The 144,179-nt window shown below is 39.0% G+C and overlaps 4 protein-coding genes across 4 annotated transcripts; 3 read left to right on the plus strand and 1 right to left on the minus strand.

Annotated features, from left to right (window-relative positions):
- Positions 1-4,843: 4,843 nt before the first annotated feature.
- On the plus strand, positions 4,844-30,498 carry LOC146310127 (retinoic acid receptor alpha-A-like). The gene is made up of 9 exons (XM_084745269.1): positions 4,844-5,322; positions 21,832-21,986; positions 24,070-24,211; positions 27,670-27,830; positions 27,988-28,164; positions 28,316-28,520; positions 28,660-28,727; positions 29,319-29,409; positions 30,198-30,498. Exons 1-9 carry the CDS (start codon positions 5,124-5,126, stop codon positions 30,479-30,481), a joined length of 1,482 nt encoding a protein of 493 aa, XP_084601395.1. The 5' UTR covers positions 4,844-5,123; the 3' UTR covers positions 30,482-30,498.
- Positions 30,499-38,802: 8,304 nt separating this feature from the next.
- LOC146310128 (ornithine decarboxylase-like) lies at positions 38,803-46,473 on the minus strand. The gene is made up of 8 exons (XM_084743953.1): positions 46,243-46,473; positions 45,947-46,120; positions 44,130-44,302; positions 43,830-44,046; positions 42,499-42,576; positions 41,683-41,836; positions 39,832-39,953; positions 38,803-39,227 (listed from the first exon to the last, which is right to left on the minus strand). The coding sequence occupies exons 1-8, from the start codon at positions 46,330-46,332 to the stop codon at positions 38,985-38,987; spliced, it is 1,251 nt and encodes a 416-aa protein (XP_084600079.1). The 5' UTR covers positions 46,333-46,473; the 3' UTR covers positions 38,803-38,984.
- Positions 46,474-53,680: 7,207 nt separating this feature from the next.
- Positions 53,681-118,642, plus strand: LOC146310129 (uncharacterized). The gene is made up of 23 exons (XM_084744255.1): positions 53,681-53,825; positions 66,972-67,286; positions 68,696-69,007; positions 69,842-70,135; positions 70,281-70,574; positions 70,719-71,012; positions 71,156-71,449; positions 72,466-72,759; positions 72,905-73,198; positions 73,344-73,637; positions 76,164-76,484; positions 107,919-108,212; positions 108,356-108,649; positions 108,800-109,093; positions 109,230-109,532; positions 109,677-109,970; positions 110,114-110,407; positions 110,550-110,843; positions 110,980-111,282; positions 111,427-111,720; positions 111,864-112,157; positions 116,427-116,747; positions 118,482-118,642. Exons 1-23 carry the CDS (start codon positions 53,681-53,683, stop codon positions 118,640-118,642), a joined length of 6,591 nt encoding a protein of 2,196 aa, XP_084600381.1.
- A 6,763-nt stretch (positions 118,643-125,405) lies between these two features.
- LOC146310130 (synaptic vesicular amine transporter-like) lies at positions 125,406-142,120 on the plus strand. The gene is made up of 15 exons (XM_084744256.1): positions 125,406-125,409; positions 126,857-126,958; positions 132,474-132,795; positions 132,922-132,980; positions 133,293-133,376; positions 133,591-133,683; positions 134,008-134,097; positions 134,229-134,272; positions 135,309-135,369; positions 136,134-136,229; positions 138,099-138,180; positions 138,278-138,329; positions 140,149-140,212; positions 140,295-140,414; positions 141,957-142,120. Exons 1-15 carry the CDS (start codon positions 125,406-125,408, stop codon positions 142,118-142,120), a joined length of 1,437 nt encoding a protein of 478 aa, XP_084600382.1.
- The last annotated feature ends 2,059 nt before the right edge of the window (positions 142,121-144,179 follow it).

Raw genomic sequence — 144,179 nt, forward strand, 5'->3', positions numbered from 1 at the left:
CTGATTGTTGCTCGCCTTGTCCTGTTTTCTATTGACAGCACTTGGATTTTTATTACTGCTTGACTTACAATCATCTGGATCTTTTTAGACTTTCTTTTCATGTTGGATGACTGGTCAAAATGTTACGTGTGAGATCTAGTTAAATGAGTACAGCTGTGCATTTAGTTTGTGTGCATCGCTACTAACAGGCAGTAACCAAAGCTGGGTGTGGACCCACATGGCAGGATTATCTTGCTATGGGGCCTGGGACAAAGATGAACCTGGGCCCCTTACTTCCCTTCTGTGTGCAAAGTGTACAGCATTGCTATTACTGAGTAACAACAAATTAGTGTAGAAATGTGCAAATAAGTACTACCATCATCAAGAGGGTAAAATTCCCCTGCTATGTGCTTGTTAACTTCTCCAGAGGAGCAATTAAAAGCTAACCTGATATGTCAGATGGTTTGTTATACAGAATCATCTGGGAGAAACTATTTGGAAAGGGGCAGGCACTCTCAAAAAACACTTGGCGGGTGAGTGGATGTCTATCATGTCTAACACAAACTAACTTCAACCAATCAGATCAAGCCCCTGCCAAAGTCAGGCAGGAGAAGAGCAAAAACATCTTTTCCATGGAGAAAAGTCTCGAGTGTCATTCTTTTATGACAATATCTACGCTAAACTCTTCAGGAGCTGCCATTGATTGTTTGAGATGAGTTGCTTCCATGGACGCTTCTTGCTTCACAGTTCAGTAATCCCTCCTACGGCGCTGATTGGCTGGCACCACCATGCCTGCGAGACACCTGTGCACACCTGCTCTCTCGTGGCCATGTGAATCAAATACGCAGACTGTTTAACTCCTGTCTGAAGGCAGGTTTGAAATTGAAAAGAAAGAGCCTACAGCCACGCTGGCAGCTCTGTGAAGCTGTACTGTAGCCTTTACCTAAATGCTAACATTAGCATGCAACCAATCTCTTCATGATAATGTTTACTATCATTGTGCTTCAGCGTGGTCATAAACCAAAGTATGATCCTGCTAGATTAAAAACCAGAGGAACACCAGCATTATTACAATTTATCCTGGGGAGGAACATGAATGTCTGTAACAGATTTCATGGCAATCCTTTCATAAACCAACACTGCAAGCTTGGCTCCAACAACTGGTTGAGATATACTCAAAATCCATCAAAGTATTAAAAAAGTCAGCCACGAAACAATCTTTGAGTGACAACAATGCACATCTGCTTGCAGCCCTGCGAGGGCAGAAACAAAAAGTGGTGAGGCCGCCAGTACCTCCCACGCTGGGCGCCAGTGAGCAGATTCACCGGACTGTCACTCCAAAGAGTCCACATTTTCAGCTCAAAGTGATATAGACACAATGATTTTCTCCTGCTGCTTTCACATTTAACCTATAACCCTCATCCTCATGTCCATCCTCCTCTGGCTCTTTGTTACTGCCCCCCATCCCCACCCCAAACCCATTTTCACCTCTCCCCTGCCTCTGTGGTTTCCATAGATTTAATGTCCAGTATCGATTAACAGGCAGCAATGAATGTGATGTGTTTCCCCTTTCTCTGCTCATATTTTAACCAGCAGCTAATCAATACCATGAGGCCTCCCAGCAAGGACATAGGCTCACTTACGGCAAAGGATTTAAGCTTTGTGTGTGTGTGTGTGTGTGTGTGTGTGTGTGTGTGTGTGTGTGTGTGTGTGTGTGTGTGTGTGTGTGTGCGCGCGTGTGACAGGGGTGTACAAGAGGTGTTAGAATGTATGCATGAATGCCTGACTGGTTGCTAATGTGCCTCTACATCTGTATGTGCAAAAATACCTGCAAACTCATACAGTATTTTGAATACACTTACCTAATGCTCTGCAAGTTTCTATAAAGCATTAAAGTCACACTGAGCAGGGAACCAGGCAGGTGAAAAGAAAGAAAATGAAAAACAAGGAACCATTCCAAATAATTAGGCAATATGGCAAAAATACCACAGAAATGCAAACAATATATGTGTGCAGTATTTTACTCCCTCCTGTTCCGTCCACATAACAAAATTCCCACCAAAACACAACAAAAAACTAAACTAAAATCTTGCATATTAATATGGCAAGTTCTGTCATTCAAATCACATAAGTAAGTGTTGACAATTAGTTTTCAATGAATCTAGATGTACTCAGGTATGTCATTAATGGCAGAGAACATCTGAGCCTTCACTTAAATGGAAGTGAAACAGTATAATACTACAATAAAAAAAAAAAGTCCTGTATTCAAAAGATAGAGGACTTACACACTAAAATACTCAAATGCTGCCTGTTGGTGTTATGCTATCAAAGGTTATAATATTGGATAATTATTACCAATGGCTTATGTAACAGCATTTTAAAGTCCACCTCCAGTCATGTTTTAAACAATATAAAATGCTGTGCAAGAAGTAATATTATTACTTTACTTATTACTTACCATTAAAAGTAATTAGCTATATAACTGGTTATAATACTGTTACTTTTGTACTTGCTGATGTTCTTGTTCTGCTGTTGATCCAGTGAACTGTTGCACCCAGAAAGCATTCATTTCCTGTAATGCTCAAAAGGACAAAAATACATTTGAATTGGAACATGAATTCAACAGCAGTGTCTCTTTCTAGAAATCGTGACCTGGTTTACTCCAGATAATCCTCAGACCTTGTTGTGAGCAGTTTCATGCAGGAACTACTTTCTCTCTATGATAGAATCGACTAGAACAACTTCCTTTCTTCTAGAAAGAACATAGTTCCTGCATAAAACTGCTCACAACAAGGTCTGTGGATTGTCTTGAGTAACCAGGTCACGGGTTCACAGAAAGAGACACTGCACTGCAGGTTAAGTTTCAAGTGTATTCTTTGAACCTTTGAGCACCACAAGCTGAGTGCCATCTAGTTCCATAATACTGGCGAGAAGGCAGACACGTCAATGGCTATTATCTCCACAACTTTGCAACTAACACCAAAAATACCTAGAAAAATAAACATCACTGGAGGTAAGAGGAAAAATGTGTTATTTTTATTTCAGAGTGAACTTTCCCTGTAAGTAAAAGAATTGAGTACTTCTTCCACCACTGCAGACAGACAAATATGTAAGTATATACAGGTAGCCTATCATAACAATAATAATAATAAAAATAATAGTCTATTGAGATAATATCTGGGGCACCTGATTCTTAACGGTGATGAGAGCTGACTTACTGATTGGTTTCTTGCATGTTTGGCCTAAACTTGGTGGTGAATTAATCTGGGCACTTTGGCGCAGCTGTTAGGTGTAACCGGCTGTGCGCTGCCGCAAGGGGCGGTACAGAGCATGATACCCTACTTCCCCCGACGCAAGATGGCAAAAGTGGATTTGGTCACACCTCGAATAAGTTACATCCACTGCGCCTCGTGCTCTCAACTTGCACTTTAGATCAGTGTAAGACAGGGTCCACAGAGTGAAAAAAATTGAATGAATGGGATTTATGTACGGGAAATAAACAAACAAGAGTTTGCTAATGCAATCCTGCTGACCTTGATTTCAGTCAAATTTAATTTAAATCCCATTAATTGTTAATGACTGGACAGAATATAACAGAATATAATGATTGTGGGGGAGGCAGAGTGTGAACTATTTTTCAGCTTCTGAAGGGGGATCTGGCAGAAAAAGTTTGGGAACCACTAGTATAGCATATCCTTGTACATTACTCTCGTATATGCTTAACATTTCGGTATAGTTTTTCTCTATATATTTGTATATTCTATAGATATTTATCTTAATGTTTAAAGTATATGTCACTTTTCTTATACTGTATACTCAACTATTTTCATTTCATTCATTTACTTAATCTATTTTTCTCTTATGGTGTTTTCATGTATATTTACTGTATAATACTGTCCACATGCTGTGTGTCTGCTGTGACAAGAATTTCACAGCTTGAGATCGATAAAGTACTATCTATCTATCTATCTATCTATCTGTCCCTTTAATAAATTAAATTTCTTACAGTATTCTGCTCTGGAATTTAAAATAGATGTAAAAATATCAAAATATACAATAAATGAAAAATAATTCATAAAAAATTAAATTAAATAAATAATATTTTGAAAGTAGTCAGCGGGCATTTTGGAAGCACGCGCAGGGCAGGTAGGTGGAGCTCGTGCGCAGCTGGTGTCACTCGTCAAACCAGAGAGAGAGAGAGAGAGAGAGAGAGAGGGAGGCCGTCGGGTACAGAGCAGAGGTTACCACAGGACACTGTGCTGCCTGCCCTGTACGGCTGCCGGACCTCAGCGTGCAACAAGAGTCGCTCAAACCCAAACTGCCTCGGATATCTCGACCTACCTCACCGCCACCGATTCGACTCTTGGATATTCTGCCACTTGGACGTACAGCGGCAACTTCAAAGTCACATACGCCAGTGTATATCCAGCATTAACTGTGTTTTTTGCCGCGAACGCTCGGACTGTCGGCAAGAGCAGCGCGTTTCCACCGACGGCAGCCTTTTACTTTTCGGTGACGGCTACATTCATTCACCGCATGTATGGGTTTATAGGACAAACCGGCTGTGACATGAAGGAATAGTCTGTCAACGAAACGTGCTGGTTACAAGGATTAGCAAGCCGTATTACAATTTTGGCTACTAAAAATAAAACGAAAAAACTGCCGACGATAGCGTCGTAGACCTGCGTAAACCCGTAGAGGCACAGGCTGTCATAAACTCTTGTGTCTTGGTACACTCGTGTACCTTCTTTTTAATCCTTGTTGCTAAACAGAAACGAGGGCTACAACTCCACTGGCACAGCAGTAAAGTCGGAGGCACTTGTAGCATTTGGACCGTGAAAAGACGGACCCCCTAACCCGTCCAAACTCGACTTAACGGACGGTAAGGACCGCTATACAACAGACAGTGAACTGCCTGACCGTGCGCCTCCAAGGGCTGAAAGGTCACCGGGACTGGTCATCTCTTCTTCTCTCCTCCCCCTCCTCCTCCCGTCAGTCTGTTATGAAGATGTGAACTCTTCCCTCCCTCTCTCCCTCCCTTCCTCTTTCTCTCTCCGCCGTCCAGGACGCTTTGATCTTTTTTTTTTGCCCCCCCTCCTCTTATTTGCTACAAAGAGATCAAACACGACTCCCGCCTCTCGGGGATGTACGAAAGCGTGGATGTTGTGGGTTTCAGCCCCGGCCCCAGCAGCCCCAGTCCCGGCTCTTTTCTGAGCATGGACTACTACCACAGACCCCCGGGGCTCGGGCCGGAGAAAGGACTCCTGCCCGGAGTTGGAGGACTCCAGCGTCCGTTCGGAGGGTCCCTGGTGACCGGCAGACACTGGAGCGGATCCAGCCACTGTGAGTCCCGTTAAAAAATATTTAAGAAAAACTATTTTTGACGTATATGCAAAATAACTACAGGGCACCACAGTTAGTCAGTGAAGATAATTTAATTTGTTTAAAAATGACAAGGGGCTGCTGGCGGGTAAAGCCCGTGCTTATGCTTGGAAATGTGTTGTCAGCTTGGGGGGATGAATGTACGAGTTCATTGGTTCCAAGTGGGACATGCCAGCCCTTCTTCCAGTATCAGGTGCCCCGCAGCCTCGTTTTAGCCTCTTATTAACTAGATGGGAAATTAACACACCACTGCTCTACACAACATGTAGTCATTTACTCTGCCAGCCTCCTTAGCATGTTTCCCTCCTTTGATTATTTGTTCCATATAGCTACTGTGAGCGTCTGCACAATTGAAACCATACATGAAAAAATATTTATCTATGAACATGAGGATTGGATTGTTCTTTCAGAGGCAGTTTAGGACTTTTAAGTAACTATTATATTATTAGGTTTCATGTCAGATGGCTTTATTCTGCAGATCTATGTAAGTTGCTGGTTAGTTTCAGCTTGTGACTGTTGTTCCTCAGCATGCATTTTCTGTTATGACTTGGCATACTAAATAATTTTGCAGTTTGTCCCATGTTGTTTGCTGTCCAAGTGGCAGAGCCCTTTAAACTGACAAATGCTGCATTCATGTTAAGGTGGCCATTTTCATTTTAAGTCCTTTGCCATCAGGTTTTCATTGTACTTGTTTGTCTACTAGAGTTGTCATTAAAGCTGCAACTAAAATGATCTTAATAGTCAATTAATTGGTCAAGTATTTTCTCAATTAATCAAATAGTTGTTTCTTGTAAAAAGTCAGAAAATGGTGAAAAATGTCAGTCATTGTTTTCCAGAGCCAAAGATGACACTCTAAAATGTTTTGTTCTACTCACAACCTGAAGATTTTCAGTTTACTGCCCAAAAAACACATTTAAAAAGCTGAAATCAATTTAATAATGGATCAATAATGGATTATTAATGGGTTCATCTATTAATCATTGCAGCTGTAGTTGTCATAATACAAAAATTTTAAACTTTGATACAATAATAGTAAACATACAAACAAACAAACAAACAAACAAAAAAAAAAATATAAATATATACTCAATATCTCTTGTGATACCACCTCACACAGGAAAGATGGAACTGAAAAAGTCACTGAACACTTTCTGGTTTTGCTCTGCTGCAAGACAAATTTCAGAAAGGACGATAAAAACTGAACTGAGGTCTTGAATGAGGTCATTTTTTTATTAGCTACAGTACATTCAATGCTGTCAAATGTTAGTATCATATCATTTTAAATGTGATTTTGGAAAGTATCACTACTTTTGACAACCGTAGTATGTCTGCACTGTGTGTTATGCAACTTGAGGGTTTGGTTGATACTTTTTTTTTTCAATGGAGTGACTGGAATGACCTCAGTGGGTCAGCGGTCTCATTTACCAAATCTAGCCCATCCTGACCTCAGGCTTAGTGCTTCTCAGTGACTGAGAATGAGCTCAGAGTGTTTACAGCTTGTCAACATGACCTACACAGGCTTTTATTGGAGGAATAGTTTAATGCTGAGGATTTTTTTATTCTTTAATGAGTAGATTAGTAGATAATTAATCTGCTACTATTTTGTTAATTAATGAATTCATTAAAGTAATTTTTCATGCAAGATTTCTAAACATTACTTATGTATAAGCTTCTCAAACCTTTTCTTTGTCCTGTGCGATACTAAACACAAAAAAAATCTTTGCACTATTTTCCATGTTACATGGTAGTGATATATTGTTGGTCACACATGTAACATAACAGATGTTTTGTTTACTTCTACCTGAATTAACTACGAATTAAGGGGGGATACTTTATCACAAAAATGCTGCCAGTAAAAATAATTATTGTATGTTTTATGATCATTCAAGCCCCTTTGTGTGCGTGTTTTAGGTCATTATGTCATCTTCCCTATTCTGATAGTATATGTTTTAGATTCGTTAGCTTAATGGACAGTATCTGTGTGTTCTTTGGTTGTAAAGACAGAAATATTGACATTTTGTACATATGGACTTTAAAGGTAGAATCACTAGGATTTGTCCAAGCTGTTGGTAAATTATACATTGTTTTTAAAGAAAATGGTGCATATTATACCTTTAATTTTAATGCTTGTTGACCATGCTTGTTTGGTGCATACCCCAGCAAAAATCTCATGGTAATTTTTGTTAGAGCTGCACAGTTAATTGCAGTATTCTTGAAATCACAATACGGCTGAGTGCAATATCCAAACTGCAGAACCAGAACCAAATCACAAGTGCTGTAGTCCTGCAGAGATGCCCTGACCTAAAAAAAACAAAAACAAAAATGATCATTCCTACTATTTCCTACTAATCACATAGTATATCACACTAAAATCATGGCTCATGTCACAGTAGCAATAACTGTTTCTTTGCATATCATTATGCCTAATGTTAGGCATAGCTTGAGAGGTTGAAAATATGATGTTGTATATAATAATACCAAAATGATTCTGGGGTTTTGGTACAGATACCAAAAAACTGTACATTACTTTATTTAGAGAAATCTCAGTGTTTTTCTACAAAATCACCTTTTTTTAATGCAATGAAAGGAATCAAACTTTTCACATCTTAAATGTTCTTAATCACAAACATGGTTGGGAGGGTTACTTTAAAAATCGGTAACATAATCCAAGAATCACAAAATTAAAGTAATTTAACTTGATTACTTCCTGTTACTTTTAGATTACGTCAATACAAAATATGGTGAAATTGTTTAACCTAATATAGTGTTTTAGGGCTGCAACTAACAATTATTTTCATCATCACTTTATCAGTCAATTATTTTCTCAGACCTCAAAAGTATTCAGTTTACTGTGAGAGAGGAGTAAAGAAACCAGAAAATATTTACATTTAAGATGACTTTTTTTGGTTAAAAAATTACTCAAAATGATTAATTGATGAATAAATCCTGTCACAATCTTGTCAGTTTAAAAATGTCTTGTTTTGTCCTCAACTCAAAAATAATCAGTTTACTGTCAGAGAAGAGTATATAAACCAGAAAATAATCACATTCAAGAAGCTGGAATCAGAGCTTTAGGACCTTTTTTAATAATAAAAAAAGACTCAAAATATATGCCTATATATTTAATAGATGATTATTAATAGATTAATCCTTGCAGCTAAGTGTTTTATGTGTGTTGTTGTTATTAGTTTGTCCATCTGCTCCTTCCTTTGTTGAGCACGATTTATTGTTGGATTGAATAATTTAAAGACAAAAACTTCCTAAGAGTCCATGATAATGAATTGTCAACTGTGTGTGCACTGTGGATGGTAGTATATCATTCTTTAGCCTATTTTAAAGATGTAATCCCACTAATAATCCCCATATATACTACATGTATCAGTAATCTGATTATGTGTTTTTTACCTGTAACTTTGTTTTGTTTCCAGATTATGTAATCCCATTACATGTAATCTGTTACTCCCCAAGCCTGATCACAAGTAGCTGTACAACATTGGCTAAATAAAATAAAAGACTAAAAGTAGCAACATTCTGATTTAAATCAGATACTATCTGAGAAACAAATAAGAAAACAACACCAGGCATTCAGTGCCAGCTCTCACTACTTGACAGTTTTCAGTACTGGAAGCTATTAGTTTATTTCAGTCATTGCAAATATTGAGGCTCTATATCTAGCACTGATGTAAGACAGATATTTTCCACCCTGCCATTTTCTTTACCTGCTTAACATATGCAGGATCATGAGGGCCGGTGCCAGTCCCAGCATGCATTGGCTGAGAGGCATGGTACACTGAGGACAGGTTGCCCGTCTATCACAAGACTAACACACAAACACATGAACACAGGACCTCTTTGCTCTCACTCCTGTGTCACATGGTAGAGACAGTCAGCCTCAGAGTCAGACAGTAACCCATGGGTGATGACGTGGTGATGTCACTATGACATGGCCCTTGCACAGCCAAGTTAAAGCCATAAAGAGAGAGAGCACACAGTGGACTCTGGTCGGCTGGTGAGAAACAGAGGGAAAGAGAGATGTATAGAGGCGAGAGGGGAGCGCTCGTAAATTCAAGCTGTTAAGACAGGGAGGATTGCCCTCTGTGTCTGTGTGTGAGAGAGAGTGTGTGTCTTTGTGCATGACTGGAATGAAGAACGTCAAACAGGTTCAGAGGTCAAAGGCCATACACAGACGCAGGCCCGCACACACATTCAGCCTCTGCTCCAGTGACATGTAAGCAGTGGATGGGGGATAGTGGTTCACTCTATCTTTGTGTGTGTGTGTGTGTGTGTGTGTGTGTGTGTTTGGGTGTGATCCAGAGCAATGACTCACTGACAATTGGGAAGTGACCTACATCTCTCCCTCTCTTTATTTCTCCTTCTATCTGCCTCTTTCTTTCCTGTGTCAGCTGCCCAGTCATCACTTCCCCGCACTGAATGACCTCTCTTTCTGTCTGTTGGACACTCACACACACACACACACACACACACACACACACACACACACACACACACACAGTGACGCACTTGCGCACACACATTCACTCAAATTCGCAGTTTGTCTGGGAATGTGAGGGTATACTGACCAAGTTTGACCTGAGTGTGAGTGTGTGAAAAGGGGAGGAGGTGGATTGCTGTTTGGATGTCTTCATTTCTGTGTGTGTGTGTGTGTGTGTGTGTGTGTGTGTGTGTGTGTGTGTGTGTGTGTGTGTGTGTGTGTGGGATCACACTGTCATCAGATAAATGATAAAAGAGTGGCAGTGGGAAGCTGATCAGTAATTCATTCGTTCTTGAATCTTCAGGCATGGCATGTCTTTGTGTTTGACTGTGTCACATCTTTTGTATTTATTGGAGACAGGAAAAGAATATTCACCTTCACTGCTAATCATGTACCAATTTCTAATTCTGAGTAAGTGCACAGTCCTTCAACTTCAATACCACATTAATCTAACAGCTCTGCAGAGATAAAGTTTGTTGTTTTTGTTTTAGTGTATTTGCATTCTCCTCTTATGTGACTTATTGGCAGGACCATCAAAATGAAACAAACTGCATAAGTTTCCTCTTAATATACCAGCGGGGTTGGGAGGGTTACTTTAAAGATGTATTCCAGTACAGTTAGTAATTACTTGTAATGCTTATTTTCATCATCAATTAATCAGTCGATAATTTCCTCAATCAATCGTTTAATTGTTTGGTCCATGAAATGTCAGAGAACAGTGGAAAATGCTGATCAGAGCTCAAAGTGATGTCCTCAAATGTCTTGTTTTGTCCACAACTCAAAAATATTCAGTTTTTTGTCAGAAGGAGTAAAGAAACCAGAAAATATTCACATTTAAGAAGCTGAAATTAGAGAATTTGGACTTGTCAGTTGAAAAATAGGTCCAAACACATGGAGCACATATATGTTTCTGACTATATATATATATGTATGTATATATATATATATATATATATATATATATATATATATATATATATATATATATATATATATATATAATTTTTTTTTTTTTTTTTTTTTTTTTTTTAATCTGTAACTATAACGGAATACAGTTACCTTTTTTCTTTCCAGATTATGTAATATTTTTATATGTAACCTATTACTCCTCAAGTCTGTTCCACACACAGTCAGGGAGTGTTTTGGACCTGATAATGATCAGAGTCCTGTAATACTGAGTGTTTGTTAATACTGAATCCTCTCTAATGTTTATGTTGACTTAAGTGACACTAAAACTGCAACCTGAAAATGAGATATGACAGAACTGAATTCATCCTGAAAGAAACTTTTATGCTAGGGACAAAATGAATACTGGTTTCATGAGAAGCTACAATAAAATTACTTAAGATTAGTTTTATCATTTTAAATTTGAATTATCATTAAAAGGGTGAAAAACCCAGGGTAAATTCTCCAGCAGTTATCAGCATCTCCCTGATGCAGACGCAGCAGCAACGTGGGTTTGTTTAGTTTCAGTGAAAATACTGACATGACAAAGGGCAGGATGCCATTTAAAAATCTGAGAGGTTGGTGTAAATTTTCTCAGTGTGTGTATCAGTAGACAAATTGATGAAATGGCTCACTAAGTATGGCACACGTTATTCCTCAGTAGCTATTTGAGCTAAATACTGGTCCTGCCTCAAAATTATTAAATTGATAAGCGAAAATTATTGATGATATGAATGAAAATTTAACTGGGAGAATGTGTCTCCCAAAACTGAATGCAATTGGCCATTTCATTATCAATTAATCTACAGATTATTTTCTTGATTACTTTTGGTCTGTTTGGTTGTTTTATGTTTAAAATAAAGCTGAATTTTCACTGGAAAATAATACAAAAATGGTGGCCTGGTCACTTGGTTGAGCACACACCCCGTGTACTGAGGCTGTGGTAGATATCTCTTTAACAACTCTGGTTACATCAGGCCGGTGTGAGCAAATCAACGAGCAGTCACTGCTTTTTGGCAATATTGGATTTACAGGATTGTTGCAAACTTGACTTGTCAGGTATTACTTAATTTGATCAGAGACACACCCGTCTGGTTGTTGCATGTAAATATGGTCTCTCGTTGGATTTCCACTATACTTTCCACTAATTACGCCCTATATCATGATATGTATTAATACTAGAACAGCCAAGGTGGTCATTTTGATGATTTTCAAATTTATATGTGCAATAACTTAATTGAATTAAATAATACAATGCTGCTGGTTCCTGACTTTTCCTAAAAGTGTCTGTATTTTCATTTAAAATGTTTTTTAATTTATAAATTACACAAAAGACAAACAAAATGTGATAAAATTGACCTATTTCTGTCATACTGACCACACAGAAATTGACAGTTGTATTGTTACTTTTTGCACAGTTGGAGATGCATCTTGGTTGCTTAGCAACTATCATCATCTCTGTCAATAAAACTTCACAAGTGGTCTCGATTTCCAATTTCCCAATATTCAAATACAAAGCTTTCTGTGTCAGCATCATCTTTTAACTCATTGAACTTTTGTATTAAAGCTCTCAAATCTTTTTGGTTTTATTTTTGTCTTCGATTCCAGCTTTTTCCCATAGGCTAGGATTTTTTTTTGTGATTGTCCTAGATGGAAGTTTGTTATTATTATGTCAAAATAACATGTTTATAATCTAAAAAAAAAAAAAAGTTTAACTGTTTCTCACTCGGAGTAAGTCTAGATTAATCTAAAATTTGAATCGGTTCACTGAAGGATGTTATCCTACACAAAAATACTGCTGTGACTATATGCAATCATTACCTGTTACTACACATGATGGCATGTATATTGATAAATATATAAATACAATTTAAAGTTTACATTTGTTATTTCATTTAAAAAACGATAAATTAACAGAATAAATCTCCTGTTTATCATGAGAGATAAAAGAGTTTAGAAAGGTCAAAGATCAAAATGACAGCTTATGTCCATTCTAGTAGATATGGAATTCTGGCACTTCTAGTGTTAACACTGACGTTGTAGTAAAATGGCACACAGTGATGAAGGAGGTTGTGTACATATTGCCCTTCCCTAGATGAAGGTGAATGTGGAACAGGGGACGAGTCATGTGTTTGTCCAAGATTGGTAGTTGACTGTATGTGTGGTTATTAGTTTGGTTCTGGAGAAAATCATAAGCAGTGATGACGGCTGTCAGTCGGGTTCAACAGTGCGTCTACAAAAATCATGATGAAGAACATCTGTCTATGTTTCATTAACTGTCCGGGGAGAAGAATTCAGTGTTGTGATCAGAGCATGCTCTCTATTCAGGAACTGCTGGCTGGCATAAAGCCAGGATTGCCTGGGGAGACCATTTAACAGTTTTTTACATCAGATTTGGAAAAGGGCTCACCCCAGCACTGGCTAACATTTAACATTGTCACTACTGGATTTAAACCAAACTGACCCGAGGACATAGATCGGCTGCCATGCCCAGGAGTAAAGATGGCCTCAATGTTAATAGGTTTTAACCATGCATTATTTGTAGCACATGCCAGAGTAAAACTCAAGCGTATAATTAATGTAGGCATTAATGCATATTAAGTTAACCTTAACATTAGACTTTTATACAGTTACTTGTCTGTCTGCACTGAATATGTATAATTTGTTACGACATAGTTTTTCCCTTGACAAATGTAAGGCAGATGCAGATGTCAACAAATTGTGGTACGTGTACCACTGGTGGTACATCAGCACCCTCTAGTGGTATGCAGAGGAATGTCAAAATATTTTTTAAAATGACTTAATTAATTAAAATTATAAAATGCTATCAAAATGCTATAAATTTCTAAATGTGAATACATAAGATAGATCACCGAAATGTAATTGAAAATGACTTCTATCTTTTCTGTATTCTTTCCATTATCAGTTTGCTACATAGTCACAGTCATGCACGTAGCGCACACATGCGTCATCTATGATTACTGGTGGTTTCAAGATAAACTGTGATGGCAAGATAGTAAGTAGAGGTAAAACACAGAGCCTGAAAATGAATGGTTCAAAAACACTGCAATTGAGGCTCCAAACTAGAACTGTTCTGAAGAGAAGTGCAGATCAGGGAGGGAATATTTTGAACAGCAATGTTGAAAATGAAGTGGATGACCAGTGAAGTGTCCACAGCAACCAATAGCACCAAACAGTGCAAAAAAGTAGAGAGATATAACTGAAGTTACTTCAGTTGAAGCAGGACTTTAGGAATAAACCTGCTGCCTGCATGAACTGTCCATAGGTGAATAGGGTGGGCTCACAATACTGCATTTTAACAATGGTCATAATGGTGGCACTTGTAAAGTCATATATAAGACAGTACAAGTACACGGTGTAAAAAATTTGAGAAACATCGGTGTACAATATTTTGTTTCATGGAAATGCATGCAGTGAAATGCAGAGTGGAATAAAGGAAGAAAGGCTAACTTTTGAGCAGGAACGGCAGCTCTTGTTCTGTTTCTGGTGGAAGGAAGCTCCAGAAAAGATTTGAGGAGACAAGCCTTATATAATGAGCCCTTTTATTAAGTGATGTCAGCCAACAGACCCTAGTTGTGGCCAGTGACTGGAATCTGTTGCATTCAGTTAAAGAGCAAAAAAATCTTTCAGATTCTGGTTTTTGGTTGTGATACTGCTTCCCCTGTTTGTTTGTGTTAATCACTCATAAGACAAGAAAAACACTTATTTAGTTATATAGTATGACTACTAACTGTATTTAGAGATGCACAAATTGCAGTGTTCTAGCCTGATTCCCATTTCCAATATTTTTAAGGTTCTGACCTGCAGATTCTGATTTTGGCTGCTTCAGATTTTCAATCTTTCTAAGAACTATCATTGACAGAATACATAAACATTTTTGTAACTTTTCTTTAATGTAAAATTGGATGTTCATAATTAAACACTAACTATGAAATAACTTTTACATTTTCTCTAAAAGTGCTCTAGGTTACAGCCTGGCCTTATTAAGATTATGTACCAGAGGGAGCATGATCTTGCAAAATCTGAAATGGAACGTGATCTCATGTGGAAATAGGTGTAAACAAACTGGAGACAGACTTGATGCAATAGTTTGCTGTTGTGAAGCTTTGCAGCGAGAAAAACAGACGCAGAAGTTAGTCTGGATGAGAAAATGTTTGAGGAGATTCAGGAGGTGAGATTTTAACTGTCAGTCTGTGAGCAGTAGTCTGCTGCTGATTAATGTTAGCCTAAAAAGGTAGAAAGTTTGTGGTTGTTCGGCAAAACCGTCTCTCCTTGTAGACTGTATGTCTGCTCTTTGTCCTGTTTTTGGAATCTATTGTTAACATTGACTTCATGCAAGCATGTGTTTAGAGTGTGTTTGGCAGTGAACAGCACTGTTGCGGCTGTGACATAAATGTCTGTGTCGCTGCTCATATGATGTGAGCATTCGTTTGAATTTGACTGGTACAGAATCAGATATGTGGTGCTGAACAGCCTGTTCCAGTCTCTGGCCGGTCGAAAGCGCGAGTTGAAAATATCAAATTTAAGCAAAAAGTGAATTGCTTTGCAAAATGTGTGGGGAGGACCGTGGGGAGCAGTGGGACAGAGGCGGCGCTCGCTGACAGACAGCTGTTGCACCTTGGGCAGCTCTGGAGGAGAGAGCTGGGGGCAGAGCCGGAGCTTCTCGAGGAATAAACACCGTGTCATGTTGGATTCTGTTCTGAGCTGACCTACTTTACTGTATGAACACACAGACGTATAGGGAGGAGAGGGAGAAAAGAGAAGGGACTGGAGGGAAATAACAGAAACAACTAGGGGTACAACTGTCAGCAGATGTTGCTGAAGTTACAGTAAACATCACAATCTTATGATCTATTCAAGCATGTCCAGTTTGTCAATTAAAACACTTAAAATGCTCAAAATAATGGTCAGGATCTCATTCATTTCCACTTTTACAACCCATGGCACATCCTGTCTTTTCTCTGTCTTGTTTTACTCATCAGAGATTGAGGATTTATTACTTTAAAAAGGTATCACGACAGTAATACTGTATTTCACGCTATGATTTATGACCCTATGATCACATGCGGGCTGAACCATGGGGGGCAACCCATACAGGCCAACTGTGATACGTTACACCCCTAGAAACAACCAGAGTCCATTGAGCATGCTGCCCAGTCAGAGGCTGCTCTGAACTCAGACACACTGGTGCTGCTTGAGGTGGAAATTTACTTCACCATCAGTGCAAACACACCAACATTTATCCATAACAACTATCAGACCGTTAATGAAGAGTACAACACTTACATTTTGGTATACTGTCAAACACTATGTATGACCTAAACAAATTTAATATAAATGCATGTATAATAATATAAATTTACTGAGATTTGTACTGCCCATTTGAAGCATAATATGGATGCTTTATATAGCAAAAAAGTTTTATTTCCCTACATTTTATCATCATGGGAAAAAGGATTTGTCTAAAAACATTGCTACTCTGGTATGATCCAAGTCTCCTAGAGCCCCAACATGCCAAGCTGACTTTTTAGCCTGAATCTGCACTGCAGATCCTGGAGCCATGTTCACGTGTGTGCTCACACTGTCTGAACTGAGTGTGTGTGGTGTGATGGTGTGCGGACACTGAATTTTCATTTTTGTATGAACTATCTCTTTAAATAATGGACCTGCACTGGTGGTTAATTTCATGCTTTAACTTTGTGACTTGTGTTACAAAACTTTCAACCTCTGCAGCACCAGTACTGCGTGAAAATCAGGGCTGTACATTAACTTTTTTTGCACAGTGCATTTTTGTGCAATGACAATAAATCTGACCTTCCCTTTCACCTTGGGAAAGCTTAGAGAGGAGATCCTGACAGTGATAACAGAGGCAGAGGAGGTGGCCACACTGATTGAACACTGATACACCCAACCACAACTAAGCACAGCTGCACTGTAACTTCAACAAGACTTGGCTGTGCTCAGGCGCAGCAGTGCTTCGAGCTCAACGCTAACGTCAGCATGCTTACACACTGATGGTCCGGTTGTTTCGTCCTCGCCAGGGTTAGATTGACAGCTTTTCACACTGGCCCAAACAAACCACACAAATACTGTAATTACAGCAGAATGATACTTTATATCTTAAAATGAGTTTCTTTAAATAATATTTAGTCAAATGACGGTAGATGTATAAAAAATTGGGTCACTTCACATTATGTTTTCTGAGATGAATTTATATGAACATTATTATCTTTATCTGATTAAAGGGGGAGGATATCCTCCTCCCTAGTCATATTGTTAAAGATGAGTCACCAGTATCACATTCTGTTTAAATACCTTATCCCTCATCTCAACAAAAAGAAAATCTTTCTCAAAATCGAACCCTACAGCTAAAGCTGTGCATTTTTGGGGGGGAACTTTGCCGTCTGCGCAGGTTCTGCACACTAAAGCAGAAGTGGGAAGCAATAGGAAGAGATTAACAAATGCACAGATGAAAACTGAGTAAGACACTTAGAAATGGGAGGGGAGAGAGAGAGAGGGGGGGGGGAACAGAGAAGTTTAAAAGAGGTCAGACAGTGCTGAAGGGGACTGTTGGTTAGTGTATCTGTGAGAAGAGAGCAAAGACAAATAGAGGAGAGATGGAGAGAGGGGAAGATGGAGGGATGGTATGATGGCTGAAGAGGAGGAGGAGGATCTGTTCTCTTTATTTCTCTCTCCCTCTCTATGTAAACAGAGCAGACCAGCAGAGGGGAGTTCAGTCTCCTTCATAGTGGAATGTCTGGTATGGCTACTAAAGCAGGGGGAGGGGAGAAGAGTGTGTGTGTGTGTGTGTGTGTGTGTGTGTGTGTGTGTGTGTGTGTGTGTGTGTGTGTGTGTGTGTGTGTGTGTGTGTGTGTGTGTGTGTGTGTGTGTGTGTGTGTGTGTGTGTGTGTGTGTGTGTGTGTGTTAGGTTAGAGGTTAGTGGAGGCCAAATGAGAGTAGGAGAGGCAGGGAAGTTGTGCATGGTCCTGGTATCGTAATCTCAAGGGTCAAAACCTGAAAATGTGTCATTGTCTGTCTTTGTCAGGCCGCTGAACTAGAATAAAACAACCATTTTGACAAAAATGAACCTGGACACTGAATAAGGAGTGGGATGTTATGGTTTAGTTGCTGCGTAGTCGCTGATGTGCAGCTGACTCCTCCACTGCTGCCTGGACTGACATGATGAAATTACATAAGGGACTAGAAGGGCACACGGAGAGACCTCTGGCAAGGCCAATACCTATCTCATAGGGCTGGGCAATATTTCATAAAAATCAATATTTGTAGGCCATTCCGCCATATATATCTCAATAGTTGGGCTGCCCGATATGGTAAAAATATGGTAAAAAAAAAAAGTCATATTATTGTTATTTTGACAAAAAATGTGATTGAGATATGCAATGATTATAGGAAATTATAGTTTTTGCTTTGCAATTTTTATTTTAAAAAATAAATAAATAAATAAAATACAATCATGATGAGGTGACTAGAGGTAACTAGGTAACTCTAGAGAACAAGATTTTTAGGCAAGGGCATATATGCAGCACTACAGCATCCTCCTTATAATGCTGTTTTCACATGCATTTTTAATTTGTTTAAAAATGCAATTTGGTTCTGGTTGTGTGATTTGGATGTTGCACTTATTGGCCATATTGCAATTTTGATGCAATTGTGATTAATTATGCAGTCCTGCTCAATAGACACATTTTCTCTGAATTAACATACTGTACATTCTGATACAAACATACAGTGATCTTATAGAAAATAGAAAATGAGCACAATTAAACATCTACAGCAGTAAAATGCAACATGCAGCAGTAATATTCATCAAAAACATCATACAATAGTAAAACACTGACAGGGACCATTTTACTGCACAATGAATAATGTTACATTTACTTTTGACACTTTCAGTAAATTTTGCTATAATATTTACTTGCTTTTACCGTAGTTAAGTTTAGAATGCAGAACTTGACTTGTAGTGGAATATTTTATTTTCAGTGAGAGGTCTTAGTACTTTTGTTAAGTATGTTATTGGATGAACCTTCCCCTTTAAGGAACGAGGGCTTCTGGGTAACCTATGTGATGTAGGTCTAGAGGCATTTGTTGTGAAAGTGAGCCAGGTAATTATTAGTGTATAGCTAACTCTGTTACAGTTAGGGAGCTGTGCATTGTCCGTGTCAAATAAACAAATAAACATTGTTAGCTGCTTGATCCAGACTAAAGACAATTAAAAAAGCCTTAAACCAGACGTCTTCCAGATACTTATCAGAGCTGGAAGCTAGTGGGGTGGCAGACGCCACCAGATGATCGATTTTTGCGTACCTGTAGCTGCTAAATAGTTAGCTAAGGTAGCATTTCACAGACCAGCTCTGCTGCGAAGAGTAAAGGAAGATGCAAACAGGGACATTGTTTCTTTTCTCTGGCAGCAAATATAAAACACAGCCCTTCAGTAGCCATTATCCTAAAACCTGAGCTGATCTACACACTTTACGGCTGACTGAAGTAAAGTAACTGCCCCTCAGCAGTGACCAGTGGAAATACTGAAAACTATAATCTGACCACATGGTCATTTGCCGTATGGGACATTAATTCATACTTGAATAAAATCTGACCTATTTTAATTGCATGGGTCAGTGAAACAAATTCTATGTCTCTGGTGTCTTTGCTAACTTTGTGAAGAGTTACAGGCAAGACTGTAAGTTCAGATCAGACCTGATTTTCACCACACCAAACTAATATAGAGTTTAGATTGTATTAGATTTTAATGGCAAAAATGGCACCCCCTCAGTGCAGACAGTGCAGCATAAACTTGATTTCAAACAGGATAAAGCATTGTTAAAGAACTCGCTCAGATGTCAAGAAATGTCACAGGTATGAGAGTCAGTGAAAGAAAAAGCTTTTCAGAAAAAAAAAAAGACTTGATTTCTTGGAAACCAGCAATGGCAAGGAAGAAGAAATATGTTCATCCACCCCCAGTTCTGACAAAAACACTGTGCTTGTACCATAAGAAGTTGTGCAGTCAGTCTTGTATGGGACCAGATTCCAAGACTATGATGATGGTCAGAAACGTCACTTTGTAACCAAAAGCACAACTGCAATTTTGTACAGCCACCTGAAACATCACAAAAAGGCCAGAAAAACATCAGGGGAAAATCCCAGTTGCATAACCACTTAAACATACAGCAGCGGCAATAAAAAGATGACAGAGGTCATGACTTATTTTCTCAGTGAAGCAATATAGTTTGATCACCACTGCAAAGCAACAGATTAATGCTTTTTTCAATAGTCAAAAGCTCTCAGTCATTGAATTTCATGTTTGATGCAGTTGCATGATCTGTCTGTTTGAAGTGTGTGGCTTACAGGTTCATAATATATTATAAGACAATATGATTGCAATAAACAAAAAAAAATGGTGGTCCTAAAAGTTGTAGGACAAAGTTTTCAATTAAGAGTCAAAATTCTGCAGTTCTGTAGATGGACAGTTTTTAAATAGTTGTACTTTTTCTCATGTTTGTCTATTCTAGCAGTCTTTCATTCAAATCAAACATGATACTGTCCAAGAGAGTGTCATTACAAAGGTTACACACAAACTGCTGTTAAAACATAAATGCGACACATCAACATACTTTGGAGCTCACTATGCCCCTGGATGAACTGACCTACTAGTCTCTGTTGCATTGTTCAGTTTGTGTTGGCACATTTTTGTGTGAGCCTGAGACACAACAAACAGCAGTCATCTAATAAATAAAACAACAATTTATCATGCCTATGTTTTGCCTACATAAAGGAATAGTTTGACATTTTGGGAAACCTAACTTTCTAGAGTCTGTACCTGGCCAAAAAATCATCTGACACGTAATGTGTTGTTTTCACACTTACGTTTTTGCCTCTATTCAAGAGAGGAGATATTCAGTGAGCTTTTTCCAGGTGGGCAGGCAGCCAGCCAGCCAGACTGGCTGTTTCCAGTAATTCCTACCTGGCTGCTGGTGGTAGCTTCATATTTACCAAACAAACATGACACTGGTATCAATCTTCTCATTTAACTCCATGTTAATAAATTTATTGCAATATATTGTTTCTATGCCATTTTTTCCTTCTGGATACTGAATCTGATACCTGAAATTGAGCTTTGAACTGAATTTGAATAGAACTTTGTCCTGATCAATACCTAAAATAGATTACTGCACAAGTAACTGAAATATTATCAAAATTGCAATATATATAAAATGATCACTGGTCTTTTTGAGGTGCTGGCACTGACAGTAAGACACAAACATGGAAAAACGCTGCACATTCAGAGCTCGTTTTCAGTAAAACGGAACTATGAGTGTGCAGAACTTTTTCTCGTTTTGACAAAAATGATAATTTCCACTAATCATGAATCATATCACAAATGCAAAATTTGCCAAAATAATTGTAACGTGTTCTTTTTTTTTTTTTAACATGTCAGGCATCCCCGCTTTGTCATGGTTGTATGGTCTGGCTGTGATTTAGATAAAAAAAAAAAAAGGCATACAGGATGCCGCTGGGCTAATAAATGATGTGATATTGGATCGTTGCATTGACTAGCATTTCAGGCTGCATTGGAGGCATCTCTGTTACTGGAACTACCCGTGGTCTCCAAAATCTTGTATAGTATCATTTGGTGCATGAAAGCTAGCGTAAGGTGAAGACCATAGAGGATGGTCCTCTCTGCCTCGAAACTGTACCCTAAAATCCTCAGCTCATTTGGTTTTGTTAGTCAGCTCCTTTGGCAACTATTGTTTTACAGTACACATTTACAGTGGAGCTAAACATTGCCCTGTATGACTGTTAGCTGTATCCATTCACCTGACTCAACTCTTCTCCAGTCTTGCACCCAGTAAATAATAAAACTTCGTCCAAATCTTACTACAACTCAAGTAAAATACAAAGCAGAGAGATACTGAAGTCTTGACAAAAATGTATGTTAATTGCACTCTGACTAAATGTAAATGTCACTGATTTTCCTCCCTCTGTCTGCCCTGCAGCCATAGAGACTGAAAGCACGAGCTCAGGGGAGGACCTGCTCGTCCCCAGCCCCCCCTCACCGCCTCCTCCGCCCCGCATCTACAAGCCCTGCTTTGTATGTCAGGACAAATCTTCAGGATACCACTATGGAGTCAGCGCCTGCGAGGGTTGTAAGGTAGACAGCTAAACATACGCATGAGCTAAACTTACACTACACAACACACATTACTACACTCATTCTGGGTAACTGGGACATGTATGTGAACAGATGCAAGCTACAGCTAGAAAACGGGATTTAAAAATAGTTACGTGAGATGCTGGGTATTTGCATAATGTGTAAGCAAAGAGGTCACGACCTTTGCACCTCCCCTAGGATGTGTAAGCCTCTTTGCGTCATCTAATCCTACACACACACACACAATTAGTATCTGCTTTGATATCTGTGTTTGGGGCTTTGTGTGCTTGTTGTGAAGCTCACGTCCTGTTAGACCATCTACTACCCTGCTACCAGCAGCCCATCAACAATAAATAACATGCTCCTTAAGTTAAGTTGTGATGAATTAGATGAAAGTGTTAGAGACAGAAGGTCACAGCTGTACATGGACAACGTTATTCTTTATACAACAGTACCCTCTGTTGACCAGGGGGGACTGTTGCAACTTGAGTTTTGATGTATGTGCTGTAGCGTAGATTTTAATTGATCTTAAATTACTTCTAAACTCTGATAAGACTAAATGCATGCTGTTCTCTAGAAAACAGACAGTTCCACTGACATGAATATTACCACATCTTTTACGTTGTTTTTGTCATGTCACATCCTTTTGTTGTCTTCGTCTTGGTCTCTTCCATCATTTTTGTCTTGTTGTGTACTGTTACATTGTTTTCATCTTGTTGCATCATTTTCATCTGTTACACCTTTTACATTTTGTTCTCTTATGTCCGTTACATTCAATTTTTTGTCATGTTCCGTGTTTTAAGTAATTTTCATCCTGTTACGTCTTTTGTTTGATTTGATTTTTTTCCATCTTATTATGTTGTTTTTGTCTTGTTGCATCATTTTCTTCAGTTTTCAGTTTTATTTGGTGACATCTACATTGTTTTTTCATGTCACATCTTTGAAGTAATTTTCGTCCCATTACATCTTTTGTCTTATTATGTGTTTTTGCATCTTGTTACATTTTTTTCATCATTTTTGTCTTGTTTGTTCTGTCATTTTCTTCTTGTGTCTTTTATGTTGTTTTTGTCTTGTTATGTCTTTTGTAACGTTTTCCTCCTGTTACACCTTTTTACGTTGTTTTTGTTTTGCATTAAAGTAAGAGTTGAAAGTACAGATATTTGTTTTCAAATGTAGGGAATTAAAGTAAAAAGTTGTCACAAAAAGAAATACTTAACTAAAGTACAGGTACCTGAACAATCTACTAAAGTACAAGAACAAAGTATTTCTACTTAGTAACTTACCATCTTTGCTTATAAATAACTTGGTTTTTACCTTGACAAGAAACTGGACTTAATATATATGCCTAATAGAAATAAGGCAGGTTTTACTCAAAACTGTTCAGTCAACCTTTTTATGTTATAGACGATGGTGATGTAATTTATATGCCCTCTGCTGCCTCTACTCTTAAACCACTCAGTGCAGTCTACCGTCCGTCCAGGTTCACAGCTCAGGTCGGCTTTAGAACTCATCATTGTGTTCTACTGGCAGTGAGAAGAGAACAGCACTATATTCTATTTATGTACAGAGCACTGATTGGAAAACTTCCTTGGTACCTCACAGGTCTTTTCAGCAATCGATTATCGTCGCACTGCACAAGGTTCCAAGACTATCTGGTCCTCTAAAATCATCTTGTTAATTCTGAGATGGGGAAACTGACTTTTGAATTTAATGCTCCACACAAGTGGAACAACCTGCAAAATGTTCTAAAATTAAACAGGCTAATCTCTTTTAATCAGTTTTTGACTATCATAGAGCAGTGTGAAGGCATTTGTTTCTTGTGTTCATGTCTTTGGCCTCTTGTGTGTTTTTGTTCTTCAGATTGTTCTTGTGAAAGAGAGCCTGCTGTCAGTGGCCCTCTCTGTTTAAATAAAGGTTTGATGATGATGATTGTTGGGAATAACACAATTTTGGTTCCAAGGCATCGAGGTTGTCCCTGTGTTAGTTGCGGGTTTTTAACAAAAGCATCGACTTCAAATGTCATGTCATGATAGTGCTGTGTTGTATTCTGTTCAGTCATTTACCCCCTGTTTCTCTGTGTCAGGGTTTCTTTCGAAGGAGCATCCAGAAGAACATGGTGTACACATGTCACAGAGACAAAGTCTGTGTCATAAACAAGGTGACGAGGAACCGGTGTCAATCCTGTCGGCTGCAGAAATGCCTCGATGTTGGCATGTCTAAGGAGTGTGAGTACAGTGTATTGGATTCAGTTCAGTTGTATGTGTTGGTAGGGGATGGAGGGGTGTAGACAGGGATACTGAAGATACTTTGCTGCAAAGGTTTAATGTTTGCTTTATATTATTTTTATGGTCGGTAATAAAGCAGAGCACAGCACAGTAAAGCTCATTTTACACTGGACAAAAGACCCACTAACACCCGCTAACGTCTGGCTTTTTTTCTTCAGTGGGAAAGGGTCCAATCGGCACATTCTTCACAATAAGAGTCCCCCGTTCTTTTGTTTTCTAAAAGCTTTTATTATGGAGCAGGAAAATTAGAAAATGTTTGGTTTTCATCATTGCATTAACAAACATGAGCTGAATCTCAGATTTATAGCGTACATCAGGAAAAAAAACAGGCAAAAGGGTCCACTGGCAATGGGAAAAGTGTCAGTCGCCTGTTCTTTTTTAATTATATCCCTTTACTGTAATACAGCCTTTAACACCAGGAAGACAATTGGATAGGTAGAATAATGTGCTTTTATAATAATCTTAGTTTTATGATTGATTTTTTAATGAAAATATTGTCCCTTTAAACTAGTCCTAGATTTCCCCCAATTCAATCAGATTTGAACAAAACCATGATTTAATCAGGCGTGTTGTGATGCCTTTTAACCTTGATATTTGTCTCCCTCTTGTGGTCTTTCTGAGTTAATACACCCCCTACACGACTGCCACCATCACCTTGTAGTAACAAGCCCCTTGCATTACTATATATGTGCTTTTTTCAGATTTCCCTGCCTGGCTTCATTCATGTAATTGCAGGATTAGAGAACAGAACAGCCAAATTAATGCACCGCAGGCCATTATGTTCCCTGATATGCATGACAGTTCAAAAAACAGTTTTTGTACTTCATTTTCATTAAAGAATAACACAAAGTAATTGATAGAAGAAGTGTTTATGGGACCTTTAGAAAAAAAATCGATATCATTTACATGTAATATTGTTTGTATTGTATTTGATATGTTAGCCATTTATGAAAACTCAAAAAAAACAAAACAAATATTGCATAGCACATTTTTTGTTTGTTTCCTTTTTCAAACAGAAACCTTTTCAATTCACTTTGTGGGCAGGATACACCATACAGATAAAGATAGCTAAGCAACTGTTTTAGTGAAAATGAATTTAAAAGACAATTATTAATCTTGCTAACTGTTTGCAACAACCATGTGATTATAATTAGGCTGCATATATATATAAAAAAACACAAATATCCTGATTGCTACTCTAAATTTAGATTGACAGATGACATTTCAGTGTCAAAGAGAGAAAGACAGTAAGTGCATGACTTTTCTGTGTAATATTCACTTCTAAAGCAATAGGCAGCATGTCAAAACACCTGTGTACATACGCACTGCAGTTACTCACATTCACTCAGATTGACACACTTCTGCCTGTGTAGTGCGTCCGATGTGTGCCACATGCATATATGTTGATTCAGTGTGATCACTAGAGTTTGACTGCCAGCCATCTTCAAGTGCAGTAGATAGAACAGCAGAGGTGACTGAGGGAGAAAAGTGGTACGTGGCTAAGAAGAAGCAGGCACCCTTTTCATCTTATCTGAGTTTGCAGGCCTGTTTATTAGGGTTGTCGCCAACTATGATTTTTTTCTCACTATGAACATAGTGCACCACACCGAATTCCTATATCCATCTATATGAATATGTTTCACGTATTAACGCCTTTCACCATCACCTGTGACACAAAAACATCAGATTTTCACACAGTTAGAGAAAGTAAAAGTGAATAAAGGGTTTATTTCAACCAAACCAAAGTTGGTGGTTGTTGGAACAGTGGAAAAATGAACTGGAGTTTTATTTTGTTTCTGTGGAGTTTGAATGAAGCTGAAGATGATTTTTTTCAAAAGGGTGTCTGGTGAGTTTGTGAGAGCAAGAAATCTTCTCTTTCTAGTTAAACAGAATGGATCATACTCTGTAGGTCTGGGTATCTGTGCTCAATACCTTTAAGATCTCAATCGAATCAACCAGTATCAATCAAACCTTCCTCAGTCAAACGATACCTGCTTTCAGTCCATTTTATACCCAGACCACTGTAAGTGTGCTTCAGTTTAAGTATGTGATCAGCCCACTACCATAACTTACAGCTATATACAGTCTGTGGTAGTGAATTGAGGTGGCAGTTCAGCGAGATGCCACTAAATCAAAATAAACGGTATTGAATGAAGTACTCTGTATGTATCGGTATTGCTACAGGTATTGCAGTTTTTTAAACACAGCCCAGCCCGAGCACTCTCACTGTCGCAGTCCTTTCCATGATGTTATCAGACAGAGAATCACAATCTGAGCCTGTCAACGAGCACAAGTAAACAAACAGGTGTCACCTATCCTGCATGCTTTGTGGTGCGCCTGGATGAGGTGGCTGCTGCAGCACGTCACACTGCGCTCTGTTTTTATCACTCTTCTCTGCCTTTATCACGGTTAGTTTTGTGGTTTGTAGTGATTTAGAGACTGTTTGTAAAGATTACAGCCTGTCATGCTGTTGCATTGCTCTGTTTACAGTGAGGCAGATAAAAAACAAGAGCTGAAACTTATCTACCGACCACTCGTTTCCTCTTCTTTGATCAGTTAACCACAGGCTCATGTTATCACAAGCATTTCTTTTTTCAATATCATGGGGACAGTTTTGACAGGCTGAGTAATACTCTGCTTAAGTAAACTGACTTCTGTTTGTAAAACTGAGGAAGTGCCCCCTTCAGTGGTTACCGTAAAGCTTCAAAACACTAGATTTACAAGAAAGTACAGTCCAGTGGGAAGCATAAATATACACAAAGGATTTCAATATACTCCTGTTATTGCACTCATCAATCTAAATCTAACTTTGACAGAGCTGCATCCTTGTCTTGGATTTTTTTTTTGTGACCAAGTTTTTATTGTTCTTTCTTTGTTCACTTTGGAGGTTACAATCCATATAAACATGCCATAAACGAATTTGATTGTACATAGCTCATGTACTTATTTGGGCAATTGTATAAACCGTAAGTTGCTTTTCATTCATATACTGCCATAAAATAAAGCAAAATACCATAAATAAATAAATAAATACTATAATATCTATGTACTCAGGATAAGACACATGATAAGAACCACTGCTCATAAATTTTACTTTGCGCTCTTGTCACCCTAATCCATCGTTCTTTTAAGATGTAAAATTATATTTGCATCTTACGTATTTGTTAAATTCCCTCCTACAGTCTTCATTCATTCTTTTTTCCTACTGGAAATAATATTGCAGGACATATTCAAATGAACATATATGGGGTTTACAATATTTCATGGAACTACAATTAACTCATAATCTAATCTAAATAAATAAAGGTGATATCAGTACAATGAAGAAAAATGTCTTGATTGATGTTCAGTGCTGCTTAAGCTCCTGAGCTGAATCCCATCTCTCCTTCCACCGTCAGTGGTGCGAAATGACAGAATGAAGAAGAAGAAGGAGGAGAAGAGGCAGGGGGAGGCAGAGGTCTATGTCCTGTCAGCAGACACTGAGCAGATGATCGAAAGAGTTCGCCGTGCCCATCAGGACACATTTCCCTCCCTCTGTCAGCTGGGAAAATACACCACGGTACACCCCACACACAATTATTTTAATCCCAAAAATACAGATCACAGCTTCAAACATCTTGAACATACATGTCAGTACTTTAAGGGTGTTTCCTTCAGCTTAATAGAAAAATCTGTGTCTCTATGCCTTCTTTTCTGTACGTGACCCCAACCTGCAGAGCAACAGCTCCGAGCACCGTGTCTCTCTGGATGTCAGTCTATGGGACAAATTCAGTGAGCTGTCCACTAAATGCATCATTAAGACAGTGGAGTTTGCCAAGCAGCTGCCTGGCTTCACAACGTTAACCATCGCTGACCAGATCACGCTGCTCAAAGCCGCCTGCCTCGACATATTGGTGAGTTTATCACTTTTGCTGCTAATGAAAAATCTACCACATGTGGCAAAATGCACAGTTGTGACACAGCAGACAGTTGTGTAGAAAAAGAAATCACCTGTAAATGTTTCATCTCATGAAGTATGCTTTTTTTTCTGCCGCTTTTTCCTAGATTCTGAGGATCTGCACGCGCTACACCCCAGACCAGGACACCATGACCTTCTCCGACGGCTTGACTCTGAACCGCACCCAGATGCACAATGCCGGGTTCGGACCACTCACAGACCTCGTGTTCTCCTTCGCCAACCAGCTGCTCCCACTGGAGATGGATGATGCAGAAACAGGATTACTCAGCGCCATCTGCCTGCTCTGTGGAGGTACTGCACTCAATTTCATAGCCATATGGAATTAAGTAAACAACAAAAGAAAATCATAAAGTGTCTTTAGGAGATGGAGATGATGTGGATAGATTCCTATCTGTGAACTTAGCTTGTTGCTTTGGCTGTGTGTGCACAGATCGTCAGGACCTGGAGGAGTCAGAGAAGGTGGATGTTCTTCAGGAGCCAATTGTCGAAGCCTTGAAGGTTTGACACTCAATTATTATTATTATAGGATTCAGTATAGTTTTACTTGCAGTTTAGTAATTTATAGAAAAACTGAAAATCTGAGAATGAAGGCTTTGGTTTACAAAATGTAATAAGTCTGCTATTATTGTATAAGAAGGGATTAAGGTAATTATATACATACATATATACATATTATAATGATGCGTCACAGGTAGAGTAACATGGATTCACAAGATCATGTGAGAATCCATCTTGTCAGGCTTCAGTTTATCCATTTGTGTCTGCACCAAATGTGCCAAAATGTTTCTTACATTGTATTTTTATCGAGCAGTAATAGGATGACAAAGTGAGGAATTAAACAAAAGTAAAATAAAGTTGGATTGTCCAGAATTTACAGAAACATTTTAATTTGTCCAAAGGAAAAACTACTCCTGAACAAAGTAGAAAGATGACAGAACAGTGAACAAAAGTGTCAGTACTCTCAAACATCAGTGCTTAATAACATTCAGGAGGGAATATTATAATATTGTACATGAATAGATGCTTTGCCAAATAATTGCATACTTATAACCAGATACTTGTCCTCCATGTCTTCATGTGTGTGCATAGATCTATGTGAGGAGGAGGAGGCCTGATAAACCGTGTATGTTCCCCAAGATACTGATGAAGATTACTGACCTCAGGAGCATCAGTGTGAAGGGTAAGACACACACACACACACACAGCTGCTCTGAAGCAAATTCTTATCAACTGCGTTGGCATGACAGTAAAATATTGGCAACAAAAAAAGAAAGGAAGAAGGAAAAAAAAGACATAACTCGACAGTCATGTCATACTTGCTGCTCTGAGTTTCTCTTTTTGATAGAAATACTTTTTAGTTGCTAATGATTTTTAGCTACTTTCACTGTTTTTGTTTTTTCATGCTCTATCCTGTAACGACTGCAGGTAGTTGTTTGGACCATACAATCTCAGAAATTGTTGAAAAATTCCGAAAGTTGAAAGATGACGTCCTCAGATGTCTTTTTTGTCCACAGCCCAAACATATCCAGTTAACTGTCAGAGAGGAGTAAAGAAGCCAGAAAATATTCACGTTTAAGAATTTGACTTTTTTGTAAAAAAAAAAAAATTACTTACACAGATAATCAATTAACAAAATAGTTGCCAGTTAATTCAGTAATTGAAGAATAACCAATTAATTGATTAATTGTTGCAGCAGGTGTCAGATTTTGAAACATCAAACTTTGTTTTCCTTAAATTTGTCTCCATTCTGTAGAATTCTGTCATGAAACATAATTGTAGTTGTTTATTGCACAGTAACATCCGATTTAAACATTTTAAGCATATACATGTATATAAATAAGTCATTTAGCACCTCTGTAACGTGCTGGAAAAGCTTGAAAAGTGCTTGAATTTGACTTGAGAAAATGTGCAGGAAACGCAGCCTGTTTCTCTTACTCTGAATTTTCTCTCTCTGCCTCTTTCTCACAGGAGCAGAGCGAGTGATCACACTGAAGATGGAGATACCCGGTTCGATGCCTCCTCTCATCCAGGAGATGCTGGAGAACTCTGAGGGACTGGAGGGGCACGGAGCTGGAGGAGGGAAAGGAGGAGGAGGATGTGGAGGAAAAGGCAGAGGAGGAGGAGGAGGAGGAGGAGGAGGCAGAGAAGAGGAAGAAAAAGATCCTGGAAGCTGTCTGTCGCCCAAATCAGTTCCCTCCCCCAGCCCGAGCCCTGCGCCTTGCTCCCCCTCTTCTCTCTCCCCCTCCACCTGATGTTTTACACGGCCTCGTGACACTGCAAGAAACCCACCCACACCAGACTGAAAGCAGAAGAAACTGCACCGAATAATCAAGAGGACAAAAAGTGAATGTGTGAACCCATGAACTCTCTGGGTTACTGGTGACATGTTTTGTCTATAAAATCTATTAAACCCTACACCAGCCAGCAGGGAGGCTAAATATCTTTATACAAGTGGTTGAAAGACAGCAGGCAAACTATGCTGTAAGGACTGATTTATGTTCAGACATCATGGTTTTATACATTAAATGCAAAAAACATGTTTTTTTTTTTTTTGGTATGTTTTTACAGTGCCTCAAAGGCCAATTTAGTTCAGACTGTGTGAAGGATTTATCAAGAACCTGGAATGTGGACAGAGTGATGAAGAGGACAACATCACACACCCCCCCCTCATGAAAAGTCATGTATAGAATGCAGAATCATTATGTGTAATATATTGTATATAAAAAAAAGCCCGTGCAAGAAATAACCGGACAGAGATGGACTGATATAAGAAGTTATTTTCCTACGTGTGTATATACTATGTTTCCCCAATGCAGCTGTAAAGAGTTCTTCCTTTCAACCACATGTACACACAAGCTTCTGCTTTTGATCCTCTCACAGACACATCAGGGAAAAAATAATAATATTTTCCTTCACTGGAATCAGAAGTGTGAACATGAATTTTAAAACTTTCTATTGCTAGAGGTAAATATATTAGGGGTGTCACAATTTCAATATTAAATCAAAAATCAAATCGTAAAAAGAAAACCCACTTATAAGACACCACAGTGAAGCTTACCAGCTGTAGTATCACACTTGATACCTCATAGACTACCTTTTTAAAGAAGGATTTGAAAATGTAAATGACAGTGTTTCTCCAGTCCGGAAGGGAAATTTCAAAGGGGGACACCGTGGCTGCAGTGTTCATGTCAAGTCAGGCGAGTGTTTCATATGTTTCAAATATGCATCCTTGTTGTCTCTAAAGGCCCCAAAATATGAGAAACTACCATCTTCTCTCTTTTTTTGAAAACGGGCTGAACACGACCTCTAGATAGGTGATCAGCCCGCCCACTGAATACCTAGTGAATCACAGTTAACAGTGCCTGCTACCCTGAGCAGGGGGCTGACCAATCAGAGCAGACTGGACAGGAACAGACAGGAGCTAAAACTAAAGTTGAGTGTTTCAGACAGAGCGTGAATACAGGAGCTGCAGAAATGGCCAGTATAAGAAAGTGTTTTATGAACATAAAAAAAAACAAATCAAGTTTGAAAACTGAAAGTCATATCTTTGATTTGGAGAGTTGTGACACCCTTGTGTTACTTTGCATCATCCTCTGTACACTAAGCAAAAGTGCATGTGGTTTGTTTTCACGTGCAGCTTCAGCGACTCAAGTGATTCATTTCCACTAACTGTGAAACAGGAGATTCTCATTTCAAAGTGAGACAGTGTCGGCCTGTTGGTGGACTCTTCGAACCAAAGCAAACTGTGATACCAGGAGTGCAAACAGCCCATAAGAGTGTTCTCATCGACAAACTCCCACTGTGGCACTAGAGCTGCTGAGCTCTGCAGAATCATGGTTTAGTGAAGGTAATATGGAAATCTCCTCATCAGCGATGACAGGTGCTGCCAAAACATGACTCAAACTGTAAAAGCTGTGTTTTGTTTTTATAGTCCGCACCACTAACTGTCATAGTGTGTTTACACAGTGCCACTGCCTCACTACAACTTCCTCTGTCAGGTACAAATCATTTTCAGTGTTCTCCTTTTCAATGTGTCGTGAGGTAAAACTCATTGGAAAGTATGAAAATATACAGGGAGTTTAATAAAGAAGTCTGATTTTCTTCTTCTATTCTGTGTTCTTCGGTAAAACATGGTTCACTGTGAAATGTTCTGATTTTCATATGACTTTATATGAGTCAGAGTGCCCGGGAAGGCCTTTATTTCACATTAAAGTTCCATATTTAAATGCTGCTAGTGCCAACTGTAAATCCACCATACAACACTCTTCAAAATAAAAGCGCTAACTAGAACCAAAACAGTTTCTTCGGCTTGTCCCCATAGGATAACCCTTTTTGGGTCCTGGTAGAACCTTTTATGGTATAAGGTTCCACTAGGAACCCTTTCTGAGAGTTACATACAACTCAGCAGAAAGGGTTACACCTAGAACCAGGATGCCAACACAAACACATGCAGGGGGTTCTACTCAGAACCTTTTTATATTCCAAGGGTTTTATATAGAACACACTCATGAGCTTTTATGAGGAGCCTTTTTATATTCCAAGAACTTATCTAGAACCCACCCACCAGGTTCTAACAAGAACCCTTTCATATCCCTTTCATATATTAGGACAGACTCAGGGGTTCTACACAATAAAATTTCCTATTTAAGCTTATTTAAGCATAAAGCACAGGCCTTCATCATATGGTTATATGATATTACGCTGTCATGTTTATTTCCAACTTCTTTTCTCCATATGTTTGCATTACAATTGTTAATCCACTCAGCATGTATTTAGTATATTTGGTAGGAGGATTGTACAAAGCAGGGTTGGGGAAGAGCTCCCTCACTTTGTCAGACTTATCTGTTGCCTAAATGAACTATAACTTTAGCTTTACAAGTACATGCACATTGGTTAACCATTGACAACATAAAGTGATCTTGATGAAATAATACTACTATACAACACTGTATAGTCGTGTTCAGCCTGTTTTTGTCTGCTTGACTGGACCATACAAATTTGTATGTCATGGATTACAGCTGTTAAATTTAGTGCTTTGGGTACAATTCTTTCATATTGGTCACTGGAAGTTCAACATGAATTCTCTGAGGATGTGAGAAATAGAATTGTTGCTCTACATAAAGATGGCCTATAGGCTATAAGAAGATTGCTGACACCCTGAAACTGAGCTGCAGCACAGTGGCCAAGACCATACAGCGGTTTTTCAAGACAGGTTCCACTCAGAACAGGCCTCGCCAGCGTCGACCAAAGAAGTTGAGTCCTCATGCTCTGCATCGTATCCAGAAGTTGGCTTCAAAAAACAGATGTATGAGTGCTGCACGCATTGCTGCAGAGGTTGAAGAAGTGGGAGGTCAGCCTGTTGTCAGTGCTCAGACCATACGCCGTACGCTGCATCAAGTCAGTCTGCATGGTCGTCGTCCCAGAAGGAAGCCTCTTATGAAGCTGGCTCACCAGAAAGCCCGCAAACTGTTTGAAGACAAGCAGTCCAAGTGCATGAATTACTAGAACCATGTCAGGTGATCTTAGCAGTTCAAACCTCATACAGAGACAAATTACAGCTGAAGCAGCTCAAGGTTTGAAATTATTAGCAGTTTAAAATGACTGTCTCTCTGTCTCTCTCTCACTGTCTGCCTATCTGTCTGTTTCTGTCTGTCTGTGTCCAATTTTGACATTTTTGTCTGCGGTCTATTTCAACTGTACATAAATTAAAACCTTGATCTGCTTCAGGTTAAATTCTGTCTCTCTTTTGGTCCTTTCATTATTCAAATTTCTCTGTGCTGTAACATACAGGCGATTGGCCAGTTTCACCAACCTGAGGCCGGTCCTGTCTTCTGATTGGTGGATTGACCTAAAGCTGTGACAGTTAAAAGCAGCTCAAAGTGTGAAGTTATTAACAGTTTAAAAACACTGCCTGTCTCTCTGTCTCTGTCTGTGTCTGTCTGTGTTCAACTAGGACATTTCAGACTGCAGTTTTTTTTTAAACTGTTAATAAATTCAAAGTTTGAGCTGGTTAATGTTAAATTCATTCATTCATTCATTCATGAAATGTCCATCTTGTCTACACAGTGGATACATGTCCACTCACAGTTTCTTGGCAGAAATTGACAAGGCTGATTGTGATTGGCTTAATTGAATGTCTCGCTCTAAGTCTAATATCCACGGCTGCCTACTGACATTTTTAATGTCAGCCATATTGTTCTTCTGACCTGCTTACTTACACACCTTCTCATATATACACACACACAAAACCTGTTCTTTGTGTCTGTAAGGGGACTTTTATTGACATACACTCTCACCCATATACATACAAACATGAGCAACAGTGCGTGCACATACAGACACACACTCACCCATATACACACAAATGTGCATGCGACACACACACTCGCATACATACACACGTGTGACAGCGTATGCATGTGCACACAGACACACACAACCTCAATGATACATCTACTGCTATTAATACTTCTGGCAATATGGTGGAAATACTAGTCGACAGCGAGCTTCAGGCACACTTAAAATTTCGTTTGAAATTTTCTAGTTTGCTTCTTTCATATTTCAGCACAGATTTGTTCACAATGTAGAATTATTTCATAAAGAATAGGGTGCATCCCCTGGATGAGCTGCAGTAAGTTGCACCATAAATTGCGAGCATTTACACAGTAAACTACAGGCTGTATTATAAAGTATTATCATCAAGCCTTCTATTTTGGTCAAGCTACTTCTCCATTTTTTCAGCCATTTTTATTTGCTTGATGTCCTCTGTGCTTTCCACCACTTCTTTCATTTCCCTGTACTCATCTCACTAAGTTTATCATTTTTAGCAGTTTACTGCTCAACTGTTGCAGATCAGTAAAGTGTGTGACGTGTGGTCAGTAAGTTTAAGAGTGGGAAACTGTCAGTGTGGTCCTGTCCAGATACTGACATTTCCCCTTGGTCTTAATTTGTATTGTTGGGATTTTGTTTATATGTGAAGTAAGTAACAAGTGTCTTGTTAATGTTTTCTCAGATCATGAAGGAGTCAATGCACAGTGTCCACTGTATGTCTGCTGTCCACATTTTACCTGAGCTTGACAGTTTCTCACTATAGATGAGTGGCTTGGCAGATAAACGTACTGCGATGTGTTAAGAGAACGCAAATGATCCCCCCAAAACCCAGAAACTTTGAGACTGACAAGGAATACATGGTTAGGCTTGACAAAGCAGCTGCAGGTCAGTGGAGAAAGTACATGATTACATGCTTGACTGCAGAATCATGATTATTGCTAAAAGGCTAAGGCTGCAGATATACTTGCTTTTGACTACAGGGTCACATACGCACCCCTATGCATCTTGGTTCCTCCCATATCCTGGGGCCATTTGGAGCAATGGTTGTACACATATTCAGAAATTAATACTACGTATGTGCTATGCATGCGTAAATGCAAACATATGGCAAGTGTATCTCCACTCTAAGGTTCTCTTGTGGTTGCTTACTTGATCTTGCTCCATAATTCTTTACTTTTAAAAACATGTCCTAGTCCCACTCAAAGAAAAGCGTTTGACTAATGATTTGAAAAACTTGTTCAGCATCCTGGATGTCATTCAATTCCTCTCAGGTAAACTGTTGGTTACTTTGACTCTGACATGGCTCTTCTTAGGTAATAATGCCTGTAGCCACACTTCTATATGCCACTCTTCTGCAGAGCTCTGGATGTGGTTGACTGCAGAGGCGGATTTAGGCGATGACGACTGTTGACTGATGTTTTTTCAAAAGCCCTGTGAAAATTACATTGTGTAAGTAATTTCTCTGTCTCTCTCTGACTGCACTGTGTGTGTGTCAATGCACAGTGAGGCAGAGAGGCAGTAATACGCCGCGCAAGGGTGTGTAGCCTCCATAGCCTGCCCTGAAGAGGAGGTGTGTGATTACCCTCCAGTATGGACATCCAGTTTTCAAAAAAGCCAACGGCACCGGTGTCCACAGGAAGCTGTACATCAACAGAAGCAGCAGCAGCAGCCAGTGAACCACAGACAGATGATATTTCAGGTGAAACTATAGGTGTAATACATAATCATGGCTGATCTACCCTATACGCACACTACGCAAGTTGCATAGGGCTTTATGAGCTATGTAAGGGCCCAGCCTTCCCCTCAGGTAGGCAGTATCAGGTAAACTCCTCTCTAAGTTTGATATTATTCATTCACAGTAACATTAAGTTGATGCTCCTCTCTGTCTGTCTGATGTCAGATGTGCTGCAGTCTGTCTGTCTGTCCGTGCTTTCAGACACACCCAGGACTGCTCTGTGACTTTATGTCTGGGGGTCATATCAATGCCAGTATCAGACAGGGGGTTCAAGCCGAAACTTCAGCTCCCCCTTAAGTGACTCTGTCACACTCTCTGTTACTGGTAAGAAAGAATCCATTCCCAATCTTGATTTTTTTCCCTCAATTTGTATTGAATGAAGCTGAAATGACAAGAAATCAAAGAGATATACCTCAGCTCAAAGACAATATATCTATCAGTCTGGGCTCACCTCTCCTTTTGACTGCACCACGTCTTTCCCCAACTTCTCGCGCTCCTAATGGACACACCTTGAATAAATTAAAACCATTGTGCCTTGTGCTTTGAACTCACACTTTAGATCGGCTTAAGATAGGGTGCCAGTCTCCGCCTTTAATCCATCCTAAGTACTGAGCATTACCGCTCTGCAAAGGACGAACTCCTGTTTCTTAGCCAGTGTCGTGGTAGGATGACCACAGTGCTGGCCTAGCATACATGTTTTTGTCTGTCAAAAAATATTATACGTTAGAGCACCAAACTTATTTTGAGAATAAACTGGTGAGCATTTTTTCTCTCTTAGTGCATTTGTCGCGGCTGGTCTCAGTCCTCGTCCCTTTCCTGCTGCCCCTGATGGTCTTGTTGGCGGTCTTTCTGGTCCAGTGGAAAAAACAAGAAGCCAAGCAGCCTGACTATTGCTATTTGTTCTCATCATTTTTAAAACACACCTCAGTCTTCGTGTTTGTGTACCAGTGTGGAAGAAACTGTTAGTCAGAAAGTATTTTTTCATGAGAAATCTTTGTTCTGATGCTTGTGTTACAGTGAACCTTATGAACAAGGGCCCTGTGAATGAAGAGGAGGGGAGGAAGGAAGAGGAGGAGGAACAGCACCATGTAAACTGAAGCACACCAGAAAGAGGCAGAAGCACCCGAGAGACAAAAGTGTGAAAAAAGATGTGTGACAACCATGATCATGAAAAGAGTAAAGAAGATTGTAATACCACTGGGTTCTATTGAATACCTCATATATCTGTTAATCTACGGTCACATCTGTTCATTCTCAAAATGTAAAAGTCACGTACAAAAAAAGACCATCTAAATACAAAGCACACTTTACACATGAAGGTTAGAGATGAGATAAAAAATGTTTTTAGATTTTTGTGGTTTAGATTTTGAGAAGAAATGACAAATGTTATCTCATTATTTACAACTGATTGTTTCGTAACACAATGCTCTGATTCTCTACTCCATGCTTCTGGTCTAAGAAAGCAATAGCGTCATAGGACTTTGAATGATCCTGCAACGATTAAGAGCTTGAGATCCTCTGCTGTAAAATGCTAAAAAAATACCATTGTACTGCCAATGATTAAATGATCATAGCAAATGGAAGATGCCTGTGTCTTTGTAGAACAACATAGAACAAACAAAAAGGGCATTATAGTAGATCTATGAAGAGGTTCGAAATGATCTTAGTTGGGAATGTAACCCTGTAAAGCTTGACGCATGAAGTGTTTATTGTGCCCTTTGACAAAATCAAAACTTTTACTCTATATGATATTTTGTTTGTTTCACATTTGATGTGTCAGGCATTTATGAAAATTAATTGATCACAATTGATCAGCATTCAAACAGGACCAAATACATTAGCTTCCCTGGTGGAGGTAAAGATAGAACACACACACACACACACACACACACACACACACAGACACATGTACATGATAAAGGAACACATATAGATTTTATTGTTTGTACTGACATTCATTCTTTACTTCTTTACAATTCACCTTGGTCAAGAAACATTTTACATTTACCTCTCAGAAACCATTCAGATTCATTTTCATTCAGAAAAAAAGATGTTTTTTTTTTTTTTGTGATGTGATACATTTTTAACATAAATGTTATAAGAAATTCAATAAGAAATAACCAGTAGATAACATGCTACACCTCAGGCCCAACATTTAATTATACAGTAATATCAGCTGGATCAGTCGATTATTTTAGTTGTGATGTTTGAATCTATAGATGCTAACTGCTAACCACCAAATTAACTGCCATTGATTAATAATTAATAGATAAAGTGTTAGGGGGCTGATCAGACTACAGGCATGACCACTTCAAAAGCACCTTAGTAAAGCATGTCACCAAAAATAGCTACTGTGTGTGCAACCAGGTGATCAATTAGTGGGAAAAAAATGATTCAAGCAGATGTCAAGTTCTTGCCATTGTTCTTACTATGAGATGAGGAATAAAGCCCATCACGTCCATCACATCTACCAGCCTCAAAGTATGAAAGAAGTAAGAAGGTAAACTAGTGACTCCATCCACTCACTTTATTTGACTGGTTACCTGAGCCAAGTGTGACACTGACAAGCTGTGCTGATTTGAGAACATTTTAACATCTATGCACGTTTAAAAGCCACTAAGGAGAGGAGCACATGCCAGGCACACCTTACTCATGAAAAACTTAGTTGTAGTGTCAGTGTGATTGCCCCTTTAGGTGTGAGACTGGCTGAAGGCGTGCCATGTCTCAGCTGTTACGACAGGGTAAACACATGGTCTTTCAAAGCCATTGAAGTCAGTGCATATACTAAGAGAATAAGCGCCCATGTTGTCGAAGAGAAGCCAATCCCCCACGTGCATCTCAGGAATCCAGCAGCTGTCAGATATTTTGTCAGTACTGTCGCAGGTTGGACCCCAGATAACAGACTGGTATCTCTGCTCACTGCTCTCAACAGCCTGTATGGAGCACAAATATATCATGTTTCCATGTTTTATTTCAGTCAAACAATCCTAAATTACTGAACACAAGGATGATATCAAGGTGGCCCAACTTGATTGATTATGTGTTAATTAATTGTGATTAATTTAGAGCCCAGTATTCAAACAGTTACATGAATATTGAACAACTCCAGACCTCAAGATTTATGTCTAGTGTCCAACATTAAGTGCCAGTGCTAGAAGTAGGTCCTCTTTAGGTGGACATCAAGCTTGTGGAGGTTAAAGTCTGGTTTCCATGTGTTCTGTTACAGATCTGCTTCTCTCTAACCACACTTTTATTCTTTATTTGGATCTCCATTAGCTACCATTATGTAGCAGCTACTCTTCCTGGGGTCCACACACAAAAAACATATAACATATAAAATCTAAAACTAGACATATGTCTTGTTTTTAAACTGAACTGTAGCTCATTTGTTATAATCACAATCTTTACCTCACTGGTAACCATCCTCAGATACTGTAGAAGGCAAGAATTTAAATCTTCAGCACTGGACAAAATAACAAACATGTCATTAAAGATAATATTTTGTTTCTTATATATGGTGACAGGGCTGATATTTACCCTGTGGAGGCGTGGTTCAACTGTGGTGTGTGCAGCATCATTGATAATGAAACTCATTGAGCCATACACTCCATCATTAATGTAGTACGACATCTTCCTGTGAGGGCTGTTTTCAACACCATCTGAAAAAAAGCATAATTTAAGTTATTAAAATGACAACTAGATCTGTCAAATGTGCAAATATTTTGAAAAAAAAATGTTGAAAGTCACAGATAAAAGTAAAAATTTTCATTATAATTTTCCTATGGTTCCCAACACGTGCAACCTTGTGTCTGGAGCTCTGCTCAAAACTCCAACCCTGCAAGTCATCTTACTGTAGTAGAGCGCTGATTGTTCCATCATCAGAGACATACACATGTACAAGCTTCATTTATTGTTTGTTTTACAGAACAAAGTTGTATAATTAAATGGTAGCTGTAGTACCTGTCGTGCCATGCACAAAAACAATCAACTTCAAATCTGAAATAGCTGCAACCGGCTACTAGGGCGTACATATGCACACACACACACACACACACACACACACACACACACACACACACACACACAATCACTTCATCCCGATGGCTAAAGTTTCACTGAGTTAATAAAGGTATGGGGGCAAGGTTAACTGTTACCAATAAAAAAATGAATTCAGCTTCGTCAAGTTATGGCTGCCACAAGTGCCTGAAACAAAAGCAACAAAGTTATGGAGGGGGCGGGGCTGAAGTATTGAGAGGGTCTTACTCGCACCAATCAAATACTGTCTGCTGAGACCAATCAATGGCCTATGAAAAATGGTTCATCAAAATAGAAACTCTGCCTATGAATGCCTATTAATCATCTGGGGGGATCCGGTGTTAGGCACCAGACCCATCTTAGGTTTATTAGTACGGAGGTAAGTTTCATGGGGGAGACTGAGTTGAAAGCTGAGCTGAACATTGCACAGCAGAGATGGAAACCAATGTGGATCTGTTGGTTCTCAATGCAAACTGGTGAGGGTACAGCTCTTTATGTGCTGGAGAACTAGTTTCTCAAAGCAGTGCATCAGAATGGGTGTGAGTGCTGCAGGGTGGTAGTCATTTGGACAAGACACCACAGACGTATTAGGTACAGGGACGATGGTAGCTGTCTTCAAGAAGGGGGTAACACTCTCCTGTAACAGTGACACGTTAAAACTGTCAGTCATAACATTAACTAGCTGAGTGGCACATGTTTTTACCACAAGAGCAAAGATGTTATCAGGCCAAACAGCTTTACTCATGTTCACTTTATAGATGAGTGTTATCAAGGAGATCAGAGCATAAAATGTGTTAAGCTCATCTGGCAACATGTTCTCACACATGATGGGGTGCTCCTGTTTTTGTAGCCTGTAATGTTCTAGATCGTCACATATCTGTGGTGTTTTGGGCGTTTCCTCTGGTCTCCTTGACACCTTCCTTGTTACTTCAGTGCTTTTATTGTTGTGGATCAAGTCCTTTCCTCTACATTCATCCAGGTGTTTGTTGTTGATGAATGATTTTATTGTCTTTGTGTTCATCACATGATCAACACATTTGATGATGATATGATGCCACTTAGACAATGTGATGTGATTGTCCTGTGTAGCAGCATCTCTGAGAATATTCCTGCACATCTCTGCACTCCAAACAGTCCTGTAGAGCTTCTGTGGTTTCATTTGTCCACATTTTTAATTGTTTTAATTAATGGTTTGACCTTCATCAGCTGAGAGTAAGTAAGTACATTTGAGTAACATGCCACCCACCCCCTTGTATTTAAATTCAACGTGTAATACTTATAACATATAACAATGCATACTTATTTAGGAAACATTCAAGCGGCTCCAAAAGACAAATCTATGTATTTGCCTACCACTATGTTCATAAACGATGACTGTTTTAGCAGTGACGCTTGCTGCTAGCGTGAACGCTGATTCCACGTAGTATCGGCCTGGTTCTGCAATGACCTGCACCCCAGTGTCAGACGGGAAGAGTTCATCCAGTGCTCCATTAATGACTTCTGAAAACTGGAAGAGCAAAACACAATCAAACACAAAACATGTATCAGCTACAGCTATTACACCTTTACATATGTTTCTATGAAGCATAATCTGTTTAATTAGAAAGCCTGGATGAAAATTAAATGATATTCAACAAAATGTTGTCATGCTTCCTTGAATTACCGAAACTTTGATAACAGAGAAACCATACAACTGCTAATGATGAGAAGGATATAGGTACGTTTTTGAACAAAGTCTTTATTTAAATACCTAGTAATGGTTTTAATTGTACAATCAAGTCAACAATCTATTTAAAGGCAACTTAATAACTTGAATGGTCTTTGACAGAAAAAAAAGGACATGTTGCTGGAATATAGTTGTAATAGTTAGTAGTTAAGTCCACATAAAACTATACCAACTGCTCTCTCCTTTTAAAAACTGCTATGCTAACTAGCAGTGTTGGGGAGTAGCTACTTACATGTCATTAAATTACAAAATAAATGTAATTGTAATCTGTCACCATTACTGAGAAAAAGATGTAATTAAATTGCAGTTACTAATCAAAATAGTGGAGATTGTTACATTGGGTTACATCTGAATATTTTCTTCTAGTAATTTGTGTCTTTAGAATGCTGAGGTGCATCACATCAGTTAATGAGCACTATCACTGTATGTTTTCTTTATTTTACCTCTTTAAAATTAAAGTCCTCTCTCCCAAAGAAGCCTCCACCAATATCCAAGAGACTCAGCTGGATGCCAAGCAAATTCTGGAAAACAAACAAACAAAAAATCAATCATAGTGGATTTATGTAAAAGTAGACAGCCCTTAAAGTCAGTCTGTAGAGTCGTACTGTCAAACTGACAGCATGCAGATTGAGGACAAAAGTAACGTCCTGAAAAAAATGCCCCAGAGCAGAGGCAGCCAGGACACTAAAGCAAAGTAAAAACTGCAATGAACGAGTCAGAAGATCATTTTAAACAGACGGAAAAGCGTCAAATTGACCGGGCAAGTATGTTTTATTTGCCCAACAGCAAAACTTAACTGTCCGAAATGGAAAATGTAGGCCTAAAAATCAACAGGGATTTTGACAGTTGTATTATATTACACTGGTAACAGTACTTTTGCTTAAGAATGGATCTAATTATTTAGCACACCTACAGCCTGCACGTGTGTTACTCACCAGGCCTTCCCCTTTAAGAAAGGCTGGCTAGTGAATTTGTTGTTACCATTGTGAGAGGAGTAGTAACGTCACTCTGTCAGCCAGAAAATGTGTAGATAAGCTCTGGTTGCAGTGTAATAGTTACTGAATGGCTATGTTGTGTTTGTTGCAAAAGAAAGGAAAGAAAAAGTCCCTGTTCATGTTATGTTACTACAGTGTCTGCTTGTACTCTTCACTGCAGAGTTGGCCCAGACTGTGAACAGCTAACATTAGCAAGTTAGCAGCAGCAAGTCAGGCTAAAGATGATTAAAATAGACAATCTCACAGATAGAGCTCAGTAAAATGGACAGCTCTGCAAAAAGGTGTAATTGTACGGTGGCAGACAAGGACAAACGCACTGAATATAAAAAAAAAACAAGTTACACAAAGGTGCTGCAAATACAGAAACGTACTGCATATAAGAAAAAAAAATGCAAAAGGAAACGCTGCATATCCAGTTTTACAATGGAAGTGCTCCAGGCCTGTAGAGGCAGTGCTGAACTTCCACCCAAGAGAAAGACAACAAACGTATCAACTAGACTTGCACCGATTTCAACTTTCTTAGCCGATTCCAATTTCCAATTTTTGAGGGGTCTGACCTACCGATTCCGATTTTGGCCAATTCTGATTTCCAAACTTTCTAAAAACTGTAATTGACAGCATTCACAAACATTTTTGCAACTTTGCCTTATCAGACAGTGGTGCCACAATGTCAGTCCATCATATTCTTTTGCTCTCCTCACCCAGTTTAATGGCTATACCTCTAAATATTTGAATGTACTGTATTTTTGTAATGTTGTATTGCTGTGATGGTGACTTACCGCTATGTCAAAGACACGTCGAGCATCTGCTATGGCCTGCTTAAATGACAAACTTCCAGTGCACCCACTGCCTACATGAAAGCTGACCCCGATGACCTCTAAGCCCAGCTCTCCAGCACGTTCCAGCAGTTTACCAACTGTCACCAGTTTGGCTCCAAACTTTGAACTGAGTCTTATCTTCGATTGAGAGTCATCCACTGCGATGCGGAGTACCAGTCTGGAAAGTGAAGAGTACAATACTCAAACATGGATTTACATTTAATGTACAAGAAAAAGTATCAGTAGTAGTTGGTCACTTACTTAGGTTTGGCATGACAATGAGAAATCTTTAAGAGTTCATCCTCATTGTCAAAAGTCATCATATCTATTCCATGAGCACAGGCATATTTGATGTGTGACGGTGGTTTGGTTGTGTGTGCGTAAATGATTTTATCAGGTGTCACTCCGTGGGACAGGGCCATCTGAATCTCACCCTGTTAGACCAAAACATGTTTCAGATGAGAACGAAACAGTCACACTTTACAGTACTGGTCCATCAAAATGCATTTATTAAAGCTTAACTAATGCACAGATCATCATGAATTAATATATGACTCATGAGGACATGCATTAATGTTGACCACATCAGCAACTCCCTGTGAGCTTCTAGCATTCATTAACACTGTCGGTTCATGAAACACTGGGATGAAGCCATGGATTTCAACTTCCAGCTGTCTGCAAGCTGGATCCCACTGCAAGAGATGAACCAGCACATGTGCTTTTCACCTAACACCTTGTTCACTGGACAGGAATATTCCTGGTTGAGGCCTGCAGTCCAGGATTCAAAGGCGGGACACTGTGGGCGGGTGTGTTGCCTGTCTGACAGTACCAAAACCAGTGAACGTAACCACATATGTACTTAAGAATTAGATAGTAGTCATATGCCTCAGTAGGTGAAGTCATAACATAATGATGTCTTCACAGTTCATTAGCTGATGATTCATTAAAACAGATGCCTATTGTGATTTAGACAGTAGCAACAAAAATAAAGTTAGTACAGACAAGAACTGACAATCCATAGATTCAACCCACTGTGGAAATTAACACATGAATTCACAGTATTAATTAATGCTAGAGACTAATAGTGAACTAATCCAGACTTCATTAATAACAATTATATCACTCAGTCTGTTAATCACATGGACTCTTTATCAGTTGCTGATGTGGGAAACATTAATGCACGTCTTTGTTCTTCATGAGTCATACATGAACTCTTTTCTGATTGGCTGGCAGGTGTGTGTTAAAACCTTTTAACACACATGTAGTTCAGCAAAATTCACCCAACTTGAAACCATAGAACCATTAAAGAGCACAGCCATCCAAACTCACACCACTTCCTGGAGGCGATTTGAACAAGTCAGTTTTCCTAAATGAGGACGTCCTGACCTGCTCTGTACATGAGACAACAGGCTGAGCAACGTGTCACTTGTTTGAAAAACTGCTCACTCTGCGATCTATTTCAGCATCTATTTTCAGCGCAAGTTTCTCACACCTCCAAGCTATTTTATCTGGTTAAAATCAATGTGATGTTTCTGTTTCCCTCGTCAAAGCAGGTGAAAGGGAGGATGAGAGACAAACGAAAGTGGCGGACAAGAAGCAGCACCTTTTACATGATCCACAGCAGCATTATTATAGGAATATCCTCAAAAAGGACAGGATGTGGAAGCAAAAACAAAACTTTTGGGAGTTACAAGTAAACTTTGCTCCAACGAAAAAATGACTCGGACACTAAATTTACTCATCTACTGAGGGAGGAATCTCAAGGAAGTGCAGCAAGCCAGTTGAGTTTGGTTGCAAAAGGGACTAGAATTATTCCTTGTTATTTAAAAGCTCTTGTTTCATAACTTTCAATTTTGAGGCGAAACTTTCATCCAAAAAAGAAGAAAGAAAGAACCGGAACATTGTGCATTCAAACTGTTTAACGCACACCTACATGTTGATTATCCTTCACACAATCTGTGCATTAGTTAAACATGAATAAATGCACATTAGTGGACTGGTATTGTTGAGTGTTACCAAAGAAACAGTGTTTCTCCTTAACAAGGATTGTGAAAATAGGAAAAGAGAGAGTTCAGTACCTTGCTAGCACAGTCAAAACCTGTGCCCAGAGCATTCAGCATCCTCAACACTGCTGGTGTGCCGTTGCACTTCACTGCATAGTGAGGCTTGACTCGAGGTAAGTAAGTGAGCCACCTGAGGTGCTTCTTATACACACTGTCTAGATTTGCTACATAGAATGGTTCTTCAGTGCCCTAGATGAATAAAGGAAAGTTACCTTTTAATTTTGAAAACGCACGTCTCAAGAATGGCAACAATCACACGTTAACACAATTATAGATTCAGACTTAAGTGTCATGATGTGTTTAATTCTCACCTCTGAATCAAGCTGTTTTATTTTATTGTCTATGAAATCTTCGATGGTCCTTCCAGTTTCTAAAATGTCAATCTCACTGTGCTCATGCATGACTGATGAATTTATAGTTACTGGTGCTGCAAAGGATGACAAGCAGTAAAAGACAGAAGTACAAAAATGAATAATAAGTGTCAGTTTACATTTGAATTTGCAAACACAAAGCAAATATTAATATAAGGCTGGATCACAACAACAGTTTTTGTCTTTGTTTTTAGTGATTTGTCTAAATTAGACCATACAAACAGAAGTCAGTAACAAAAGAACATTAAATGTAGTGATAACATTCATAGGCACATTTTCCTCACGTTACATCACATTAAACATCAACCTGAGATATTGTGTTTGTCTTACCACAGCCAGCATGTTCATCCATGTGTGCCATCCCTGAAAATGTCAAATATTTTCAAATGAGTGAAAGTCTTACAGCAGCATCTCTATGAAACAGAACTGGAAGAAGACTGGTAGACACTGATATGTTTGACTTTTCTCCACCCTTTACCTTAATCAAACAATAGCTGTTTGTGTGTGTGTGTGTGTGTGTGTGTGTGTGTGTGTGTGTGTGTGTGTGTGTGTGTGTGTGTGTGTGTGTGTGTGTTGAATAGAATTCTGTGAGATTCAATTTCTGCTTTTTTCTTTTCTCTTTATGGTCATAACCTTTTATACAGTCATGTGACATCACTGCAGCTTACATATTCTGATAGCTCAGGTTGTCCTGAAAATCCTGTTCAGAACTTTATTGTGTTGTACACTAGGAGACCAGGCGAATCAGAAATGAGGAAAAAGGCTTAGACCCCAGAGGACTAATGTATGTTTTAAAGCTGAGGTTGTTGACTCCTAGCTATTTGACATCTTATCAGTGTAATTCTCTCCATTGTAATTTCCCTCCTGAGATGAGAACATCCTGTTCTACGTTTACAGTGTTGCTTTTAGACAAAAACATACAAACTTCTTTGATCTTCGTCTTTGATACTTTCAGTTGTAGCTGTAACATCAGTTGATCCTGGATGTGACCTTCTAACATTTTAACACTAACCATTTGAGCCAAACTGAAACCATCAGGAATGTTTAAACTTTTTCCTTGAAGACTCGTCTTCCATGTTTAAATTAAAGTCACCCATTACAATGACCTCAGGAAGACAAGCACACACAGCTCACACTTTCACTCATCTGTACTGAGTCACATATACAGCACTTTTACCAAAGTATGACACACTCAGTTTCAGGACCACAGTTACCAAAGTCTCTAACAAAGTATCTTTTTACAGTCATTTATATTGACCTTTTCACCAAACTATCAAATTACATTGAATTTTAAATATGTTTTTAACCATTTACATGTTTAACCTCTTTATTTTATTCTTATGGACTGAACTACTATGTTTTTACAGTGTTAAATGAAAACAGCTTCAACCTAACAGCACATTTCTTCAGCAAAAACTCACACTACAAAATGTTTGCAAATATCATAGAGGAAGTGGTGAAGTCGTACTAATGTCACATTCAGACAGAAGCAGGTGTTGCTGCGGTGTGTGGGGGTGTTTATTTGTGTTTAGAGTTTAACTGCTGTCAAAGAGTCAGGACATTTCATTTTCTGTCTCTGGTTCAGCAGCTTTTGACCAGTGCTGAGCGCCGCCTCTCCACATTCAGTCTGTACTGCAGACACACTGCTGCACTGTCCGAGTCTGAGGAGGAAGACAGAGAAGGAACACTGCGACTCATAATTAAAACTCCTTGGGCTGCAAAGCACTGCATGTTGTGTTGTGTCCCAGGAGAAACAAAATGTGTCTCAGATGAAAAAGAAATGGTTTAATATTAAAGTTGATGCATTAAAAAGAAAAACAGACTAGAAGAAAATTATGGAAATAAGTGGAGAACAAGGAGAACCTGATCTGTCAGCCCAAGATCAGAGACTCACTGCACTTATTGGAAATATCTATAAGTCGGATAAAAACAAAAATGAGGTTGAAAGTGATGACATTCAGCAAGATGACTTTCACCCAGTGATCATTCATTCATTCATTCATTCATTCATTCATTCATTAATCTATAACAATATATTCATGAAATGCAACACAAAGTGTTTAACATAAAAACAGATCATCAGAACAGGGAACAAAGAGCACAAACACGTCTTGCCAACGTCGGTATGATTATTAAAGTTGCATTTCCACTCCAAATTTCTCTTAAGATGATTTTTAGTTTGTTTAAGAGTGTATTTGTGATTGTGGCAGGAACAGATTGCATCATGAAATTCTACAGAATAATGATTGATGGATTCACAGATAAATTATATTACGTACCAGCTGTGTCATATTTGATACGCACATTTTCAACATGATTTTACTATAAAATAAGATACAAAATATTATGTAATTATGGTTTGACTAAAGTAAATATTCATTTTAATATTAGTAACAATATAACTGTTATTCTCACTGTAGCTTTTTCAAAATTAGTAAAGATTTCCCTGTCAGAAACATGTGACTCACTATGTGAAGGCAGCCATGTTGGATTTTGCATTCAGACACTGCTGCCTGCAGTTCACTAATAATCCACCAGAGGACAGGAGACAGTCTCAGATTTTTCAGAGATGTCTCAGAAACTCATGTATGAAGGTCTGGACCCATATGGAATCCATTTTCCCTGATCAGCATTCAAACATGACCAAAAACATTAGCTGCACTCACACACACACACACACACACACACACACACACACACACACACACACACACACACACACACACACACACACGTACATGATGAAAGAACACATATAGATTTTATTGTTTGTACTACTTTTACTTTTCAGATTCATTTTCATTCAGAAAAAAAAAAAATATTTAAAAAATTTTAAAATATATATTTTTCACTGTTCTAAGAAATTCAATAAGAAATAACCAGTAGCTAACATGCTACTCTTACGGTGTCGGTCTCAGTTTCATCCTGGGCCACATCAGCGTGATGGTGACCCTCAAAGAACCAGGCTGTAAATGTAAGACTATATAAATGTATCTACTTGTTATGATATTACATACCAAAACTTCATCTTCATCTTTCTTGTTCTAAACCCATCATCTTGACACCACTGTACTTAACCGTAATGTTAAGTCAGACCTTCCTTCTGAACAATCTCCACACTATAATGACCCTTTCAATAACACTCAACTCTTTGATGTACTTCTGAAAAATTAGGATTATAAATGAACCTTAATGCGACACATTACTCACTTTGATTACAGAACATTCTTATTAAGTAAGCTACCACTTTGATTCTTCTTAAAGACAGTGATATATTCTGTCTTTTGTTTTTTGGGTACATTTTAATGTTATAGTGACATGTTTGACCAATGCAAACACAAGTTAGCTAACACCTCAGGCCCAACATTTAATTATACAGTAATATCAGCTGGATCAGTCGATTATTTTAGTTGTGATGTTTGAATCTATAGATGCTAACTGCTCACCACCAAATTAACTGCCATTGATTTATCTCAAATCATTAATAGATAAAGTGTTAGGGGGCTGATCAGACTACAGGCATGGCCACTTCAAAAGCACCTTAGTAAAGCATGTCACCAAAAATAGCTACTGTTTGTGCAACCAGGTGATCAATTAGTGAGAAAAAAATGATTCAAGCAGATGTCAAGTTCTTGCCATTGTTCTTACTATGAGATGAGGAATAAAGCCCATAAAAAGCAGAGGTTTTGGATTAACAATATCAAGCTCTTGTCTGCATTTTCAATTGTCCCACTGTTTCCATCACATCTACCAGCCTCAAAGTATGAAGGAAGTAGGAAGGTAAACTAGTGACTCCATCCACTCACTTTATTTGACTGGTTACCTGAGCCAAGTGTGACACTGACAAGCTGTGCTGATTTAAGAACATTTTAACATCTATGCACATTTAAAAGCCACTAAGGAGAGGAGCACATGCCAGGCACACCTTACTCATGAAAAACTTAGTTGTAGTGTCAGTGTGATTGCCCCTTTAGGTGTGAGACTGGCTGAAGGCGTGCCATGTCTCAGCTGTTACGACAGGGTAAACACATGGTCTTTCAAAGCCATTGAAGTCAGTGCATATACTAAGAGAATAAGCGCCCATGTTGTCGAAGAGTGGTGCAGTGGTTCAGTTCAGTGCAGAGTTTGCACGTTCTCCCCATGTCTGTGTGGGTTCTCTCTGGGCTCTCCGGCTTCCTCTCACAGTCCAAAGACATGCATGCTAGGTTAATTGGTGACTCTATAACTGATAGTAAGCACTCAATGCAAGTCCCAAGACAGAGTGATATGTTTGACTTTTCTCCTCCTTCTACCTTAAAAAATAATCTTTAACAAAAAAAAGAATGCCAGGTTGTGTTGTAGACTTTCACAATGAAACCCTGGTGGCTGATTAGGCTTGATATTATTGTATTAGTGAATATAAATGTTAAAAATACTGAATAATCACTTTCATATCTGATTTCACCATGAAAAAAAACATATTGTTGTATTGTGTCTGTTATATTATTTTTCTCACCTGCTGCCAGCCTGCAGTTAGTTCATTGTTACCCATCCTGGCACATTATGTCATACCTCATTCACTCTAACTTTTTTCAGATCAATTTACACAAACAATACCAAGAATATCAATATTCATATACTTTTAGTTTAGCTTTGGCTTGCTGAGTAATGGCATAAGGTCATTAGTGTGATGCACTCATCATCATCATGCATGCTCAGTTTCAAACAGCACACTTTACACAGCACAAAAGTAAAACACTTAAAGGTGTTTGTCAAATGATCCCAGAGAATGCAAACAATCAAATATCCGTCTGCTATATGCCAGCTGTCACTGATACTTGACAATCTCACTGGCAAACATTTCATGTTATATGTCATCTGACATGGTTAAGCTAATTAAATGTCTCCTCTACATTATTTGCAAGGCAAACAGGACCTCAATTCAGTCACAACTGTGAAAAATATAATTTGGTCAACATGAGTGTGGAAATTAAATTAGAAATAAACTTTTGCAAAGTGTTTAACTTTCAGTGTTCACTACTGACTGAGTTAAAGAGCAGGAAACCTGTTGTCTGCACTGATGAATGTATTGCTCTGTTGAATGAGGTATGTGTTACTGTCTGCACTGAATTCAGGCATCTTAAATGTCAAACTGTAATGCAAATGTTACTTTGTAAATTAAACAGAAAGACGTGTAACCTTTGGTGAATATTCTTATTTTTCTACTTTTGCTTTGCAAGCAGGAGGAAATGGTAGAGGAGACTTTCCTGAGAGGTTAGAGGTTCTCAGGGTTACTTCTTCTGCAACTGATGTGCTTTTTTCTAAAGTCTTTGATGACAGGGATGTCATTATAGCATGAGGTGAGTGAGGCACGTCATGTGAATAGACAGCAGGAAAAGACTAACCGGTCTGTGTCCTCAGTGGACACACGCAGGTCTACTCACAGGTCTTCACCTTCTTCGGTCTTCACACAATAAGTGCCTACACAAAAACACTGATGAGAAAGAGAAACCAGAAAGTGCTCAGCTTCAGCTCAAATCAAAAAACTTAAAAGCACAGTTTCAAAAACACTTACAACAACCACTATCTCTTATGTTGTAGGTCAGAGCTTGTTCTAAACTGTTATCACTGTGCCGTGCACATCATAACAGTAGCTATTGCTCGTTCCTGAATTTCAATGTAAAGTTGTTACAATTTCAGTTTACCTCTTCAGTGATCATGATTCATGCTTCTCTCCTATGTCTGAAGTGTTGATGATCATACTGTCACAGTGCAAAGCCCTACTTCTGAGGAAAAGGGAACATGATCTTTTTTTATAACGGTGGCATGAAAAACAACAATATATGGATATGCTGAGAAGGGGTTTTCAACCTCTGACACAGTGCTTTGACACTGAAGAAAGCTTACACATTAAAAACACTAGGTTAAAAGTTACCCAGTGTGAGGTCAAGTTAATCTTCAGGGAGCAGACATCTTGGTTTAACTAGGACTGTCTAGTAAACAATATATGTAACACAATGGGCGTAGAAGCATGTGCAGAAGCGCAACTTGCAGAAGAGCTGAGTGAAGGTGAACATCGATCAACAGGTGAGATGATCATGAAATAGTCTCCCTCACATCATCAGTTCCATCACATTTAAATGTGATATAACAGCTCACCAGTATGAAGAAATTCATTAGGTGATGATTCAGTTGACTGACACTATTTTTTTTCAGAACTTTTACTCTAACCTACATGGTGCGACGGCCCCAGAGCCTGCACATAAACAACAAAACTCCATACAGCAGATTTAAACATGACTAAGTCTGTCTGACACTGTCCTATGATGACAGAGACGTGGAGATCACTTACGTTTTTGACCAAACCAACATAAAATGAGTGTAACTGATTTAAGATTGTCTGTGATAAATGATGATGAATTTTCTAATCAATGATCTGAGCTGCAATATCACCAAGACAAAACAAAAAATTTTAGTGTGTGGATTATATACCATGTCAATTTAAAGTATATCTGGAGCAAATGGGAAAAATGACTGCATCACCAAACAGAGGTTACCATGACAGCATACAGTTTGTTCTGCTGTTACATTACATTATGTTAACATTATATGGATTCATTCGGTGATATTACGAACATACAGCTCAACAACTTTTCATTTTTAATGTCTTCCCTCAGTTTAAAACAGTATCTCACAAAAGTGAGTACACCCCTCACATTTCTGCAAATATTTAATTTTATCTTTTCATGGGACAACACTCAAGAAATGACACTTTGATACAATGTAAAGTAGTCAGTGTACAGCTTGTATAACAGCTTGTGTAAATTTACTGTCCCCTTAAAATAACTCAACACACAACCATTAATGTCTAAACTGCTGGCAACAAAAGTGAGTACACCCCTAGGTGAAAATGTCCAAATTGGGCCCAGTTAGGCATTTTCCCTCCACCAGTGTCATGTGACTCGTTAGTGTTACAAGGTCTCAGGTGTGAATGGTGAGCAGGTGTGTTAAATTTGGTATTATCACTCTCTCACTCTCTCATACTGGTCACTGGTCACATGGCACCTCATGGCAAAGAACTCTCTGAGGATCTGAAAAAAAGAATTGTTGCTCTACATAAAGATGGCCTAGACTATAAGAAGACTGGTAACACCCTGAAACTGAGCTGCAGCACGGTGGTCAAGACCATACAGCAGTTTAACAGGACAGGTCTAACCATGGTTGATCAAAGAAGATGAGTGCAAATGTCAGCGTCATATTCACAGGTTGTCGTTGGAAAATAGACGTATGAGTGCTGCCAGCATTGCTGCAGAGGTTGAAGGGGTGGGGGGTCAGCCTGTCAGTGCTCAGACCATAAACCACACACTGCATCATATTGGTCTGCATGGCTCTTCTAAAGATGATACACATGAAAGCCCACAAACAGTTTGCTGAAGACAAGCAGACTAAGGACGTGGATTACTGGAACCATGTCCTGTGGTCTGATGAGACCAAGATAAACTTATTTGGTTCAGATGGTGTCAAGTGTGTGTGGTGGCAACCAGGTGAGGACTACAAAGACAAGTGTGTCTTGCCTACAGTCAAGCATGGTGGTGGGAGTGTCATGGTCTGGGGCTGCATGAGTGCTGCTGGCACTGAGGAGCTACAGTTCATCGAGGGAACCATGAATGCCAACATGTACTGTGACATACTGAAGCAGAGCATGATCCCCTCCCTTCATAAACTGGGCCACAGGACAGTATTCCAACATGTTAACGACCCCAACCACACCTCCAAGACAACCACTGCCTTGCTAAAGAAGCTGAGGGTAAAGGTGATGGACTGGCCAAGCATGTCTCTAGACCTAAACTCTATTGAGCATCTGTGGGGCATCTTCAGACGTAAGGTGGAGGAGCGCAAAGGTCTTTAACATCCACCAGCTCTGTGATGTCATCATGGAGGAGTGGAAGAGGATTCCAGTAACAACCTGTGAAGCTCTGGTGAACTCCACGCCCAAGAGGGTTAAGGCAGTGCTGGAAAACAATGGTGGCCACACAAAATATTGACACTTTGGGCCCAATTCTGACATTTTCACCTAGGGGTGTACTCACTTTTGTTGGTTTAGACATTAATGGCTGTGTGTTGAGTTATTTTAAGGGGACAGTAAATTTACACTGTTATACAAGCTGTACACTGACTACTTTACATTGTATCAAAGTGTCATTTCTTCAGTGTTGTCCCATGAAAAGATATAATTAAATATTTGCAGAAATGTGAGGGGTGTACTCACTTTTGTGAGATACTGTATATTGCTCATAAACAACCTTGTTAGGACAAAAATTAGTTTAAGAACGACGCTTTTTACAGATGATTTAATCTGAAACTCTGAATTTAACCTGCTCCTGACCAGGTTATGAGTTTAGCATCAGTTACCATGGTGATCTAGCCAGGTTAAAAGAGAGCTGCCTTCATGACACTGAAAATCCTGGCTTTAGACTCAATATACCTCTCTAACCCATTAATCTCGCTTCATAGTACACCCCTCTGTCCAGTCACCAGTTGTTCTCATGTGCTCGCGATTGCAGTAGCAGTAGCAGTGGTTGCAGATGCGCCCCTGATGGCCCCCTCCTCAATCCATGCCACCCTTTTCTTTTTGTGTTCTTTGTTTCGCACTGACAACATGCACCTCACATTATTCAACACATCCACGCACCCTCACACACCACTGATACTGACTACCACAACTCATCGTAGTGTTTATTGTTTGAAACCTTTAATAAACTTCTCCCTCATTTGTTGCGGCCTATGAGCCAGCCGTAACAAGTTTGTGGCTCATCTGGGATTTGGACCAAGGACCTCTTGCACCCAAAGCAAGAATCATACCCCTAGACCAACATCACATAGTTTGTTAATATGCAGTTGTGCTGCGATTTGTTTCACGGATAAAAGAAATTTATCAATGCGCAAAGTCTGTGGTGCAGTACATCTGCACAGCACAGACTGGTCAGTTTTAACTCCATATTTAGTTTTTATATGATGAAGATGTCAGGGCTCATGTCTAAATTTCTTTTATCCTTGAAACACATCGCAGCGCAACCGCACATTAACAAACTTCGTGACCATGTAAAAAATTAGGGTAGAATTTCTAAAAAATAGTGTCAGTCAACTGAATCATCACCTAACGAATTTCTTCATACTGGTGAGCTGTTATATCACATTTAAATGTGATGGAACTGATGATGTGAGGGAGACTATTTCATGATCATCTCACCTGTTGATCGATGTTCACCTTCACTCAGCTCTTCTGCAAGTTGTGCTTCTGCACATGCTTCTACGCCCATTGTGCTACATATATTGTTTACTGGACAGTCCTAGTTAAACCAAGATGTCTGCTCCCTGAAGATTAACTTGACCTCACACTGGGTAACTTTTAACCTAGTGTTTTTTAGACCTGTGAGTAGACCTGTGTGTGTCCACTGAGGACACAGACCGGTTAGTCTTTTCCTGCTATCTATTCACATGACGTGCCTCACTCACCTCATGCTATAATGACATCCCTGTCATCAAAGACTTTAGAAAAAAGCACATCAGTTGCAGAAGAAGTAACCCTGAGAACCTCTAACTTCTCAGGAAAGTCTCCTCTACCATTTCCTCCTGCTTGCAAAGCAAAAGTAGAAAAATAAGAATATTCACCAAAGGTTACACGTCTTTCTGTTTAATTTACAAAGTAACATTTGCATTACAGTTTGACATTTAAGATGCCTGAATTCAGTGCAGACAGTAACACATACCTCATTCAACAGAGCAATACATTCATCAGTGCAGACAACAGGTTTCCTGCTCTTTAACTCAGTCAGTAGTGAACACTGAAAGTTAAACACTTTGCAAAAGTTTATTTCTAATTTAATTTCCACACTCATGTTGACCAAATTATATTTTTCACAGTTGTGACTGAATTGAGGTCCTGTTTGCCTTGCAAATAATGTAGAGGAGACATTTAATTAGCTTAACCATGTCAGATGACATATAACATGAAATGTTTGCCAGTGAGATTGTCAAGTATCAGTGACAGCTGGCATATAGCAGACGGATATTTGATTGTTTGCATTCTCTGGGATCATTTGACAAACACCTTTAAGTGTTTTACTTTTGTGCTGTGTAAAGTGTGCTGTTTGAAACTGAGCATGCATGATGATGAGTGCATCACACTAATGACCTTATGCCATTACTCAGCAAGCCAAAGCTAAACTAAAAGTACATGAATATTGATATTCTTGGTATTGTTTGTGTAAATTGATTTGAAAAAAGTTAGAGTGAATGAGGTATGACATAATGTGCCAGGATGGGTAACAATGAACTAACTGCAGGCTGGCAGCAGGTGAGAAAAATAATATAACAGACACAATACAACAACATGTTTTTTTTTCATGGTGAAATCAGATATGAAAGTGATTATTCAGTATTTTTAACATTTATATTCACTAATACAATAATATCAAGCCTAATCAGCCACCAGAGTTTCATTGTGAAAGTCTACAACACAACCTGGCATTCTTTTTTTTGTTAAAGATTATTTTTTAAGGTAGAAGGAGGAGAAAAGTCAAACATATCACTCTGTCTTGGGACTTGCATTGAGTGCTTACTATCAGTTATAGAGTCACCAATTAACCTAGCATGCATGTCTTTGGACTGTGAGAGGAAGCCGGAGAGCCCAGAGAGAACCCACACAGACATGGGGAGAACATGCAAACTCTGCACTGAACTGAACCACTGCACCACTCTTCGACAACATGGGCGCTTATTCTCTTAGTATATGCACTGACTTCAATGGCTTTTAAAGACCACGTGTTTACCCTGTCGTAACAGCTGAGACATGGCACGCCTTCAGCCAGTCTCACACCTAAAGGGGCAATCACACTGACACTACAACTAAGTTTTTCATGGGTAAGGTGTGCCTGGCATGTGCTCCTCTCCTTAGTGGCTTTTAAATGTGCATAGATGTTAAAAAGTTCTCAAATCAGCACAGCTTGTCAGTGTCACACTTGGCTCAGGTAACCAGTCAAATAAAGTGAGTGGATGGATTCACTAGTTTACCTTCCTACTTCCTTCATACTTTGAGGCTGGTAGATGTGATGGAAACAGTGGGACAATTGCAAATGCAGACAAGAGCTTGATATTGTTAATCCAAAACCTCTGCTTTTTATGGGCTTTATTCCTCATCTCATAGTAAGAACAATGGCAAGAACTTGACATCTGCTTGAATCAATTTTTTTCCCACTAATTGATCACCTGGTTGCACACACAGTAGCTATTTTTGGTGACATGCTTTACTAAGGTGCTTTTGAAGTGGCCATGCCTGTAGTCTGATCAGCCCCCTAACACTTTATCTATTAATGATTTGAGATAAATCAATGGCAGTTAATTTGGTGGTTAGCAGTTAGCATCTATAGATTCAAACATCACAACTAAAATAATCGACTGATCCAACTGATATTACTGTATAATTAAATGTTGGGCCTGAGGTGTTAGCTAACTTGTGTTTGCATTGCTCAAACATGTCACTATAACATTAAAATGTACCCAAAAAACAAAAGACAGAATATATCACTGTCTTTAAGAAGAATCAAAGTGGTAGCTTACTTAATAAGAATGTTCTGTAATCAAAGTGAGTCATGTGTAGCATTAAGGTTCATTTATAATCCTAATTTTTCAGAAGTACATCAAAGAGTTGAGTGTTATTGAAAGGGTCATTATAGTGTGGAGATTGTTCAGAAGGAAGGTCTGACTTAACATTACGGTTAAGTACAGTGGTGTCAAGATGATGGGTTTAGAACAAGAAAGATGAAGATGAAGTTTTGGTATGTAATATCTTAACAAGTAGATACATTTATATAGTCTTACATTTACAGCCTGGTTCTTTGAGGGTCACCATCACGCTGATGTGGCCCAGGATGAAACTGAGACCGACACCTTAAGAGTAGCATGTTATCTACTGGTTATTTCTTATTGAATTTCTTAGAACATTTATGTTAAAAATGTATCACATTACACTTAAGTTTGAATATTGAAATACAATGTAAAGAGGTGGAGTGAAAAATATATATTTTAAAATTGTTTAAACAAATCGTTTTTTCTGAATGAAAATTAATCTGAATAGTTTCTGAGAGGTAAATGTAAAAAGTATCTTGACCAAGGTGAATTGTAAAAAAGTAAAGTAGTACAAACAATAAAATCTATATGTGTTCCTTCATCATGTTCGTGTGTGTGTGTGTGTGTGTGTGTGTGTGTGTGTGTGTGTGTGTGTGTGAGTGCAGCTAATGTTTTTGGTCATGTTTGAATGCTGATCAGGGAAAATGGATTCCATATGGGTCCAGACCTTCATACATGAGTTTCTGAGACATCTCTGAAAAATCTGTTATATGTAATCTGAGACTGTCTTCTGTCCTCTGGTGGATTATTAGTGAACTGCAGGCAGCAGTGTCTGAATGCAAAATCCAACATGGCTGCCTTCACATAGTGAGTGACATGTTTCTGACAGGGAAATCTTTACTAATTTTGAAAAAGCTACAGTGAGAATAACAGTTATATTGTTACTAATATTAAAATGAATATTTACTTTAGTCAAACCATAATTACATAATATTTTGTATCTTATTTTATAGTAAAATCATGTTGAAAATGTGCGTATCAAATATGACACAGCTGGTACATAAGATAATTTATCTGTGAACTTTAATAATCATACCGACGTCGGCAAGACGTGTTTGTGCTCTTTGTTCCCTGTTCTGATGATCTGTTTTTATGTTAAACACTTTGTGTTGCATTTCATGAATATATTGTTATAGATTAATGAATGAATGAATGAATGAATGAATGAATGAATGATCACTGGGTGAAAGTCATCTTGCTGAATGTCATCACTTTCAACCTCATTTTTGTTTTTATCTGACTTATAGATATTTCCAATAAGTGCAGTGAGTCTCTGATCTTGGGCTGACAGATCAGCTTCTCCTTGTTCTCCACTTATTTCCATAATTTTCTTCTAGTCTGTTTTTCTTTTTAATGCATCAACTTTAATATTAACCCATTTCTTTTTCATCTGAGACACATTTTGTTTCTCCTGGGACACAACACAACATGCAGTGCTTCAGTTCTTGCAGCCCAAGGACTTTTAATTATGAGTCGCAGTGTTCCTTCTCTGTCTTCCTCCTCAGACTCGGACAGTGCAGCAGTGTGTCTGCAGTACAGACTGAATGTGGAGAGGCGGCGCTCAGCACTGGTCAAAAGCTGCTGAACCAGAGACAGAAAATGAAATTTCCTGACTCTTTGACAGCAGTTAAACTCTAAACACAAATAAACACCCCCACACACCGCAGCAACACCTGCTTCTGTCTGAATGTGACATTAGTACGACTTCACCACTTCCTCTATGATATTTGCAAACATTTTTCCTCACATGGAGAAAAGGAGTGTGTCAGTATGCAGATTGCAGGCAGGAGCCTGTCGGTTCAGAATGATTCTGATTCACTAACATGTGCATGGTGGTAAGAACAAACTTGGCCGATGCACGTTTCATGAATCAGATGGTGACTTTGCATGAGAATTTATCTTGTGCTCACAGTAAGAACATTTCTAGGTCACACACTTCTTCTTCACTCAATACAGACAAGTGAGGATGAGAGCTGCTTGTGGTTGTTTTCCTCCATCCTTCTTTGTTACTACTCCCTTTTATTTAAGTCATTACATACACCAAGCACTTTGAAATGATTAACTCATGTTTGTCAGAGTTTTTGCTGAAGAAATGTGCTGTTAGGTTGAAGCTGTTTTCATTTAACACTGTAAAAACATAGTAGATCAGTCCATAAGAATAAAATAAAGAGGTTAAACATGTAAATGGTTAAAAACATATTTAAAATTCAATGTAATTTGATAGTTTGGTGAAAAGGACCATATAAATGACTGTAAAAAGATACTTTGTTAGAGACTTTGGTAACTGTGGTCCTGAAACTGAGTGTGTCATACTTTGGTAAATGTGCTGTATATGTGACTCAGTACAGATGAGTGAAAGTGTGAGCTGTGTGTGCTTGTCTTCCTGAGGTCATTGTAATGGGTGACTTTAATTTAAACATGGAAGACGAGTCTTCAAGGAAAAAGTTTAAACATTCCTGATGGTTTCAGTTTGGCTCAAATGTTAGAAGGTCACATCCAGGATCAACCGATGTTACAGCTACAACTGAAAGTATCAAAGACAGTTTGTATGTTTTTGTCTAAAAGCAACACTGTAAACGTAGAACAGGATGTTCTCATCTCAGGAGGGAAATTACAATGGAGAGAATTACACTGATAAGATGTCAGATATCTAGGAGTCAACAACCTCAGCTTGAAAACATACATTAGTCCTCTGGGGTCTAAGCCTTTTTCCTCATTTTTGGTTCACCTGGTCTCCTAGTGTACAACACAATAAAGTTCTGAACAGGATTTTCAGGATGACCTGAGCTATCAGAATATGTAAGCTGCAGTGATGTCACATGACTGTATAAAAGGTTATGACCATAAAGAGAAAAGAAAAAAAAACAAAGCAGAAATTGAATCTCACAGAATTCTATTCAAAACATTTTATATATGTATTGGAACCTGGTTTCTGGCATTTGAATATTGTTCTGTCAAGTCCTGGTGATCAGGGAAAAAAAACAAAACACTCTCATCAACACACAGCAAAAATTATTCACATAGTTACAAGATAACTCCTTTCATTTGAGATATGAGATGAGACAGAGGGCCACATCACACTCCTCACACCAGGATGTAGACTGACTGGCCTAGCTCGTCTGCTTAGAGTCTACAGAGGTCTTGTGTCCACACAAGGCTCACCTGCTCTTGTCAGTCTGAGCAGAGACTGGCACAGGTACGTGGTCACTGTGTCCTGGCAGAAGGGGCCACAGCTGTAACAGTGCACAGCTGGACGGTCAGCTCCTACATGAAGGCCCTGTGAGTCAAAGGGACTGGCTTATTACCCTGCAGCAGAGGTACCAGGCTCCTCACCACTGTAAAACAAATAAAATGAATAAAAAAATATGAGATCATATACTATATCAAACCAGTAACTGTTTTTGCATTCACATCTCATTTCACTGAAACCCGCAGACCTATTCTACACACTCTGTATGCTGAGCAAAGTAGAGTGATAGCTTATTCAACCCCCAATAGACAAAACATCCTGTGTTTATGCAATTACCTACTTTACCTGAGAACAATAGCCTCCCCCACATCCTGCATCCCACAATTGTGACAAACACTTTTTGGATATCTGCACAAATAAGCACCAAATATACAAATAAGCAGAGAATTACCCATGAACATATTTTCGTTTCTTCATATTCACTTCATTCATGTTATCTCACATATCCTGAAAATAAATATAGGTCACAAACTCTACAGCTGGATCAGGTCCCTGTCAGTAAACCAACTCATCATCTGTGAGAATGTTTTCTGCCCCTCACTCCACATCATCATCACTTTGAAAAAGAACTTTGAGGGTTTTGTCTTTGGAAATTCGCTGTGATGAAGATGTCATTGTCAATCATGTTTGCTCTCCCTCTGTCCTGGGTGAAGTTATGCAGCTCTGACTCTTTGAGACGTAGGTAAACACAGCTGACGTCACTTCTTATACGATGTGTAAAAATGTAAACAAAACAACTATATCTCTGTGGAATATTCTCATGCCATGTGGATCCATGCTATTCCAAATGCACAAATGAGAATCAGCACATTATTTTAGAACTCACCCAGGGGATTCTACTGAGAACATTTTTCCAAAGAACCCATATCGAAAGAGTTCATCAAGGAATTCAACAACCCTCTGGAGTTCTGTCCAGAATCTTTCTACCCTCTAAGGGTCCTAACAAGAACCCAACCATAAAGTTCTATTGAGAACCATTTTATATTCCAAATGGTCTCAGTTCTGTAGGACCATGATATAACAGTTATGTAAGTCAGCAAGGCACTGCAAAACTGTGACATAAATAAATCCTCAATAAATGTACATGTACAGTGCATGCCAGGGTGTTACTTAGATGAGGCGGTGCATTTCAAAGAAAGAGGAAGTTCATATGTATATGTGGACCAAACATCTCTTCCCCACCCTTATCAGGTCACACTTCCTCATGTATTCTGTTTTACCTCAAAACTTCTCTTTACTCCAGTCATTTTTGACTGTCCTGTAGACTGCTACTGATGATACCAGCTCTATAAACTGACACCATACATTGCCTGGCTGTGTTGCAGTGTTATGTACCATTGTAGGTTTGGATACAGAAGGGTGGAGATGATTTGGGTGGAGGGTTGAGAGAAAAACACCACATGGTTATGATGACAAGGTCAAAAACCTGATTTTCAGTGGAGGAGGTCTTCAATCTTGTTAGCTGGCGAGCTAGTTAAAAACACAGACTTTGGATGAGTGACTTTTTCTGTTTTAAAATGTGAACTTTGTAAAAGTCGGGAAGGGTCCAGAAGAAACTGGTCAAAACCAAGAAGTGATATAAGAGAAATAATCCTTTAAAATGAACAACGAATGAGCCAATGAAACTTGCACCAGGAGAGAAACACTGGCGGACGGTCACAGTGCAGCCGCTAGTGTGCCTTTGCCACTTTGTCAAAACACCACACAAATAAATAAATCTGCTACAGGTAAAGTCACCTGTTGACTGGAGAGTTTACTGTTCAGCAGCTGAGTGTGTGTACACCTGCCGGCTTTGTGTGAACCACTGTTTGAATTGTGTTTTATTTTGAAAGGCAGTGTTTTGAAAGGGCAAAGAAGTGACATGATATTAGATTTCTGTGTCTAATGTAGAGACGTGTTTAGTGATTTGAAAAACACTGTTTAGTATTTTGCAAAAAGTGTGAAGCTGAAAATGTGCTGATAGTTGTGCAGATCTGGGTTGAGGTTTCGCTCACTGGGTGTCAGGTTTCACTAACGGAAACCTTATTTTACATTTTAGTCTGTAAGCAATCATAAAAAACTGTAAATGGTCAATAACACAGACATTGGGTTGTGAAATGCACGCCTACAAATTCCTCTTTCTTTGCTTTTTAGGCCGTATATACACTGTGTGTGAGAAACTCCTGCCTCTGTGAGTACAAGGAAAGAAGCTCCTGGACTTGCTCCTAGAACCTGGACGCTTCGACCTGTGACCTGCATCGACCAGGATGTCGAGACGTCTACCTAACCTGTATTTAGGTGAGCAACTTCAAGTCAAGTCATGTTTTCAAATGGTTACAATGTACTCCTCTATTAGAATCAGTGTTGTGCATGAACATGTTAAAAGAGCAGCGTTCACTGAACATGCTCATGTTATATCTAAAACTAATGTAATAAAAGAAATACATTACAAAACTAAATGAATACAAATAATAATAAATATTTGGTCTATCTACATGTGAAAAGCAGAATCTACACATCTATTGTTACATTTATGCTGGTCTACTCATTTTATTTAGGGTGCTGCTGTGATAGTATAGATCAGCGCTTCTCAAAATTTTAACACCGTTTACCACTTCAGAAAATATTGGACACTCCACGTACCACCTTACTGTTTTACATCGCTGCTGTGGACACTTTACTGGTGCATCTTAAATAACCACTAGTCCATGCGCTCCATTCACTGTCCACTCTTACTGGTTTTAACAGACAACATCACATCACTCCAGTCCTGGTTTCCCTCCACTGAACTCCCTGTGCATTTTAGAATTGATTTTAAGATTTTACTGATCGCTTTTAAAGCCCATCTGGGTCTGGCCCCAAGTTACATAGTTGGAAATGTTAACCTTTTATGAGCCAGTACGCAGCCTTAGATCCTCGGGCGGGGCCGTCCTAACTGGCTTAAATCTAAAGGTTTCTTCATCAGGGCCCCTCGACTTTGGAACGACCTGCCCGAGGAGATCAGGCTGCAGAATCACTAACATCTTTTAAATCACTTCTTAAAATCCATTTTTATAGACTTGCTTTTATGTGATGTCATCATCTCACTTTAATTTAATTTTTATTATTTTGTTTGTACTTTATGTTGACATTATATGATGTTGTCTTATGTCCTCCATTTATTTATTGATGTTGACTTGACAACACGAAATCTCCTCCCTCTATTTTATTTATTCTTATTGTCATGTTTTTCCTGTTTTTCTGTTCTTATCTAGTTCATTGTTTTGTACTGTCTTACTATGTTTTATTTAGCTTTACTTTAGCTCCTGTCTGGCCTTGTACTGGCCATCTGTTGTTATTTTGCCTCTGGGGTATTTAAGTTTACAAAGCAAAAGAGCTACATACATATACATATATATACATATATATACATATATACATATATATATATATAAACACACACACACACACACACATATAAAGTTATTATTATTTATTTTCAGCATGGCTGCTTGAAATATTCTCCTCCTGGTCTCTACTTCTGTTTTTGCACCATCTGTCTTCTGTCTCTACATTTTACTGTCTCACCATCACAGTTTAGCTCGTCTCTACCGATAATCAGACCGATATTAAAACCAATAATATTCAATAATAACAGACTTTGAGTGTTGGATTTATCATTATGGAGAGCTTCAGTTTCAGTTCACACACATTAATACAGGTATCATACAGATAAATGTTAATGCCACAATTCATTCAACAGAAATCATTAGGGAGCCTAGAACATGAAATCTGATGAGATCTTTTTCTGTACTTTAACTTTGACTGGTGTGAGAGAGAAACAGAGAGAGAGAGAGAGAGAGAGAGAGAGAGAGAGAGAGAGAGAGAGAGAGCATGGTAAGTAAAAGAAGAAGTTAGCAAAAGTATAATCAGTACAGTCCCACTGGGTTTCCCACAAATGACTGTCAATTATTCTGCCCTACAAAGTCCTAGTCCACAAAACACTGCTGGAGTTTCACAGGAAGAAAAGAAAGAAAAGTTTTCAAATGTAAAGTAAAACAACAGGGGAAAAAAAGACATACAGTTCCCCCATTACAGCTCGTCTGGTGTAATCCAAGTCTCCTAAAGTCCAGACATGCTGTTTGCATGTCGTCACACCACACACACACAGTTCACACAGTGTGCATGTGAACGTGGCTCCAAGCTAAAGATCTACAGTGAAGGTTCAGGATAAAAACATGCTGTAAATAACATTTTCTCAGGCATGTCGGGGGTTTAAGAGACTTGGATTACACCAGATGAGCAGTATGTTTTTATTCTGTTGTTTTTGTATGTTTGAAAACTGCTCACCATTCACTTAAATTGTTTGGGAGATTCTGCAACACTGTTTTCCTGTGAAACTCCAGCAGTGTTTTGTGGACTAAAAAAACTAAACCTCACCTTCAATCAGCATGAGGATGAGTAGATAATGACTGAATTTTCATTTTTTAGTGAACTGTCCCTTTAAAGTTTTCTAGCTGTCGAGCCAAAACAGTTGCAGCAAGGTAATTGGTTATGTGGCAGTTTTATAGCTTTATATTGTATCGTTTCTACATATTAATCCTGACCTCTGAGAGTACAGAGAGTACAAAAAATATTGTGTCATAACAAAACAAAAGGAAGTAACTTACATTTTATCTGATCACTTTTTAAATCAGATTATTTCAATGGTTTTGGGATGTTTCTGAGCATTTGAAGCTACTAATATTTATATTCTTATAAAATAAAATGGGGTTTTTAAATATAAAAGGCAGTATGCTGCAATAGGAGAAATATGAAACTGATTGCTTAATTTTAACACAATGCATTGTCACACCTGGGTTGTTGTAGTGGTGAGTGTGAGAGTTATGAGTCTTATATTGTCTATACTGTTGTTATATATAGTAGTGTAATGCTCATAGTTGGCATATTTCTTGCAGACATTTTATATGTTACAATACAGTAAGTGAAGCTCTGGTGGTTTGCTGTAGCTTCTCTACAGCTTTTTACAGTTATTGTACAATTTAGTATTTACAGTTATTTTATGTTTTCCAAAATACAACACATTTGAGAGAAAATATTTGTCCACATAAGAAAAGATATTTTTAAACTCACAAAACTCATTTTTGACCAAAAAAAAAAAAAAAAAAGAAAAAAAGCTACTGCCTTCTTCCTTTGAAGGACAGTACAGGTCATCTTTAGACATTTGTTTGCCAAAAAATGTATACATATTAGTTTGTTATTTTTCTGCTTTCATTTTTCTGCTTTCATTTTAAAATTCTCCCAGGTCTAAGGTCAGCGAGTTTGTAATGAGGATCCAAAGTGACGACATATTATTATTCTAACATTTTAGAGGATGAAAAAAGTCACTGTTGTAAATCCTAGTGAAAATTGGTCTAAATGTGAACATTCAATCAGCATTTACCATGTAGTTCAATGGAAAACTGCTCACTGGGAGGATACTGAAATAGACTTTTACTATGTGAATGTGCCCCATGCTGTTCCTTTCAAAGTAACATCTCCAAAGTGGTTTAGATCATAATTCATAATTAATTTTATGAATCATAATTAATCTTGTCTTTAATAATTTAATTTATGATTAATAAGACAACTTTTGTTTCTCCCCAATAGTCTGTCTCTTCTTGTCCTCATTGTCACCTGCTGCAGGTCAGTCCACTCTCCTGTTTCATTCATAAAATCCTGTAATTTTCCATATATGGTATGCATGAAATATCAATGTCAAATATTGTACTTATAATTCTTATGTCCCTGATAGGTGGTCTGATCAGATTAGCTGGGTCTGGGTCCACTGGGTGCACTGGAAGAGTTGAAGTCTATTACAACAGTGCCTGGGGAACAGTCTGTGATGATGACTGGGACTTAAATGATGCAAAGGTTGTGTGCAGACAGTTGGGTTGTGGCACAGCACTGACAGTCCATAACTCAGCCCACTTTGGTGAAGGAACTGGACAAATCTGGCTTGATGATGTGGCCTGTTCAGGAAGTGAAAGTTCTCTAACTGAGTGTCAACACAGAGGATTTGGGACACACAACTGTGGACACGGTGAAGACGCTGGTGTGGTCTGTTCAGGTGAGAGCACATATTTATTTGCTGATTCAGCTAGCCTTAGATACTTATATTTTTTGACTGTTGGTAATACACTGCATGGACAAGTACCTCATATACTGCCACTCCAAAACATCCAAACTATCCCTTTAAATCTGAGAAGAACCAACAATATCAATCTGAAAATTGTCACTTGATTAACTCATATAGTTTGAACAACTGGAGATCCCTGCAGATGTTGCAATTTCCCAAGTATAAATAAAGGTTGAAAGGTTGAGCATAGTCACAAAGTTTGAACAAACAGATCTTTAGCTGTGCTGTAGTTCAGTGGGGCTCAATATGTCCAAAATGTAACAAGCAACTTCATCTTCAAGTGTCTTAAAATTTACCAACAAAAACTTGTAGTTTATTCTGAAGGAAACAGGAAGTAGTAAAGAAGGACAGAATGATGGAATGTGAGAAGAGATCATTCTACTGCTAAAGGACATCCTGAAATAGTCATCATGACAAACTCAAATCAAAACATTTTGCATTGATACAAACAAACCTTTTGTTGGCACAACTATCTAAATGATGAAAGGGGAAGAAAAAACATAAAATTATGATTTAAAGTTATTCCACACATATGGCACTTTTTTTATTCTCCATATAGAAAAATCCTAAATACAGCCCTGATTCCATAAAGGTTGTGACACTGGAAAACACATACTTTTCAACATCTATTCATTTGAATACAATACAATGATAAGATATTTTATATTTAAGCTGATAATATATATGCATTCTGAACTTGATTGCTGAAATACATTTCAAAAAAGTTGGGTCAGCGGCAACAGATGACTGGGAAAGTTGTGGAATGCTCCTTAAAACATTCCACAGGTGAAATAGTAACAGGTAACAGTATAATGGGTAAGAGGTATCCTCAAGACTCAGGTGTCCACAGGCAAGAATGGAGCAAGATTCACCACTTTGTGAAAAACTGCATAGGCAAATAAAAAAAAAAAAAAAATCATCTACAATCGATAATATCATTAAAAGATTCAGAGAATGTAGAGCAATCTCTGCATGTAAAACCAACATAATTGTATAAAGGATATTACTAAATGGGCTTGGGAACACTTTGGAAAACCTTTGTCAGTCAACATAGTTTGTCACTGCATGTATAAATCAACAACATCCACCATCTTCTCTGGGCCTGAGCTCACCTGAGATGGACTGATGGAAAGTGAAGATGTATGCTGTTGTTCTTTGGGACCACATTCATTGTTTTTAGGAATCATGGACGTTGATACCTCCCTGCCAGGAGGAAAAGGACCAGATTGTTGCAAGGACAATAACAGTTGATGACTTGTACCAATGTGGATGATAGTAACCTACAATCCAATCTGTTGAGTTGACCGCAGTCCCCTGTCTACCTCTGTCTGTCTCTACAGGACGTGTGCAGATCAGATTAGCTGGGTCTACTATGTGTTCAGGAAGAGTTGAAATCTATTACAACAGTGCCTGGGGAACAGTCTGTGATGACGATTGGGACTTAAATGATGCAAAGGTTGTGTGCAGACAGTTGGGTTGTGGTACAGCACTCAGTGCCCCTCAGTCAGCCAACTTTGGTCAAGGAACTGGACAAATCTGGCTTGATAATGTGGCCTGTTCAGGAAGTGAAAGTTCTCTAACTGAGTGTCAGCATGGAGGATTTGGGACACACAACTGTGGACACGGTGAGGATGCTGGTGTGGGGTGTTCAGGTGAGAGGAAGTTTTTTTTCATAAGCTTTGCCAGCCTTAAGTAGGTATTATACTTTACATGTAGAGGAATGTCCAAGGATCTGTTTGGGTCTGTGTGACATAAATTTAATCATCAGATGGTGTACACATGCATATCCTTCATGCATTGAGACTGTTCAAATTAGTCTGTGGACCCTTTGATGCAGCCATTACTGATGCCAATCTGCTGTACATGTGTGGAATGCGCCCTGCAAGCAAACTCCACAGCAGTCCATGTATGCGTCCGTTTCGGGAGCCCTTAGAAGCTTAAAGGGATAGCTAGCATATAGATAGATAACAATACATTTGAAAAATCGTTTCCAAAAGTCATGACCCATTTGTTCAAAACAATCTACAGACCTTGTTGTGATCAGTTTCAGGTACTAACTACTTTCTACAGAAGAATCTACCAAAACTTCTTTCTGTCTAATAGCTATTTTGTATTTTGTCCAAACGTAAATTAAAATTATTCAACATAAAGTGCTGTTGCAGTGTAATAATTGTTATTTTCATTCTTTGAAAGTCCCCAAAAGGCAAGAATGTTTATTTATTTATTTCTTATACTTTGTGACAGTTCAGATCATGATTTTACTTGTGGACTATAATAACATTATATTGAACAGAAACAGCAAGAAGTTGTAATATTTACTTTATAATATTCAGCTCTATTATAATATTCATTTTTTTTTTCCTTAACTTGTATTTAATTACTTAGGAATTAGAAAAAGTTAAAGTAAAGTAACACACTTCAGCTGAAAGCAGTGTCTTCTGCTCCAGTATACTGCAAATCACGCTAATCTTGTATTATTTTTTCAGCAAACCTCCCAAAGCCCAGCATCTCCATGAATCCTGCTGGTGTGGTTACCTGGGGTCAGGACGTCAAGATCACTTGTTCAGTCTCAACTCAGCATTTAGGTGGAACATTCATCCTGCAGAAAAGCTCAGGCTCATTCAGAAAGACCCAAACATCAAGTACCAGCTCTACTACCTTTAGTTTCCCCAGAGCCAACTTTGACAATGAGGGATCATACCAGTGTCAGTATAAGAAAAGCATTTCAAGTCGAGACTTCAGCTCCCCATTAAGTGACTCTGTCAGAATCTCTGTCACTGGTAAGGAAAAACAAATTTCCCAATCTTGATTTTTTGTTAACTTGTATTAAATTAAATGGGGATGACAAGGAGTAAAATAAAGGGCGAGACCCTGCCTCAAAGGCAATATACTATAAATCACTCTAATCTTGTATTATATTTTCAGTGAACCTCCCAAAGCCCAGCATCTCCATGAATCCTGCTGGTGTCACTACCTGGGGTCAGGACGTCAGCATCACTTGTTCAGTCTCAACTCAGCATTTAGGTGGAACATTCATCCTGCAGAAAACCTCAGGCTCATTCAGAAAGACCCAAACATCAAGTACCAGCTCTACTACCTTTAGTTTCCCCAGAGCCAACTTTGACAATGAGGGATCATACCAGTGTCAGTATAAGAAAAGCATTTCAAGTCGAGACTTCAGCTCCCCATTAAGTGACTCTGTCAGAATCTCTGTCACTGGTAAGGCAAATACATTTCCCAATCTTGATTTTTTGTTAACTTGAATTAAATTAAATGGGAATAACAAGGAATGAAATGAAGGGCAAGACCTTACCTCAAAGGCAGTTAATTGCAAATCACTATAATCTTTTATTATTTTTTCAGTGAACCTCCCAAAGCCCAGCATCTCCATGAGTCCTACTGGTGTGGTTACCTGGGGTCAGGACGTCAAGATCACTTGTTCAGTCTCAACTCAGCATTTAGGTGGAACATTCATCCTACAAAAACGCTCAGGCTCATTCAGAAAGACCCAAACATCAAGTACCAACTCTGCCATCTTCAGTATCCTCAAGGTCAACTTTGACAGTGAGGGGTCATACCAGTGTCAGTATCAGAAAAGGCTTTCAAGTCGAGACTTCAGCTCTGCCTTAAGTGACTCTGTCAGAATCTCTGTCACTGGTAAGTCAAGATGCATTCCCCAATCTTGATTTTTTTGTTAACTTGAATTAAAAAAAATTGGAATGTCAAGTGAAATAAAGGGCAAGACCTTACCTCAAATGCAGTTTATTGCAAATCACGCTAATCTTGTATTATCCTTTCAGTGAACCTCCCAAAGCCCAGCATCTCCATGAATCCTGCTGGTGTGGTTACCTGGGGTCAGGATGTTGGCATCACTTGTTCAGTCTCAACTCAGCATTTAGGTGGAACATTTATCCTGCAGAAAACCTCAGGCTCATTCAGAAAGACCCAAACATCAAGTACCAACTCTGCTACCTTTAGTTTCCCCAGAGTCAACTTTGACAATGAGGGGTCATACCAGTGTCAGTATCAGAAAAGCATTTCAAGTCGAGACTTCAGCTCCCCATTAAGTGACTCTGTCAGAATCTCTGTCATTGGTAAGGAAAAACAAATTTCCCAATCTTGATTTTTTGTTAACTTGAATTAAATTAAATGGGGATGACAAGGAGTGAAATAAAGGGCGAGACCCTGCCTCAAAGGCAGTATACTATAAATCATTCTAATCTTGTATTATATTTTCAGTGAACCTCCCAAAGCCCAGCATCTCCATGAATCCGGCTGGTGTCACTACCTGGGGTCAGAATGTCGGCATCACTTGTTCAGTCTCAACTCAGCATTTAGGTGGAACATTCATCCTGCAGAAAAGCTCAGGCTCATTCAGAAAGACCCAAACATCAAGTACCAACTCTGCTACCTTCAGTATCCCCAGAGTCAACTTTGACAGTGAGGGGTCATACCAGTGTCAGTATCAGAAAAGCATTTCAAGTCGAGACTTCAGCTCCCCATTAAGTGACTCTGTCAGACTCTCTATCAATGGTGAGGAAAATGCATTTCCCAGTCTTGATTATTATCTTAACTAGTATTTGTTTACCTAGGAATTACAAGACGTTAAATTAAAGTGACACACCTCAGCTCAAAGACAACATCTTCTGCTTCAATGTTCTATTATGTTTATAGTGGACCTCCCAAAGCCCAGCATCTCCATGAATCCTACTGGTGTGGCTACCTGGGGTCAGGACGTCAAGATCACTTGTTCAGTCTCAACTCAGCATTTAGGTGGAACATTCATCCTGCAGAAAAGCTCAGGCTCATTCAGAAAGACCCAAACATCAAGTACCAACTCTGCTACCTTCAGTATCCCGAGAGTAACCTTTGACAATGAGGGGTCATACCAGTGTCAGTATCAGAAAAGGATTTCAAGTCGAGACTTCAGCTCCCCATTGGGTGACTCTGTCAGAATCTCTGTCACTGGTAAAAAAAAAACAAATTTCCCAATCTTGATTTTTTTGTTAACTTGTATTAAATAGGGATGAGCAAGGAGTGAAATAATGAGCGAGACTCTGCCTCAAAGGCAGTATAAGGCAAATCACTTTAATCTTGTATTATTTTTCAGTGAACTTTCCAAAGCCCAGCATCTCCATGAATCCTGCTGGTGTGGTTACCTGGGGTCAGGACGTCAGCATCACTTGTTCAGTCTCAACTCAGCATTTAGGTGGAACATTCATCCTGCAGAAAAGCTCAGGTTCATTCAGAAAGACCCAAACATCAAGTACCAGCTCTACTACCTTCATTATCCCCAGAGCCAACTTTGACAATGAGGGATCATACCAGTGTCAGTATAAGAAAAGCATTTCAAGTCAAGACTTCAGCTCCCCATTAAGTGACTCTGTCAGAATCTCTGTCACTGGTAAGGAAAAACAAATTTCCCAATCTTGATTTTTTGTTAACTTGTATTAAATTAAATGGGGATGACAAGGAGTAAAATAAAGGGCGAGACCCTGCCTCAAAGGCAATATACTATAAATCACTCTAATCTTGTATTATATTTTCAGTGGACCTCCCAAAGCCCAGAATCTCTATGAATCCTGCTGATGTCACTACCTGGGGTCAGGACGTCAGCATCACTTGTTCAGTCTCAACTCAGCATTTAGGTGGAACATTCATCCTGCAGAAAAGCTCAGGTTCATTCAGAAAGACCCAAACATCAAGTACCAACTCTGCTACCTTCAGTATCCTCAAGGTCAACTTTGACAATGAGGGGTCATACCAGTGTCAGTATCAGAAAAGGATTTCAAGTCGAGACTTCAGCTCCCCATTAAGTGACTCTGTCAGAATCTCTGTCACTAGTAAGGAAAAACAAATTTCCCAATCTTGAATTTTTGTTAACTTGAATTAAATTAAATGGGGATGACAAGGAGTGAAATAAAGGACAAGACCTTACCTCCATGGCAGTATACAATAAACCATTCTAATCTTGTATTATATTTTCAGTGAACCTCCCAAAGCCCAGCATCTCCATGAATCCTGCTGGTGTGGTTACCTGGGGTCAGGACTTCAATATCACTTGTTTGATCTCAACTCAGCATTTAGGTGGAACATTCATCCTGCAGAAATATTCAGGCTCATTCAGAAAGACCCAAACATCAAGTACCAACTCTGCTACCTTCAGTATCCCGAGAGTAACCTTTGACAATGAGGGGTCATACCAGTGTCGGTATCAGAAAAGGATTTCAAGTCGAGACTTCAGCTCTGCCTTAAGTGACTCTGTCAGACTCTCTGTCAATGGTGAGGAAAATGCATTTCCCAGTCTTGTTTACATAGGAATAACAAGAAGTTAACATAAAGTGACACACCTCGGCTCAACGGCAATATCTGCTGCTTCAATGCTGTATTATGTTTGCCGTGGAGTCCAGTCAAGACTTCAGCTCTGCCTTAAGTGACTCTCACAGACTCTCTGTTACTGGTAGGAAAAATTGCTTTCTTTAAAGTCCTCACACAATTTTTGAGGTGCCTGACTGTCCTGTATTTTTGTTGTTTTTCAAACTCATTCTAGCAGTCACCTCCAACTCTTGTGGAGTCTAGCCATCAACTTACTAGCCCTCAGTAAGTTCATGTTCATGAGTTGGCTAGCTTGTTTCTGGGAAACTTGGTAAGCTTTCAAGACAGGTCCACAAGAAAGCAAGGTCACAGACAACGTCAAGGCTCCCTGATCTCTAGCTCTATATCGTGTAGCTCTTTGGTCTCTATTATGCTAGACCTCGCTCTAGAACATGACAGCACCCAGACTTCTAGCCTCCAGCCAGTTGACAACAAGGCCAGCCAGCTCCCTGCATGACCCTCTCCTAGAGCCACTGTCTGAAAGAAACGTAGTACTGTCTGACATCACACCTCCTGCTACCTCCAGCTGTCACAGCACCACAGAGATTCTGTGCCCATTATCCCAGCCAATGTCTCTCTCACCCCTGTTGGTGTATCCTAAGACAGCTCCTAAGTAAGCTGATGTCTCTTCAGCCCTTGGGTTGGCTGGCACCTTGTCTGTTCCTGAGTCATCCTTTGTCTCACCTGCTTCAGAGTCAGCAGCCCGGGAAGCACCTGTTGTATTTCTCCTGTCCAGCCAACAGCTGTTCTTACTGAACAGCAACCATCTCCTGTTAGGGCTGACGTGCAGCCATCTCCTGGTCCTGCTGAGCCACAACCATCCCTGGTTTCTGCTGAACCGTTGCCATTCCTGGTTTCCCGAGCTGCAGTTGTCACTAATTCCCGTACTGCAGCAATCTGTTGATCCACACCAGCTATTACCCTTTTCTGAGTTACTGCAGTCCCCATTTCTCAAGCCACAGCAGTCCCCTGTAGCTGTGCTACAGATATCCACTAATCCTGACTTGAAGCTGTTTTTAGTGGCCATGTTACAATCATCACTCACCTGAGCTCACAGCATTCCTATGCTGCTTCATTCTCCTGTTTCCATGGATCTACCGGCTCATCTGCCAGTCTTGCTGTTGTCAGCCTCCAGCCCTGTATGCCTGTTGCCAGATTCCAGTTCTTCACTTCAGTTGCCAGACTCTGGACCTGCTGTAAAGATGCTCTCCAGACACCAGAATCCAAAAGCCCGTCCAACCTGCAACTGAATATCTAGACCAAGCTGTTTTTCCTGTGTTCCAGCCTCAGTGTTGGCGTCCAGAAGGTTCACCACCGTTGCTGCCAGCCTCTAGAGTGGTTCTGCCTACCTTACTGGCTCCCTGAGCAGCCCCATCTTTGTCACAGGTCTCCAGGTCATCTACTTCTCCTGTTGTCCTCCTGCTTGTCCTCCACAGGTGCTCCAATGGTCTGATCATCCTCCACCTGCTACTCCACCTATATTGCCAGAATTCAGGCTGTCATCCAGACATGCTCTGCCTTTCACCCCTGCCTCCCAGTCACCCTACAGACCTGCTCTGCTTGTTAGGCCATCGTCCAGAGGTGTTCTTCCAGTCTAGTTTTCCTGCTGCCTGTCCTCAAGAGCTGCAGCAGCAGCATTCAGGTTATTGTCCAGACCCACTCCGCACTTTTCGCCCCTGCTTCCTGGTCACCCAGACTCTTTTGCTTGGTTTTGATCTCAGATCGAAACCGATGTTGATAAGGGAAACCAGCTTGGGACTATTTGCCTATAACCATTGCCAGGTGGCTCAGAGGTAGAAACTACATGGGTTTCCTTGATGATTTGATCTTTTGTTGAAGAGCCTGTAAATGAGATGGCCAAATGTCCACGAGACAAATGCAATACCACTGAAAAGCTACAATCCAAGCTCTCCACATCACCTGACTTTTTAAAGCATTTGAATAGCATTAGTGCTTATTAAACATTTTTGTACAATAGCTGTTTTTAGCCACAGGCCAAGGGTAAATTGAGTAGAAATTAACTGAAGTTGAAATAAAAAGGCAGAATTACATTATATCTTAATTTGACATTACATTATTTATTCATTGAGTCTCCCAAACGAATAATTATAATAAGATAATATAATAAGCAGTCTCTGCATCACTTAATGGTATCGGGAAGTAAAGCTTGTCTGACAATCATCATTTGATTTACATGAAATTTTCATGGTGTGGTCAACACTTGATATACTGGAACATCATGCACAATTAGCGGGTGTTCTCTAGCACCAAAATTACAAAATTCAGAGGCAGGTTGACAGACCTCTCATTAGTTGTCTTTAAAGTTCACATTCAAAATGTTTGCAATGAGTTGAGACTGCTTGTTTTTTTTCTCCAGAAAAAATTAATGACATCTATTCTGCATTGTGTTTATGTCATCTCTCTTTTACCCAGTGCCACTGCAGCAGCCCAGCATCTCCCTGACATCTCCTAACAGAGGGTTGGTCTGGGGTCCTGAAGGTGCAGAGGTCACCAGGGGTTACAGCTTCATCATCACCTGCTCCATTAACTCCAGCTATCCTGGAGGTGTTTTCTCTCTCATCTTCTCTGGCTCCAACATCACTGACACCAAGCCAGCAGTCAACCACTCAGCCTCCTTCAACTTCCCTGTAGCTGAGTATGAACACCAGGGAATCTACAGCTGTGTGTATGAAGTCACACTGTCCTCAAGGAAATTCTCATCTACCATGACAGCAATGAGTGTCACCGTTAAATGTAAGTAGGCAGTATTTAAGCTCTCCAAAGCAGCTTCATGTGTAAATAGTTTATTTTACATTTAGCAAAAAGCAATACAATAAATCAACAGTAAATGCTGTGCAGATATGTAGCTGGTTATGTTTTACACTGCAGCACCTTGAAAGTGTGTTGTATTTTGCAATTCATTATTATTATCACCATTATTCAGCTCCACTGGCTGAGGAGTGTGAGAGGTAGAGAGGAGAGGCAAACTGATCTAGTCTGGCTGTGAAGCAATGAGGAAATCAGAAAATGTATCTGAAGTTTGAAGTGCGCAAATTCTGCACAGGTATATTCAACCAGCTCTGACAGAAGTACACAGACCTTTTTCTCTCCAGGTCGGGCCAGTCTGGAGGTCAGATATATTGTCTTTTTCATTTTGTATCTTATAGATCATAATTGTTTAATTTTTGTTTTTCTGTATTACAATACACACATAGACACAAACACTACAGCTGCTTCAGTTGTCTCTAACTGATCTGTTAAAGATGATCTGACAGCTGTGATCCCGCCCCGTGTCCACTTTGCAGGTTTTATAATTAAAATAATAATTCCCTTTTCCTTGCTAGTGAGATTAACTTTAACGACACACACGCACAGCTGTTTAACATAAATGAAAGGTGTACTGTGATTATGGAGAACTGTGTGCAGCCAAGCCTCAGCCAAGTGTGAGATGCACACACACATGCAGGTTTTAACTTTAATATTTCCACTTTATTGCTGATAGAAAATATGTTGACACCTCTTTGTGAGGAAAAGACTGAATATAAATGAGGGTGTTTTGTGACAGTGGAGATATGTCCGTGCACAACAACACCCTGTGTGCTATCTTGTCCAGACAGATGTATTGGGCCACAGACTTTCAATCAGGTTTTAGCTGGATCTTAAGCGCAAGTAGGTTTTACTCTAATGCATCAAGCACAACATGTAAACTTGCTGTTGCATGCCTTTGTTTTTCCTTCATTTGTAGACCTTCTGCCCATGGCTGCAAGGACCAGGCACCAAGTGCATTTGCTGTCTTGCAGTTGTGGCAAAATGGCAGTTCTGCCAGTGTAAGATAGCTAATCCACTAGGGGTGTCATGATTCACTCATGCATCCAATGCATTGGAATTTATTGCATAAGATATGAGTGCATTGAGACGGCCTGTACTGAACATGAATCACAAACAAATTGATGCAGCACTAGCATATCAATGTATCTCACTAGGATGTGCATAAGTTTAATGTTTGCATCAGGGAGCTGCCAGTGTAACTTTTCTCCATTTTCTTTCTCCTCCTGTCTCTGCCTGCACCGCTCTTGTTGGATGCCTGCTGCTGCGCTCACACAAAACAAGCGCTCCCTCCCTCCTCTCCTGTGTCTCCTCTTCATTTACTCCAAACAGATGGCGCTGAAAACAGACAACAGAAGTGATATTGTACCGCGTTGCACCACCAAACTTTCATAACATTTAAGTGTAGACTGAATTTGGGTTTTATAAGAAAGATGAGAAACTCTGCTGCAGATCATTTATGCAAAACATGTCTGACAGCAGAGTACAGAGACACAAGTCTGACCCACAGAGACGTCATGTCACTGTCAGAGCAGGTAACACGGAGCATCACTGTTCCTCCACACTAATCAAAACCACAGCACTCTTTATATGAAACAGAGCAGCACATCATCTTACTGCATAATATACTGATATTTTAAACAGTTTTAAAGTTTGTTCACTGATTCTCATTTAGGCTACAGGATCTCATTTATACCAGACATGTGTAAACACCACTGTAATGTCTCCTTCTCTCTGTTTCTACTGTTACTGTACTTAGTAAAACTATCAGGATTTCTTTTTGAAACTAATAGCAACTGATTGAATCAAAATGTAAAGACTGACACATTGCATCATATCATATCATATTGTGACAGAACTGAATTGTATTGAACCAAATCGTTGGCCATTGAAAAAGTTCTAAGATATATAGTATTGTTCAATATGTATTGTGATGTGTATTGAATTGGTCTCAGTCAGTGAGATACACACCCCTATAATCCACCTGCATCACCAGCACAACAGCTTTGTGCCAGGTATAAGATAGGGTCGCTTATGTTCAAAATAGTGGAGAAGAGCAGAGCTCCATCACCATCTATTTCTCATATTGCTTCATTTCTAGGACAAGGAAGGAACCATGATTCTTTGGTATTATTCCAATAATAACTAGGGTGATTTCTAGGGTTTCTACCCTTTCAGACAGAATTTTCGCTGCTATTGTCCTCAAGCAAGAGGTAAAACTACACAAATAAGTAGGAGAAGGTGGTTTATGATGATTTATCATGAATAAATTACTTTGGTTGTTGAGTTTAAAGCATTAATGCCTAAAAATAAGAAAACAGAAAATGGGTATTTTTGTAGGTCTCAGTTAGGCTTAGGTAGGATCTTATCTGTATTTTTTCATATTTTAATAGATTGCTGACATCATAATGGGTATATGGTATTACTGCTGTATTTGTGTAAAACTGATTGTATTCCACTGTACTGTAGTTTTGCCTTAATGTCGGCAAAGCTGATCGTCAAAGTGACACTATTCCCACAGCTGGGAATAACACAAACACTCAGGAGCTCTGCTTCAGTCTTGAGAAGCTACAAACTTAAATCTAAAGTGTGCATTTACGGCGCTATTTTCTGTTTATTTACTGCCATGTTTTTCTGCTCAGCTGCACTGCCATGCAGGGACTGACCCCTGGTGATTTAATAGAGTGCCTCCCAATTAGTTTTATAAAAGGAGGCGTGTCTGTATTTATGACTGTACTGAAAATCATGTGTCAGGATTTTTTAATATCCTGGTATACGGTAATACCTCTGGAACACCCAAGCTTTGTCCCAGCCCTGATTCATGGAACTTACACTGAAACTGTTTCCATGTAAAAGAACATCAGTGTTTTAAATATTTAAATATAATTTTAAAATAAACAACAAAAAATCAAACATTGAAGAATGAAACAGAAGATTGAACAGTATAATTAAGTAGAAACCAGTGGTTTAGCATTTCAGCTACAATACCAAAACTACTTTTGTTTTTTTGTTTCCACAAGAGAAATTATTGAAATTATTATAGATAGGTAACTTTATCAAGGGAAATTAAATTGTCATAGTAGCATGCAATAAATGTAAAGACAAAATACACAAAATAAAAACGACAAGTACACTGTATGCTCAGGTACGCTCAGTGGCAATGTGAATAAAGAAAGAAAGATTAATGGACCTTGGACACAGTCTGAAAGAATCTGGTGTGAAAGAGCAGACTGATACAGACAACCATGATAATAATAATAATTATATAGTTAAATGTAATATTGAATAATGTAGAGCGATTGCTAGCACAAATATCTAATAATAACAGCAGAAATAATAGTAGCATATAATAGTATATATGTATAATAATAGTGTCATATATGTCCAGTCCAGTTCAGACACCACAGGCCTGACAGAGTCAGATTTGTTATAGGCAAGGGAAAAGAAGAGAAGACCTATTTCTCCTTCTTTTTTTTTCCTGCTTTCTGGGTATCATTGTTACCCTATCACAGAAATTTAGCTGTAATATTAAAGTGGTGGTCCTCAAAGTGGGGTGTGGGTATCTCTAGGGGTCCTTGAGGGGGTTCAAATGTTCCCAAGCAAAAAGGGGAATCATTTATTACACTGTAATTCCATCTTTACATATTACTTATTATCAAGCTGTAATGTGAATGGTGGATCATAGGTATCATTGTCAGAGAGGGGATACACTTTATAATAAAATATTTTTTTCTTTTTTAGTGTCTTTGTTGCTGCTGGTCTCCTCAGTAGCTGCTGGGATCCTGTTGCTGCTCCTGCTGGTCTTGGTGGTGGTCTGTCTGGTCCACAGGAGAAGACAAGAAGCCAAGCAGCCTGGAGGCTTGATCCAAACTGAATGTCTGTGCTCACCAGGACACACATGACATTATAAGACTAAATGTTGCTGTTTGTTTGACTTTTTTCATACATTCATCTATGAAAATTGATTGTAATATTCACGACGCATTCTGTTCCTATACTTGTGTTCCAGTGACTGTCAGGAAATGTTACGAAGACTCTGAAGAGGAGCATTATGTGAACTTTGAACCAGTTCACTCCAAGAGGACTCAGGAGGAGCAACCAAGAGGGACGGAAGAAGAGGAGAAAGTTGAAGATCATGACAGTGAGAGAGAAGAGAACAACGAAGGTCAAAATGATGTGGGAAGTGAGGACATCTATGCCAACGGTGAGGAAGAGGTGTATGAGGATATTGTTGTAAAGGACAGAGCTAATGAAGAAGAATCCAGTTATGTGACTGCACAGCAGCCGCTTGCTAGAGACATTCTGGACATTTATGGAGAACATGAGAATATTTATCAAAACTTTTAGATTTAACTGGTGAACATTTTCCTTTATCATTGATAAAGAAAAATTACTAGCTATTACTTTTTTACTAGCCATCACAAACATTTTATTCATAATTATTTTCTTTCATTATAAACTTTGTTTCCCTTTTCTTTGTTCAAAAATGACAAGTGTGACATCAATAAAATAAGATCTAAAAATTAGAGAATGAGCGAGGAAAGACAGAAGCTAAAATCTAAATATGTCCAGAAAACAGAGCTGTTATGATGAAAACTGGCGTACGTGTCTCCATCATGTGTCTGTGTGCATAAAGGCCTGCTGTGTTAAAGGGATAGTTCACCCAAAAATGAAAATACAGTCAGTATCTACTCACCCTCATGCAGATTGAAGATCACATTTCGTTCCTGCTGGAATTTCACAGGAAAACAGTGTTGCAGAATCTCCCAAACAATTGACACAAATGTTACAGCAACCAAAAAAAAAAAAAAAGTCTCCATACTGCTCGTCTGGTGTAATCCAAGTTTCCCAAAGCCCTCACATGCCAAGTTGATTTGAAACGCATAATTCCACACCGTGTTTTGAACCTAAATCTTCACTGTAGATCTTTAACTTGGAGCCACGGTCACGTGTGTGTCCACAGTGTCTGAACTGGGTGTGTGTGGTGTGACTGTATGCTGTGAGCGCACAGCATGTCAGCACTTGAGGAGATGAGCAGTATGGAGGCTTTTTTTCAGTTGTTTATTTCCATTACAAAACCTCATACACACTAAAGAAGAGGAGTTTATGAAGGAACAGTTGTATTAGATTGCATTAGATTGTACAGGAGTACCTAATATAGTGTGTGTGTGAGTGTGTGTACAGTAAATATATAAACACACACACTATATACAAATGGGATCAAACCGCCGATTACTGTGATTAATTGACAACCTGATCTACCTGGTGAACCTATATTCAACCTATATTCTATATCAGTTTTGTCCAGCTCTTCAGTGAGAATGTGTCAGACTTTACACTGAATGAGACACTTTGTAAATCACCTTTTCACACAGGTCAAGTTTGAACAGCATGAAGATGTACGTACAGACTCACACTTGATTAGTGCAGGTTAAATTTGAATTTAAATGATCCCCAGTGGTTACATGCTACAATGCAAACTTCAGCTCTCACTTATTTAAACATGATTATGATGAACTAATGTTTAAAATACTTTATGTCATATCATGCTATATATGTCATATGTTTGTTACTCACATGAGTTTATCTAATATTCTTAAGTAGGGATGCACCGATACCAGCATCTGGTGTCAGTCCGATACTGTCCTCACGTACTTGTACTCATACTCATAAAACTACTCCGATACCCCACACCCGATACCACGTCACGGAAAGTAGCTGCTCGATACAAGTAAACATCTAAAGATCCGCCATGATGCAGAGTTCAAAGTGTTTGCTGATGCTTACCCTCTTTGTTTGGATACGAAAATCATCATCAGCGAGGGACTCGCTGTCCTCAACATCATCCACTAATGACCGCAGCAACTTGTAGACCACAGCCAGCTGCTGTCCAATAAGTCCTGGTGGGTGTAAACTAGCTGGATCCCTCAGCAATTTAATCTGAAGATGAATAAAAAACACCGCCGCCCCATTCTTCATAATAAGCTGCTACAACTTCTCTTTGTGTACTTATTCTTCACCAAAACAACCTGACAGCACAAAACACGCAACTTCACTCTTTGAGGTTCACAGCAGGGTCAACAAAACTGGTGCACACATGTCACAACAGTCATACCTGTCCCCCCTAAACAATGACACGTAGGAACTAATTAGTGCTTAGACAAGAAAGACATGAAGAAGAAACTTAAACACTACACATGTAAATGTGTAATTAAAATACTAGTTAAAATTTTGTAAATGATAATTAAATAATTATCATATATAACACCATTTATTATAGTAAACTTAATTCTGCAAGTCCATAATAATGTGAAATTATTATACTGAAATATACACAGTAAACTGCACAGCTTAATAAGGAACACAAAATCAGTAAATTAACTTAACTACAAATAACTTAAAAATGTAATGTGTATTGTAACCATGGTTACACTTGTAGCACGAAACAGCAACAATGATTTGTTTTGTTTAGAAAGTGACCATCTAATGAAAATAAAACATGTTTTAAAAGTTATTGTAAGAACTTTAATGGCATTATTAAGTGCTAATATCAGTACTCGGTATTGGCAAGTACCCCAATTTAAGTACTTGTACTCGGTCAGAAAAAAAGTGGTATTGGTGCATCCCTATTCTTAAATCTTGCTAAAATTGGATTCAACCGTTTACCCCTGTACATGCTAATTCTAGCTTGCAGTATATTACTGTATATGCTTTACCTATGGAGTGTTATGTTGTCATTCCAGTCTCAGATAATTCTACTTTGCTGTGTCTTTTCTGCACATTTGTATTTTATATAGTATTTTTGCTTATTATCAATTTTTCTCTATACACAATTATTCAAAATATGTTTGCTTAACATTGAAAATTGTTTGGATTCATGTATGGTAAGTTGATCGCAATATTATTTTATTTTATTTTATATTTGTATATCTTTTTTGTCACATTGTTGAATTTCATTTATTGTTTTTTGTTGAGTTTCTTGCAGAATTTGATATATTTTCACCTTAAGTTAATTCACTGTCACAATTGCTCCATTTTTTGGGCACATATGTATATGAGGCCTGAGGCATTAATCTAGCGTCCTCTATGGGTTATGCATTGGAGTTCCACTTACAGCTGGCAAGGCGAGAGCTGCTTGTGGTTGTTTTCCTCCATCCGTCTTTGTTACTACTCCCTTTTATTTAAGTCATTACATACAGCAAGCACTTTGAAATGATTAACTCATGTTTGTCAGAGTTTTTGCCGAAGAAATGTGCTGTTAGGTTGAAGCTGTTTTCATTTAACACTGTAAAAACATAGTAGTTCAGTCCATAAGAATAAAATAAAGAGGTTAAAAATGTATTTTATAATTCAATGTAATTTGATAGTTTTGTTAGAAGGATAATATAAATGACTGTAAAAAGATACTTTGTTAGAGACTTTGGTAACTGTGGTCCTGAAACTGAGTGTGTCATACTTTGGTAAATGTGCTGTATATGTGACTCAGTACAGATGAGTGAAGGTGAGAGCTGTGTGTGCTTGTCTTCCTTCATAGTTACTAGCAATTTTCTTTCTATGACATAAAATGAACTCATCCCTTGCTAGTAAATTTTACTCAGACTATCTTTGTATATAATTACAAAAACCCTATAAAAATGCTTGGTGTTTCAGGGTTATTTTACTAGCTGTACTTTCATTTTTAAATAATACTTCATCTATCTATCACTAATCTACAGCCCTATTCTAATATGGATTTCTTGCATTTTTAATATGGGTTACTTTTTAATTAATAAAACTGTCTTCATATAAGGCTTCTACAAAACATGAAATCAAAGATGTTTTTTTTTTTTAACAGCAGCTCCTTTATTATGTTTTCCCCAACACTGATACAAGAAGTAATGGCTTACAGCAGGGATATTCAATTACTGATTCAATCAGGCCAGATTAAAAATAAAAAAAAACCAAAAAAGAATTTTAGCTGGGCCAGATATTTTCAGTGGTAAGCAGCAGGTAATGACAAATTTTAAACCAACACAAATTAATGTAATGAAAAACAAGCAATGTTTATTCATTGTTTCCCTTTTAAATTTGTTCACATCTGACACAAGTACAGCAAAAAGTGCATAAAAAACAAACCAGAACCTGAGGTAGCAGAAATTCAATTTTTTTCCCACTTTTGTAATAAAAAAAATAAACAAATAAATAAAACATTTTGGTCACATCTGACCCTGACATATCTCAAAGTGCAGGGCTATTCAATTACAAATTCAGTACACTTCATCATTTATCACCTCGTCCACGACGGCCAACATGCAGTCTTTCATGGTGTGCGAGTCTGTGATTGTCCTTTTTTTCTTGCCAGGATCCAGAACACACAGAGAGAAGCTGCTGCAGCTTTCTGTTGGGCTGTGCATGACTGCATCATCGTAGTACAGCTCCGGTTGTAAGATGCAATCAAACTCTGCACTTTTGCAGCCCTCTCCTGTGATCCGTCTGGAAAGTTTGTCTGGTTTGTGTTTCTCAAAGTGGTGCCTCTGGAGATTGTAATCTTTAAACACTGCAATGCATTTGCACATGAAACACATCAGTTTGGTGCTTGGATTTGGCAGTGTGATAGAAATTCCCATTTCTGATGTAATCCTGTATCTGCATATTGTAAGTACCTAAATACAGGACAGAGAGGAAGGCCCAATATACTTGTATGATGCACAAGACAACATGAGATAGAACAAGCCAGAAGTGCTGTATTGTTTTTCTGAATGTCCTGTACCATCATGTGATAACAATATGCAACTCACCCTTTCCTGACCTTGCACTTATCTGTGTATAAAACACTGACACATTCTCTGTTCTGGGCTCATTCCGCCCAGTTCATTCTTTGACTGTGCTGTGAGTCCATCTGCACATGCTTGAGTAAACCTTACAGAAAGACAAGTTTCTGACTCCGTGCTTTATTCAACAGAAATTGCCACCACAGCAGCAAAATAAAAAATAGTCCAGGCAAGGTTAAACCATGGTCGTATTATACACTGCAATTTTTTATTTTATTTTTTTGCTTTTAGTTCCTTCAACTTATTTTTGTGCGTCAGGTCAACTAAATTTTGACAAAAAGTTGAGACAACTAGAAATGTTAGGTTTTGATCCTTCCAACTAATGAAATAGTACAGTCTACTTTGAAATGTGAGACTGGCCAACTTGTACAATAGTGTGATGGGTTTTGCACATGCTCAGAACACTGCCCCTGCACAGTCCCCTTTGTCAACCAGTGCCTGCATGATCACATGCATTCATTTTCCTCACCTCATGTTGGACCTCCATGTGCTGGACTAAGGACTATATTTTTCTTCATGAAAATTGAATTGAAAAGCGGTAGGAGGACATAAAACGTTTGCTACTTGTTTTTATTTGTGCGGTGGCCTCTGAAAACTGTCGCATGGTGGCATTTTAATATTTTAATTTTTTGATAGGTCTATTTCCATGAATTAGAAGTTCTCTGCTATTCATAACTGTTTGAATGTTATGAGCATTTTAATCTACCATATGTCAAAAAGTGAAAAGTGAGAAAAATGACTTTGAACATTTGCTGTCCCTGAATGTCTCTCAACGTCCTCAGTAGTAGTAACGTGAAGGTAACTTAACATTGTCTTTGCCAGCCAGCATGGTTTTATAATTACAGCTACATGTAACGTTAACTTTCTAAAGTCAAAAAATCATCCTTATTAACTTACTTAACTTAACTATTAACTTACCTGTTATTACTGGCATGTTGTTGTGATACTCACAAAATAACTGGTTTGTTGAGATATTACTTTTGTTTCCTTTCCTTCTAAAGGCCAAAACGCACTAAAGGCGTCTGATTCTCGCGATTTGAAACGCACCCATTGTTCTAAATGGCAGTGAAAGCATCATGACGCGCGTCAAACTGACTTGAAGCTCACACTCCGACCTTGTTTCGATTTTGGAGCGTCAAATAAGGACCAGGACTTTTTTTTTATCTGCTGCAGTTGATCTTTGGGGAGAGTTACATGGAATAAAAAAGGCATGGACGTGAGGAGCTGATGGAGCTTTATGTTTCCCATATTTAACACTTTTGTGGCGTGTGAGTTTTTTTGCTCCAAGTCCGATTTGTTTACTTTTAAATTACTCCCCGCCGATTAATCATAACTGCGAAGGAGGAGAGAGAGGGAGCGTGTGTGAAGTGCTGACTGATATAAAACTTGTTTGATGACAAATCCTGATGTTACTGTACAATTCCCTGACTAAAATATCTGTCTCAGTAACAAACAGAAAGCTTTGTCACTTTGCAACATTATTTTAAATCATTATGAAGTGTCCAGTAGTGATGGGAATTCGGGCTCCTTTTAGAGAGCCGGTTCTTTTGGCTCGGCTCACTAAAAAGAGCCGGCTCTCTCGGCTCCCAAGTGCTTTTTTGTTAAATCAATTCATTACTAAAAATTATGTCAAGTTGTGTGTAAAATAAATTACTAATGTAAAAAACATACATTATATCAAATGTTTATCATTTATATGGCTTTATTTATATACTCAACATACTCAACGTGGAGAGTACTACAAAAGTATTACATGAGTGTTTAATTTTAACAACAAGCACCATGTGTTGTATAAAATACAAATTTTCTGTATAATTGTAATATTTAACACTGGACATATCAGTCTTCTGTTGTGCAATGAAGTTTTAATCTGTCAACAAGCAGATATTTTGTCTGATAATAATAAAGGTTATATATATGACTTATCAGAATAACAGTAATAAAGGGTTTTACAAGGCAGATAAAATAACAGATGTTACATGTATCAGAAGGGGGATCTCTTCTATTTTAAGTTCAGTCAGCGATAAAGAACACACTTTATTTCTTCATCTATGAACGTGGTCTGCAGACTACAGGTAACCTACAGGTGATCTAACAGGATGTTGGTGTCTTTTCCTCTATTCTCTGTCTAGTCTGTTGAAAACTGTCCGACTTGACTGCAGATTTTCGTCACCACCTCCTGCTGCAGCCGCCTGATCTTGTCTATTTTCCAGGCGACGCACAGTTCATCTTGAACGAGCCTATTTTCTCACCTTTCCAGCATATTGTCTCTGTCTGTAGCGCATGTTCTCTCTCGTCTCCCTCCCTCCTGTTCCTGTGCTCACTGTACTGTGTGTCTATAACCCCTCTCCCTTCTACTAAGTGTGGACACACATCTTGGCCAATCACGTGAGGCTTTAACAGAAAATAAAGAGGAGAAAAAACAAATCGGCTCACAAGAGCCGGTTCCCGTCGTTCACTTCAAAGAGCCGGCTCTAAGATCCGGATCGTTCGCGACCGACACGTCACTAGTGTCCAGACGCTGTGTCTCATCTTCATCTCCTCGGTGTGTGTCAGTGTGCAGTTTGCTGTCTGCTGTGGTCTAAAACATCCTCACTGATGTAAACTGAGTGACACTGATGTAAATTATCCTGCTGCATTAATACAAAAACACGAATATCATGCACCGTTTAGTCATTATATAGACGGACCTGAAAAAAGATGAGGATTTTTTTTTCCCTCAGAGGACAATATTTTATTAAAGACATAAACTATTATTGATAGTTACACTAAATAAATAAACAGATGCACATAAATAGCAAACTTTCTCCCAGACTTCCCTCAAGGTAGAACTCCCAACATCCTTGAAGAGGAGAGAGAATCTCTGCTAGATGAAGTCAAGAAGAAGAAGCCGGACTGTAATCTGATTGATTCACTGATGGACCGGACCTTTGCGCTTCGCAGACAGGAAATTGTTGAGAAGGAGACACTTGTGAAATGTACTGATTTCTGAGACCATTGCATCATGTCATCATCTGTTTAGAGTCTGTTTTTCAGGCACCGCTGGGTTGGACTAGCAAGAATCTAGTCCATCCCAGCAGTGCTTGGAAAATGGAATATAAACAGATGATGAACACCTCAAGTCATGATGTTAAGGTCCTCTTTGTTTCCGAAGTGTCTTAGGATAAATGAAATCAATTCATAGACACGTGTGAGCATATTTTGTGTCTGAAATGCTCACATTTTTCTTTTCAAACTGGCTGCTGGAAATACACTAGTTCATACATTTGCTTCCCTAAGGGCTATGATGAAAGTGTACAATTGTGGGGTCAGAGTCCAACTATAGGGTTTAACCTTCTGGCCTCGTTTGGACATTTTTGTCCAATTTGGGCCAACATTTCATCTTTATTTGGGCACCATCTTGTCTGTGTTGGTGATGATGTCATACCTTTTTGTAATCATGCCTTTTTCATGACAAATTTTTGAATTTTTTAACAGGGCAGCAGAACACTGTGATCCAAATTTTACATACACTCCTGATGTTTAGGGAAAAAAAAATGTCCACTTCGGAAAAAGTGCTATAAAAATCTAATAGATTAATATATTCTATTCTACAAATAGTTAATAATTTTGAGGATTTTAACTCTTGAAATGCCAGACACAGACAGACAGACACACAGACAGACAGGGCACACACACACACACAGACCAACAAACAGACACACACACAGACAGACCAACAAACAGGCGCACACAGGCACACACGGACGGACAGACAGACAGACAGACAGACAGACAGACAGACAGACAGACAGACAGGACACACGGACAGACAGACAGACAGACAGACAGGACACACGGACGGACAGACAGGACACACGGACAGACAGGACAGACAGGACAGACAGACAGACGGACAGACAGACAGGACAGATGGACAGACACACACAGACAGACGGACAGACAGACAGGACACACACACACACACACACACACACACCCACAGACAGACAGACAGACAGACAGACAAACAGGACATACACACACACACACACACACACACACACACAGACAGACAGGACACACAGACAGACAGAACACATGGACAGACAGACGGACAGACAGGACACATGGACGGATGGACAGACAGGACACACGGACAGACAGGACAGACAGACAGACAGGACACACGGACAGACACACACACACACACACACACACACACACACACACACAAGGCAGACCCTCTTGCAGGCTCCAGGTTTTCCTGGTGATGACCTCACTGCTGTTCCTTACCAATGCTGTGATACACCTGTTAAGTTCATGTGCATGTTCACAACTGTACACAGACACAAACATGTGCAAACATCCAGTTCCAGATCCAGTTTAGGTCATACCTGATTGATTACTATGTGGAAAAACTCAGCCTTATTGTTCTTAAGTTTTTATGATGTTTTATGCCCATCGTGTCGTGGCGTCCATTGTAATGGACATGAAAAAAAAAAGCTATTAAAAACATGAGTCAGCAAAAATTTGTTCTTTCAACTTTGTTTTTATGTTGGAGAGGCGCCAGAATCAGATGGATTTTTTTTTTTTTTTTTGCCCAGCAGAAAAAATGCGGGTCTGAAGGGGTTAAGAGATTTATGCAAAAAAGCAGAAAAAAATGTTATTCAGCACTTCTTGGACTTCCATTTATCTTGAGAGAGGATCCCTCAAACTTCATCAAGTTCTCAGAGGTGTGAGTTTGAAATTCAATGTGTAATTTGTAATGTGTGACATACTTGATGTTAAAATTTATAGGATTTACCTTCAAAAGGCCCCACTAGAATGTGTAGTGGTGTGAAGATCTGCAGAGTCCCCTCCCTCTGGCTGTGTTTTGGTTATTGGTTGAGGGCTATCCTTAATCCACCCCTGCAGCCCAAAGGCTGCCCAAATGTCAGAAGAAAGAACCACAACAAAACACATTCAAAGGTAGGGAACTCTGCAGAACTGCACCATCAGCAAATAGGATCTTTTTGAATGCTAGGGGTATACACATTGTATGTTCTTCTATACTTCAGACCATTGACGCTGTGGAGGTACTGGCAGTGATAAAAGGAGTGAATGTTGGCCTACTGATCACCACAGAGCAAAATGCGGAGATGACAGCCCAATCAAAGAACATCGTGGATGTTGCCGTAATCCTGGAGGAGCGCATTGTTTTGCGTGAGTTGCAAGATGTACCAAATGGCTTTGCAGTGCTGATTGTACTACTTTACTGCCTCAACATTGATTATCTGAAGGAACTGAAGTATATCTTCAAGGTCATTCAGAGGGTAATCATGGACATTGGGGGAAGCACCTGCTCTGCTCGGGTTCATGGACTGTGCAACAAATTGCTTCAGCGCACAGTGTAGAGATGTTCTTCACAACAAAGCAGCTGCCATGTCATTTCTGTTCTAGCACTAGTTAATACAGTACATACCTGTTTCTGGTATATTTTCAAGGAATTCACATTTGTGAACGGGTTTGAGTGTTCTGTTTACACATAGGAAGAAACAAGTTATTTGTTCAGTTTTGTGACACACACACACACACACACATCCATCACAAATATCACCCCACACGCTGACACATGGTAAGAAACACACACAGTCTGTCATATTGTTATTATGCTAATGTTTTAAAAAGATGTTTTAAAGTGTTTGAAATAACTCTTAAAATTAATGTTTTTGAAATAAATAGTTTCTAAATTAATAAGTTTGACTTTAATCCAAAGTTCTGTTTGGTAGCCTATTGTTTTCAAACAAATTAGTTGATTTAAGATGGCATTTCTCATTGTTTTGATTTGTGTCAGATTCAAACCCCAACCGCTGCATTTAAGAAGCTGATACACGCTGTAAAAAACATGCTTGTAGCTCCCTGCAAGTGCAGCCTTTTTATGCAGCGACTGTTGGACGTTAACTGGACTCCCTGACAGAGGACTGTGCAGACTGAACTTGAAGAATAAAGTTTGAGTTAAGTGAGTTAGCTACAGTCTTTCCAGTTTTCAGATTGTGGTAGAAATAAAAAGTAAAACAGAGGCTTAGGATGTGAAGAAAATGTCTGGTAATTATGCTCAGTCATACTAACTTAGCCTGCAGCACTAGCATAGCTGCAAGTTATCATGTGCAACTTAAAAGTGGGAGGATAGTCGGGGTGGCGGGCGCAGCAAAAGAAAGTTTTTGGCAAGAAAAAAATATATATGCAGCTTCAAGGCCAATGACACACTCTTCATGTTGCCAGGTTTTCCTTAACCTTCTAACACCAAGGTACAGCAAAAGAAAAGAACCGAAATTATAGAAAGAGTCCTCTACCATGTTTTGCTCTATAGTCGCGCTAGCTTCTCTGTCCTCTTCTGTGAGTGTTTGTTTACCCCACTTTTACAGAGAAGCTGCAGTTGAGACGAGGTGAGGTGAAATTTACTTTAAGAACAACTCCAGTCTGCAGTTGTAATTTCACAACCACAGTGCATAGTATCATTGGGCGACTTGATGAATATGTCCCTTATGCTGATGAGTTTTGAGATCAACCAGCTGAAAGCGATGAATCTTAAAATTAGTCAAATTGTTATAAACTGAGCTGCTGGCAGAGGCAGCCCCTCCTCTGTCTGCCTGCTGCAGGTTATGAATTAGAGCAGCACAGGGAGGACAGGACGAAGGACTAATGTCTGTGTTCTTCTTAAACGTCACTGACTACCGAGAGCCCTTTTACACTGTGTTTTATCTAGAACCCACCCAGGGGGTTCCACCAAGAACACCAAGAACAAAAGCCATTCTTCCAAAACAGGTTCTTTAGATGAAAAAGGTTCTTAATGCAACCCTTTGTCTTACAAACAACAAACCCTTGACAAATCTTTTCCTGTAAAAAGGATTCTTCAGAAGCAAATGGTGCTGGGTAGAACCCTTTGAACTCTTTTAACCCCTTATTTCTAAGAATGTATGCCTTAGATGCTCATTATGTTTTTCATCATGTTACCATGTCTTAAACTGTCGCAGCCAATGTACATATTATGTATTTTTATTATTCTCAGATGCAAAACAACATCTGGGAAGACGTCTTAACTTTGTGGTGTCTGGTCTGTGGTCTGGTCTGCTGTTAACCATCATGACCTCATGTTTCGCTAATCATAAAGGTCAGTGCAGGGCAAACTCATCTGACTCATCCAGCTGAATCTAGATAATCTGTGTTTCCCTTTGGCTTTAATGCAAACAGTATGAGGTCAAATGAAAAGAAAAGTTGGACTCAGCTCTGTAGGACCATGATATAACAGTTATACAAGTCAATAAAACTGTGACATAAATTAATCCTCAATAAATGTACATGTACAGTGCATGCCAGGGTGTTACTTAGATGAGGCGGTGCATTTCAAAGAAAGAGGAAGTTCATATGTATATGTGGACCAAGCATCTCTTCCCCACCCTTATCAGGTCACACTTCCTCATGTATTCTGTTTTGCCCCAAAACTTCTCTTTACTCCAGTCATTTTTGACTGTCCTGTAGACTGCTACTGATGATACCAGCTCTATAAACTGACACCATACATTGCCTGGCTGTGTTGCAGTGTTATGTACCATTGTAGGTTTGGATACAGAAGGGTGGAGATGATTTGGGTGGAGGGTTGAGAGAATTTGGAACACCTTGACAGTGTACTGTCTCTTTATGATTGGCTTACAGTGATACCAAACACTCTAATTTTGGGGCATATTTACTTTACTGCATCAGTTATATTGCAGTGACTGCATGATGATTAGTTACCACCATGTCAAGCTTTCTGTTTTGCACACCACACATATAGTTTACAGTGATAAGCAGTTTCATTACTCTAAACTCATAATAATTTATGAAACAGTGGTGTCAGGCTTCTCATACCATGGAAATAGTTCTCCTTTCCATCTAAAAGGCAACTTTGTCTGGTTTTAACCGCTAGCAACAGTTGTATTTAAAGTTCACCTCCAGTCATGTTTTAAATGATATAAAATGCTCTGCAAGAAGTAATAAATTGTATCTGATATGTTTTTTTGGCTAAATAAGTCCAAAGACTTTGTTAAAATGGCTTACATATAGCTCTACACCTTCATTTAATATTCAGGGATTCATGAATATGCAAACAGTCCCCATCTTCTCCACACAACCATTTTTGTCAAGACTGGTCTTGCTCACTGCAGTTTTATAGCAAGGAATGCTCAGCACATGAAAAACACCACATACTCATGTTAACAAAGTTAAAAACCTAAATTTTCAGTGGAGGAGGTCTTTAATTTTGTTGCTCTGGAGTTAGTTAAAAAGACAGACTTTGGATGACTGACTTTTTCTGTTTTAAAACGTGAACTTTGTAACAGAAACTGGTCAAAACCAAACCAAAAACCAAAAAATCATACAAGAGAAATAATCCTTTAAAATGAACGAACTAATTTAACTTAGGGATAATAAGCTAGTCAGGCTTAACAGTTTTAAAGAAGACAGGTTGTAGAGACAAAACAGCAGGTGCACCAGGAGAGTGTGGGGCTTATATACACAGGTGGGTGTGGATTTGACTTAGAGATAATTGCAGGTATCAGGCCAGTTCTGGATCTCAGCTTTGGGGGTGCGGGCAGGGTCAGGATTGCAAAACTGGAACCAGTGCAGGACTTAAGTGTTTATAGCTGTTCAGAATGGCCATACTCGAGGCAAACTTAAAAACAAGCCCTCATAGAGACAGGGTGATGTGATACTGATACAAATATGGGCACATTTTCAGAAGCAACTAGTGGCTTTGTGGTTTTATAGAGATGGAGATGGAGATATTGTTAGGGCAGTGGTTCACAAACTTTTTTTTTTGCCTAACAAAGTATTCACTCCCCCACCTCACCATTTTTATCAGTCATTAACAATAATCGAGGGTGTAACTGCTCAAAAAAAAAGATTCAAAAGATTAATTTTAGTGAGATAAAGTTTAGAAGGTAGAATCAGCAATCACTGAAAATCAGAACAAACATTCTAAATAGCACATGAACACAGCAACATCATGTGTGGAGACAAAATAGAAAGTATGAATTACACTCAGCTTTAGAGAAAAGTTGTTTTTTTTCACCTGTACTCATGTCGAAATGTCCAAATTAGTGTTGCAGCAGCAGATCTGTCGAGGTCAGGCTGGACTCTGTCCAATGTTTACAACATGGTCAACCAGTGATGTATATTTGATAAATCTGCTACAGGTAAAGTCACCTGTTGACTGGAGAGTTTACTGTTCAGCAGCTGAGTGTGTGTACACCTGCCGGCTTTGTGTGAACCACTGTTTGAATTGTGTTTTATTTTGAAAGGCAGTGTTTTGAAAGGGCAAAGAAGTAACATGATATTAGATTTCTGTGTCTAATGTAGAGACGTGTTTAGTGATTTGAAAAACACTGTTTAGTATTTTGCAAAAAGTGTGAAGCTGAAAATGTGCTGATAGTTGTGCAGATCTGGTTGAGGTTTTGCTCACTGGGTGTCAGGTTTCACTACCTGAAACCTTATTTTAAATTTTAATGTGTAAGCAATCATGAAAAACTGCAAATGGTCAATACCACAGACATTGGGTTGTAAAATGCACGCCTACAAATTCCTCTTTCTTTGCTTTTTAGGCTGTATTCACACTGTGTGTGAGAAACTCCTGCCTCTGTGAGTACAAGGAGAGAAGCTCCTGGACTTGCTCCTAGAACCTGGACGCTTCTACCTGTGACCTGCATCGACCAGGATGTCGAGACTTCTACCTAACCTGTATTTAGGTGAGCAACTTCAAGTCAAGTCATGTTTTCAAATGGTTACAATGTACTCCTCTATTAGAATCAGTGTTGTGCATGAATGTGTTAAAAGAGCAGCGTTCACTGAACGATATATAAATAAAGTTAAAGTTAATATTATTTATTTTCAGCATCGCTGCTTGAAATATTCTCCTCCTGGTCTCTACTTTTGTTTTTGCACCATCTGTCTTCAGTCTCTACATGTTACTGTCTCACCATCACAGTTTAGCTCGTCTCTACCGATAATCAGACTGATATTAAAACAAAACTAGGAGAGAAAAAGAATTGGAGGAGACAAAACTTATTTTAAATTGCATTTCAGTGATCTCATATTTGGTGTATTTTCATTTCAAATTTTGTTTTAAATGTTTTAAAGTAACTAATGTTGTTTGTTGAAAATATTTCTGACATTCTTCTGCATACCACTAGAGGCAGCTTGCGTACCACCAATGGTCCACGTACCACAGTTTGAGAATCTAGGGTATAGATCTATTGAAAGGGGAATGGGGCACAGCTCATGTTATTCCATTACACAACGAGTTTAAGAACAGAGCTGTCACACATTTGCCCACACAGCTTTGCTCAACCAAAGGTATTATGGGATTGCCAGTGGGCAGCTAACAAACATGCTAACAACAATAATGATGGCCTTCAATACAGAGAAATTGATAAATAATCACAGACTTTGAGTGTTGGATTTATCATTATGGAGAGCTTCAGTTTCAGTTTACTCACATTTTTATACAGGTATCCTACAGATAAATGTTAATGCCACAATTCATTCAGCAGAAATATAATCATTACGGAGACTAGAACATGAAATGGTGAGATCATTTTCTGTACTTTAACTTTGACTGGTGTGAAGCTACTCTTCAGGTATGACTTAAAGTGACACTCAACTTCCTTTTTTCTTTTTTTCAACAATATCTCATACATTATATGTGAGTGGACATAATCAGCGTTAGACATTCAGTCAGGGGGATGATGATAAACAGTCAAATATGGGTTTTGCTAACTATGTATCACAGCAATTTGGTCGTGAAAAAGGTCAACAATGTAGTTGCAATGCCTTTGAAAGGGGTAAGCAAATATACATTTTGGGTTTGAACCCTTACTGCTTGTGCACTCGACAAAGTAAAACAGCCCTTATTGTGATGTTGATTATATTGTACTACCTTTAATGTTGTACAATAGTTGTACACTTGAATGCCTGCTTGCCATTATTCTTCCAAGACATGTGCTTTCAGAGCTAGTTATTAATTAAGTTATTACTAAAACCAATATTATTTTTATCCAGAAGCAACTATGTAATAAGACGATAAGCAAGATAATTATTATATATATATAAATATATATATATATATATTATATTAACCACCCTCCCTTTGAGGTCAACCTCACATATCTTCACAAACAGCAGAGAGAACTACTGTATTATGTGTGCACTGCAAGTGTGTCAGTCATTACACATGGTATTCAGTCTGTGTGTATTTAACAGAGACATTTGTGTGTGTGTGTGTGTGTGTGTGTGTGTGTGTGTATGAGAGATGGAAGCAGAGAGAGCATGGCAAGTAAAAGAAGAACTTAGTAAAAGTATAATCAGGAAAATGGTGGTGAGTATTAAATGAAGTGTAGGGTATTGAGAGAACAAATTTCACAAATCCTCCAAAACAAAATTTCCCATTTTATGAGTAAGTTTTTAAGGAAAAAAAAACAATTGCAATTGTAATCAAACTTGAAATTGGACCAGGATAGACTTAATCCTGTAGTCCCACTGTGTTTCCAACAAATGACTGTCAATTATTCTGCCCTTCAAAAGAAAAAGGCAGAAACTTCCCAGAGTGTGCAATTGAGAAAAATGAAAATTCAGTCATCATCTACTCACCCTCATGCTGATTGAGGGTCTTTTTTTCCCCCGTTTTTTTAGTCCACAAAACACTGCTGGAGTTTCAGGAAGAAAACGTTGCAGAATCTTCCAAACAATAGAAGTGAATGGTGACCAGTTTTCAAATGTAAAGTAAAACAACAGGGGGAAAAAAGACATACAGTTCCCCCATTACAGCTCGTCTGGTGTAATCCAAGTCTCCTAAAGTCCAGACATGCTGTTTGCATGTCGTCACACCACACACACACAGTTCACACAGTGTGCATGTGAACGTGGCTCCAAGCTAAAGATCTACAGTGAAGATTCAGGATAAAAACATGCTGTAAATAACATTTTCTCAGGCATGTCGGGGGTTTAAGAGACTTGGATTACACCAGATGAGCAGTATGTTTTTATTCTGTTGTTTTTGTATGTTTGAAAACTGCTCACCATTCACTTCCATTGTTTGGGAGATTCTGCAACACTGTTTTCCTGTGAAACTCCAGCAGTGTTTTGTGGACTAAAAAAACTAAACCTCACCTTCAATCCGCATGAGGATGAGTAGATAATGACTGAATTTTCATTGTCAGACCTGAGTTGTTGTAGTGGTGAGTGTGAGAGTTATGAGTCTTATATTGTCTATACTGTTGTTATATATAGTAGTGTAATGCTAGTAGTTGGCATATTTCTTGCAGACATTTTATATGTTAGAATAAAGTAAGTGAAGTTCTGGTGGTTTGCTGTAGCTTCTCTACGGCTTTTTACAGTTATTGTAATTATGACCTATTTTTTCCAAAACACAACACATTTGAGAGAAAGTATTTGTCCATGTGACAAAAGATATCTTTAAACTCACAAAACTTATTTCTCACAAACAATGAAGTTACTGCCTTCTTGCTTTGAAGGACAGTACAGGTCATCTATAGGCATTTGTTTGCCAAAAAATGTGTACTTATTAGTTTGTTATTTTCATTCCAGAATGCAGGAAACAAAGTCTATAAAAGTGTTTTTTTCCCCTGCTTTCATTTTAAAATTCTCCCAGGTCTAAGGTCAGCGAGTTTGTAATGAGGATCCAAAGTGACGACATATTATTATTCTAACATTTTAGAGGATGAAAAAAGTCACTGTTGTAAATCCTAGTGAAAATTGGTCTAAATGTGAACATTCAATCAGCATTTACCATGTAGTTCAATGGAAAACTGTTCACTGGGAGGATACTGAAATAGACTTTTACTATGTGAATGTGCCCCATGCTGTTCCTTTCAAAGTAACATCTCCAAAGTGGTTTGGAGATGACAATTATTAATTTATGATTAATTAGACATCTTTTGTTTCTCCCCAATAGTCTGTCTCTTCTTGTCCTCATTGTCATCTGCTGCAGGTCAGTCCACTCTCCTGTTTGATTCAGAAAATCCTGTAATTTTCCATATATGGTATGCATGAAATATCAATGTCAAATATTGTACTTATAATTCTTATGTCCCTGATAGGTGGTCTGATCAGATTAGCTGGGTCTAGGTCTACTGGGTGCACTGGAAGAGTTGAAGTCTATTACAACAACACCTGGGGAACAGTCTGTGATGATGAGTGGGACTTAAATGATGCAAAGGTTGTGTGCAGACAGTTGGGTTGTGGTACAGCACTGACAGTCCATAACTCAGCCCACTTTGGTGAAGGAACTGGACAAATCTGGCTTGATGATGTGGCCTGTTCAGGAAGTGAAAGTTCTCTAACTGAGTGTCAACACAGAGGATTTGGGACACACAACTGTGGACACGGTGAAGACGCTGGTGTGGTCTGTTCAGGTGAGAGCACATATTTATTTGCTGATTCAGCTAACCTTAGATGCTTATATTTTTTGGCTGTTGGTAATACACTGCATGGACAAGTACCTCATATACTGCCACTCCAAAACATCCAAACTATCCCTTTAAATCTGAGAAGAACCAACAATATCAATCTGAAAATTGTCACTTGATTAACTCATATAGTTTGAACAACTGGAGATCCCTGCAGATGTTGAGCAATTTCCCAAGTATAAATAAAGGTTGAAAGGTTGAGCATAGTCACGTAGTTTGAACAAACAGATCTTCAGCTGTGCTGTAGCTCAGTGGGGCTCAATATGTCCAAAATGTAACAAGCAACTTCATCTTCAAGTGTCTTAAAATTTACCAACAAAAACTTTTACCAAACAGTTGATTCTGAAGGAAACAGGAAGTAGTGAAGGAGGACAGAATGATGGAATGTGAGAAGAGACCATTCTACTGCTAAAGGACATCCTGAAATAGTCATCATGATAAACACAAATCAAAACATTTTGCATTGATACAAACAGACCTTTTGTTGGCACAACTATCTAAATGATGAAAGGGGAAAGCCGTGATTCCATAAAGGTTATGACACTGGAAAGCACATCCTTTTCAGCATCTATTCATTTGAATACAATACAATGATAAGATATTTTATATTTAAGCTGATAATATATATGCATTCTGAACTTGACTTCTGCAATACATTTCAAAAAAAAGTTGGAGCAGCACCAACAAAACACTGGGAATTTTGTGGAATGCTCCATAAAACATTCCACAGGTTAAATGGTAACAGGAAACAGTATAAGGATTGGGAATGGGTAAGAGGTATCCTCAAAAGACTCAGGTGTCCACAGGCAAGGATGGAGCAAGATTCACCACTTTGTGAAAAACTCCGTAGGCAAATATACCAACAGTTTATCAACAGCATTTCTCAACATGCAGTTTCAAAGAATTTAGGAATTTGATCATCTTCAATCCATAATACCGTTAAAAGATTCAGAGAATGTAGAGAAATCTCTGCATGTAAAACCAACATGATTGTATAAAGCAGGGGTCCCTAACTGGCAGACCGCGGTCTGAGTCTGGACCCACACGCTGTCCTATACGGACCCGGACCTATAACCAATAAATTCTTAATAGATTTTAAATTTTGACGGGACGCTTCTATTTTAACTGGCGCAACTTTTCTAGTCTTTCCGGTGCTGGTTTAGCTGATCAGGAAACACACAGACCAACTGCAGAGAAGCTGCGTGTGGAAGAGACTGTTGTTAATGACGTATTACAACAGTCGAAACTAACGTGATGGTTAATGACATCAACACCAACCAGATGCACTTATAAAATTAAACAACTGTATAAAGAGGCCTAAACGTAAAACAGGAGAGTCTGTGTTTCTCTGTGAGAAACTTTCAGACCTTCTCACAGCAGAGTAAACAGGTGAGGGAGGAGAGGAGGGCAGACTAATCACTAATCAATCACTGATACCGTCGTCAAGTGTAACATCGTGCTGTTTACAGACAGTCTGCTGTCTGTAGTTTGACAGAGAGACAGAGGGTCGTGTCTAGAAGGGAACCCTAGACCCGCGAAAGATCGCGCGAGTTTGATTATTTTAGTAGAAATAACGGAAACAAATCTCGCGAGAGTTGTGCAAATAAAGAGTTACCTTCTAGACACGACCAAAAAAGGTGCGCAGCTCCAAAAATAGAAAATCATATCGCGGTGTCGATGTTTTTAATGTGGCGGCCGCCATAAATAAAACACTATTCACTGATCCACAGAGAGTCACTGAAACACTGATCACTGACCTGCTGTGATGGAAAAATACTCACATTCTTTACTTAGGTATTTTTACATTGTGGTATTAGTGTTTTTACTTAACTACAATTTAAAAATCTTGCATGTTATAGTTTACTTTTTTGAAAAATCAACATTTTTATTGCTGTTGTTGTACTTTAATAGTATTCTTATTTGTATTTTTTGATGACTAAATCCAGACCTGCAAACTCATAAGAGGAGAAAAAGGTGGCATGTTGGTAAACCAGTCCCCTGTCCCCTGTCCTCTGGGGGTCTGGGAGTGTCTGTCCTGCTCCAGAAGAAAAATGTTGTGATTTTAACATGTGAACAAAATATTCTGGTGACTGTTTCAGTTAAAAGAGTTAGTTCACTCTTCTGTTTGTGGTTTCTGCAGACATTACTACCTTTACTTTTACCTTTGTACTTGAAAAAAAGTAGAAAGTAAAGTAAAAACAGTAAAAGTAAATCTACACTAAAAGTAAAGTTACTTTACTGAGTATTTTTACTTTAGCAATTTATAGTGGTTCAATTAATAGACCTGTCTTATTTTCTCTTTTGTATATTACCATTGTTCTTAAATAAAGCAAAAGTAATGTAAAAAAAAAAAAAAGTAGAACACGCAATATTTCTTATCTGATTACTTGATTAATCGCCAGAATAATAGATAGATTATACTTTAATTTTACTGGTTCGGCCCACTTGAGATCATATTGGTCTGTATGTGGCCCCTGAACTAAAATGTACAACTACTACATTACTTCAGTATATATCACTGTAAATCATAACACAAGTTAGACATTATGATGTTCTGGACCTTTGCTTTAGGAAATTTTCTCTAACTGGACCTCTTTGAATTTTAGTTGAATACCCCTGGTATAAAGGATATTACTAAATGGGCTTGGGAACACTTTGGAAAACCTTTGTCAGTCAACATAGTTTGTCACTGCATGTACAAATCAACAACATCCACCATCTTCTCTGGGCCTGAGCTCACCTGAGATGGACTGATGGAAAGTGAAGATGTATGCTGTTGTTCTTTGGGACCACATTCATTGTTTTTAGGAATCATGGATGTTGAGTCCTCCCTGCCAGGAGGAAAAAGACCATCCAGATTGTTCACAGCACAAAGTTTAAAACCCAGCATCTGTGATGGCATGAGGGTGTGTTAGTGCCCATGGCATCATGGGTAACTCATATCTGTGAAGGCCCCATTAATGTTGAAAGGCACATACAGATTTTGGAGCAACATATTCTGCCATCTAGACGATGTCTTCTTCAGAGACATCCCTGCTTATTTTAGCAGGACAACGCCAAGTCACATTGTGCTCATGTTCCAACAGCGTGGCTTCATAGTGAAAGAGTTCAGCTACTTGACTGACCTGCCTGTAGGCCAGATCTGTCTCACACTGAAAATGTGTGGTGCATTATGAAGCACAGAATACAACAGCAGAGACCCCAGACTGTTCAGCACTTTAAGTTGTATATCAAACAAAGAGTGGGAAAGAATCTTGCTTTCAAATCTCTGACATAAATAAAAAAATAGTATCCTGATTTCTCAAGTTTCCTCAAAAGAGACAGCAATGCAACACAGAAGTAAACAGGCCCTCCTCCCAACTTTTTTGGAACATGCTGTAGAATTCAAATTCAGAACGGGTGTATATTTACAAAAAGCAACCAAGTTGATCTGATTTATACGGTGGCCAACAAGGTCAAACACGTTGCATATACAAAAACAAGTTATATATACAGAAACGTGCTGCATATAAGAAAACAAATGCAAAAGGAAAATGCTGCAAAAATGCTGTATATTTGTAATAAAGCAAAAAAAAAGAAAAAGAAGAAGAAAGTTATGGTTGAAGGAAAGTTGGAGTCGGGAGAGGCCATATACTCTGCTCCATACCATACGTTCATACGTCTATTGTCTGTTTCTCGGCTGGAAGCTCAGCACTGCCCCTAGAGGCCTGGAGCACTTATGTTGGGTGACTGGATACGTAGCGTTTTCCTTTTGCATTTGTTTTCTTATTTGCGGCACATTTCTGTATTTGCAGCGTTTTCCTTTTGCATTTGTTTTCTTATATGCAGTATGTTTCTGTATATGCGTCTCGTTTCTATATATGTAGACCTAGTAGTGACCTACAACCCAATCTGTTGAGTTGATTGCAGCCAACTGTCTACCTTTATCTATCTCTCCAGGACGTGTGCAGATCAGATTAGCTGGGTCTGGGTCTACTCGGTGCTCTGGAAGAGTTGAAGTCTATTACAACAACATCTGGGGAACAGTCTGTGATGACAACTGGGACTTAAATGATGCAAAGGTTGTGTGCAGACAGTTGGGTTGTGGCACAGCACTGAGAGTCCATAACTCAGCCCACTTTGGTCAAGGAACTGGACAAATCTGGCTTGATGATGTGACCTGTTCAGGAAGTGAAAGGTCTCTAAGCGAGTGTCAACACAGAGGATTTGGGACACACAACTGTGGACACAGTGAGGACGCTGGTGTGGTCTGTTCAGGTGAGAGCACATATTTATTTGCTGATTCAGCTAGCCTTAGATGCTTAAAGGGAGAGTTTGGATTTTTTGGCTGTTGGTAATACACTGTATGGACAAGTACCTTATATACTGCCACTCCAAAACATCCAAACTATCCCTTTAAATCTGAGAAGAACCAACAATATCAATTTGCAAATTGTCACTTGATTAACTCATATAGTTTGAACAACTGGAGATCCCTGCAGATGTCGAGCAATTTCCCAAGTATAAATAAAGGATCAATAAAGGTAATCAGCTTAGTCATATAGTTTGAACAAACAGATCTTCAGCTGTGCTGTAGCTCAGTGGAGCTCAACATGTCTAAAATGTAACAAGCAACTTCATCTTGAAGTGTCTTAAAATTTACCAACAAAAACTTGTAGTTGATTCTGAAGGAAACAGGAAGTAGTAAAGGAGGACAGAATGATGGAATGTGAGAAGAGATCATTCCACCGCTAAAGGACATCCTGAAATAGTCATCATGACAAACTCAAATCAAAACATTTTGCATTGATACAAACAAACCTTTTGTTGGCACAACTATCTAAATGATGAAAGGGGAATTGTGATTTAAAGTTATTCCAAACATATGGCACTTTTTTTATTCTCCATATAGATAAATCCTAAATACAGCCCTGATTCCATAAAGGTTGTGACACTGGAAAACACATCCTTTTCAACATCTATTCATTTGAATACAGTACAATGATAAGATATTTTATATTTAAGCTGATAATATATATGCATTCTGAACTTGACTTCTGCAATACATTTCAAAAAAAAGTTGGAGCAGCACCAACAAAACACTGGGAATTTTGTGGAATGCTCCATAAAACATTCCACAGGTTAAATGGTAACAGGAAACAGTATAAGGATTGGGAATGGGTAAGAGGTATCCTCAAAAGACTCAGGTGTCCACAGGCAAGGATGGAGCAAGATTCACCACTTTGTGAAAAACTCCGTAGGCAAATATACCAACAGTTTATCAACAGCATTTCTCAACATGCAGTTTCAAAGAATTTAGGAATTTGATCATCTTCAATCCATAATACCGTTAAAAGATTCAGAGAATGTAGAAAAATCTCTGCATGTAAAACCAACATGATTGTACAAAGGATATTACTAAATGGGCTTGGGAACACTTTGGAAAACCTTTGTCAGTCAACATAGTTTGTCACTGCATGTACAAATCAACAACATCCACCAACTTCTCTGGGCCTGAGCTCACCTGAGATGGACTGATGGAAAGTGAAGATGTATGCTGTTGTTTTTTGGGACCACATTCATTGTTTTTAGGAATCATGGATGTTGAGTCCTCCCTGCCAGGAGGAAAAAGACCATCCAGATTGTTCACAGCACAAAGTTTAAAACCCAGCATCTGTGATGGTATGAGGGTGTGTTAGTGCCCATGGCATCATGGGTAACTCATATCTGAGAAGGCGCCATTAATGTTGAAAGGCACATACAGATTTTGGAGCAACATATTCTGCCATCTAGACGATGTCTTCTTCAGAGACGTCCCTGCTTATTTTAGCAGGACAACGCCAAGTCACATTGTGCTCATGTTCCAACAGCGTGGCTTCATAGTGAAAGAGTTCAGCTACTTGACTGACCTGCCTGTAGGCCAGATCTGTCTCACACTGAAAATGTGTGGTGCTTTATGAAGCACAGAATACAACAGCAGAGACCCCAGACTGTTCAGCACTTTAAGTTGTATATCAAACAAAGAGTGGGAAAGAATCTTGCTTTCAAAACTCTGACATAAATAAAAAAATAGTATCCTGATTTCTCAAGTTTCCTCAAAAGAGACAGCAATGCAACACAGAAGTAAACAGGCCCTCCTCCCAACTTTTTTGGAACATGCTGTAGAATTCAAATTCAGAACGGGTGTATATTTACAAAAAGCAACCAAGTTGATCTGATTTATACGGTGGCCAACAAGGTCAAACACATTGCATATACAAAAACAAGTTATATATACAGAAATGTGTTGCATATAAGAAAACATATGCAAAAGGAAAATGCTGCAAAAATGCTGTATATTTGTAATAAAGCAAAAAAAAAAAGAAGAAGAAAGTTATGGTTGGAAGAAAGTTGGAGTCAGGAGAGGCCATATATTCTGTTCCATACCATACGTTCATACGTCCATTGTCAGTCTCTCAGGTGGAAACTCAGCACTGCCCCTTGAGCCTTGAGTTGGGTGACTGGGTACGTAGCGTTTTCCTTTTGCATTTGTTTTCTTATATGCAGCACATTTCTGTATTTGCAGCGTTTTCCTTTTGCATTTGTTTTTGTATATGCAGCGCATATGACCTTGTCAGCCACCATAGATTTAACATTAAATATATTGTCTTTGTACTGTATTCAATTCAATATTACTCATGAAAAATCATTGCCTTATTTTTTAGATTACATTTTACACAGCATGCAAACTGTTTTTGAAACTGGGATTGGACAATAACAGTTGATGGCTTGTACCAATGTGGTTGATAGTGACCTACAACCCGATCTGTTGAGTTGATTGCAGCCAACTGTCTACCTTTATCTATCTCTCCAGGACGTGTGCAGATCAGATTAGCTGGGTCTGGGTCTACTCGGTGCTCTGGAAGAGTTGAAGTCTATTACAACAGTGCCTGGGGAACAGTCTGTGATGACAACTGGGACTTAAATGATGCAAAGGTTGTGTGCAGACAGTTGGGTTGTGGCACAGCACTGAGAGTCCATAACTCAGCCCACTTTGGTCAAGGAACTGGACAAATCTGGCTTGATGATGTGGCCTGTTCAGGAAGTGAAAGTTCTCTAAGTGAGTGTCAACACAGAGGATTTGGGACACATAACTGTGGACATGGTGAGGACGCTGGTGTGCTGTGTTCAGGTGAGAGCACATATTTATTTGCTGATTCAGCTAGCCTTAGATGCTTAAAGGGAGAGTTTGGATTTTTTTAACTGTTGGTAATACACTGTATAGCCAAGTACCTCATATACTGCCACTCCAAAACATCCAACTATCCCTTTAAAGCTGAGAAGAACCAACAATATCAATTTGCAAATTGTCACTTGATTAACTCATATAGTTTGAACAACTGGAGATCCCTGCAGATGTCGAGCAATTTCCCAAGTATAAATAAAGGATCAATAAAGGTAATCAGCTTAGTCATATAGTTTGAACAAACAGATCTTCAGCTGTGCTGTAGCTCAGTGGAGCTCAACATGTCTAAAATGTAACAAGCAACTTCATCTTCAAGTGTCTTAAAATTTACCAACAAAAACTTGCAGTTGATTCTGAAGGAAACAGGAAGTAGTAAAGGAGGACAGAATGATGGAATGTGAGAAGAGACCATTCTACTGCTAAAGGACATCCTGAAATAGTCATAATGACAAACACAAATCAAAACATTTTGTGTTGATGCAAAAATTGTGATTTAAAGTTATTCTAAACATATGGCATTTCTTTTATTCTCCATATAAAACAATCCTAAATGCAACCCCAATCCCAAAAAGGTTGTGACACTGGAAAACACAAAAACCAGAAACCAGTTTGTATCCTTTTTGACCTTTTTTTATTTGAATACAGTCAACAGTATGTCTCAACACGCAGTTTTAAAGAATTTAGGAATTTATAGTGTGTAGAGATTATAATGTAGAGAAATCTCGGCATGTAAAACCAACCTGATTGTACTAAATGGGCTTGGGAACACTTTGGAAAACCTTTGTCAGTCAACACAGTTACTTAGACGACATCTTCTTCAGAGAAGCAACATTATTAAGCATATTTTAGCATGAAAATGCCAAGTCACATTGTGCTTATGTTCCAATAGCATGAAAATCATTGCCTCTTGTTTTTATTTACACGGCATCCAAACTTTTTTGGAACTGGGGTTGGACAATAACAGTTGATGGCTTCTACCAATGCGGGTGATAGTGACCTATAATCCAATCTGTTGAGTTGACCACAGTCCCCTGTCTACCTCTGTCTGTCTCTCTAGGAAGTGTGCAGATCAGATTAGCTGGGTCTGGGTCTACTATGTGTTCAGGAAGAGTGGAAATCTATTACAACAGTGCCTGGGGAACAGTCTGTGATGACGATTGGGACTTAAATGATGCAAAGGTTGTGTGCAGACAGTTGGGCTGTGGTGCAGCACTCAGTGCCCCTCAGTCAGCCAACTTTGGTCAAGGAACTGGACAAATCTGGCTTGATAATGTGGCCTGTTCAGGAGGTGAAATTTCTCTAACTGAGTGTCAGCATGGAGGATTTGGGACACACAACTGTGGACACGGTGAGGATGCTGGTGTGGTCTGTTCAGGTGAGGAAAGTTTTCATTTTCATGTTTGTCAGCCTTAAGTAGGTATTATACTTCATATGCAGAGGAATGTCCAAGGATTTGATTGGGTCTGTGTCATGTAAATTAAATTGTCAGATGGTGTGTAGATTGTGTGCAGACAACTGCATATCCTTCATTTGTTAAGACTGTTCAAATTTGAACTAAAGCCTACAACTTCTCTACCAATTCTTCTACCTTCAGTATCATAAAATGAAAGTTCAATATCCTGATTTTACTTGTGGAAATGAATAACATTATATTGAAAAGAAATGGCAAGAAGTTATAATATTTGCTTCATTTGGTTCTGCCTTAATGACTCCATCAGAAAAAATCCATACACCAATCTTACTTTTTTCTTAACTTGTATTTAATTTCGTACAAATTACGGGAACATAAAATAAAACTTGACTTCAAAGGCAGTAACATCTGCACCAGTATATTATAAATCACTCTAATCTTGTATTATTTTTTCAGTGAACCTCCCAAAGCCCAGCATCTCCATGAATCCTACTGGTGTGGTTACCTGGGGTCAGGACGTCGGCATTACTTGTTCAGTCTCAACTCAGCATTTAGGTGGAACATTCATCCTGCAGAAAACCTCAGGCTCATTCAGAAAGACCCAAACATCAAGTACCAACTCTTCCACCTTCAGTATCCTCAAGGTCAACTTTGACAGTGAGGGGTCATACCAGTGTCAGTATCAGAAAAGGCTTTCAAGTCGAGATTTCAGCTCCCCATTAAGTGACTCTGTCAGAATCTCTGTTACGGGTAAGGCAAGACAATTCCCAATCTTGATTTTTTGTTAACTTGAATTAAATTAAATAGGAATGACAAGGACTGAAATAAAGGGCAAGACCTTACCACAGAGGCAGTATACTGTAAACCATTCTAATCTTTTGTTATTTTTTCAGTGAGCCTCCCAAAGCCCAGCATCTCCATGAATCCTACTGGTGTGGTTACCTGGGGTCAGGACGTCAAGATCACTTGTTCAGTCTCAACTCAGCATTTAGGTGGAACATTCATCCTACAAAAACGCTCAGGCTCATTCAGAAAGACCCAAACATCAAGTACCAACTCTGCCACCTTCAGTATCCTCAAGGTCAACTTTGACAGTGAGGGATCATACCAGTGTCAGTATCAGAAAAGGCTTTCAAGTCGAGACTTCAGCTCTGCCTTAAGTGACTTTGTCAGAATCTCTGTTAATGGTGAGGAAAATGAATTTTACAATCTTGGTTATTTTTTATTTTTTTTATAACTTTATTTGTTTACTTCAGAATTACAAGAAGCTAAAATAAATTGACACACCTCAGTTCAAAGGCAATATCTTCTGCTCCAATCCTGTATTATATTTGCAGTGGACCTCCCAAAGCCCAGCATCTCCATGAATCCTGCTGGTGTGGTTACCTGGGGTCAGGACATTGGCATCACTTGTTCAGTCTCAACTCAGCATTTAGGTGGAACATTCATCCTGCAGAAAACCTCAGGTTCATTCAGAAAGACCCAAACATCAAGTACCAACTCTGCTACCTTCAGTATCCTCAAAGTCAACTTTGACAATGAAGGATCGTACCAGTGTCAGTATCAGAAAAGGCTTTCAAGTCGAGACTTCAGCTCTCCATTAAGTGACTCTGTCAGAATCGCTGTCACTGGTAAGGCAAAATTCATTTCCCAGTATTGACTTTTTGTTAACTTGTATTAGATTAAATTGGAAGAACAAGGAGTGACATTAAGGGCAAGACCTTACCTCAAAGGCAATATACTGTAAATCACTCTAATCTTGTATTATTTTTTCAGTGACCCTCCCAAAGCCCAGCATCTCCTTGAATCACACAGGTGTGGTTACCTGGGGTCAGGACATCGGCATCACTTGTTCAGTGTCAACTCAGCATTTAGGTGGAACATTCATCCTGCAGAAAACCTCAGGCTCATTCAGAAAGACCCAAACATCAAGTACTAACTCTGCCACCTTCAGTATCCTCAAAGTCAACTTTGACAGTGAGGGGTCATACCAGTGTCAGTATCAGAAAAGGCTTTCAAGTCGAGACTTCAGCTCACCATTAAGTGACTCTGTCAGAATCTCTGTCAATGGTAAGGCAAATACATTTCCCAATCTTGATTTTTTGTTAACTTGAATTAAATTAAATGGGAATTACAAGGAGTGAAATAAAGGGCAAGACATTACCTCAAAGGCAGTTAATTGCAAATCACTCTAATCTTTTATTATTTTTTCAGTGACCCTCCCAAAGCCCAGCATCTCCATGAGTCCTACTGGTGTGGTTACCTGGGGTCAGGACGTCAACATCACTTGTTCAGTCTCAACTCAGCATTTAGATGGAACATTCATCCTACAAAAACGCTCAGGCTCATTCAGAAAGACCCAAACATCAAGTACCAACTCTGTCATCTTCAGTATCCTCAAGGTCAACTTTGACAGTGAGGGATCATACCAGTGTCAGTATCAGAAAAGGCTTTCAAGTCAAGACTTCAGCTCTGCCTTAAGTGACTCTGTCAGAATCTCTGTCACTGGTAAGTCAAGATGCATTCCCCAATCTTGATTTTTTTGTTAACTTGAATTAAAAAAAAATGGAATGTCAAGTGAAATAAAGGGCAAGACCTTACCTCAAAGGCAGTTTATTGCAAATCACTCTAATCTTGTATTATCCTTTCAGTTAGCCTCCCAAAGCCCAGCATCTCCATAAATCCTGCTGGTGTCACTACCTGGGGTCAGGATGTTGGCATCACTTGTTCAGTCTCAACTCAGCATTTAGGTGGAACATTCATCCTGCAGAAATATTCAGGCTCATTCAGAAAGACCCAAACATCAAGTACTAACTCTGCCACCTTCAGTATCCTCAAGGTCAACTTTGACAGTGAAGGGTCATACCAGTGTCAGTATCAGAAAAGGATTTCAAGTCGAGACTTTAGCTCTGCCTTAAGTGACTCTGTCAGAATCTCTGTCACTGGTAAGGAAAAACAAATTTACCAATCTTGATTTTTTGTTAACTTGAATTAAAAAAAATTGGAATGTCAAGTGAAATAAAGGGCAAGACCTTACCTCAAAGGCAGTTAATTGCAAATCACTCTAATCTTGTATTATCCTTTCAGTTAGCCTCCCAAAACCCAGCATCTCCATGAATCCTGCTGGTGTGGTTACCTGGGGTCAGGATGTTGGCATCACTTGTTCAATCTCAACTCAGCATTTAGGTGGAACATTCATCCTGCAGAAAACCTCAGGTTCATTCAGAAAGACTCAAACATCAAGTACCAACTCTGCTACCTTCAGTATCCTCAAAGTCAACTTTGACAGTGAGGGGTCATACCAGTGTCAGTATCAGAAAAGAGTTTCAAGTCAAGACTTCAGCTCTGCCTTAAGTGACTCTGTCAGAATCTCTATTACTGGTAAGTCAATATAGATTCCCCAATCTTGATTTTTTGTTAACTTGAATTAAATTAAATGGGAATAACAAGGAGTGAAATAAAGGGCAAGACCTTACCTCAAAGGCAGTTAATTGCAAATCATTCTAATCTTTTATTATTTTTTCAGTGACCCTCCCAAAGCCCAGCATCTCCATGAATCCTGCTGGTGTGGTTACCTGGGGTCAGGATGTTGGCATCATTTGTTCAGTCTCAACTCAACATTTAGGTGGAACATTCATCCTGCAGAAAACCTCAGGTTCATTCAGAGAGACCCAAACATCACGTACCAACTCTGCTACCTTCAGTATCCCGAGAGTCAACTTTGACAATGAGGGATTGTACCAGTGTCAGTATCAGAAAAGGATTTCAAGTCGAGACTTCAGCTCACCATTAAGTGACTCTGTCAGAATCTCTGTCAATAGTAAGGCAAATACATTTCCCAATCTTGATTTTTTGGTAACTTGAATTAAATTAAATGGGAATAACAAGGAGTGAAATAAAGGGCAAGACCTTACCTCAAAGGCAGTTAATTGCAAATCATTCTAATCTTTTATTATTTTTTCAGTGACCCTCCCAAAGCCCAGCATCTCCATGAATCCTGCCAGTGTGGTTACCTGGGGTCAGGACGTCAGCATCACTTGTTCAGTCTCAACTCAGCATTTAGGTGGAACATTCATCCTGCAGAAAACCTCAAGTTCATTCAGAAAGACCCAAACATCAAGTACCAACTCTGCTACCTTCAGTATCCTCAAAGTCAACTTTGACAATGAGGGATCATACCAGTGTCAGTATCAGAAAAGGATTTCAAGTCGAGACTTCAGCTCTGCCTTAAGTGACTCTGTCAGAATCTCTGTCACTGGTAAGTCAAGATACATTCCCCAATCTTGATTTGTTGTTAACTTGAATTAAAAAAAAAATGGAATGTCAAGTGAAATAAAGGGCAAGACCTTACCTCAAAGGCAGTTTATTGCAAGTCACTCTAATCTTGTATTATGTTTTCAGTGAGCCTCCCAAAGCCTGGCCTGTCCATGAATCCTGCTGGTGTGGTTACCTGGGGTCAAGACGTCAAGATCACTTGTTCAGTCTCAACTCAGCATTTAGGTGGAACATTCATCCTGCAGAAAACCTCAGGCTCATTCAGTGAGACCCAAACATCAAGTACCAACTCTGCTACCTTCAGTATCCCTAGAGCCAACTTTGACAATGAGGGGTCATACCAGTGTCAGTATCAGAAAAGCATTTCAAGTCGAGACTTCAGCTCTGCCTTAAGTGACTCTGTCAGACTCTCTGTTAATGGTGAGCAAAATAAATTTCCCAGTCTTGATTATTTTCTTAACTTGTTTTAAATTATTTAGCAATTTCAAGAATTTCAAGTAAAGAGATACACGTCATCTAAAGAAAAAAAGTATTCTCCTCTAATCTCGTATTATTCTTGCAGGGAGCCTCCTAAAGCCCAGCATCTCCATGAATCCTGCTGGTGTGGTTATCTGGGGTCAGGACATCAACATCACTTGTTCGATCTCAACTCAGCATTTAGGTGGAACATTCATCCTGCAGAAAACCTCAGGCTCATTCAGAAAAATCCAAACATCAAGTACCAATTCTGCTACCTTCAGTTTCCTCAAGGTCAACTTTGATCATGACGGTTCATACCAGTGTCAGTGCCAGACAAAGTTTTCCAGTCAAGACTTCAGCTCTGCCTTAAGTGACTCTGTCAGAATCTCTGTCACTGGTAAGGACTTCATTTGATTAGATTCATGTTTCTAAGCCCTGCACACTTCCTGTCTTGAGCTGAACAGCCTTCTACCTGCCTATCCAAGCCAGCATCCCATCTAAAAGCCTCCTGTCATATTCAGCTCCTGAGCTAGCCTTCAGTCTGCAAGCGTCCTGTTAGGTCCTTTTCCTGAATTAGCTAGCCAATGGCCTGCTAACCTCCTGCCCACTCCAGCCCTTGCGTAGCCTAGCCACCAGCCTACTAGCCATCAGTAAATTCATGTTCATGAGTTTGCCAGCTTTTGTCTGGGGAACTTGGCAAGCTTTCAAGACTGGTCCACAGGAAAGCAAGGTTCCAGACAACGTCAAGGCTCCCTGTCCTCTAGCTCTACATCGTCTAGCTCCCTGGTCTCTATTATGCTAGACCTCACTCTAGAACATGACAGCACCCCGACAGCTAGCCTCCAGCCAGTTGACAACCCTCTGACGCCATGCCTCCCAGCTGCCCAGCATCAGCTGTCATTGCAGCACCACCAAACATTTCAACATCCTAACCCTAACCCTAACCCTCTCACCCCTGTTGGTGTATCCTAAGACAGCTTCTAAATAAGTTGATGTCTCTTCAGCCCATGGGTTGGCTGGCACCTTGTCTCTTCTACTGAACAGCAACCATCTCCTGTTAGGGCTGCGCTGCAGCCATCTCCTGTTCCTGCTGAGCCATGACCATCCCTGGTTTCTGCTGAGTTGGTGGATCTCTGGTTCTTATTGGGCTGAAACCAGCTGCAGTTGTCACTGGTTCCTGTAATACAGCAATCTGTTGATCCTGCACACCAGCCATTACCCTTTCCTGAACTACTGCAGTCCCCCATTTCCACAGCAGTCCCCTGTAGCTGTGCTATAGACATCCACTAATCCTTACCTGAGGCTGTCTTCAGTGGCCATGTTGTAATCACTCATCCACGCTCACAGCATTCCTGTGCTGCTTCACTATCTTGTTTCCCTGAGTCTGGTTCACCCTGGACAAGTCACCAGTTCATCACAGAGCTAACAAATAGAGATAGACAACCACTCACGCTCACATTCACACCTATGGGCAATTTAGAGTCACCAATTAACCTAGCATGCATGTCTTTGGACTGTGGGAGGAAGCCGGAGAACCTGGAGAGAACCCACATAGACATGGGGAGAACATGCACACTCCACATAGAAAAGCCCTCCCTCAGCCAGCTGGGGGATTCGAACTCAGGACTTTCTTCCTGTGAGGCAGCAGTGCTAACCACTGCACCCAGTTTATGAACTTAATCTTGAAAAAAAAAGCTACAATCCTGAGTGATAAAGCACTTTTTAAGTATAATGGGCTGTCAAAAATCACCATTTGGTAATGGCAAAAAGTGAACACCAACATTAAGTGCAACAACTAACATTCATATTTGCAGTGCAAACATACTCCCATTCCATGACATGTTTCAAACAAGCATGCACTTCATATTTTTCATATACCTCACCCATAGGTGGATCAGTAAAAAGTCCTGTTTTCATGAGATACTTGTGGCCTCTCCTGCTGCCGTACAATAGACTGAATGTCAGTGTCAATGTTTGTGCATCCAGTCTGCATGAGCTGGAACAGAGTTTCATCTCTCAGCCTGCTACTCTCTTTTGACTTGAAGTGCTTCATTGTTGAGAAGCTGCTCTTGCAAATGTAAGTGCTCCCAAACATGCTGGCCATTAAGAGTGCAAAATCCCTGAGTGGAAAGTGGAAGAGGGGGTCCGTGAATGATGTTATTCGTAGAAGCATGACATGGAAATCTTGGAAGCGGTCCTTTAACTGCTGCTGCAGTGTTTTGATGTTGGCTCTGTACTTGAGAAATGTTTTCTCGCGTTCAGGGACATCTTTGGGCATCTCTTCACAGGTAGAGAAATGTGTCAAATTTGGATGAGCAGATAAAAAGCCTTCTTTAAACAGGATTGGTTTACGATGAGATGTGTTCACATGTGCGTAAAGATCCAACACAGTTTGGCCTCTCCCATGCAATTACATGTTAAGGTGATTAAGAAATGCTATCCTCCAAAAACACTGGGATTTCAGTGCGCAGCGCAACAAACCTCTCAAGACACTTTCCACGGCTCATCCATCTGACCTCGGTGTGCATCCTCATAAGCAGCGCTCACTTCATCCAAAAAGGCTACAAACCTGATTGAGGGACCTGTTCCCTCCTGAAATGAAATTGGTAACTTTTATCACTACTTCCATAACATGGCTGAAGTTGGGTGTCCTGGCACAGAGGTCCTCCTGTCAAATCAAAATCAAATAGGATTTAGTGGCTAAATTCTATGTAGCCTACCTTATTTAGCCCATAAAAAATCTCACAAAAAATATCCACATTCATTGTCATGGATTCTGTCCTTTGCCCATACATGAGAAGAAGGAATTACACAGGGTTTCAATATGCCTTACGCTGAAACTGGTTTAATAATACTTGATCAAAGAGAGTGAAGGAATAACCAGTACACAGTTGGTATTGATGTTTCCTTCAGTTCTGGAGTTTCAGTCCTCCAAGATAGTCTTTAAACATTCACAGACAAGGTCACGATAAACCTATGCCCAAATAAGGTCAGACCCAACATACTGAATTAGCCTATTGGTCTGTAAATCCAAACACAGGAATTATGAATACACAATGTCTGAGACCACAGTTCAACACCCCTGGTTATCCAAACCAGATTACAGTTAGGTCTTCTCCATTCAGAGAGACAAGACAGCACCTCTCCAACCTCAGCCGCCATAGCAACACTACCAGGTTGTTCCCTTGTTTATCTGAAACGAGAAGACAGCTGCATCTACTGTCTCTGTCTCTCAATGGCTCCAAGGCCTTAGCATGTTGCCTAAATATTGGAAAATTCCCTAACATTCATAACCATATTAATATTTAGCTGGCTAATAGTTACCTGATGTATGATGCAGTGCAGTATTGGACAGTCCACACTGCTCTGTTGGAGGAGTCCAGCAAATCCATGGTGTCTTCCCTGCATCGCTGGTGTGCCATCGGTAATAACAGCTGACAGCTTGTTAAAGTCACTGAAAATACGGTTAACAGCATTAAAAATATCTGTGCCCTTGATAGTGTCATGCAGAGACCCCAATTTTAATAACTCCTCATGCACTTCAAATGAATTGTCAATGACTCTGGGGAACATGAGGAGCTGGCTCACATCCATCACATCTGTATTCTCATCGAATGCTAAGGAGAAGTACTTGCAGTCATGCATGACTTGTTTTAGCTTCCCCATGACATGATTTTGAATGTCAAAAATTCTCCACGCCACTGTGCGGCGAGACAGAAAGACAGTTTCAAAGTTTTTAGCTATGTTATCGTCTCCAAAAGCTGTAGCCATCTCCACAGCACATCGCTTCACCATTTCTTCATCTGACAAGGGTTTCTTTGCTTTAGCAAGCTTGAGTGAAACAGCATAGGACACCTTGAGAGAGGACTCCTGTGTGGTTGTGGCTCTGGTAAAAAGGAAAAAAGAAGTTGTCAGTGTATTTTTCCTTTCAGGTCAACTACGATGGCAGCTCTGGCAGCTCCAGTGTACTTGTTGTATTTGTCTTTGTGCATGGTGTAGTGGTGAGTCAAACAGCCTACTAAATTCAGAGGCAAGTTGTCAGACCTCCCATGACAATGCCACAGTGGCAGGAAAGGTACAAGGGTCCATTTAATGCTACATGTAGCTTTAGTTGTCTTTAAAGTTCACATTCAAAATGCTTGCAATAAGTTTAGGCTGTTTGTGCTTTTTTTTCTCCAGAAACTTTTAATGACATATATTCTGCGTTTATGTCATCTCTCTTTTACCCAGTGCCACTGCAGCAGCCCAGCATCTCCCTGACATCTCCTAACAGAGGGTTGGTCTGGGGTCCTGAAGGTGCAGAGGTCACCAGGGGTTACAGCTTCATCATCACCTGCTCCATTAACTCCAGCTATCCTGGAGGTGTTTTCTCTCTCATCTTCTCTGGCTCCAACATCACTGACACCAAGCCAGCAGTCAACCACTCAGCCTCCTTCAACTTCCCTGTAGCTGAGTATGAACACCAGGGAATCTACAGCTGTGTGTATGAAGTCACACTGTCCTCAAGGAAATTCTCATCTACCATGACAGCAATGAGTGTCACCGTTAAATGTAAGTAGGCAGTATTTAAGCTCTCCAAAGCAGCTTCATGTGTAAATATGAAATCACAGTATTTCAAACATAAGTTTAATATTGCTATTGTCCTCAAGCAAGAGATAAAACTACTCAATTAAGTAGGAGAAGCATTATCGCCTCAAGATAAGTAAATATGAAAACAGAAAATGGGTATTTTTGTAGGTCTCAGTTAGGCTTAGGTAGGATCTATTTTTTTCATACTTTAATAGATTGCTGACATCATAATGGGTATATGGTATTACTGCTGTATTTGTGTAAAACTGACTGTATTCCACTGTGCTGTAGTTTTGCCTTAGTGACACTATTCCAACAGCTGGGAATAACACACACACACACTCAGGAGCTCTGCTTCAGTCTTGAGAAGCTACAAACTTAAATCTAAAGTGTGCATTTACGGCGCTATTTTCTGTTCATTTACTGCCATGTTTTTCTGCTCAGCTGCACTGCCATGCAGGGACTGACCCCTGGTGATTTAATAGTGTCTCCCAACTAGTTTCATAGAAAGAGGAGTGTCTGTATTTATGACTGTACTGAAAATCAAATGTCAGGATTTTTTAATATCCTGGTATATGGTAATACCTCTGGAACACCCTGTTAAGTTTAACTAGGTGGAGGACCCAAACGCAGGCAACAGGAGGCAGATGGGAGAGTTCAAATGATATTTTAATAAACAACAAAAGACCAAAAAAGGCTTACATAAATTCTGCAGGTGAAAGTCCATAATCCATCCAGGGAGAAGAAACCAAAATCCACACACTGGAGAACCAGAAAACACGAGGAAAAAACCGACCGGTGACGAGACAAGAGGAGTAAAATGAACCAACCAAGTCAGAGGACAAGACACAGGATTAATACACTAGGGAGGGGGAAAAAACGAGACACAGGTGAGGGCAGACAAGGACAGGTGAAGGTAATGACTAATCACAAAGGGAGGGAAAACAGACAAAGACAGGAAGTAAAGCCAGAACACATGAAGAAGGATCAGAAACTACCAAAATAAAACAGGAAATAACCAACAAAAATCCAACACCGTGACACACCCAAGCTTTGTCCCAGCCCTGATTCATGGTACTTTACTGTTTCCATGTAAAAGAACATCAAAATATATTCTCAAAATAAGCAACAAAAAATCAAACAATTGAAGAACAAAACAGAAGATTTTAACAATATAATTAAGTAGAAACCAGTGGTATCTGGAGGGAAATTAAATTGTCATAATAGCAAAATGACATGCAATACATGCAAAGAAGAAAACAAAGAAAGAAAGAAAGAAGGTGCAGGTAGGTACTGAAGATTAATGTACCTTGGACAAAGTCTGAAAGAATCTGGTGTGAAAGAGCAGACTGATACAGACAACCATGATAATAATAATAATAATAATAATAATAATAATAATAATTATATAGTTATATGTAATGTTGAATAATGTAGAGCGATTGCTAGCATAAATATCTAATAATAGAAGCAGAAATAATAGTAGCAATAGGAGTAATATGATGTTAATAACATGATATGATAGCACAGTATAATAAATATAACAACAGTATTAACAATAAATGTAATGTAATGCTATATGTATATGTATATATATACATATATATATATATACACACACATGTTAATACTTATTACTGTTATGTGAATGGTGGATCATAGGTATCATTGTCAGAGATGGGATACACGTTCTAATAAAATATTTTTCTTTTTTAGTGTCTTTGTTGCTGCTGGTCTCCTCAGTAGCTGCTGGGATCCTGTTGCTGCTCCTGCTGGTCTTGGTGGTGGTCTGTCTGGTCCACAGGAGAAGACAAGAAGCCAAGCAGCCTGGAGCCTTGATCCAAACTGAATGTCTGTGCTCACCAGGACACACATGACATTATAAGACTAAATGTTGCTGTTTGTTTGACTTTTTTCATACATCCATCTATGAAAATTGATTCTAATATTCACGACACATTCTGTTCCTATACTTGTGTTCCAGTGACTGTCAGGAAACTTTATGAAGACTCTGAAAAGGAGCATTAGGTGAACTTTGAACCAGTTCACTCCAAGAGGACTCAGCAGGAGCAACCAAGAGGGACGGAAGAAGAGGAGAGTGTTGAAGATCATGACAGTGAGAGAGAAGAGAACAATGAAGGTCAAAATGATGTGGGAAGTGAGGACGTCTATGCCAACGGTGAGGAAGAGGTGTATGAGGATATTGTTGTAAAGGACAGAGCTAATGAAGAAGAATCCATCATTATAATCATAACCATTATGATTAACTAATATTTAAAATGCTTTTATATGTCAACAATTTGTTACTCACATTAGTTATATTATATTCTTAAGTCTTGCTAAAATTTGATACAACTGTTTACTCCTATACATGCTCATTCTAGCTTGCAATATATTTCTGTATATGCTTTAACTATAGAGTGTACATGTAGACATTTGAGTCTCAGAAAATTATCTTCTTGGTATGAAAGCACTAACCTGTTGTTTTGCTGTGAGTCTTTTCTGCACATTTGCATTTTATATAGTCTTTTTGTTTATTATTGATTTTTCTTTATACACAATTATTCAAAATATTGTTTGCTTAACATTTAAAATTATTTGAATTCATGTATGGTAAGTTGATTGCAATATTATTTTTATTTTATTTTATTTTTGTCACATTGTTGAATGTCATCAATTATAGGTTTTTGTTGTTCATGAGGCCTGAGGCATTAATCTAGCGCCCTCTGTGGGTTATGCATTGAAGTGCCACCTACAGCTGGCATTTAATTCAGATTGATTATGTGTTTGTCAGACTGAAGACGTAGAGTCAATATGCGTAAGTCTGTTTGTTTGCCTTTGTTTGAAGAATAAATTTACAGTACAGATAGTGCTTCAGAAGTACGAAAATTCTTACAAAAATAAAGTGGATATTGTAAACAGTACTTCAAGTAAGAGAGGTTTTCTGTAAGTCAAATGGCAAAAACAGTGAAAAGGTTCTGTAATCCTGTAAAAATCTGTAAAAAAAAATACCTAAGTAAAGAATGTGAGTATTTTTTCCATCACAGCAGGTCAGTGATCAGTGTTTCAGTGACTCTCTGTGGATCAGTGAATAGTGTTTTATTTATGGCGGCCGCCATATTAAAAACATCGGCACCACAACATGATTTTCTATTTTTTTGAGCTGTGCACCTTTTTCGGTCGTGTCTAGAAGGTAACTCTTTATTTGCACAACTCTCGTGAGATTTGTGTTCGTTATTTCTACTAAAATAATCAAACTCTCGTGATCTTTAGCGGATCTAGGGTTCCCTTCTAGACACGACCCTCTCTGTCTCTCTGTCAACCTACAGACAGCAGACTGTCTGTAAACAGCACGATGTTTCACTCTGCAGTGTTTCACACAAAGACTTTATTTGTGTGGACACCCAGGTTTGGTTTGTCACCAATTTTATTTTTATTTTTTAATCAGTCTGAGAGAACGACGGTATCAGTGATTGATTAGTGATCAGTCTGCCCTCCTCTCCTCCCTCACCTGTTCACTCTGCTGTGAGAAGGTCTGAAAGTTTCTCACAGAGAAACAGACTCTCCTGTTTTATGTATAGGCCTCTTTATACAGTTGTTTAATTTTATAAGTGCATCTGGTTGGTGTTGATGTCATTAACCATCAAGTTGTGCCAGTTAAAATAGAAGCGTCCCGTAAAAAAATAAAATCTATTAATAATTTATTGGTTATAGGTCCAGGTCTGTATAGGACAGTGTCTGGGTCCGGACTCGGACCGCGGTCCGCCTGTTAGGGACCCCTGTCGTAGCGCAGGCTCTGGCTCTCTGCATACTCGAGCACTTGAGTTTTGATTTCAAATGGCAAAATAAATTGCTCGTGTTAGCTTTGTTGGCGGTCACAGTTACTCCACACATCTTGCAGATGACATTTTTCTGCTCAACATCCGACTTTTTAAACCCGAACCACGTCCAAATCACGGATGTAGCACCGTGTTTTGTTTTTTTTTTACCAGCCCCTCCTTCTCCGCCGTTACTGTGCTTGCGGCCATTTTCACACAGAGGCAGGTGCGATGATGTCATCAACGGTATGACGGGAGAGCACAAATCTCTACCGTGGCCAAATTTATTTCGTTTCTACCGTCATACCGTGTATACCGCGCAGCCCTATTACTAAGCTGTGCAGTTTACTGTATACGTGATATATTTCAGTATAATAATTTCACAACATTGTTATAGACTTGCAGAATTAAGTTTACTGTTATAAATGGTGTTATACATGATAATGAATTCATTATCATTTACAACACTTCAACTAGTATTATAATGACACATTTACTGTGCATGTGTAGTATTGCAGTTTCTTGTTCACGTCCCTCTTGTCTAAGAGCTAATTAGTTCCTACCTGTCATTGTTTAGGGGGGACAGGTATGAATGTGACGCCATTTGTGCACCAGTTTTGTTGACCCTGATGTGAACCCCAAAGAGTGAAGTTGTGCGTCTGTGCTGTCAGGCCATTTGGTGAAGATTACGTACACAAAGAGAAGTTATAGCAGTTTATTACAAAGAAAAGAGGGTTACAGACTGGTGGCAGCTGTGTTTTTTTTTTAATTCACCTTATGATTAATTAGCCGAGGCATTCAACTAGTTTACAACACCATAATTATTGGACAGTGGCTGGCTGTGGTCTACATGTGCACTCTGTGTATTTATTTCAGTTTTACATGGACTTACATGCAAGCCCCACCAGCAGCGTTTCAGAAGCATTTCAGCAACGGGGCATTTTGCCTGCCCGATTATGTTTATGTGCTCTGATTTTGTGGATTAGGTCCTCTTTCCTTGCTCTTTGTGCTTCTACCATGGATAAGCAGACTATGTAGTTAAACAGTTTATATTCTGCCTGTCTTTATGATGGTGAGTCTGTATGGGGTCTTTTACTTTGAAAATTAAGCAGATTCTCCCTGCATTTTCTGTGTCTGACTTCCTGCCCGTTTGATCTGCTCTGTTCTGCTATGTTGCTATGTTGGACATCACTGTGTGTCATTCAACAATTATCAGCTTGTGTGGTTTTAAAGAGTGAAGTTTATAGAGCACATAAGTCTAGAGGATCAGTGACCAGCCAAATATTTGTCTAGTGAGTGATAACATGTAGTCTGATAATAAGGCATGGCCTATGTTTGACAATTAGTTGACATAGCTTTTTTCTTCTCCATTATTTACAAGGCAAACAGCCATGACTGTGTGAAAAGATACAATTTCAAATTAGAAATAAACTTTTGACAAGTGAAATTTTACAGTGTTCCCTACTGATTACTGTAAATCCGGGGGTCTGTAATAATACAGACTTATTTCCTAGGTGTATTGTTTGTGTATTATGAATGAACTACAGTTTCTTTGGTTGAGCAGGCCTCTCCACAGACCTCTCTAATACTTCCCCATCAGTTTTTCCTCCTTTAGTCAACTGTTCTGTGAAGAGATCAGCCTCAGTAGAGGACATTGCTTCATAATGCAGACCTAGATGCCAGGGGCGGATCCAGATTAATTTTAGTGGGGGGGCACGGGGGGTACAACAGATATTTTGGGGGGGCACCGAAAAGTTATAAGAAAACATGAAAGCTGCTACCGACCTCTCACTTTTACAAAGTATTTCCATGTTTTTATTAGCTCTTTAACCCAATAGGAAAGGTGTATATGACCTTTTCATTTTGGACTGTTAACATTAAAATTATGATGGACACGTTTCCTTGTTTATGTGAATTACAACAGCATCATCATCTGCAACATCTGCCTGTTATGTAAAACTGGTAAGCTCAACGACAGTATCCTAAGGGCAATTAAGTGACAAATATTGTGCAAGAACAACACTATTTACAACCCTGTCAATTTCCACTTCTTAGAATGTTTACTGCCAATTATCACATAAAATAAGAAATAATATTTTGCACTTTTAGCAACCAGTTCTCAGCTGTATACCATAAACATCATAGGGTTCTGTATACTAATCAGTCTTAATTAAAATGAGTACTACCCAATACATCACAGTGAACAATAATCTTTACCCTTGACCTGTAATAAAATAATCTTAAATGTTCTGTGCAGTAATGTAAATTTTAAAATAATAATAAAATACAATAAGCAGCACTCTATACATTTTATAGTAAACCTGAGAACAATAATAAACAGTAACAATACTCCATATTCTTAAATCATTTATTAGTGCACGGCTCAGTAAACATCATAGTGTTCTGCATAGAAATCAGAAGAAGCAGCTCTCAATATATTTTCACAGTGAGCTATATTATTTACTCTTAATAAGTACCTAGTGCTCAGCTCTGTTCCTTAATTTTAGTGTTGTGCACAGTAATCAGTCTTAATCAGAATAAGCATCAGTACATTTTCATAGTGCAATTTCAAAGTTCTCTTTTTTTAGAGGCAAAAACACTTCAAAACAGTATTTTGCGATTTCCATGTTGGCTACTAAACCAACTTAGCTTCAAATGTTGCTAAATGGTGCATTAATTACATTACATTACATAACATTTTGTGTGGGACCTTTAGGTATAGCAAATATAGGCAGGGCTGGTATGTGTCTGCTGCTGCTGCTGCCATCCGATTCTGAACAGTCATCAAGGTCAGAAGTATCCGGCTCCTCCACTGGTGCATCTAAAGGTGTGGATTGAAACAGAGTTAATACCTCTTTAACCAATGTTATATAAAAAAAAAAAATACAATTTTACAATGTGGCATTAATTGCAGACATTTAACAAAGACACAATTAAAAACTGCACAGAATTCAGTTCCATCAATTTAGTCATTTAGAGTAGGTAATTTAATCATTTAATTCACCCAACTATGACAGAACAACAAATAAATAATATTATATGGTATAAATACAAGTGCATCACTTTTCTCATATCTGTATTTTCACCTGGAGGTTCACGGTTGCTGCTCTGGCTCAACAACACATGATGGTCCCTGACTGCATTCAGACTGACCCTGGCCCTGTCTGTAGCTGTCAGTGCTGTCAGTCTGACCTGCACTGACCTACTGACTTCTTATTAATGAAAAAATTCTGTATGTCTTCTCTCCGTACGGGGGCCACTGCCCCCCCGTGCCCCCACGGAAGATCCGCCACTGCTAGATGCAGTTAAACAAGAAACTTTGAACGTACAAGCTGAGACAGAAAAATTAAACAAGGAGAAATTAAACCGAATCTCCAAATCATAACGCTAAAATAGAAACATTGCACATATTCTTTTATAGTTCATTCATGCAACATTTACATACTCCTTGGTCAATATTTTGCACATTTCATCTCAATTTCAAACAATTTTCAGCTCTTTTCATCTTAAGTACAGATATTATTAATTATTAATATTATATTAAACATGTACATTTTGCATTTTTAAAAATATTTTTAACCCATTTCCTACTTTATATTTGCTAGTGCAGTGGTGCCGGTTTTTGTACTGGAAGACTGCTTGGCTTCTGTTATTGCTGCTAGCAGCATTGTCTGCAGCAAATGGCTGCCTCGAAAGTGTAGCTATTTGGAGCAGGCTGATTGCTTTGCCCCCAGAAGCGTTGTTTACAGCGTGGTGGAAAACTGCAGAGTGGCGACTGCAGCATTCTTGAGAACCACTAATCTGATCGACTTCAAACTCCAGGCTGCACTTGACTCGGTCCTCAGCAATTCACACACCAAGTGTTAAGTTGATCGGATGAACGGTTTTCAAGTCAGGCGAAGAACAGTCATAAACACAAACATACATACACATCCAGAAAGAGATTCCTTCCTGTACAGTTAGATATCGTCAAATCAATCAAGATGTAAGCAAGCATAGTTTGCACAGATTCACCCAGACCCACAGAATCCCAGAGACTTACGGTTCAAACATCACAAGCCAAAACGTGCAGTTAGTTGTTATATTGCCACCATCTGGCCAAATTGCACCCAGTTCGAGATCACACTCCCCTGGGTCTCCAGGAATACACCCAGCAAGTGTGAAGTTGACTGAATGAACAGAGATTTTTGTTTCATAGTTAGATGATTCTTAACTTTTTTTGTTTTTAATTGTCTCCAACTACATTTTGTTATGCATGATTAATCTCAAGACAGATTCCTTCTATAAGGAAACCTACTTGGCGATAGTCCTACTTATAAAGTATACTGTAGGAGGCAAATGTTAAAAATTTTGAACACATTTTCCACCCACTACTGTATTTTACTTTTAGTTAATCTATCCCTTTCAACAAGATCTGTAAGAAAGACTTATTATTACAATGATCAGAGGCTTTTTTTGTTTGTTTGTTTGTTTGTTTGTGCAGCACTGTATCGCTCTTCAGCATCACTGAAGAGTTTCTGGAGAGATGCTGTGACTCACTGAGCAGAGCTGAAGCAGACATCTTCATCTTGATTCATTTTATCCAAGCCTTATTCGAAGTCCACAACGTTGCTGTTAGGGTTAGGGTTAGTAACTTACTGTCCTAGTTGTCTTGGGGTTAAACTGTACTGCAAATCTTATTTTGTGCATGCAGTAGGATGAGGCGTAGCCCTCAGTAAATCTTCCTGCTTGTCTGCTTTGTTTGTTTGCTGCACATTGTCATAGTTGGTCACTCCTGGCAAGTTGCTACTGAATATTCTCTCCACTGTGTACATCATAAAATATGGGTAAGTCTGAGCTCCAGTTTCTTAAATCTTGTTCTCTTACATTATCCAAATACAGAGTGTGAACAGAGATTACATGTATTGCACAAATATGAAAATGTCTTGCTGGAACTGCTGTGAAATACACATTGTTTTGTGTGTTATGTATTTTGTCCCTGTAGTCACATATTGATTTGGCTGTTTGAATTTTTATCTAGAAAAGTCTAACATTTGTGTTAGATACATAAAAGTAATACACTGTTCTTAAATGACTGCAGTTGTTTATTTACAGCTTGTACTGTAATGTCATCAGTGGGAGGTGATGTTATTCTGCACCGTGTTGGTTTAGATCGTTTGAACAGAATGCGGTGTTGTGGTTTTTTTTGGGGCGAGTTAATAAAACATCCTGCTGATGTAGAAAGTCAACAGATTATACACTTACTGTCCAGGAAGAGGCAGGGTGGAGTGAGCTGGTGTGTGTGCATTAAGAGACCAGATGTAAAAGTAATAATCTTGCTGTTGTATTGAATTGTGTTTCAGGTAGTTATGAGTATGGAAACATCTTATATTGCTATATTATTAGTAGTTAAAATAATTACTTGAAACATTTGAAAATGCTGGTACAAAGCTCATAACTATCCAGTACACAGATAAAAGGATTTCCATTACAAAAGCACTTTGGGTGGCACTTTTGGTGTCTCCTTCAGGAATTGCCCTGAAGAAAGTTTTTTGTTGATTGTCTCCTCAACAGTGAAAGGCAAAGGTAAGGAAGTATACAAAACCTAGATTAACATAGACAAAATAGAGATTAAAAGTTTTCCAAGTCTGGCTCCATGGTGAATTACATTTACCTTGCAACGGAGCTGGATTTGCAAGATCAGAAGAGAATCCATCTTGCCAGGGTTCAAGTTATCTGTGTTTGCACCAAAAGTGGTGCAGCCAATCAACATCCTAGGACAGACTACTGGCAGCCACAGTTGTGGTTTTAGGTGTGACAACAGCAAGAAGCATCCATGGAAACGACTCATCCCAAACAAACAATAGCGGCTCCTGAAGAGGTTAGTGTGAAAACTGTGAGAGCATCAGTTACATCAGACCTGGAGATTATTTTTTTCATTGAAAGAAGTGCAAAGAATAACACTGACATTTTTTCTCAGTGGAAAAGATCTTTTCACTCTTCTCTCAACCGGGTTTGTTTCATTACATGTTTGTTTTGTTTTGTTCCCTCATAACTTACGACAATGATTGGCGTTAAAATCATTTAACAAGATTGATGCAGTGGGAGTTAGCCTCAACTCAGAAAAGTCATGTCAGCGTAAGTTAATACACAATTCACTGAAGGTTAGGACACTTTAGCAACTAGTTAGTATGTACAAATAAACTTGACTTTCCAGTCCAGTAATTTTCAACAGCAAAATGGACCAACTTTGTTTTTAGGATAAATCTTATACATGTCTGTTGTTTAACCTAGATTTACTAACATGGCTGAGACAGGAGGCCCAGCTGAAGAAGATGATCCTGGTAATTGTGTTTATCGCCTTGTTCCTGGATCACATGCTACTCTCAGTGGTTGGTAGGTTCACATACAACCTGTTGTCCAACACCTTATCTTAACACATAACAAATGTGGCAAGGTACACTAATTCAAGGTACACTTCGATTTTAGCAACAACGCTGGCCACCCCTGAAATCTGACGTGCCACCCCATTTCCCTCAAACACAATATGATTGGCTATCTATCTCCAGTGAGAGGCTGGACCTTAGTTTGAGCCAACTGTTTGACAAGTATATATACATGTGCATTGTTTCCTTTGTATGTAGCCTACTTTTAGGGCCCTATCTTATGCCCAGCGCAAAGCCATTGTGTCTCGCGCTTTCCACTTGCACTTTAGATCAGCGTAAGATAGGGCCCTTAATGTTTTACAAGGTTTGAATTTTACTTTATGTATCCTTTTACAACACAGGTTTGTGTAATAGCTGTAGTTCCCTTTATGCTATCCACAAAAACCATGCACAAAAAAGTATATGCAGCAAATGGGTGAATAAAAAATAAATAAAAACAAAAAATAATAAATAATAGAAATAATATTATTATACTAATTATTTTTCATGTCTCACAGCCTGAGGAAAGTGGTACAGTGGAGGTACAATTTCTTTTTGACAAGTAAAGAATAAAGTGTGGAAGCTTTATATGATATTTGTTACTCTGTTGTGCTGTGATTAGTAGGACTATGTATCTTTTAAATAAAAAAATAAATAAATATAGGAATGTTTGATACTCGTAATAGTAATTAAAGTAGATATTGGGAATGGTAAATTAATGTAACTCTGACATGTGTGTGTGGCATGGAATATGTGTGTGTGTGTGTGTGTGTGTGTGCATGCCCATGGAAGTCATGCTGCCCCTGCATAAGTCGAAGTCGATAACTGACTTGGGCCACCCCAGTCAAAAAAGTCAAACCCATGATTCAACCTAACCAACCTTTGACCATTTTAAAGTGTTAGGGCCCTATCTTACGCTGATCGAAAGCGCAAGTGGCAAGCGCAAGGCGCAATGGATTTAATTTATTCAAGGTGTGTCCAAATCCACGTTTGCCATCCTCTGCCAGGGGCGGGAGTGATATTTTGCCCTGCCCCGTCCTTTGTGCCACCAGCATAAAGCAGGATACACCTATCAGCTGTGCCCAAGTGCCCTCATTAATTCACAGGCGAGTTTAGGCCGAACATGCAATAAACCAATCAGAAAGTCAGCTCTCATCACATTTAAGAGGCAGGTGCCCAGCAGCGTAAGTGGTGTCAGCATGACGGCGGATTTACCAGGAGGAAACAAAGTGAAAAGATTTATAAAGTGAGGAGACAGATCTCCTGTGTCCAGGGGTGAAAGTGCGAAAGCACGCAATATATGGAGACAGCAGGACGTCTCCAAAACAGTTTCATGTGTAAATAATTTATTTTACATTAACACCTGCAAAAAACAATACAATAAATGAACTGCAAATGTCATGCAGATATGTAACTGCTAATATTTTAACCTGAAGCACGTTGAAAGTATGTTGTATTTTATAATTAATTATTATTATCATCACCATTATTAACTCTGCTGGCTGAGGAGCGGGGAGAGAGATGGTGCAGTAGAGAGGGGAGGCGAACAGATCCAGTCTAGCCGCGAAGCTTCCCGGTTCCGCTGGCCCACCTGAACCACCTAATCATCATCTCCTCCTCCCATCCTCGCTCCTCTGACCCGCTGAGAAATAATCAGAGAGAGTTTCTTAAGTTTGAAGTGCGCAGAATTACGCACAGATATATCCAACCAGCTATGATAGAAGCAGCACACATAACTTTTTCTCTCAGGTTGGGCCGGACTCGTGCGGTCAAATATAGTGTCTTGTATATTTTATATGTTATAGATCATAATTGTTTAAACATTGTTTTTCTAGATCATAACAAACAGACACAAACACTACAGCTGCTCCACCTGTCATGCTGACTCATCTGATAAAGACGATCAGCTGTGATCCTGTTTGCAGGTCTGCTGAGATATATTGGGCTTATTTTTATAATAATAGTACTGTTGTACTTATTAGTGAGATTAACTTCAAAGACACACATGCGAGTGCACGACTTTTAAAGATAAATGAATGGTGTTTGGTGGTTGTGGAGATGAGGGTGCGCACCTCAGCCAAGGGCAAGACACACACATACCTGCACTATTAACTTCAATATTTACACTTTATTGCTGGTGGATATGTTCAAAGGACACTTCACTAATCGACACTCCTGAGTAGAATAAAGACTCATGTAAATTAAGGTGTTTGGTGATTGTGGAGCCATTGCGCCGCCGGCGCAAGTGATTTTACTATCTTACGCCTGCGCAAGTGCCATTTTTGCCATGTGGGTAAGATAGCAAACGCACTTGCGCTGGGTCTGTGCCGCTGTGGGCGGGAGGTTAAAGATCAGACAACTGCACAAGTCCCTCCAATCCGAGTCCTAAGCAAGTATCAAGTAATTCGGTCCAAGTCTCAAGCAAGTCCCAAGTTTTTTTGTCATGGGCAAGTCAAGTCAAGTCAAGTCACAAGGTTATGTCGAGTCAAGTCGAGTCAAGTCACAAGGTTGTCGAGTCAAGTCGAGTCAAGTCGCAGATTATGTCAAGTCAAGTCTCTCACTATTGTTCCTCATCCAAAAAAGAGCATGCAGTCTAGTCTGCATGGATTAAAGCATAAAGCTGTTAATTTTATCTACTCTTACATTACATGTTTGATCATTTAGTCCAAGGTAGATGGAGAAAGGCTACATTCCTGGGCCCAGGTTGGAGGGTGCAGTGGGTGCCAGGACCATAGATAAAGAAACTATATACTTCTATTTCTATATCTATGGGTGGGACCTCATTAAATTATGGAGTAATAATAAATAATATTTCAAAACAGGCGTATTTGTGGAAAAAAAAATCTAATATTTGAGTTATCATAATAGCTTCCCCCCCCCAGTTGTCCTTAATATAGTGAAGAACACCCCCCCCCCCCCCCAAAAAAAAAAACAAAACACACACACAAATGGCCATCAAACTTTGATGTTGTCTTTTTTTTGTTCAGTATGCTCTATGTGCGGTCGGTAGAAGTCCGATGCACAGAGAAGAAAATAAAAGAGAAGAAGAAAATAGAGGCTTTAGATTTATTAAATATTTTTTAAAAAGGTGATGACCATAAAGCTGAGACCTTTACAGTCTATGGCTGAGATGAGCAAAGTCAACGTAGCGCAGGGTAAAAAAAACTAACAAAACAAAAACAAACAGCGAAGCTATATGTTTACCAGCCTTGTGTAATACTGTTCAGCTCTAATGTTAACATCCACAGGTATAAAAGCCACGACACGTCATGTTTTTGACAGGAACAGCTGACTGACTGTCAGAGAGGAGGCAGAGAGAGGAGGAGAGCAGAGCTGTGGTCAGGTGAAGGAGGGGCTCGTTGCACCGTGGTGAAGCGGGCGAGCGCGGGGGGAGGAGAGAGAGAGAGCAGCAGTCAGGTGAAAGAGTGATGGGGGCGGCAGTCATCTTGTCTCAAGTCGAGGGGAGTCATCTTGTCTCAAGTCGAGGGGAGTCATCTTGTCTCAAGTCGAGTCTTGAGTCTCTGACCCTCCAAGTCCGAGTCGAGTTGCAAGTCGTCAAATTTGCGACTCGAGTCGACTCGAGTCCGAGTCCGTATGACTCGAGTCCAATTGTCCGTTAAACATGAAGGCAAAACGAAGGCATGGCCGGGTGCGTTTGCTATCTTGTGCTCAGCGCATTGGAGTAAAACGCGTTTGCGCTTTAGACCAGCTAAAACCTGGTCGAAGTGCAAAGTCTGTGGTCTTTCAGCACAAGATAGCACCCGGCGGGCTTGGCCAAAACACACACGTCTTCACAATCACAAAACACCTTCATTTATAGTCATTCTTTTCCTCACACGGGAGTGTCGATTAGTTAAGTGTTATTCAAACACATTTTTTTTATCAGCAATAAAATGTTAATATTGAAATTAAAAGTGTTCGCGTGTGTCTCACGCTTGGCTGAGGCGCACACACGTCTCCACAATCACAGAACACTTTTCATCAAGTCGTGTGCGCATGCATCTTTAAAGATGAACGCACTAATGAGGAAGAGAATTATAATCATAAAGCTTAATAAATCTAAATAGACCTGCGAAGTGAGCATGGCCGTGATCACAGCTGTCAGATCGTCTTTATCAGATGAGTCAGCATGACAGCTGGAGCAGCTGTAGTGTTTGTGTCTGCGTGTTTGTTATGATCCAGAAAAACAATGATTGGACAATTATGATCTATAACATACAAAATATACAAGACACTATATTTGACCACAGGAGTCCGACCTAACCTGAGAGAAAAAGTTATGTGTGCTTCTACCAGAGCTGGTTGGATAGATCCGTGCGTAATTTTGTGCACTTCAAACTTCAGAACATAACAACTTGTTTTGCAGCGGGTCAGATGAGCGAGGATGGGAGGAGGAGATGAGGATTAGGTGGGAGAGGAGAAGAAGGAGGCGCACAGACCGCCGCTTAACTGCTCCTCCACCTGGTTCAGGTGGGCCAGCGGGAACCGGGAAGCTTTGTGGCCTCTGGATCTGTCCACCTCTCCTCTGTACTACACCATCTCTCTTCCCGTTCCTCAGCCAGTAAAATTAATAATGATGATGATGCTAATAATTAATTATAAAATACATAAAAAAACATAACCAGTTACATGTCTGCATGACATTTGCAGTTCATATTTATTGTATTGGTTTTTGCAGGCGTTACTGTAAAGTAAAGTATTTCGGCGTGAAGCTGTTTTGGAGACGTCCTGCTGTCTCCATATATTGCAGGCTCTTGCACATTCTCTTCTCGAACCAGGAGATCTGTCTGCTTGCTTTGTAAATCTTTTCTCTTTGTTTCCTCCTAGTAAATCTGCCGTCATGCTGCCTCCGCTTGTGCTGCTGGGCACCTGCCTCTTAAATGTGATGAGAGCTGACTTTCTGATTGGTTTATTGCATGTTCGGCCTAAACTCGCCTGTGAATTAATGAGGGCACTTGGGCAAATCTGATAGGTGTATCCCGCTTTGCGCTGGTGGTGCAAAGGGCGGGGCAGGGCAAAATATCACTCCCGCCCCTGACACAAGATGGCAAAGTTGGATTTGGACACACCTTGAATAAATTAAATCCATTGCGCCTCCCGCTTGCTTTCGATCAGCACAAGACATGACCCTAAGGCACAAGCATGTTTCACTCCAATGCGCTGAGCACAAGATAGCAAACGTGCCCAGCCACGCCTTCGTTTTGCCTTCATGCTTAGACCTCCCGCCCACAGAGGCACAGACCCAGCGCAAGTGCGTTTGCTATCTTACCCACATGGCAAAAATGGCATTTGCGCTGGCACAAGATAGCAAAATCACTTGCGCTGGCGGCGCAATGGCTTTGCGCCGGGCGTAAGATAGGGCCCTTAATGTTAAGGTCTGGTACACCTGTTGCTGCCGGTGGTCTCCATAGGTCATGTATGTCATTTTGGGAGTAATACTGCATGCATGAGATAAGGATTTTGTTATTCTTTACTCTGTTGACCAGTGCCAATTCTTCCAAGTTACCTGCACAGAGATGACCAGGCTACCTCCACCATCACCTCTGGGAACAGCAGTGACCCACCAGTCAGTCCTCTCATCCAGTCACATGGTAGCAGATCAAGCATTCTGGGCTCCACATTTGCACCTCCATACCAGAACCCAGCTCTCTCCAGTGATGCCACCACGGCCATGAAATCCCCTGATTCAAACTGCTCTGCAGAAGGTTCTCAGCTGGATGAAGTAAACATAAAAGTCGGACTCTTGTTGGCCTCCAAGTCCACCGTACAGCTGATCATTAACCCCTTCATTGGGCCACTTGTTGACAGGTGAGTGACTTAAATCATTCTCCTATAGTCCCTAAAAATAATGACAAAATGCCATTGACAAGACACACGCGATACATACATCAAGCTCCAAAGCACGAATCAATTTTCCCTACCTATATTGCACAGGATTGGATCCCACATCCCAATGTGTGCTGGTTTCTTCATCATCATTTTGGCGACCACCTGTAAGTATGACATTGGACTGCACTCAGACAAAAAAAAACAGCCCGCTCATTCATTTGAATGAGGCCAGTTTGTTGGTGCAGGGACAGGGTGCCACTGCAGAGGTAGCCAGCAAAAACATGGCAAAATGTAGACGTCTGCCATGATGCAAGTTTTGGGCAATAAATTAAAATTTTCCTATACCATCAGCCTGTCAATTGGATATTGGTGTTTGCTTCGCTGATTTCTTTTTTTGTGGACATGTTCCACAAAGAAAAGCAGTTGTTTCCTCGTGTGTTGTCAATCTAAATCTCCATGTCCTTGTCTCTTGGTAGTGTTTGCCTTTTCATCTAGCTACATCTTACTGCTGCTGGCCAGATCAGTGCAAGGTTTAGGTGGATCCTGCTTGTCCATGGCAGGTGAGATATCTTTTATTTTTAAAACTTTTATGATATTACTAAATGATAGGAATTTCCTCAAGTGGGATAAGTACTTACTTACTTACAACTTACTGAAAAACAGTAGACTTTACTGTTCATTTTGAAATAGATTTAGAAAAAACAGGTAAATTAAAATGCTCACTTCCACTCATTATTATTAATATCATTATTATTATTATTACCTGTTTTTCAGGAATGTCAATGCTGGCTAGTGTGTACAAAGATGACCAGGAGAGAGGGCGTGCAATGGGTATATCCTTCACAGGTCTGGCCTTAGGATTGATAGGTGTGTGTACAGGAGCAGATTACTCATTTTGGGTCCCAAGGCAAACATAGGCATTCATCCTAGAGAGTAAATATGAGTAAAATGCATGTACTAAAAACTTGTGCCCATCAGCAAAAAGCATCCAGCATTGCCCATAATGGTGTAAAACATCCAATGCACCCCTGGGAAGTATAAGAAAATGGATAGAGTCCCTGTTTGTTCAGGTCACCTTCTAATGATCTCTCTAATGATGCTTTTTCCACTTAGCTACATTATGCTTCCACTCCAGTGTTGAACTGTTTCATTATAACTTACTGTATCACTTTTTCCTTTCACATCCTGAAGTGGGTGCTCCATTTGGCAGTGTGATGTATCAGTTTCTGGGGAAGATGGTGCCATTCCTGGTCCTGGCTGCCATTGCTGTGTTGGGTGGTGGTACAGAGGAATCTTTATTTAAGATTTGAATTTTTTTATTTAAGATAAATCCAGCTTCAGTACCATGATAAAACAGCTGTATGTGGTGGTATTTGTGCATCAGACTGTCCTGTTTCACTGTCCACGCACAGGCTTACATTTCCTCATCTTTCAGCCAGCATGGGTGCAAACAGAGGTAAAATATTTCAATAACTGACTTGCTGTGACAATAACTGAAAGAAACCTGTGTTTTGAATATTAAAGATTAGAGTCTGTGTAGAACTTAGTATTTTTATTTTCCTGTAAAAAAAAATAATCTGATTTTATCATGGATGAGAGCAACCCGATCTGGGTTCTTTGACAACAACTCTAATTTGACTGGCAGTCAAGCCAATTTCTGACGTCTTTGCCAATTTAAATGCCAAAAATAATAAAATCACATCACTGTTTAGCTATTCGGAGCCTAAATCCTCTGGCCAGTCAGGAGACCAGTTATGTCATGTCTGTCGATCATTGATTGGTGTTGTCACGTGGAAAAAAATTGAGAAAATACATGTAGGGGTCCTTTCAGTGTGAGTGGACAAACTTGACTCTTCAGCTAGTGTACATCAGACATCTGTCACTTTTTATATCGTTAAGACACTTGATTTTGCTGTTTTGGAACTGTTGAACCAAATTCCATTCTAAAAGCAGGTGTCTCATGATAGGTTCATATTTTTTCACAGTAAAAACTTTACTTCGACCATCACTCAGACCCTGTTCTGATTCACTTTGATCTACAGACACAATTGGCTCACAGGTTTTCATTTACTCAGTAACATCATTAACTGACCTGTGATGAAGTGTTTGACTCACACACACATATTAACTGGCTGCTTTTACACTGCTCGTTTTCATCCAGAGGGGGGCGTGGTGGTGAGACCTGATGTATGGCTGCTCTCATCCATTGCTCAGATTTATTAGCAAATATAATTCAGTACAATTTTTTTTTTTATTATTTCAACAGTTTTGCAATTTGTGAAATAGTCACAAAATGTAATCCATTATATTCTTGTACATGTTCATGGATTTTTCTTTTTTTTTGCATGACAGTGACACCAAAACTACTTGGTTAGGTTTAGGAAAATATCCTGCCTGCAACATTGATTCTTGGTTTAATTAAATCTAAAAGCTACAAACTTCATTTTTTAAACTGTTACCTGTCTAAAATATTTTTTAATGCTTCTATACAGAGGGAAAAAGGGACTTCACTGCTAACTCTACTGATGGATCCATACATTCTCATTGCTGCTGGTAATTTAAATACAGTAGGGCTGCCTCTGACTATTTTATTTTTCATCAAATCAGAAGACAATCAAAGACTACCCCACCCCAATAATCCCACACTATTCACATCATTGGAATCCATCTTTTGTTACTGTTTTGATTGAAAGACCTCAAGCAACAGAAATTACACGCTGTACCTTCAAACCACTGGTAACACAACCAGTGTAATGTGGGCTGCATTTGTAGACACCTCCCGAGGCCTGAAACTCAGACAGTGTTTCCACAAATGTGTCCACAGTGTCTTTACCGTTCTGTGAAAAACAGATCATTTTGCACAGCAACTGTAGAATCATTTTAGGTCATATTTTCTCAGATAAAAGTGACTTCAGTGTTAAACAAGAAAATACTTTTTGAAAACATTTTTCAAACTGTGATTTGTATCAACTTTGGAAAAGCAAAATGATGTCCAAGAGGACTCAATGAGGAGGACTTGTCACTACATTTCACTAAGAATGTTACAATGCACAACATTCTTCTACCTAAGTGTCCCAGGACTACAGGTGGAAAATAGCAAAAACCTGCTACATTACATCTCTCCTTGCTTTATATATTGTAAGTTGTGTATCGTCCTTGTTCAGTTAAAGAAACATGAAACATTCAGCTCTTCATTATGTATTAAGAAAAGCAGGCATCATGAACTTTTGTTGCTCTGTGGAATGGGTTGAGGATTGTCAGCATACTGGATGTCATAATAAAAATAATAACTATATTCTCTTGACTCTGCTTTCCAGGAGCTGTATGTTTTAGCACTCTTGTTGTAGCCACAATAGAGACAGCCCTTCCTATCTGGATGATGAAGACCATGTGTTCTAGCAAATGGCAGCTAGGTATTAATGACATGTTCATGTTGTGCTTATCCTCGTGTTTACAACCTGTACTCACAAGTAGTCCTATTCATTGTTAACGTAGATCAGTCATTCTCAAAGACTGGGTCGTGACTAGGGGTGTGCACGATGAGTCGACTACACCATTAAACATCGCCATCCTCGCTAGTCAGTACCAGAAATACTAGTCAATACAAATATTTTATTCATGCACAATGCCAATTAACTGTTGCCTCTAAGGTGTTACGCAGCTGCCTGCCATTAGTTGGGGCTGTGACCCCATCAGACAGCAGCCCCGGATGTGTTTATCAGCATAGTCAGACAGATGACAGCTCGTAAAACCAGCGTAATTTGTCAGTTTTTCAATCTAGAAAAAGGAAATAACATTGAATGTAGACTGTGACAGAATAAAGTGATATATAATCCCTCAACTGGAGCAACATGTGACCACATTCAGCACAGACACAGATGTTAACCTGGAAGCAGAGCAGCAGCTGCTGTTAGCACTGCTAATGTTAGCCACACTGTGTGTCAGGCTGGCAGCTAACATCAGCTCCGGGTCATTTACCCGCCAACACTGTCATCCTCTTCGGTCTGAAAAGGTGAAGCATTTAGTGAGTTGTTGTCATGTTTTGTCGGTTAATGTGTAATGTTTGTATTGCACAGCGCAAAGTGGCACGCATTTCAGCAGATTTCAGGCAATTGTAGACTGTGATTAACAGCTTCAGACAGTGTTTAACATTAGAAATTAATAAATTCTGCTCAATTTTAACAGCCTTCTAAGTGTTTTCTTATTGTTAGACTAGTCGACTAGTCTGAATTAAATCTTGCGTTTAATCGACAGGGAAATTAGTTGCCAGGAACATCCCTAGTCGTGACCCACAGGTGGGTCACAGGAGATCATATTTTGGTTATGAAATAAAATAATTAAACATTCATATCTGCAGTGCACCTTTAATAAAGCATTTAAAAATGTGCATATTGTTTTACTGAGAGGGAAAAAGACAAAAGCCTGTTAATTTTGCCCACATGCACTTATTTTATTTCATTCATGAAGTAGACTAAAATGTCCTACACTGTAAACAAAACAAAAAAAAAATCTAATTTCTTAAATAGATTTTTGAGTTTTAAGACCAACTCAGACTAAGTTTGAAAAAAAGCTTTAACAAACTGTTTTGTTGAAATAATTTGCTTTTCTTGTTTTTAGATAAACTTGAATCTTTTAGTTTTAGAAACCTAAAAAAAATATTTTACAAATGATTGAGTAACCTCTTTGAAGTGAAAGTTAATAATGGCTATTAATTTAATATTTTCTTATTATGAATAAGAACAAATCATGACGGTGTTTGAAATACAATTTTTTTGAGTTTTTAAACCTCAAAGATTCAAGTGTATTTAAAGAGGAAAAGTAAATTATCTCAGCTAAAGCTTATAGGTCAGCAATTTTTTCAGTTTATGTCAAAACTTGAGTTTGATTAAAAACTCAAAACACAGTGAGTTCCTTGGAAATTTTTTAGCTGTCGCAATATTTTTTAAAGATTTGTTTTGATTTGAATATAAAAACAACTCAGGCTAATGCATTTATTTCTCATTTATTTATTATTGAGGTACTTAAGATGACTATATGCATGTGTAAAGATAATATAAGTTGATGCAGAAATGGCAGTAAAATGGTCAGGAATGTTTCATTTATGCACAAATTAACACTTCCCAAGATTTATTAATAAGGCTTGTCGCGAATTGGGTCATGATGGTTTATCATTTTTAATGTACGCATTACAATTGCTGTGTTCATTTCCTGTGAAAATCTTTGGTGCAAAATATCTTGGTTGAAAAGTCAAACTTATTCCATCTCACGGTGTCTTTGTACAGGCATCGTCTTCTTGCCAGACAGCATGTCCTACCTCATTGCATCCAACATCTGCAGTCACCTGTCACAAAAACTCAGTGGAAGGTATGTCGGAGTCACAGACACAGAAGTATTTCAGAGTTTGTGCAAAGAGAAGAAGCAGAAATACTATTTATATTATTTTGTTAATCTTTTCCCACAGATGGCTGTGTGCCTTTATTGGAATGATCCTGGCGGGAATAACCAGCATTGCTGTGAGTCTTAGTAAATGCTAAAACTTCAGATTGCAGCTCACAAATGTAATGTTAATGCTGTGGGGTAAAGTAGTCTGTAAATGTTTTCTTAATTATCCTGAAGATATTAAATCATCCCAGTATACACACAGAGGATATTTATTTTACAGCCCACATACCCTGGTCTTACACTGTAATTAGGACATTTTCTTACATATTTTCAGTACTTTTTGTGGATGGCATACTGTTACATAGAAAAGTAATGCACATTACCTTGGCTGGACTGAAAACCTGGACTGAATGCATAAGTAGCATACCACAGTGTTCCTACACGGCATGCTGTCCAATAAACTTTAATTAAGTTTGTGTGTAAGTGACAGTGTCATATAAGTCTTTTATTTTGGATGTGTAAAAGAAGATCATTAACATCAGGTCCTAACTGATCCTGTAGGATTTAAACAATCACTGAACACACACATTCATGTGTAAAACGGCACGGTGTCTCTCTCTGATGTGCGCCCAGCTTCATCCTATTTAACCCACCTGCAATCATCCACTGTTAATCAGATTGTTAATTTTCTTATGATCTGTGGATTAACTGCAGTACCTAAGAAGCAGAGCACGTGTGTTGAGAGAGCACCTATGTAGTCTCATCTTATTGTCTGAAGAATGTGCCCTTTAAATAGCAGGAAAACACTGCACCAGTTACATTCTGCTGCATCAAGATAGCAATGTGCCAGCTACGCTCCTGACCACACCTCATTTTAAGACCAACACACCCATGGGCCCACAGATGGGCGCAAGTACATTTGTCACCTACACAACGTGGATGCAGGGTGAGACAACTGTGTCTGTCAGAAAAGAGCTGAGAGCTGCTCTGTGCAGACTGGAAGACAGAGCCCTGTACGTTTGTCGTCATTACCGAAACAGTCGCTACCAGAACGCAATGACGTTTAGGCTGAGACATGTTTGTTTAAAAGTGACAAAGGAATCCTTTATTTGAGGGAAATGGACATAATTTTAACCCAGTTTTGTCAATCAGAAGTGTTTTAGTATAAACTTCATATCAGTTAAAATTCTGTAATATGATAGTTTGAATACCAGCTGAAATATAACATTTTTAAAATTGTTTTTAAATTAGCAATTAAGATGTTATAATAGTGTTTGGTTCAGTTTATATTGAAACTAGTTCATCCTTAAATTTGAAGTGAGTATGATCCATTATATGTCCTTACAAAGAAAATTTGGTTTCAAAATACATTGAAACTCAAAACTAACTAACTAATCATTTTTATGATGTTATTTATTATTGTGTTTTGATAGTGAAAGATTCTGGGAGAGGAGAAGTATTCAGAAAGAGTTTGCATACACACAAAGTTATTATTTTAAAACATTTACCTCTCTGATACTGACCCAACCAATTCAAATATGTCCATTTTAAAACACTATAACTTATCTTATTGCAATATCATCACTGTTCACATTTTTCTTGTCTTGTTAGCCAGTAATAATAGTGCTATAAATAATTCAATAAATATTTATTATAACAGTATAAATTATTTTAAGTCTCTCATACACGCACAGGTGTTGCTTCTTATCACCTAATCTCTCAGGAAGGATTATATTGAAACCTCATATATACTCAGTAATTTGATTTTTGGGCTGTAATATAAACTCAGTAAACTGTCATATTGCCATATATTTGGCAAATAACCTGCAAGTTTATAAATGAAATGAAGTCAAACGGAGGGTTGAGTTTGTACATGTTTGTATGTCATCTAGTCAGGCTGCAAGTTTTATCCATGCATCAATTATAGAAATGCCTTTCCTTATATTTCAGTTTGGATTTTCCAAAAACATCTATCATGTGATGGTTCTGAATGCATGTGTTGGCTTCTCAGTTGGTAAGTTATTCCTAATAATTGGTGTCAGTCTAAATAATGACTTGTTGGTTGAAATAAACAATGTTTATCTTGTTTCTACCAGGAATAGTGGACTCTTCAATGATGCCTCTCATGGGTTACTTGGTAGACCTGAGATATGAGCCAGTATATGGTACAGTTTATGCTATTGCTGATGTTGCTGTTTGCATTGGATTTTGTGTAGGTGAGTGCTCTTCATCAGGAAATGTGGCTCTATCTTATGAATGGGAAAAACTACTATGTGCAAATCTACTGTAGTGTTTATTTTTCACTTCTTTACTTGAGTATTTCTCTACTTGTGTTAAAATGTAGGGAGTCAAAGTAAAAAGTACTCAAGTATCTGTACTTTCTACTTCTTACATTTTCATAATGGATTTATTATTATTTAAGTTTTGATGCAAGACAAAAACTACACAAAAGAAAAGAGGTATAAAAGACGCAACAAGTCTAAAAGGACATAAAATGAAAATGACATTAACATAACAAACGAAAGCAACCATAAGACATAAAAAGGCGAAAACTATGTAAAACGTATAAGACAAAAATTACATAAAAGATGGAACAGGACAAAAATTACCTGACAAGACGAAAATGACATAAAAGGCATAACATGAAGAAAATGAAAATGGGTAGAAGTCGACGCTAAAGCGTCAATTCTGATCCGCCTGCAATAGTTTCATACAACTGTGACTTTTTGTGTTCCCTACACCTGATTGAAACCATTGATTCATTATAAATCCTATTTGCAAGTGTCCCAAGAGTTTGAGAATATTGATTGAATATTATAGAATATTGATACAGTATACAGTTAATGAGAAAAGATTGCAAGGGAAGAGCTATTACCTTTATTACCTAATAGTATCCAACATAGTTATTCAAAAATATATCAAAGTCAAATATAAACAAGATTTGGTACAAATCCATCCACCCATTCAAAAGTTATCGCGCAAACAAAAAGTCGGCCATCTTGAAAGCGTTGGCCTCCAAAATTTAATCAGTTCATGTACCTGTTATAGAGTGTTAGCACACAAGATTTGGTACAAATCCATCCACCTGTTCAAAAGTTATCGCGCAAACAAAAATCTGTGATGGACGGACGGAAGGACGGACGCACGGACTCATGTACGGCTGGACAACCAGAGAACAGTATGCCTCCGGCACGGCACCTTCGGCGGGCGGAGGCATAGTAACAACATAACAAGATGAAACAGACAGAGAGGGCGGGTCTAACGTGGGGAAAAGGTGAGACTCAGTTTTGCACAGAAACTGCTGAATACATTTCAGAGCCTGTTCTTTTTCACTTTTGCTTGAGAAAAGAAGTTGGGTACAGAATGTGGGTACTTAAGCCACCTCTGGGGAGCGTGCATAGATTTATCTCTGATCTGTTGGGTTTCGTCCGCAATGTCCAAAAACTTTCAGCAAGTGGAAAATCAGAAAATCATGTAGCATATATCAGTTCAAACAGGTCTATGGTGTGTTTAACTTCAACCTCTGACACAGTGCCTTCTCTCGGAGTCTTAAACCACAGATGAAGTCCAGCCCCAGAGGACCACACAGTGGGGTTTAATGGACTATGTGATTTTGTTTCAAACATCAAACCTTAAAGTGCAGCTATGCTAATGTCAGAGCAACAGCCCCACAGTGACTGAATGTATGTTGGTTTCTTTCTTTCTTTTTTCCTGACTTTGTTGAATTAAGTGTTTAATATTGTCTCTTCTGCCCAAAGGTCCAGCTATTGCAGGTCCTATAGTGGCATCGATCGGCTTCCCCTGGCTCATGACCATAATTGGAGCAGTAAATATAATCTTCGCTCCACTCTGTATCTTCCTTTTTAGTCCACCTCAGCGGGAGGAACATATGGTGAGAGCTGGGAGGGGAACAATACCTTAAAAAACTCCCCACAACTGTACTAATCCTATCTGTCTTTTGGATTTCTTTCTCCTTCCATAGAATGAGGCAAATAAAACCTTATATGTGGTGCATGTAAGACAACAACAATCTTTCTTTCCAGACACAGACAGAACTGGTTACAACAACTTTTCATAAGCTGCTACTCAGCCAATTCCAATGCAAGTGTTCACTAAAGCTGGCCCCACACTTACAGGAGTTTTAAAACCCTAACAGATTTTAACATCTGGTTGCACCACACACACATCCGCAGATTCGCTTCTCTCAAATCTTAAACACCCACACACTACAGAATTTGAACATAATGGCACACCACACACTGCTAAAGGATCTGATTTATACTTAAATGTTTACAGAAATGTTGTATATTCTGTAAAAATGAAAAAGTTGCTGCAATAGATTTTGAGTTTAGAAACTCAATACATTGTATTTAAAAAATACAATAGATATTATAATAAATGTTAAAATTTTAATATTTTCAATTCAAACTATTTAATCTTTCATGCAAATTTAAGAGTTTAAGTTGGGCCCAAAACTCAAAAATCTGTTGCAGTGAGTTGCCTTGAAATTTTAAGTTGTCTCAACTATTTTTTTCACAATGTAGAAATTACATTTGAGAGAAAACAAAGGAACTGTGCTCAGAGTTTAGTAGTCGTGGAGTCTTGTGGATGCATGAGCTTTGAGTTGAGATGAGTTTTGAGACTTGAGTGCATAGTTTTAGTTTTTGTGCATTTCAGAAAAACTATAAACTGCAGAAAAACGTACCAACTGTCACTTTGGTCCAGTTAGATGCTGATGTGGTCCTGAATCTTCAATGTCACAACAACCCACTGTCAGCAGTAACCTAAGGAGCATGTTTGCTTCTTTCATCTCTCACCAGCATGCTGACTGACTGCAGGAGTGCAGCTTCCTGTTTACATAGTTGATTGCTTTTGATTGGATGGCTCTACAAATGATTCCTATAGCTACTTTACTAGCTAACACATTTGTTAAGTTTTACTGGTGTAACCTGACAGTAAATCATGAGTTTGAAACTAGCTAGTAAATAAGTTAGCAATGTTTTCACACACAAACTTTGGAATGGATTACTAACAGCTGGTTCAACCCAATCCAGAGCTTTACCGTGAGTCATTTCCTGTTTTGTTTTGTGTTCCAGCTGATATCAAAAGGAAATTAAGGAAACGTCTGTGAATGGAGCATCCTCACTTTCTCCAGGAGTCTGTATACAGTGTGATTCCAAGTTCTCAAGCTGAAAAACAAATGTAAATCTGGGACTGTACCGTGACTTTTTCTTTCCAGTGGTCAAAAAAAAATTTGATAAGATGGATTGTGGGCAAGTCATTTATACGCCACCATCCTACCTGACAGTTTCTGTTGATGTGGCATTCTGCTTTGGGATACATGTGTTTGTATTTGGTAACTGTTATTTTTTCTGAACCTTAAACTGCCTGTTTCTGTTTTTTGTTCCTTTTCCCCTGAGGGACAATATTTTGTAAAAACAAAATGAACTGATCCAAAAAATGTTTGGTCTTTTGTCTATTTCCTGAAAAGCTGCAATTTTGTAACACTTGCTCCTTTGATCTACACATCATGAATGTTACAAACTGCACCTCCATTCCCACGCTTGGATGGGTATGGAAACGCACAGTTCACAGCTGTTTGGGTGGCACTTTAGACTTTATTGATTAGACATCTTTACATTGACAGGAGATGGGGTTAAAGGAACTTGCAATTTTGTTTACACAATGCATCGCTACTTGGACCTGTTAATAGAAACCTACTCCTGATGCAGTTTTGCTATTTTTGTACGGGGATCTAGTTACGCAACAGTGGGTTTAACTCATTCTTTCTTCTCAGGGCTGATAAAAGCACCATGAGTCCCTGGATAAAACACCTCAGTCTCAGTGTCAAACACCACTATGACCTGAAAACCACCTGAAACATGGACGCTCCACCTAGCATTTTTATTGGACATGTCTAGACATGTTTTAGCCACGAAAGCCAGAGGGCGGTGGCAGGACTTTTTTTTTCTTCTGTGTCA

Source organism: Lutjanus erythropterus, chromosome 19 (genome assembly GCF_056507025.1).
Source record: "Lutjanus erythropterus isolate fLutEry1 chromosome 19, fLutEry1.hap2, whole genome shotgun sequence".
In the NCBI taxonomy this organism is placed as follows: Eukaryota; Metazoa; Chordata; class Actinopteri; order Lutjaniformes; family Lutjanidae; genus Lutjanus; species Lutjanus erythropterus.

What these genes read in the sequence shown, in the direction of transcription:
- LOC146310129 (XM_084744255.1), top strand. Translation starts at nt 53,681, where the DNA reads ATGATACACATGAAAGCCCACAAACAGTTTGCTGAAGACAAGCAGACT. An exon ending in TGTCAGAATCTCTGTCACTG is followed by an intron (nt 109,971 to 110,113) that starts GTAAGTCAAGAT and finishes TTATCCTTTCAG; the next exon opens with TTAGCCTCCCAAAGCCCAGC. An exon ending in TGTCAGACTCTCTGTTAATG is followed by an intron (nt 112,158 to 116,426) that starts GTGAGCAAAATA and finishes TCTTTTACCCAG; the next exon opens with TGCCACTGCAGCAGCCCAGC.
- LOC146310128 (XM_084743953.1), bottom strand. Translation starts at nt 46,332, where the DNA reads ATGCATGAGCACAGTGAGATTGACATTTTAGAAACTGGAAGGACCATC. An exon ending in TAAAACAGCTTGATTCAGAG is followed by an intron (nt 46,121 to 46,242) that starts GTGAGAATTAAA and finishes TTATTCATCTAG; the next exon opens with GGCACTGAAGAACCATTCTA. An exon ending in AGGACTTTAATTTTAAAGAG is followed by an intron (nt 41,837 to 42,498) that starts GTAAAATAAAGA and finishes TTGCTCTTCCAG; the next exon opens with TTTTCAGAAGTCATTAATGG.
- LOC146310130 (XM_084744256.1), top strand. An exon ending in ATTGGGCCACTTGTTGACAG is followed by an intron (nt 132,796 to 132,921) that starts GTGAGTGACTTA and finishes TATATTGCACAG; the next exon opens with GATTGGATCCCACATCCCAA. An exon ending in TTGCATTGGATTTTGTGTAG is followed by an intron (nt 140,415 to 141,956) that starts GTGAGTGCTCTT and finishes TTCTGCCCAAAG; the next exon opens with GTCCAGCTATTGCAGGTCCT.
- LOC146310127 (XM_084745269.1), top strand. Translation starts at nt 5,124, where the DNA reads ATGTACGAAAGCGTGGATGTTGTGGGTTTCAGCCCCGGCCCCAGCAGC. An exon ending in GCGCCTGCGAGGGTTGTAAG is followed by an intron (nt 21,987 to 24,069) that starts GTAGACAGCTAA and finishes TCTCTGTGTCAG; the next exon opens with GGTTTCTTTCGAAGGAGCAT. An exon ending in TGTTGGCATGTCTAAGGAGT is followed by an intron (nt 24,212 to 27,669) that starts GTGAGTACAGTG and finishes TTCCACCGTCAG; the next exon opens with TGGTGCGAAATGACAGAATG.